The 144,179-nt window shown below is 44.8% G+C and overlaps 7 protein-coding genes and 1 long non-coding RNA gene across 10 annotated transcripts; 3 read left to right on the forward strand and 5 right to left on the reverse strand.

Moving 5' to 3' along the window:
* Positions 1-15,268: 15,268 nt before the first annotated feature.
* On the forward strand, positions 15,269-24,536 carry TRMT1 (tRNA methyltransferase 1). The gene is made up of 16 exons (XM_075272522.1): positions 15,269-15,328; positions 17,341-17,564; positions 17,968-18,023; positions 18,933-19,072; positions 20,031-20,218; positions 20,730-20,845; positions 20,933-21,045; positions 21,197-21,345; positions 21,427-21,510; positions 21,637-21,841; positions 21,960-22,042; positions 22,327-22,435; positions 22,779-22,855; positions 22,940-23,059; positions 23,500-23,611; positions 24,260-24,536. The coding sequence occupies exons 2-16, from the start codon at positions 17,350-17,352 to the stop codon at positions 24,365-24,367; spliced, it is 1,875 nt and encodes a 624-aa protein (XP_075128623.1). The 5' UTR covers positions 15,269-15,328; positions 17,341-17,349; the 3' UTR covers positions 24,368-24,536.
* A 50-nt stretch (positions 24,537-24,586) lies between these two features.
* Positions 24,587-65,924, reverse strand: MAN2B1 (mannosidase alpha class 2B member 1). Its single transcript, XM_075272521.1, has 24 exons — positions 65,826-65,924; positions 49,279-49,381; positions 48,459-48,632; positions 48,195-48,388; positions 41,855-41,987; positions 41,360-41,505; positions 37,099-37,215; positions 36,925-37,007; positions 36,698-36,818; positions 36,526-36,604; positions 33,426-33,535; positions 33,029-33,136; positions 31,561-31,677; positions 31,192-31,380; positions 31,021-31,118; positions 29,278-29,395; positions 29,078-29,196; positions 28,899-29,000; positions 27,885-27,972; positions 27,621-27,701; positions 27,053-27,289; positions 26,320-26,469; positions 26,138-26,240; positions 24,587-24,725 (listed from the first exon to the last, which is right to left on the reverse strand). Exons 1-24 carry the CDS (start codon positions 65,904-65,906, stop codon positions 24,598-24,600), a joined length of 2,979 nt encoding a protein of 992 aa, XP_075128622.1. The 5' UTR covers positions 65,907-65,924; the 3' UTR covers positions 24,587-24,597.
* Positions 65,925-70,028: 4,104 nt separating this feature from the next.
* Positions 70,029-74,178, reverse strand: WDR83OS (WD repeat domain 83 opposite strand). Its single transcript, XM_075276051.1, has 4 exons — positions 74,052-74,178; positions 71,383-71,488; positions 70,410-70,507; positions 70,029-70,190 (listed from the first exon to the last, which is right to left on the reverse strand). The coding sequence occupies exons 1-4, from the start codon at positions 74,099-74,101 to the stop codon at positions 70,124-70,126; spliced, it is 321 nt and encodes a 106-aa protein (XP_075132152.1). The 5' UTR covers positions 74,102-74,178; the 3' UTR covers positions 70,029-70,123.
* Positions 74,179-75,956: 1,778 nt separating this feature from the next.
* Positions 75,957-78,609, reverse strand: SWSAP1 (SWIM-type zinc finger 7 associated protein 1). The gene is made up of 2 exons (XM_075276052.1): positions 78,346-78,609; positions 75,957-76,405 (listed from the first exon to the last, which is right to left on the reverse strand). The coding sequence occupies exons 1-2, from the start codon at positions 78,601-78,603 to the stop codon at positions 75,968-75,970; spliced, it is 696 nt and encodes a 231-aa protein (XP_075132153.1). The 5' UTR covers positions 78,604-78,609; the 3' UTR covers positions 75,957-75,967.
* A 248-nt stretch (positions 78,610-78,857) lies between these two features.
* On the forward strand, positions 78,858-86,272 carry WDR83 (WD repeat domain 83). Its single transcript, XM_075276053.1, has 10 exons — positions 78,858-78,940; positions 79,202-79,324; positions 80,128-80,248; positions 81,675-81,780; positions 82,000-82,048; positions 82,282-82,408; positions 82,708-82,775; positions 82,955-83,063; positions 83,944-84,058; positions 86,095-86,272. Exons 2-10 carry the CDS (start codon positions 79,222-79,224, stop codon positions 86,248-86,250), a joined length of 954 nt encoding a protein of 317 aa, XP_075132154.1. The 5' UTR covers positions 78,858-78,940; positions 79,202-79,221; the 3' UTR covers positions 86,251-86,272.
* Positions 86,273-95,086: 8,814 nt separating this feature from the next.
* On the reverse strand, positions 95,087-118,941 carry DHPS (deoxyhypusine synthase). Of its 2 annotated transcripts, none has more exons than XM_075272524.1 (10): positions 118,924-118,941; positions 116,711-116,920; positions 115,986-116,099; positions 115,633-115,754; positions 115,453-115,549; positions 115,278-115,364; positions 114,967-115,072; positions 113,058-113,161; positions 112,711-112,836; positions 95,087-95,931 (listed from the first exon to the last, which is right to left on the reverse strand). In XM_075272524.1, exons 2-10 carry the CDS (start codon positions 116,903-116,905, stop codon positions 95,824-95,826), a joined length of 1,059 nt encoding a protein of 352 aa, XP_075128625.1. In that variant the 5' UTR covers positions 116,906-116,920; positions 118,924-118,941; the 3' UTR covers positions 95,087-95,823. The 2 variants fall into 2 exon arrangements, with proteins under 2 accessions (XP_075128625.1, XP_075128624.1); XM_075272523.1 differs by lacking the exon at positions 118,924-118,941 and adding an exon at positions 118,313-118,372.
* Positions 118,942-125,030: 6,089 nt separating this feature from the next.
* Positions 125,031-140,805, reverse strand: FBXW9 (F-box and WD repeat domain containing 9). 2 transcript variants are annotated; one of them, XM_075276054.1, is made up of 11 exons: positions 140,763-140,805; positions 138,032-138,491; positions 134,792-134,928; positions 132,247-132,375; positions 131,851-131,963; positions 129,504-129,595; positions 128,907-129,055; positions 128,463-128,576; positions 127,666-127,755; positions 126,174-126,239; positions 125,031-125,327 (listed from the first exon to the last, which is right to left on the reverse strand). In XM_075276054.1, exons 2-11 carry the CDS (start codon positions 138,441-138,443, stop codon positions 125,253-125,255), a joined length of 1,377 nt encoding a protein of 458 aa, XP_075132155.1. In that variant the 5' UTR covers positions 138,444-138,491; positions 140,763-140,805; the 3' UTR covers positions 125,031-125,252. The 2 variants fall into 2 exon arrangements, 1 of the variants encoding a protein (XP_075132155.1); XR_012716148.1 differs by lacking the exon at positions 125,031-125,327 and having other exon boundaries at positions 126,192-126,239; positions 128,437-128,576.
* On the forward strand, positions 135,214-137,045 carry LOC142204736 (uncharacterized). The gene is made up of 3 exons (XR_012716147.1): positions 135,214-135,357; positions 135,955-136,073; positions 136,702-137,045. It is a non-coding gene; the product is annotated as an uncharacterized LOC142204736 (long non-coding RNA).
* Positions 140,806-144,179: the final 3,374 nt, after the last annotated feature.

Here is a 144,179-nt window from a genome sequence, read left to right on the forward strand (position 1 = left end):
AGCTGCAGAGAGGTCCAGAAGAATAAGAAGAGAGAAGTCACCATTGGATTTAGCCTTTAGTAGATCATTAGAGACTTTTGTGAGAGCTGTTTCAGTAGAGTGCAGAGCGCGGAAACCAGATTGTAAGGGGTCAAGCAGAGAGTTAGCAGAGAGATAACGAATTAACCGAGAATAAACCAGGCGTTCCAAAAGTTTAGAGATGAAGGGGAGGTTAGAGACGGGTCGATAGTTAGCAGCACAGGATGGGTCCAGGGAGGGTTTTTTCAGTAGCGGGGTTATAACAGCATGCTTGAAGGAGGATGGGAAGATTCCAGAAGAGAGAGAAAGGTTAAATATTTTAGTAAGGTAAGTAGTGACAGCAGGGGACAGAGATTGGAGAAGGTGTGAGGGGAAAGGGTCACTACTGCAGGTTGTGGGGCGAGATGAAGAAAGTAGCTGGGAGACTTCCTCTTCTGTAACAGGTTCAAAAGATGAGAATGGACAGTCTGAAGTGCGGCTGGTGAGGGGATCAGTACTATCGTAGGTGTGGGAGTCAATGCCACCTGGGGCTTGGGCAGTAATTTCCTGACGGATCTTATCAATTTTATCATGGAAATACATGGCCAGGTCATCAGCACTAAGGTCTGTGAATGGCGTCTGTTCCTTGGGTGTGAGTAAGGAGTGAAAGGTTTCAAAAAGCCTTTTAGGGTTGCTGGAGAGAGAAGAGATGAGGGCGGTGAAATAGTCTTGTTTGGCGAGGTAAAGGGCAGAGCTATATGTTTTAAGCATAAACTTGAAGTGGAGGAAATCTGCAGGTGAGCGTGATTTTCGCCAGAGACGTTCGGCACCCCTAGAGCAGCGCTGAAGAAATCGTGTCTGTGGCGTGTGCCAGGGTTGCTGCCTCCTATGTGGGACTTTACGAGTGGAGGGGGGAGCAACCTCATCCAATGCATTTTTGAGGGTTTCATTATAGTGACTGGTGGCCAGATTGGGACAGGAGATTGAAGAGATGGGGGACAGGGAGGACTGTAGAGTATCTGAGAGGTGCTGGGTGTCAATAGCACGCAAGTTCCTATATGTGTGATGGGTAGGGGCGTCTTGTGAAGGGGAGAGAGCACTGATGGTGAGAGATAGAAGGTTGTGGTCAGAGAGCGGCAGAGAAGAGTTAGAAAATTTAGAGACTGTGAGGAGTCGATGGAAGACTAGATCAATCGTGTTACCATCTATATGTGTGGCGGAAGAAGAACATTGTGAGAGACCAAGAGAAGTGGTTAATGAGAGAAACTGTGAGGCAGCTGGGGAGTGAGGGGGGGCAATAGGGATGTTAAAGTCACCCATGATGAGGGTAGGAATGTCACTGGATAAAAAGTGGGGAAGCCAAGAAGCAAAGTGGTCCAAAAATTGGTAGGGTGAGCCAGGTGGGCGGTAGATCACAGCTACACGTAAGGAGAGTGGGCAGAAAAGTCTGATAGCATGGACTTCAAATGAGGAGAATGTGAGTGAGGGGACCCGGGGAATGGACTGAAAAATGCACTGCGGTGACAGAAGTAAGCCTACCCCACCACCCTGCCTATTATCAGGCCTAGAGGTGTGAGCAAATTGTAGGCCACCATGAGACAGAGCAGCAGGGGAGGCCGTATCTGACTGCTGGATCCAAGTCTCAGTCTCAGTCCAAATGTCACAATGCCAAGTTAATTCCGAATGTGTAAACCTGCTAAATCTGCAGGGGGTTGAATACTACTTGTAGGCACTGTATGTCAGAATAGACTTAAGAAAGGCTATTTTTCCCCTTCCTTAAGAATTCCTCTCCGTTCCTTAGATATCCTGGTTTTCGTCGTTATGCTAATGAGTCTTCAGACAGCACAGGAGGCATTCCCCTGTGCTCAAATAGCATTGGGGGCGTCCCCTGTGCTGTTTCAAAACTCTCCAGTGCTGCTTCTATCTTCGCATCCGCCTCTTCTCCTGCGTCACCATTATGTCTTCATCCAAAAGTGCCAACTGCGCGTGTCCGTCGGCCATTTTCGTGTGGCTGAACAGGAGAGGAAAATAGCCGACGGACATGCGCAGTCAGTGCTTTTGGATGAAGACATAACGGTGACGCAGGAGAAGAGGCAGAGAAGAAGATGGAGGACGGCACTGGTGATGATTCCATAGGCATGGTAAACAAAATCTACGTGTTTCAGGAGCTAACTCCCTCATGGGGCGTTCACACTTGCACCCCTGTGCGCTCTTTGTCATTCCGCCAGGTTTCTGTCCTAACCCCCGGAGAAACTGCATAGGGGACGGCTTCAGTTTTAAAACCCATTCAATTGAATGGATTTGAAAAGCAAACTGCTGGTGTCCATATGCAGCCTCTCCGTCAGGAAACCAGATATAGTCGGACATGCAGGATGCTAGAAAAAATTTCAGAATGAGGTGGCATTAGAGAAAAACTGCAGTTGTGCAATTTTCTTATGGGCTTTATTTTATTTTATACTTCATCCTTATTGCCGGGAAGTACAGCAATCCTGCAGTGCCACCGAAACCTGTTGCTGTTGCCACCCACATTCTTATTAGTACTTTCACAAGTGTTTCCTCCTCTCCCTCTCCCTGCCCTGTTTTTTTTTTCCCCACCATTTTTTTTACTATCTAATTATAATAGTGATTGGCAGCACTTCTGACACTGTGTGTATGTCTTTTTATTTTATATTATTAACAACTATTTAAAGAAAATTTGCAAAGCACTAAAAGGGAGACTTGGTCAGTGACTATTTCCCTAGAATTGCATCAGTCAGCTTTAAGTAACTTCTACCGGTCTTTCTTTTTTAGATCAGCATAGACTGTGAGACTATATGAGCAACAAAATAAAGCGCTTAAAGGGGTGGTCCGGCATAAACAGCAACTTAAACACTAAGCTAAACCCCTTCTCCCCACCGAACTTCTAATTTATTCCCTTTAAAAAAAAAATGTACATTTACCCATATTCCTGGGGTGGTCATGTGAGGTCACCAATACTCCTCTCTCCCCCCTCTTCCAATCATACTCACCAGTGTTCATGTCCTCTTCTTCTGCTGGGCATCACCTCCTTCACAAGGGAGCTGGCACCTGTGCAAAGAACGCCAGCAGAAGCGAATAGAAGCAGCGGGGCCTCCCACGCGTGCGCAATAAAACAGTTCTTTTGTAGGCGCGGGCAGAAGAGGAGACAGTGGCACCAACGAAAGTGATCTCCAGGACAAGAAGAGGTAAGTATGATGGGGTTGGGGGGCTGAGTTAGTTATTTAGGTAGGTAGGGCTAGTAGTCCACGGGCTTGATAGGGAAACTGGGAGTTGTGAGAAGGGGGTATCTGAGTGAACTGCAGTGCATCATGGTAGTTGTGGGCTAAGACAACAGAAAGATACCCAAGTAATCAAATGCAGAGGACACCAGGAGCTGCTAAAGGTATTTTGGTGCACTTATTAACCCATTGATAGCACTAAAATACTTTAAAAAAAAAAAATATATATATATATATATATATATATATATATATATATATATATATATTTTTTTTTTTTTTTGTCCGGAAAATCCCTTTAAGGCTAAAGCCCCACATAGCGGGTCACAGCAAAAAAAAAAAACGCTAGAGGAGAAGAGGGCGCACAGACAGAAACAGTACCGGAGGAGGGGCTGTCTCACGAAGAAGCATGGAGGGTAAGTATATAATATGGGTCAGGGGTTGGGCTGAGTAGGAAGGGAAGGGCGGGATAGAGAGACAGGGAAGGGGTGTATGGGAAGAGGAAGGAGGGGGCAGCAACACATCAGTTTTCCCGCAAGTCCTTTTCTCAGAAAGAGGAAACCTCTGCGCACTTTCTGCTTCCATTATACTTATATGGACCCCGCTGGTGTTTCCATTGGTATAATTGACATGATATGATTTCCAAAACCACATCTCCAAGAAGTCCAGCTCTTTACCTCTAATGGTCACTGCTCTGCTGATTCTGGCACAGTTGGATTTTTTCTATACTTGTCCCAGTGGCTACATTGTTGTCCCTCGCCTCCTGGTTTGTTTGCTCTCCCGGGTCTCTCCTGGCGTTATGCTGAAGGCGAAAACGAAGCTCTTAAAGGAGTTGTCCCATCTCAAGGATCCTATCTGAACTGGTAGCTTATGTAAATTGAAGACTTTTCCTAACTATATTGCTCTAGAAATTCTGCTTTATTTGCCTGCTATGTGACCTTACTCCTACCATTGTTTACACAGCGTTGCTATAACCATGGACCTGTAGAACACATTTAGGGAAAGAGTTTCCCAAAACCAAACCCAGTTGCACGCTCTCTCGGAAGGACAGGAATCCGTTAGGCAGAAGTAGTGGCAAAAGTGGATTTTCTTGGTATAAGAACGTGTTTCGGGGTAACGGTACCTAGCACAAAGGCACCTAGCGCAGACTCACACACTGAACGGATGAAAGGTTAAAGATCTGAAGAAGGGGTGGTGCCTCTGCACTAGGCACCGTTACCCCGAAACGCGTTATCTTATACCAATAAAATCCACTTTTGCCACTACTTCTGCCTAACAAATTCCTGTCCTTCCAAGAGAGCGCTCTATCGGGTTTGGTTTTGGGAAACTCTTTCCCTAAATACGTTCTAAGTGTTTGGTTGGCCTGGAGTCGTAAACCGGTAGACGCAGCTCATCCCACTCGGCTTCAACTCATCAACACGACATAAAGCGTGAGAGTCACTAATATTGAATCATTGTCAGACAGAACAACTGTCAGGATTGTTCTACAAGGAGGTTCCTTTGAAGTGCGGCCATTCTTGATCACTCTCACTACTACTATAAACACGGACCTATAGGACAAGTGACGTCACTCACTCACCGCTCTTGCCGGCAGGACAATTCAGCTAATTGGAGTTTACTGATAAAGCCCAGTCCGTTATCTCTCTATGTAAGCACACAGATAACACTGAGTCCATTGTGTACAAGTGTCTGCATATTATCTGATCTGTATAAATGTTCTGTCCAGCAGGAGGGAGGTGGGGAGAAGACAAATACATGAAGTGAAAAGCAGACACTCCACACTGAGTGCTGAGACACTGAGATGGGAAAACCCCTTTAAGAAAGTCACACAAATGCCCTTTTTCTCCAATTCCACCCCATTCTGAATCCTTTTCCAGCTTCCCAGTACATTGTACAGAATAATAAATATACCATTATGAAGAACAATTTGTCCCACAAACATTAAGCCCTATGGCTTTGTGAACGGAAAAATAAAAAGTTATGGGGTTTGGAAGGAGGGGAGTCCAAAACAAAAATAGAAAAAAGTCACCAGGACGCATCACGCAGGGTAATTTAAGTGTTCGGTGACTTTTTTCATATTTTCCTTCTCCGCCTTCCGAAGTTCATCTTTTATATTTATCTGTCGACATAGCTAAGTGAAGGCTCACCATGTGCGTAATGAGTTGTACTTTTATTTGCCCCATGTTGGGGGGCATATAATGTTTTGTTGTTTTTATTGGTATAAATTTTTGGCCTCTACAACTATTTAATCACTTTTTATTGCTATTTTTGGAGGAGGCCAGGCGACCAAAATACATTAATTTGCACATTGTAGCTTATTGTTTATTGTGGTTTAGGGGGCGTTCACATTTGTGCCTGCTGTCACCCGCTGTGGTTCCGCCAAAATTGTAGAAAAACAGATCGGGGACGTCTTGCATACAGTCAGTTTAAAAACCCATTTGTTTCCGCCGGTGTCCAGAGGTGTAACTTGAAGCTGTTGGGCCCCAATGAAAAATATTTATTTTTTTGTAATTATTATTTTTTTAGGGATCCTATCATTCAGAAGTCATTTTTTGTCCCTAACACATCGGAATAGCCTTAAGAAAGGCTATTCGTCTCCTACCTTTTCTTGTCTTCTCCGCACCACCTTTCGCCCAAAATCCCGGTTCCCTGTCGTCCCTACCAGCGGCACAATGTGGGGTATTTCGTGCCCCTGTGTGCTGGTAGGACAGGCGGAATTTTAATTAGCCATGTATTAATTTCACATGGCTTGTTCCCTTTAAGAGGGCACAGATACCTCCCCCCTGTGCGTTTTTTTCTGTCCTGTGTAAAGGATCGGACAGGTGGGGAGGACTCTGTGTCCTCCTAAAGAGAAAGAGTAAGAAGAAGTTTCAGGTACTTACCTGCTCAGACCTGTTCAGGTGTCTTCAATGATGCACTCTGCCCCTTTGGACTTCTGTCGGTCCTGCAAAGAGAATAGGTAAGATTAAAGTTACCTATTTTGCCCACCTCCCTCACGCAATCCTACCTCCTGTTCCCCGGCATCCAGTCCTGCTGGGCTTCGGAGCCGCGCGCAGCCAGCCGGCGTGTTCGCGCGGCTCCATGAGGGGAACTTCCGGTTTTCGCGGAACCTTTCCTCTGTGTAGGAGGGTTCCGGCCGGTCGTTTAGAAGTGTAACACCGGCAACTTCCGGTTTTCGGCATTCGCCGCTCAGGGACCACGCGAACAGCAGCGTTGGACACTGGAGGTCCTCAGGAGATTAAGGTACGTGCCAATGTAGTTGGCTCAAAGGGGGAGCGTGACTTGAAGGGCTAGGAGTGTTATGAAGGGCAAAGGAACGGAGCTTTTGACTAAGGCCACGCCCCTTCCGGATATGGGGCTGTAAAAAAGGGGGCAGGTTGCATCCCTCATTGCCTGCTAGTCTAATCCCTAGCTGGTTTCTCCGCTGTGGCTTGTGGTTACCGCTTCAATCTGCATTTATTCTACTGCAAACTCTGCTGAAGGTTGGTAAGTGGCCTGCAGAAGCTGGGTGAGTCTCCTCATATGGTTCCTTGAATGTACTCCTCTGATGTTTCATATTCCATGCTTAGGTATCGCTGAAAGCTAGCTTCTATTTGTCATGTCTTCCTCTTCTACCCCTCCCGGGGATCAAGTAAGACGGAAGAAGTCTTCTAAAAGGAGACACCTGGCTTGCATTGATTGTGACGTTCCACTACCTGATGGTAGGTGCGGTTTTTTCGTCTGCTAATTCTCCCAATGGTGGGAGTATCCTGAATGTCATTGTTTTGCCTTTAGGCTATGACTGGTCACGCTGCCAGCAATGCAGGGGACCTCTGCGGGAGGAACCCGTTACCAGTGATATGGTAGCATGGGTCAAGGAGTACATGGTGAGTACGGTTGCCGCAAAGAGGGGAAGGGTCCCCTCCGGCTTCTAAGTATCCTTGTGTTTTTTGCAGGATGATTCTTTAAAGGATATCCGTACTTCACTGGCTCAGCTCACCAAGAAGCAGCGCGTGGAAAGGCGTTCTGCTTCACTGCCCTCCCTGGAGCGCCTCCAGGTGGAGGAGGTGTCCATATCATCGGACGATCAGTCCTCCTGTACCAGCAGACCAATTTTCCATCGGGAAAAGACTAATAAACTGCTGAAGGCCATCCGGTCGTGGGACCAGGTTGGCGAGGGGGAAGCCTCTGCGTCCACCTCTGGGAAGCGGAGGGTTTTCCAAGTGGACGCCTCCATGGCCAGCCTAATGGAACAAGAATGGAAGCAGCCGGAGAAGGCTTACGTCACCACCAGAGCTTTCAAAGCAGTGTATCCGATTGATCCCTCCCAGCTGGATCGCTGGGGTCCGCCACCCAAGGTGGATTTAGCCATCTCTAAGCTTTCCCGTCGCACTGTCGTGCCCATCGATGACGGGTCAAATCTTCAGGATTTGCTTGATAGAAGAGTGGATTCAACGCTCAAGAAGGCGTATTCGTCTGCTTCAGCCCAGGTGACGGTGGGCATCGCCTCAACGGAAGTAGCTGATAAGCTTCAAGCCCGGCTGGACCGCCTGGAACGGGATATCGACTCCGGGGTTAACAGGGACGACATCCTGGCATCCATGGGGGAGATCCGTCTCGCTACGGATTTCCTGAGAGAATCGGCAAGACAGCAGGTGAAGCTGGCTTCCAAGGCCATGGCCCTCAATACCGCCGCCAGGAGGCCCTTGTGGCTCAAACCTTGGCGGGCTGATGTCGCCTCCAAGTTTTCTTTGTGTTCCCTCCCCTTTCAACCTGGGAAGGTTTTCGGCCAAGGGCTGGACGATCTGATGGAGGGATTGGCTGATGGTAGAGGGAGATCACTACCACAAGCAACCAGAGAAAGAAGGCCTCCCCCTTCTAGGGGTCGAGGCTCCACGTCTCAATACAGGCCTCAACAAGGAAGCCAGAGACGCCCCAGATACCGTCCGAAAGGGGCGGGTCGCGGGATCCCCAAGGAGGACCCTAAGAAGAAGGGGTTTTGAGGAGACGCCGCTCTCTGTGACCAGCTCTCCCGTAGGAGGGCGCCTTTCGAATTTCCTTGTGGCATGGCATCTTCACATTCTGGACCCATGGGTCTTTCAAGTTGTTCAGCGAGGATACGCAATAGAGTTCTCCCATCCTCCGGTGGATCGTTTCATCACTACGCGGGTCTTACCAGCCCTACAACAAGACTGCCTGGAGGCTTCCGTCGCAGAATATCTCTTAAAGGGGGCCCTGGAAAGGGTCCCTCCTCCCGAAGTGGGTCAAGGAGTTTATTCACCCGTGTTCTTGGTTCCAAAGTCCACAGGAGGGTGGCGGATGATTATAGATCTTCGGTTCCTCAACCTCTTCATAAAGAAAAAACCTTTCAGGATGGAGTCCATAGACTCAGTAACCAATTTCCTATTGCGCAACGAGGTCATGGTCACCCTGGACCTGAAGGATGCCTACTTACATATCCCCATCTTCCCGCCACACAGGAAATATCTACGTATAGCCGTTCTTATGGCTGGTCACAGAGAGCACCTACAGTTCACTGCTCTGCCATTCGGCATATCGTCAGCTCCGTATGTATTCACCAAGATGGTCGCACCAGTTGCCGCCGCTCTCAGACTTCAAGGCCTCTTCGTGGTTCCCTACCTCGACGACTGGCTTATAAAAGCTCAGTCTACTTCAATTCTCCATCACCACCTCCAGATAGCCATCGCCTTCCTCCAGGAGTTAGGTTGGCTGATCAATTGGGAGACGTCAGAAATAGTGCCATCCACCCGGAAGAAATTCCTAGGGTTTGTTCTGGATTCCCAGAGCATGCAGATTTTCCTATCTCGTCCAAGGCGAGCAAAAATAGAAGCTTCGGTTCGGGGCCTCCTCAGGTCCCGATGGATCACCATTCGCACCGCCATGCGGGTCCTAGGCCTGATGTCTTCTTCAGCCAAGGCGGTCCCTTGGGCTTTATGGCACTTGCGTCCCCTTCAGATGGAAGTGTTGAGAGCCTGGAACGGATCTCCACGGGGACTGCACAGGAAGATCTGCCTTTCTCCCGGTACCCGTCTTTCCCTCAGATGGTGGAGACACCTGAAAGACGGAAGGTCCTCGGTTCAACCTCGTTGGACCCTGTTGACAACAGATGCGTCCCATTCGGGATGGGGAGCCCACCTGGACGGCAGGACTGTCCAGGGTCTGTGGAGGAATCCAGAGGTAGGAACCTCCAACCTGAAGGAGCTAAAAGCAGTGTATCTGGCGCTGAAGTACTTCGCCCCCTTTCTCGAAGGGAAGGCAGTCAAGGTCCGGTCAGACAATATGACGACGGTAATATACTTGAGCAAACAGGGCGGCACCAGGGTTCCAGCCCTACTGAGAGAGGCGAACTTGATCTTCACGTGGGCAGAGAAGAATCTGACCCACCTATCCGCTGTTCACATCAAGGGCTCCCTGAACATAGTAGCGGATCAGTTGAGTCGGGGTATCCCTGTATCAGGAGAATGGTCTCTCAATCAAGACATATTCCATCAGATTGTCCAAACATGGGGCCTTCCGGATGTCGACCTCATGGCAACCCGACTCAACGCCAAGGTGGAAACCTTCTGCTCTCTGTACCAGGAGGACAATGCCTTGGCAGTGGATGCCCTGTCCATCCCATGGAGGTTCAGGCTGATATACATTTTCCCTCCAGTTTCCATCATACCCAAGGTATTGATGAAAATCAGACAGGACCAAGTCTCGGGAATTGCCATAATCCCGTTCTGGCCGAAAAGGACTTGGTTTGCCCAGCTCATGTGGATGAGTCAAGGCAGGTATTGGAGGCTTCCCCCCCTCCCAGATCTGGTGACACAAGGAGAGCTGAGACACCACGATCTGAGGAGATTCAATCTGACAGCCTGGAGGTTGACCAGTCCCTATTAAGGAATAGAGGACTGTCTCAAGGCGTCCTAAGGACTTTAGCCAGCGCCAGAGCCACCTCGACCAATAAGAATTACCGTAGGATCGGTAATATTTTCCAGGCCTGGTGCACGGAACACGAAGTGGACTCCTCCGATCCCCCTGTGAGGGCGATCCTGGATTTCCTGCAGGACGGCCTAGACAGAGGGCTTGCAGCTTCTACCCTGAAGGTACATGTAGCCGCTTTGTCCGCCTATCTGGGGAGGCGGTTGTCTCAGGATCCTTTAGTGAGCACCTTTATCAAAGGGGCAACTAGGCTGAGACCAGCAGTTTCTGCTCCTGTCCACCAATGGGACCTCAGCAAGGTCCTAACGGCACTTTGTGTTGCTCCATTCGAACCTCTGGAGGAGGTGGATCTAAAGTGGCTGACCTATAAGGTATCTTTTCTCCTCGCTATCACCTCGGCAAAAAGAGTAGGGGAGCTTCAAGCACTCTCATCGGAAGCTCCTTACATTGCCTTCTTTGAAGACCGTGTTCAGTTGAGATTTCTGCCAGGATTCAGGCCGAAAGTTTCTTCTAGGGCGAATGTGAGTCAGCTCATTTGCTTGCCAACCTTTTTTCCCGTGCCCACTTCCCCTGAGGAGGAGAAGTGGCATACCCTAGATTTAGTCCGGAACCTGCAGATTTACCTTCAGCGCACACGCGCTTTCAGGAGATCTGAGAACTTGTTAATAAATTATGTAGGGGGCCATAAAGGCCGCAAGGCTTCTAAGGTCACCATCTCTCGCTGGGTGAAGGAAGCAATCAAGTTGGCGTTTGTGAGTCAGAACTTACCTCCGCCGACCGTCCTAAGGGCCCATTCGACGCGGGCAGTATCGACCTCTTGGGCAGAGGTCAAGGCTCTCACCTTGGACCAGATTTGTGCAGCAGCATCCTGGTCTTCAGAATTGACCTTTGTGAAGCACTACCGACTTGATCGGTATGGCTCAGAAGCTACTGCCTTCGGGCGTACTGTATTACATTCTGCTTGTGTTTAATCTCCCACCCTTATGGGGATTACTTGCTATTTCCCCACATTGTGCCGCTGGTAGGGACGACAGGGAACAAAGGATTATGTAGATAATCTTGTTTCCCTTAGTCCTAACAGCGGCACAAGGATTCCCCCCCTATTGTTGTTTATTTTGGAATGTATGTATTATTACTTGTTATTTACGCACAGGGGGGAGGTATCTGTGCCCTCTTAAAGGGAACAAGCCATGTGAAATTAATACATGGCTAATTAAAATTCCGCCTGTCCTACCAGCACACAGGGGCACGAAATACCCCACATTGTGCCGCTGTTAGGACTAAGGGAAACAAGATTATCTACATAATCCTTTGTTCTTGCCGGTAGGCAAATGAGTTCTCTCGCAGCACTGGGGGCGTCCCAAATGCTGCCAGAGAACTCTCCAGCACCGCCTCCATCTTCTTCAGGAATATTGTCTTCCTGTGTCTTCTTCCAGCGCAGGCTTTGAAACTTGTATGCCTCGGGGAGAGCCTGCTGCGCATGCCTGCGGCCACAAGAAAAATGGACACTTACACAGTAAGTAACCGGCCATTTTCTTGTGGCCTGTGGGTATGCGCAGTAGGCTCTGCCCGAGGCCTACAAGTTTCAAAGCCTGCGCTGGAAGACACAGGAAGAGGATGTTCCTGATGAAGATGGAGGCGGCGCTGGAGAGTTCTCTGGCAGCATTGGGGATGCCCCCAGTGCTGTTTGAGTGTTGGGACCCGCCCCCAGTGCTGCAAGAGAACTCATTTGCATACTGGCGAAAACTGGGATTTCGGGCGAACGGCGGTGCGGAGAACACAACAAAAGGTAGGAGACGAATAGCCTTTCTTAAGACTATGAGGAAATCCAAAATAGAAGTTGATTCCAGCCAGGTTTCGTGGAAAATTGAAAAATTCTTCTTTATTATTTAAAATAACATAACATGTATGACAGCACACATCTCAACAGGAGCATGGGCGTCAGACTGACGCGTTTCGGATTAGTTCCTTTGTCGAAGGAAAGGAACTAATCCGAAACGCGTCAGTCTGACGCCCATGCTCCTGTTGAGATGTGTGCTGTCATACATGTTATGTTATTTTAAATAATAAAGAAGAATTTTTCAATTTTCCACGAAACCTGGCTGGAATCAACTTCTATTTTGGATTTCCTCATTGTCAAGCTCCGAGCCGAGGGAGTGTATTCCGAGCTGAGCTTCTGAATTGGGTGGAAAAAAACTACATGTTGGAGATTGATTTGATGCTGCAAGTTGGCTGAGTATAAATTCCGTTTCCCCCATTTCCTCTATGCATGTTTCTTAAGACTATTCCGATGTGATAGGGACAAAAAATTACTTCTGAATGATAGGATCCCTTTAAATAAATGAATTAATAATGCCTATCTTGCATCAACGGACATTAATAATGGTAGTGTGAACTTAACCTTATTCATTACAGTCCAAAAGATGTTTCATTAAAGTTGTGCAGACAATGGTGCTGTGTTTATTTAAAGGTGACGTCTTTTTATCAGAATGAGCCGATCACATGGGTTTCCGCTGCTGGGTCCTGTAGTCTAGGAGGAGCCTGGAAGCAAATGATTAATTTTCCTGCAGCGCCACCACAGGGGATATTGAGCATTACACAATGCCTAGTGAAATTACAGGGTTGGTCATTACAAGCATCAACAAGCTGGGCCTTCCAAAGCAACGGCTGTAAAGGAGCCAGGTCTATGAATCAGAGGGCTGCCTCAGAAGTAAAGCGAATACATGGGAGGGGGTCTGGGCAGGACCTTGACCTGGAATCGTTTTGGAAGAGACAGTAAGAAGTCGGTCTGGTTAGCAGGTAGTTTCGCTGTGCCAGTCACAGCTGACTTTGGCACTAAAAGTGGAATTACAGGTGAATACGGTGGTGTAACTAGAACTTCCAGCAAACTCTATACCAAGCCTCCTCCACCTACCATGTGCCATGTGTCATACTGGTGTCTTCTAAGGATATGTCCGCACTTGAAGTACTGTACACACAGCAGATAATCTATGGCGTTATACAGTAAGACATATAACATATCTCATCCACTCGTATACAGACCTGTAGTGCGGGTTTTCTATCTGCTACATGTTAATTTATGCTGTAGGTTTCTTTCTTTGAATGGGTAAATCAGTGGCATCACATCCAAGACCATAGCGAGCGGCGTGAATGGTGATGTAGGGAGCTGACGGCTAGCTGCTCCACCATTGTACTCCACTCTGTTACTGACATACAGCTCAACTCTCAGGACTAACCAGCTAAATCTGGGTCAGTTGGGGAGTTTTTGGGAACTACATTTCAGGCAATTTTTTGCAATGGCCGGATTTGAGAAAATCTACTACTACACAGCTGACCTGCCCCATATGGAGTCTCTTGGGGATTTGCCCCTCATCCAGTCACCCACATCGCTCACCTAATCTGTGAACCTGGGACTTGCAAAATGTTGTCTAGCACTATGGAGCCGGACATTGGCACAGCAGAGGAATAACTAAACTGATGGCACTAAATACATTCTCTATGAAATTATACTGGTCTATCTATGTAATAAACGTGTAGCTGATATGGCACCGGTCTAACCACTTCTGGCCCAACAATGGAGGGAACAGGGACACCCTGCTGAACTGGAGAGCTGGGGGCAGATAAGTAGAGTAGGTGAAGTGAGGCCTGGTTTACATCTGCGTCGGTAATCTGTTCGGGGGAGTCTGCATGGGGCCCCTCCTGAATGGACTACCGAATGCATTGGCAAGCGGTGTGCAGTGAAAGCACACGAACCCCATAGACTATAATGGGGTCCGTGTGTTTACCAAACGAGTCATGCGGACAGGTAAGTAGATCGTGAACTACTTTTCTGTCTGCATGTTCCATGCGGAGACTGTGCGGAAAGCACATGGACCCCTTACAGTCTATGAGGTCAGTGTGCTTTCAGTGCACACCGCTTGCCAATGCGTTCGGTAGTCTGTTCGGGGGGAGGAGGGGGGGGGAGTCCCCATGCGGACTCCCCCGAACGGATTGCCAATGCAGATGTAAACCAGGCCTGAGTGGAACTTCTATTGTATTTATTTTACACATCTCCAGGCCACCAGTGGGATTTCTGGCTAGCCTGGCCCCACGGGCCGGAACCACCATGCTAAAGCGCAACGGGAACAACTGCAGCATGAACGCATTGGGGTTCTTCCTGCAGCACTCTGAACAGAAAGTTCACAGAGTTTTCCTCCGCGGACTTTATGTTACAATTATATCTATGGGAAAGCCGTCAGTGTTTCCGTAGATATAATTGACATGCTGCGATTTTCAAAACCACTATGGTTTTGGAAATCACAGCATGTCCGCACTGCGATTTTTTTACGCAAAGTGGGCATGGGATTTGCATGAATCCCATCCACTTAGCAAGTACTGTAAAACACCGCGATTTCTCCGCCACGGCCAAGTCGCGGCGTTTCCGGCCCATGGGGCCCAGCCTTAGGCCCCACGTTGCAGAAACGCTTTTTTTTTTGCAGGTTTTGTTGCGGCCAGAAGTGGGTTGAGCAGAAGTATAAGAACTCTTTATAGAGTTCCTATTCCTTTTGTAGCCATTCTTGGCTTTGGCTAAAAAAAAACGCAACAAAAAAAGTTGCGTTTCCTGTCGTGCACCCAAAATATTGCTCTGTTGCTCCCGACTCCTTTACTTATGTTCATGAATGGAGTATCATTATGACAATAAATGTCCCAGAAAAGAAAAATAGCTGTCCCCGTCCCCCCCGGCCGCACTGTGACTGCAATCACGAGGATATATGTGAAGGCGCCATGTAACCCAAAGCACAAGAGCCCTGGTTTGTGTATTGCACCCAATGGTTCCACTGTTGCAACTATACTATGTTATTATTATAGACAAGGAGCCTGTGTTCTATTGCATGGATATACTGCACCATACTGGGCACATAAGAAGACATGCAATATAAATAAACCGTCCAAGCCTGATCTGTATAACTATAAGGTGTCCTGACTTTCTCCTATTCACTGCTGGTATCTGTAGTTCCACACTAGTAACTGCGCAGAAATCAGCAGATTTTAGGATACAATGAAACGCGTTGGAAGAACATATGATCCTCTTCGCGCTCCGTCGGGCTTGACGCTGATTGGATAGGAGGCGTCACGTGTTGCCTAGGCAGCCGCGTACTGCAAGATGGCGGCGCCCATGTGAACATGCTGCGGTGAGACAGAGACGTAATTATAGGAGGGGGAGGCGGTAGAGCGGGGTGCTTCGGTGTGAGGGTGATGGGGGGACGTGACTTATTATCGGGGAGTTTGGGGCAGGGTCGTGGAGGGGATTGGAGTCTCTGTGCTGGTGGCTTTTCAGCTAGTACAAGACTACAACTCCCAGCATGCCCTGACAGCCGCAGGTGGTGGGCTACACTGTAATGTATGTATGTTCGTGTATGTGCTATACAACAATTATCTGTATATAGATACAAGTGTATTCATGGTAACAAGTGTCCTGTATACAACAAGCTGCTCCATCCATCAGGCTGCGCTCTGTAATTCTCAGGCTTCATAGGTTACAATCTGCCGCTGTTCACACTGTAGTAGTGGGTGTGTGCATGTGGTAAGGTCCTGGTACATACACTGAGCTGGCCCATACATACATAGACCAGCACGGGCCTCCTACAGGCAGCGTCACCTCTGTCTGAAAATTCTCAACTCCATCGAATAAGCAGAATGTTCTCCATTTACACCCAAAGCAAAAAAAAAAAAGTCAGTTTCCTAATTATTGTCAGGGAAGTGCTTGTACAGGCAGCAGCGATTCCCCTGAACTCTCCGTACACAATCATGCAACGTTTTGAAGATTTTCGTAGAGGTCCTTTGTTGTGTTTATTGCCAACCTATCGAGACAAAAGACTGTCGCCACTAAGGCCTCGTGCACACTAATGTGCTTTTTTCCACAGATAAAAGTATGTGCCCTTACACACAGCTGGATTTTGGTGCAGATTTCGCAGCAAAATCCGGCCCATTTTTGTGTGAACGGGGCCTAAGAATCCACATAATGAACCGCAGCCAAAAAGAGCTGAGGGAAAAGCCATGATGGAAACGCATCACAGTTTTTCTCTGTAGACGTGCTGCTTTATTTATGCCTATACAGAAACCGCCGGCGTTATCCGTGGGTATAATCCACATGTTGTGATTTACAAAAATGCCACAGATTTTGAAATCGCAACGTGTTCACTGCAGACATGTAGATCCAGTACAGATCATCTCTTCTAGCAGCCCCTGGATGGCACCTGCAGCACCACTTCTATTTAAGTAATAGGATTGGCACTGTGCCCCGCTATGTGCTGCTTATGTTATTTGTATAGGAGCGGTGTTGCAGGCACCGTCCTATAGCAGCTTCCGACACCCGGAGGCTGCTAGAACAGATGATCTGTGCGGGTTCCTGGTGTCAGACCCCACAGATCACATGCTGATAACCTATCAGGTCACCAGTGTGAAAATTCAATTTTGGGCCGGACAACCCTTTTAATTACATATATTGGAAAAATCTTTAACTTCTAACTCTTTACAATATTAAATATGGTTATGTTCGTGAAGAGATCTCCCCATGTTACTTGAGGTCCCACAATGCACTGCAGTCTGGTAATCAGAAAAATTCTAAATTCAGCTTTCGGTGTGAATGGAGGATCATATATGGCATGGTATAATTTCCCAGTATTTACAGAGGTATTGAACTTGTACAGATAGGATAAGATAAGATAAGATAATCCTTTAATAGTCCCACATTGGGGAAATTTCAGCGTGTTACAGCAGCATAGTAATACAGATACAGGATAATACAGAGTAATATATTACAGACGTAGACACAGATAAGCTGAGAAGAGAAGATATACTAGGAGTCCATGGCAGCTAAGGAAAAAAAAACCAAAAAAACAGAAGAACAGTGTGTATGATGTGGCCAGGATTAGTTAAGAGCCCAATTTACAGATTGTAGGATTCTTGTCTATAGACTATGTCTAGTATTCTTGTAATGGAACTCCGCTGCAATACCAGACATAACCATGAGCTAAAGTGGCACAGTGACCCTATTTTCATATTCTATGCAGTCACTGGTACAGAGCAGTCAATGCAAGATTATGACCTTGTCTGGCTTACCATCAGTTCATAGAAAGCTATATAGAATACAGATAGCCTCTAGCGCTATAACCCAAACTACTTCTATGTTTGTCCCCTCCAGGTACGCCTGATGTTTGCCATCGTTCGGAGGCTGAATTGTCTTTCACAGAAAGGTTCACTCTTCAAGTTTACAAATCTAGTGAGGGTTTCCTGTGCGTTCATGATGGAGGGGGTTGCGCCTACACAAGAAGAGACCGTCATCACAGAGGGCAAAGCCCAGGTCATCTATCCCAACGCCAACCAAGTGTTTTATAATCCAGTGCAGGAGTTCAACAGAGACTTGACGTGAGTGGAAACATTGGGAGGAAAGATCTTGAACCTCAGAGCTTACAGGTTATGGCTCTATGCCATGTTTTTTACAGCCAGCACAGTGACCCATTAGTCTCTATGGACGACCCGTACACATGCCTGTGTATTATCATGGGTCCATGTGTGCAGCAGTGAGCTTATAACACGTCCTGCACCTGTCTATTTTGCAGCCCGGGCTCACTATACAAAGTGATCGTGTTCTCGGAGGCACAATCAGCACACAGGTTTCATCCATGTACCAGTTTACCATGGATTGGGCACATGAACACAGTCATGTGCCTGCAGCCAAACAGGCCAAGAAACATTGGGAGATGGAAAGATGTGGCAGGGAGATTATGTCTTAGAATACCTACATTATATTCTTCTGTTTCCCCCTCAGTTGTGCTGTCATCACAGAGTTTGCCCGTATGCAGCTGGCAGAGAAAGGCATTGACGGTGAGTATGTGGTGTAATGCTCTAACACACAGGGTTTGCTCTAGTCCATGTCTGTTACAAAACTACAACTCCCAGCATGCCCGACAGCTTTTTCCTCTGAGTTCTAATTTTGCAACCGCTGTTGAACCTTTCAGGGCTTGATGGGATTTGTGGTTTTGCAATATCTGATGAGCCAAAGGTTGGAGATTGCAACCATACAGGAAAAACTAACCATGCTCCTTTGTGGGGCAGACATGTTTAGTGGACTGTGAGACCTAGGTACATACAGCCACTGTAAAGTGACATTCTTACTGCCGTCACATGTTTGCATGGTTCAGTGACGGAACGGGGGTGAGATCCGCTGTGAATCCATCACAAAGGCACATGTAACTGATCTTTCTGTGAAACAAACCTCCTGTGTGGACAAATGTACTTAGAGAGGAAAGTCATTAACAATAATTGGCTAATAAGTAATATCTATGTCATAGGATTGTGCTTTGGATAGTGTCATGTCACAAAGTAACAGAAATCTTTGAGCGGTATCAAAGGGTTTCCATAGATCCAATTACTACTGGAAGACAGTGGTGGTCCTAGACGACATTTGGGTCATATCAGGATTCTGGGGCGGGGGGTTCCTTTGTTCAGGAAGATTATTTTTTACCTAGAGTGGGGTACATTTGAACATTTACTTCCAGCCTTCTCCATAGTTTACAGCTGATCCCTGGGGGACACTTTGTGATCGCTGCATTGCCAGAAGCCCTCCTAACAAGTAGGGATGGTCCAGAGCAGAGAACATATTCAGCTTTTATCTGCTGTAACCACAGTCCTGAGGATTTGTATCTGGCACATCCATAGCGGCAGAGTGCTGGGTTAGAGGGTTGTCCCTATGCTTGTATACTGATCATTGTCTGTTCTTCTTGTCCTCTTCAGTCGTGGTGCCAGGAGAGAGGGAGAAGCAGAAAGTTGTGGTGGATCTGTCAGACAATATGGAAGACTGTGCAGAGCTTGCCTCCGAGGTTACACCCGCTCCTCCAGAGAGACGCACTGTGACTGTAGGAGAAGCCTGTCTGGTAAGTGTTCTGCAGAGTCCCGCACCATTCAGCTGGTGCAGTTATGGGCTTTGGGTAATGGCTGTGAGCCCCCTCAGAGGCTAACATTGCTAACATGGAGTGGTGCATTGCAGCTGGTACCCTTCAGACCTCAGTTTAGGTAGGTTGTAGAGATGAGCGAGTACTGTTCGGATCAGCCGATCCAAACAGCACGCTCCATAGAAATGAATGGATGCACCTGGTACTTCCGCTTTGACGTCGGCCGGCCGCTTAACCCCCCGTGTGCCAGCTACGTCCATTCATTTCTATGCGAGCGTGCTGTTTGGATCGGCTGATCCGAACAGTACTCGCTCATCTCTAGTAGGTTGTCTACAGTCAGTACTCTGTTAGATACAATTAGTTTCCAGGATTATGACATTAATGACCTCAGTATAGATCACCAATATCAGATCAGTGGGTGATCCATCACTTGGTTCTGCTGCCTTTTACTTGCTTGGTATTGCAGCTCAGCTTCTTTCTCTTGAATGGGACTGCACATCATACAGGCTATGTGACTACTGAATGTGATGCCACATGGCCTGTGAAGCAGAATTGACACGCCCAAGCCCTGCAGCCACTTCGAACATCTAATGGTGGTCACGCTGAGGGTCAAACCACCAGCAGTTTATCGTAAGGTTAGGTCATCAGTATTCACATTTAACCCTTTACTGTTTAAACACTTGTATCCCAGACCTGAAGGATAGACCAGCCGATTGTATTAAGCAACGTCTCTTCAAAAAACCCATGTTACAGCACTCCCAGGGATTGTCACTCAGCTTTCCAAGACTCCTGAATAGCAGATCACTATAACAGGGGTGTCCCTATTGCCTAGTGCAGCCATACTGTCAGGTTATCATTGCTAGGGGTTACATTGCTTTTATTTCCTCTATGTGATACATTTCCTCTCATTGCCCCTCCGCATATTTCTCTTATGTGTCAGGAGGGTCTCCGTGTTTTGGAGGGTTTGGCAGCTTCAGGGCTTCGTTCCATCCGTTTTGCCCACGAGGTCCCAGGACTGCAGAGTATCATGGCCAACGACTTCTCAGTCAGTGCAGTGGAGCTGATCAAAAGAAACATTCAGTTCAACGGCGTGGAGCACCTTGTGACCGCCAGCTACAGTGATGCCAGGTAAGGACTTGGCAAACAAAGGTCAGCCATTGCTATAAACTGTTTTCAGGCATTACATGTAGCAGGAGGCTGCTTTCTGGTATATGCAGGTGTGCATACTTACATATCCTCTTACGGGTGGAGCTGAGCACATCAAAGCATTGCTACATACATACCATGACATGATTAATATTCATAGGAACGCGGCCTACCACGTAGTGGCTACCTCACTGAGTCACCATGGCTGGAAATACATGTAATGGCTGTTTATACCTTGTGCACCTGGAAACAATGCAGATATATTCATGTTGACCTTGTAAACTGTTGCAAGGTGTGGCTATTATTACGAAAGCTACTTAAATTAGTCTACCTACATCTACCACTAGGGGGAGCTCACTGGATAGATACAGGTCTCATTAATGTCAATGCTGAAGGCTCCACTGCTCCCTCTAGTGGTGGCTGGAAGCTGTCAGGATTGTATCTCCTCTTATATACATTTCTGATGTAACCTCCTCCCTGCTTGTTCCTATAGAATGCTGATGTATAACAGAATGGGAAGACATGATCGCTTTGATGTTATAGACCTGGATCCATATGGAAGCCCTGCCATGTTCCTGGATGCTGCGGTCCAGAGTGTCAGTGAAGGAGGTCAGTGGTGCTGTTTGTATAAGGACCCAGCCTAATGTAATCTCGACTTGTGAATGAGATTATCATCCCTTTGTGTCTCTTCTATAGGGCTGCTCTGTGTTACCTGCACCGACATGGCCGTGCTCGCAGGTAACAGTGGGGAGACGTGCTATAGCAAATATGGCTCCATGTCCCTAAAGTCCAAATTCTGCCATGAAATGGTGAGTGGTCTATTGTTCTGGACCCGCATTTGTTTAAGGTCCAAAATATTTATGGAGCGTGGACTTTTTCCCCAGGCCACTAGGTGGCACTATCTTAGTAGCTGAATTCTGCAGGTCTTATAGTCATGGCTACATTTGCTGCCCTCCATAGGCTCTGCGTATCCTCTTACACAGCATAGATCTCCGCGCCAATTGTTACCAGCGTTATATCGTTCCTCTGCTTAGCATCTCCGCTGACTTTTACATCCGTGTGTTTGTGCGAGTCTTCACCGGACAAGCCAAAGTAAAAATGTCTGCCAGGTAAGCACAACCCCAGCGATTGTAGGACAGCGTCTGGTACCAATAATGATAACCACAAATACCCCCCATTTGTCTCTGTAGTAAACAAGCCATGGTGTACAACTGTGTGGGCTGTGGGACATACCATCTGCAGCGTATGGGGAGAGCTGTCGCTCATGGAAACAAGTGAGTTGCCTCCAGGATAATGACTATGGGTATAGACTGAAGTGGCTGAAAACAGAGAGCAATAGAAAATATTACTCGTCTGTAGACATTGTTGCTGTAGGTAACGTAGATGTTGTCTCTGAACAGTATGAAGTACTCTGCCGGGACGGGACCGCCCATAGGAACCAGCTGCGAGTTCTGCCAACAGAGGCATCAGGTCGGAGGACCCATCTGGGCCGAGCCCCTCCATGATATATCATTTGTACAGAAGATCCTGGAAACTTCAGAAAGAAATCCAAAACGCTTTAAGACCTCAGACAGAATAGAGGGAATGCTGAGCATGGTGACTGAGGTGAGGGAGCGCCCCTAGTAGCGTTTGCATTCTTTTAATCCATCTTTCCCAGACTCCTGAAAGACTCATCTGATTTATTATTAATTGATATTCTTACTGTATTCTTCTTTCTTTGCAGGAGTTGCCTATCCCGTTATATTACACCCTGGACACCCTAGGCAGCACCGTCCGATGTAACACTCCCTCACTGCTCCAGTTTCGGCAAGTTCATGCAATTCTTTTATCCCTTCATGTTAAGAGTAAAAATGTGAATGTATTGTCCAGGATGAGTCTCAGCTCCACTTCATCTTGTCAGGCCAGTGACATCACATCCATTGGTCAAATGGCTATGCTGCGGCTCAGTCCCATTTGAATGAATGGGGCTGAGTTACAATACCAAGCTCAGTCACTATACAACGTATGGCACTGCGCTGGGTAAATAGTGAAGAGGTCACAGTAATCCATGTCGTAGTCCCGAATAACCCCTTTAACCCTCTGTCTTCCAGGTCTGCCCTGCTACATGCTGGCTACAAGGTCTCACTGTCACATGCCTGTCAGAGTGCAGTAAAAACCAACGCCCCACCCTCTGTTATCTGGGACTTAATGAGATGCTGGGTGAGTGAATTTACATGAGATATACAGATCTTAAAAGAGGTTTCTATAAGTCCTTGCCTTCCATCAAGTGGTTAAAAGGCAATAATCATGGCCGCCATAGATTCCCAAATATGTAGGACAACCCCTGCTCATGATGTAATGGTGTCATTATTGGTTGTCAGTAAGGATTTGCAGAAGCCGATGTAACATAAATATTCTGCAGCAGCTTGAAGTTCACCTTGTAGCTGCTGCAGAACCTCTTCAGAAAGGAGAGCCTATTCATCAATTGTGGTGCATGCCCAGTGTTCAGGAGGGAAGGATTTGTAGGTATTGTATGAGATGTTCATAGATTCCCACCCAACAGGAGAAGCTGTATCCGGCAAAAAGGGAGAAGCTTTCGGAGACCTGCCCTGCATATCACATCCTCAGGACGGAGCCCAGGTCAGTGCGCGGTATAACGTGTGTATTATTATAGCCGACATATTATAACCTCCCTCTGTCATAACGTTGCTGAATTCTTTGCAGCATTGAGGCTAATTTTGAAATCCGAGAAGATGCAAATCCAAAGTCACGGAAGATGGGCTTAAAGAGATTTCAGGAAAACCCGGAGGCCAACTGGGGACCCAAAGCCCGAGCCAAAGCCGGGTAATTATATAGTTGCCGAAGTAACAATAAGTGAATTATATCTGCTGTATCGTACAGGGCCCTGTCCCATTTCACTGTCTGAATAGAGCAGTAGGTTGAGCATGTGTACTCGCGCTCCATTCCTTCCCTAATGTACTGCCGGAGGTAGCCGAAAGCTGTACTTACCTCCGTCAGTCCCATAGAGGACAAATGGAGCCCTACGAAGCATTCTCAACCTGCCACTGCATCTGATCAATAGGTTACCCCCATACTGTGGACAAGGGGGGTAACTTGAAATAACCTTATAAATGTAAAATTTGCAGATTTCATGTAGTTACGTGAATGTGACGACGCTGTGGATGAATTTTATACAGCTCTTAGGCCAGAGATAATGAGAGTTGTAGTTCCTTACAGTATCGTTTGCACCCTCCATCTCTTATATACTGAGTGGTCTCTTTCAGGGGAGGAATATCAACATCTCTGGAGGACAGAAGGAAACAACATCAGAACAAGAGAAAGGGCTCCCCGGACGATACAAGCTTCAAACAGTTTCCCTGCAAGAAATACAAACAGGTGAGTGGCCGCCAGGGCTGTGAGGCCTAGTAGTAGGGGTTTCCCTGAAAGTAAGACATCCCCTGAATATAAGAGCTGGTGTCAGTCATTGCTACAGCGCCCCCCGACTAAACAATAACGTGATCCGATCTAATAGAAAAGTTCTTATGTTGTATTTGCTGCACATGTAAAAGGCGGACATTGCAGCCGCTGCTGCCTCCAGGGACCGCTGTGCCCATCCTCTCCGCATACGATGTACCCTGTACAGGAGAGCCTGCTGCAGCCGCTGGGCTTTCTCTATGGTCCCTGCGGATCTGGGAGAGGACCGCTGTCCCTACTGTATCAGTACCGACAATGGTGACAGCCTCATCCCAGAGCAGCAGGGATAATGGTGGCGGTAGCAGGTTCCGTTTTTTTGTTGTTGTTCAACAATAAATGTGAATTCTTATAAATATAAGATAAGGCCTAGTGTGTCTTTAGGAGCAACAATTAATATAAGACACCGTCTTATATTCGGGGAAACACGGTAATAAGTTGTGTCTGCTTCCGCTACAATCACTGTATACCTGTAATGCTTATCCCCTGCCAACAGGGGCAGTATAGAGAAAACCAGCTTGCTTCTGATTGGCTCAGCCTTTGCCTTACTCCTCCCACTTTTGTCTTGTTCAGGGCTCCTGCGATTTGGGCGACAGCTGCCGTTATTCTCATTCACTTGCAGACTCAGAAGTAGGATCACAGGACACTCCCGCCGCAGACAATAATGCCACCGTCTCTTGAGGGCGCTGTGCGCTTTTATCCGGCTGCTACACCAGGATACCGGCACATAACTGCTCATGTTTAATTTTTACACCTGCAAAGGGACCCTTTTTTTTTTTTTTTTTTAAACACACGAGGGCATATTATACCTTAGGATTTTTTTGGAAAATAAGAGTTTTATTTGAGACCTGGCGCACAGAATACAATACACTGTCGGTAAGGCGTAAGCGGAGTGCCCCCATTTTGTGTGATCAGCTACCCCAAGTGGAATGTTTTCTGTACTGAACGGTAGCGAGGAAGGTGCGGATCTCCATGGAGTTCAGTGTGATGTTTGTAGGGTCCAGGACGAGAGAGCGCTCTCCTCTGGGCAAATCAGAAGCTGCAAGAAGAAACATATTGTAATATATACCAGTAAACTATTAAAGGGTATGACTACTTTTACAGCCAAGGCATCTCATTTATCCTACAGAAAATAAGTTCCGGCTCTTCCGGGTCTGTCATCATGGACACACAAAGCCTGGAGCTCCCAGACTGATACGACAACTCCCAGCATGTGCTATCAGTGGATGCTGAGAGTTGTAGAGTCACAACAGGGAGAGAACAACAATTCACACTGCCATGGAGCAAGTGCAGCATAGGAGAAGAGGGGGGGGCTTAAAAGAATAAAAAGCTATTGGGTCCTTTGGGAATTATCCCGGCAGATCCTGAAATCAAACTTCAGCTTTTATCATTAAATCTCCATAGATTGTTCATTAACCGGAAAATCATCTCTTTCTACATGGAAAAACAAGTCACACCCAGAGTCCACAATACTGAATGCCTGATGCAGTGGCGTAACTAGGAATGGCGGAGTCCCATGGCGAACTTTTGACATGGAGTCCCCCGCAACCAACGCTGAAGACCTCAACCGACTGTCTCCCCTCCCTGCATTCCAGTGTGCTATATAACGCCCCATAGTGGCCCCTGCACACAGTATTATCCCCCATAGTGGCCCCTGCACACAGTATTATGTCCCCATAGTGGCCCCTGCACACAGTATTATGTCCCCATAGTGGCCCCTGCACACAGTATTATGTCCCCATAGTGGCCCCTGCACACAGTATTATGTCCCCATAGTGGCCCCTGCACACAGTATTATCCCCCATAGTGGCCCCTGCACACAGTATTATCCCCCATAGTGGCCCCTGCACACAGTATTATGCCTCACTATGAACAATTAGTATACTCTGGGGTCTTTTCAGAGACCCAGGGGGGATACCAACATAAAAAACACACTGTTACTTAACTATTCCTGGTTCTGCTGCACTCCTCGGTGGCATCGCCCATCTTCAATAATATCTGGGACGTCAGAGGTAGGCCTGAAGCCTGCCTGGAGCGCAGAGAGCTAAGTAATAATGTTTTTTTATGTTCTTTTACTTCTTCCGAGCCTCTGATCATTATACTTGAGAGGCTCTGAAAAGACCTAGTATAATAAGTGTTTGTGGGGCCCACGGCGTCACTTACCGATCCCAGCCCCTGCCAGGATTGGTAAGTAAGCAGGGCCCGTTACCGGCTGGAGTAACTGCAGCTGGGAATGGCCTATTAAGAAAATAAAACGCAGCGGTAGCGGCTGTCGCCGGGCCCCCTAATGTCCCGGGCCCTGTGGCAGCAGCTACCCAGTAGTTGCGCCTCTGGCCTGATGTATTATGCAGAAACTGAACAAGCAGGAGTCAGGCTGCAGTCCTGTGGGGGAAGGGAGTACTGGGATAACACAATATTACGTAATCTCTGTAAGGCGCTGCAGTCACTCACCGCCCTCCGCTCTCCACTGCATACGATTCATCTTACTCTTTGGCAGATTTGCTGACAGAGTCATCTCCTCCACCTCAGACAAGGAGAGGCCAGCGAACAGCTCCTGTATGAGAAGATAAGAGAGAGGATCAGGAGCCGGGCAACCTCGTAACGTATGGATGAGCTATGGCCGGAGGCCTCACCTGGAGGTTCACTGTGACGGGCTGGGAATAATTGCAGCTCTCATGGCTCTGAAAGGGATGCTCCAACCTGAGGAGAAGCTTCTTTGGTTCATGCAGAGCAAATGTGAGGAGGTGGACATTGTTGGGAAGTGGGGTCCGAAGGGCTGAGAACTTAAAGAAGGAAGATGGTAGATCACAAGGCAATGGAGGTAAAGGGAACATCTCTGGTGTCTGCTGAGGAACTCCAGCACTTGTGTATGCAGTGAAGTCAGTCAGTCAGGACATCATTGCACATGCACAGTGTGGTGGTGTGTACTGACCTCGGGGTCACTGTTAAAGTCCCTCAACATACACTGAGGTCCTCCAGGTTTGGATTCCTGAGGATACTGGTAGCGAGTCGAAGTACAGTATGATCTATAGATTCAGGACCCTAAACTTCAGCTGCTTGCAGACGTGCTGGTTAGTTTTGGTACCAATATCACTGCACTGTCAGAGGGGATAGCCTCAGCCCCCCCACCCCTCCCCCATTCCTCACTGCCCTGCGATGACACTGAGCTGTATGGCTGACCCCTCTGACAGTGCGGTGATGTTGGTACCACAACTAATGGCATTGATATCTCTGCGCAGCTTTCCAGCAGTATATACCGCCACCAATGTCAGGGACATGACACATCCTATTTCGATACAGGATTAGACCGTCCCTATAAGAACGAAGACAGCTATTAGCGGCAAAAGCAACACAGCTTACACTTACTTGGTTGGTCGGGCCCTGCTTCGAGCTATAGGGCACCCCATCCCCAGAGGACAAAATAATTTGGGGGGACATATATTCTTGCAGGCCCAGAATCCGATGAAGATCTGCAGAGTCTTGAGGGGTGTCCAAAAGCAGCATGTGTCTCCCCCGAACGACAAGCCCCTCTCCATACTGGCCAGGCTCAAGCAGTGGCTCTCCCACCCCACGAAAATCGTCATCCAGGAGACGTCTGTGAACCTGGCACGAGAAACATTACACATATTATAGGAGAAATTTATCAACTGCCTTGCTTCAGGGTTTCTTTGCCAAATTTGCATTTTTCCATAGTATAGATGAATACAGTCGCTTTAAACATCCTGAAGGGTTGTCTTAGGAAATGGCCAACAGCTAAATCACGTTAGACAACAGGGTGGAGCCAAACAACTGAGCTGTAACTATGAAATGGTCATCTGACCAACCCCAGTGCACCAATCTGAAGTAATAGCAGGCCAAATGGAGAATCGTGGGTATAGCAGGTAACCACAATCCCCAACCAAATGTGATTCCCCCCCCCTCCAGCGTCCCTCACCATGAGCTCCAGCAAGCCGTCAGTGATACTGGATCCTCCTTGTGACCGGTCTGTTAATACTGTGAACTGAATGTCCTTGTCCTGCAAGACAAACAGAACCCCTGAAATACAAGATGCGCCCAATACATAGATGCTTAGCTTGGTGTAATATTGGGCATGTGCGCAGAACCCCTACAGTAGTTGGGTCTCCCCCCAGTCTGAGCTGCCTATATCCTCCCAGTACGCTGCTAGGGGGTTACCCCTCCGGGAGACCCAAACACTTACCTTTATATATATCCGGCTGTTTACTGGGTAATAGTTGCCCGCAACCGGTTCAGTTTGCACCAAGGACCAGGTTTCTCGAAAGTCTCTCCTATGTAAAAAGAACAAACGTGAGGAGGAACTGCGTGATGGCGTCTACTCCTCCCAGTACAGGGTGGTGCGGACTGGAGAGGAGCTACATGATGCCATCCACTCCTCCCAGTACAGGGTGGTGCGGACTGGAGGAGGAGCTACATGATGCCATCCACTCCTCCCAGTACAGGGTGGTGCGGACTGGAGGAGGAGCTACATGATGCCATACACTCCTCCCAGTACAGAGTAGTGCGGACTGGAGGAGGAGCTACATGATGCCATCTACTCCTCCCACTACAGGGTGGTACAGACTGGAGGAGGAGCTACATGATGCCATCTACCCCTCCCAGTACAGGGTGGTGCGGACTGGAGGAGAAGCTACATGATGCCATCTACTCCTCCCAGTACAGGGTGGTGCGGACTGGAGGAGGAGCTACATGATGCCATACACTTCTCCCAGTACAGAGTGGTGCGGACTGGAGGAGGAGCTACATGATGCCATCTACCCCTCCCAGTACAGGGTGGTGCGGACTGGAGGAGAAGCTACATGATGCCATCTACCCCTCCCAGTACAGGGTGGTACGGACTGGAGGAGGAGCTACATGATGTCATCTACTCCTCCCAGTACAGGGTGATGCAGTCTGAGGGGGAGAGATGTGATGGTGTCTACATCTCCCCCTACAGGGTGGTGCAGACCAAGGAGAAGCTACATGATGCAATCCACTCCTTCCATTACAGGGTGATACAGACCGGAGGAGAAGCGTTGTGGCATGTAGTCTGCTCCTCCTACTACAGGGTGATGGTGGAAGAGGGGCTATATGACAAGGAATCTATATCGCCCTATGTTGACAGGGTGATACAGCAAGTGGGGTGAGTGACATGGAGCCATATATGAGGGAGGAGATCCATAGCAGGGTATAACAGATGTACACGGGCAGTACTCACCTCCTCCGCAGAACTTGTCTTCCATTTGCATCTGTATAAAAGTCGCCATCCGTCTGCAGCTTGGAGTCAAAGCGGCTGATCACTTCTTTTCCCAAGTTATCCCTGGAATTAGAGGAATACAACCATAAACTGATAGCCTTCACCCAGGAAATCCCCCCTCCCCATAACTCTGCACCTACCGCACAGGAATAGGCCCCACGGTCCACTCCAGCTCCACGTACGGCCGGTCGGAGTACAGTCTGACCACCTGGGAGCACCAGGACGAGAAGTTCTGATAGACCTCCTGCACCAGGGAGTTCTGCACACACAACCACAACTCACTGACACTGTATACAAGGCTTAAAGGGGTTCTCTAATGTTAAATAAATTCATCTCCTACCTCGACCAAGTAACTGCGGACATTCTGTGTTATAGGCAGCGGTGTGGACTGGTTCGGTCTGAAGATATACGCTCCGGAAGTCTGTATACTGTCATCATTACCAACACTGGCATTGTACCTATAGGAGAATAGGAATGGTAGTCCGAGGTGCCAAAAGGAAACAGGCAGAGGTCACTCCAGCAAGGGTTAACTCCACTGAGAATGGCCGGACAAGGAACAAGTGGACTCTTGAGTTATCTGAAGCAAAGTCCTCCTGCTAGTACTGCGTCAGGTCAGGAAAGGAGCAAACCAATGAGTAAATCCTTGTTCCCTGACCTGATGAGGGCGTTCTCTATACATAACTCATCGGTCCGCTCTGTGGTTCCCTGTCCTGCCATTCTCAGTGGTGTTAGCCCTTGCTAGAGTCACCTCTGATTGTTTCCTCCCGGCACAATCTGCTGTGCCAGGCAAATATGGTTTACTTGTCACTCGTGCCAGGGGATATTAGTGATGCAGCAGTCAGTGTAAGATATGGAGGTGCTTGGAGGACTCACACTACGTCATCATTTAAAGAATCATTTCATGGAGTGACCCTAGACCTTAAGCCAAACCAGACTGCACTGCTGAGAGACTGTGCCATCAGTGCGGTGTGAATCCAATGCACCATCCTCATCAATGTTGACATATTCTAACCATGGAGCGTGTAGATAATAATGTGGATGGTAATTCTAGTCTACTCAGGTCCTGATGATAAAACTACCAATCATAACTAGAATTAGGATGGTTGGATGTACATGTGACATCATTTCACACAATATAAACTCAATGCAAAATCTACATGTATTAAGGAGAGTGTATCACCAGACCTAGCATATTTTGGTGACAGTAACCTACCTATCTTCAGGGCTGGGATGATATGCTGGGTCTGGTGACAGTAACCTATCTATCTGCAGGGCTGGGGTGATATGCTGGTTCTGGTGACACTAACCTATCTATCTGCAGGGCTGGGGTGATATGCTGGTTCTGGTGGACACTAACCTATCTATCTGCAGTACTGGGATGATATGCTGGGTCTGGTGACAGTAACCTATCTATCTGCAGGGCTGGGGCGATATGCTGGTTCTGGTGACAGTAACCTATCTATCTGCAGGGTTGGGGTGATATGCTGGTTCTGGTGACAGTAACCTATCTATCTGCAGGGCTGGGGTGATATGCTGGGTCTGGTGACACTAACCTATCTATCTGCAGGGCTGGGGTGATATGCTGGGTCTGGTGACACTAACCTATCTATCTGCCGGGCTGGGGTGATATGCTAGTTCTGGTGACACTAACCTATCTATCTGCAGGGTTGGGGTGATATGCTGGTTCTGGTGACAGTAACCTATCTATCTGCCGGGCTGGGGTGATATACTGGTTCTGGTGACAGTAACCTATCTATCTGCAGGGCTGGGGTGATATGCTGGTTCTGGTGACACTAACCTATCTATCTGCCGGGCTGGGGTGATATACTGGTACTGGTGACAGTAACCTATCTATCTGCAGGGCTGGGGTGATATGCTGGTTCTGGTAGCAGTAACCTATCTATCTGCAGGGCTGGGTGATATGCTGGGTCTGCTGAAACACTTAAGCTCAGATTTTGTAGCAAATCTATCACAGACTTGGTACAGATTCCGCCTTTTGCATTGATTCTGTTCCTTGGAGATTCTCTCCCATCACGGAGCTGCAGGAAGGTTTTACAGCACAGGAAGTCTTCTCGATTCTCACCAGTAAAAGCTTTGTGTCATCGGTAAAGAGATCCCCTTTTGTAGATTGTGGATGCCTGAGATGAGTCCGGTTTCTGGATGAAATTCCACCCTGTAATACTGGAAAGAGAGGGAAGAGTCAGCGGATCACTGAGGCCGCAGGTAGGTGGTGCCGAGCTATACTATAATGCACCTTATTCTCGATCTTTGCTGGATTCGTCGTCGTCTTTGATTTTGGGAAGAATCTCTCCTGGGTGGAGACTTTCTGTACGGTGAACTTACTAAAACCTAATGGAGGAATCTGGGCCTGGAATATGAGCTCTCGCTCCGCCGTCCCTTTATCTCTGCGGACATCTTTGGTGAATTTAGATACTGGAATCACCTAAAAATGGAAGAAGATCACACATTATACAAATGGGGAAATGGGCGCACGACTCAAAGGTATTGGGGAGCTGCAAACATCCAACACAACCCCCCACCCCTCTCTATACAGGAAAACAAACACATAAACCGCACAAAGGAACTGTAATCTTCTGATCTGTAGGAAAGCCTGACACCTCACCTCACTGGTCACATCCTCCCCGGAGGGGCCTTTCACTGTGTAGACAAAACCATTGACAGGAAGCCGAACGTTCCAGGTAACTGCACATCCCAATGGGTTATACAGGAACACGCTGAACTGTAAGACAATGAAAATAACCAAGTAGGAGAGTCAAATAAGCAGAATTCATCTTACGTCACGTGTACGGCAATATACTGATATGGTCTACTTTATAAATACATACATTACTCCAGAGCTGCGCTCACTATTCTGCTGGTACAGTCACTGTGTACATACATTATATTACTTATCCTGTATTATACTCCAGAGCTGCGCTCACTATTCTGCTGGTGCAGTCACTGTGTACATACATTACATTACTTATCCTGTATTATACTCCAGAGCTGCGCTCACTATTCTGCTGTTACAGTCACTGTGTACATACATTACATTACTTATCCTGTACTATCCTCCAGAGCTGCGCTCACTATTCTGCTGGTGCAGACACTGTGTACATACATTACATTACTTATCCTGTATTATACTCCAGAGCTGCGCTCACTATTCTGCTGTTACAGTCACTGTGTACATACATTACATTACTTATCCTGTACTATCCTCCAGAGCTGCGCTCACTATTCTGCTGGTGCAGTCACTGTGTACATACATTACATTACTTATCCTGTATTATACTCCAGAGCTGCGCTCACTATTCTGCTGTTACAGTCACTGTGTACATACATTACATTACTTATCCTGTACTATCCTCCAGAGCTGCGCTCACTATTCTGCTGGTGCAGACACTGTGTACATACATTACATATACTGTATTATACTCCAGAGCTGTGCTCACTATTCTGCTGGTGCAGTCACTGTGTACATACATTACATATCCTGTATTATACTCCAGAGCTGCGCTCACTATTCTGCTGGTGCAGTCACTGTGTACCTACATTACATTACTTATCCAGTATTATACCCCAGAGCTGCGCTCACTATTCTGCTGGTACAGTCACTGTGTACATACATTACATTACTTATCCTGTACTATCCTCCAGAGCTGCGCTCACTATTCTGCTGGTGCAGTCACTGTGTACATACATTACATTACTTATCCTGTATTATACTCCAGAGCTGCGCTCACTATTCTGCTGGTGCAGTCACTGTGTACATACATTACATTACTTATCCTGTATTATACTCCAGAGCTGCGCTCACTATTCTGCTGGTACAGTCACTGTGTACATACATTACATTACTTATCCTGTATTATACTCCAGAGCTGCGCGCATTATTCTGAATTTTACATACATGATATTAGAGGATGCCACGAGCATTTTTATCTCCTTGTGCCATGCTCTACCCCCAGGCCCTGCACTAGGAATAACACATAACACAATGTATCATGTCATCTGTTTTCCTTTCTTAGGATTTACACTGGATGCCACAGTAGAAGGACACAGAGCAGAGATGGAGGTGATGGACTTACACTTTTCGCCACCTCTGTGGTCGGGCAAACACTGATGTTCAGTAGATTGCAGAATGTGAAGCTTTCCTTGGTCCCTGTGAGACTGGAGAGGGCGTTACTGATCACCACCTGCAAGATAAGGAGAAGAGGAGAGAGGACACAAGGCAGGAGACTATTATAGCCTTAATGGGTGTCCCTACTATGTGCCAGATAACTGAGCAGCCGCACTACTGACATCAAATTCTATCACATTATTGCTGGGTCATTAATAAGCACTTCTATCATACAATCACCACTAACCTGAGAATCTCAGTACAAACACTCCCTTCCCCCATCATAAGAACATGAGAATAATTATAAGCTCTTTATATGACATATGAAGCAATTCTTCCTGAGACGGAGTACTGGGTGAGGTTACCTGGCAGGTCTCCCAGCCTTTATACAACCGCAAGGTGTAGTCATCATTCACATGCTGCTTCGCTGTTCCAGTAACAGCATCATGGTGCTGAGCTACCCCCATAGCACGTCCTAAAATACAGTTATATAGGAAAAACACATGAGCCGGGTCACTGTAATAAGATGTTACAGGGTAATAAGAGAATCAGGAGCCGGGTTACTGTAATAAGAGGTTACAGGGCTAATAGGAGGATCAGGAGCCGGGTTACTGTAATAAGATGTTACAGGGGTAATAAGAGGATCAGGCGTTGGGTTAGTGTAATAAGATGTTACTTGGGTAATAAGAGGATCAGGAGCCGGGTTACTGTAATAAGATGTTACAGGGGATAATAAGAGGATCAGGAGCCGGGTTACTGTAATAAGATGTTACAGGGTAATAAGAGGATCAGGAGCCGGGTTACTGTAATAAGATGTTACAGGGTAATAAGAGGATCAGGAGCCGGGTTACTGTAATAAGATGTTACAGGGTAATAAGAGGATCAGGAGCCGGGTTACTGTAATAAGATGTTACAGGGGTAATAAGAGGATGAGGAGCCGGGTTACTGTAATAAGATGTTACAGGGGTAATAAGAGAATCAGGAGCCGGGTTACTGTAATAAGATGTTACAGGGGTAATAAGAGGATCAGGAGCCGGGTTACTGTAATAAGATGTTACAGGGTAATAAGAGGATCAGGAGCCGGGTTACTGTAATAAGATGTTACAGGGTAATAAGAGGATCAGGAGCCGGGTTACTGTAATAAGATGTTACAGGGTAATAAGAGGATCAGGAGCCGGGTTACTGTAATAAGATGTTACAGGGGTAATAAGAGGATGAGGAGCCGGGTTACTGTAATAAGATGTTACAGGGGTAATAAGAGGATCAGGAGCCGGGTTACTGTAATAAGATGTTACAGGGGTAATAAGAGGATCAGGAGCCGGGTTACTGTAATAAGATGTTACAGGGTAATAAGAGGATCAGGAGCCGGGTTACTGTAATAAGATGTTACAGGGTAATAAGAGGATCAGGAGCCGGGTTACTGTAATAAGATGTTACAGGGTAATAAGAGAATCAGGAGCCGGGTTACTGTAATAAGATGTTACAGGGGTAATAAGAGAATCAGGAGCCGGGTTACTGTAATAAGATGTTACAGGGGTAATAAGAGGATCAGGAGCCGGGTTACTGTAATAAGATGTTACAGGGGTAATAAGAGGATCAGGAGCCGGGTTACTGTAATAAGATGTTACAGGGTAATAAGAGGATCAGGAGCCGGGTTACTGTAATAAGATGTTACAGGGTAATAAGAGGATCAGGAGCCGGGTTACTGTAATAAGATGTTACAGGGTAATAAGAGAATCAGGAGCCGGGTTACTGTAGTAAGATGTTACAGGGGTAATAAGAGGATCAGGAGCCGGGTTACTGTAATAAGATGTTACAGGGGTAATAAGAGGATCAGGAGCCGGGTTACTATAATAAGATGTTACAGGGTAATAAGAGGATCAGGAGCCGGGTTACTGTAATAAGATGTTACAGGGTAATAAGAGGATCAGGAGCCGGGTTACTGTAATAAGATGTTACAGGGTAATAAGAGGATCAGGAGCCGGGTTACTGTAATAAGATGTTACAGGGTAATAAGAGAATCAGGAGCCGGGTTACTGTAATAAGATGTTACAGGGGTAATAAGAGGATCAGGAGCCGGGTTACTGTAATAAGATGTTACAGGGGTAATAAGAGGATCAGGAGCCGGGTTACTGTAATAAGATGTTACAGGGGTAATAAGAGGATCAGGAGCCGGGTTACTGTAATAAGATGTTACAGGGTAATAAGAGGATCAGGAGCCGGGTTACTGTAATAAGATGTTACACTGGGGTAATAAGAGAATCAGGAGCCGGGTTACTGTAATAAGATGTTACAGGGGTAATAAGAGGATCACGCGTTGGGTTAGTGTAATAAGATGTTACTTGGGTAATAAGAGGATCAGGAGCCGGGTTACTGTAATAAGATGTTACAGGGGATAATAAGAGGATCAGGAGCCGGGTTACTGTAATAAGATGTTACAGGGTAATAAGAGGATCAGGAGCCGGGTTACTGTAATAAGATGTTACAGGGTAATAAGAGAATCAGGAGCCGGGTTACTGTAGTAAGATGTTACAGGGTAATAAGAGGATCAGGAGCCGGGTTACTGTAATAAGATGTTACAGGGTAATAAGAGGATCAGGAGCCGGGTTACTGTAATAAGATGTTACAGGGTAATAAGAGAATCAGGAGCCGGGTTACTGTAATAAGATGTTACAGGGGTAATAAGAGGATCAGGAGCCGGGTTACTGTAATAAGATGTTACAGGGTAATAAGAGAATCAGGAGCCGGGTTACTGTAATAAGATGTTACAGGGGTAATAAGAGGATCAGGAGCCGGGTTACTGTAATAAGATGTTACAGGGGTAATAAGAGGATCAGGAGCCGGGTTACTGTAATAAGATGTTACAGGGGTAATAAGAGGGTCAGGAGCCAGGTTACTGTAATAAGATGTTACAGGGGTAATAAGAGGATCAGGAGCCGGGTTACTGTAATAAAATGTTACAGGGTAATAAGAGGATCAGGCGCGGGGTTACTGTAATAAGATGTTACAGGGTAATAAGAGGATCAGGAGCCGGGTTACTGTAATAAGATGTTACAGGGAAATAAGAGGATCAGGAGCCGGGTTACTGTAATAAGATGTTACAGGGTAATAAGAGAATCAGGAGCCGGGTTACTGTAATAAGATGTTACAGGGGTAATAAGAGGATCAAGAGCCGGGTTACTGTAATAAGATGTTACAGGGGTAATAAGAGGATCAGGAGCCGGGTTACTGTAATAAGATGTTACAGGGTAATAAGAGGATCAGGAGCCGGGTTACTGTAATAAGATGTTACAGGGTAATAAGAGGGTCAGGAGCCGGGTTACTGTAATAAGATGTTACAGGGTAATAAGAGGATCAGGAGCCGGTTACTGTAATAAGATGTTACAGGGTAATAAGAGGATCAGGAGCCGGGTTACTGCAATAAGATGTTACAGGGTAATAAGATCAGGGTATCAGGACACTCACTTAATGTTAAGCTGCTGCCGGTCCCATATGGTCCATGTGTTGCTGCCGCTCCGGTTAAGGCCTCGAGCTGGTTACAAACCTGGTTGTTATAGAAATGACACCATTGTAGTTCAGGTCTCCGGCTGAGGTGACAATCGCCTCTCTGTCATGTAACATATAATCCCCTTTTTACCTGTAAGAAGTTGTTGCTGAGCCTCTCGTAGCGCTTGAAGCCGGCGCGGCTGGTGAAATATCCCGTCCAGAACATGTGAGGACCATCAGCATATGGGAAGAAATCATCTGTTTTCACTGGCCTGAAAATACATATTCTGATGATACAGCCAGGAGCTACTGATATCGGAAACCTCTAAAGCTGCTGTATCACTGTATAGCGCCTCCCCAGGCGGGTCCTGTACTCACCAGCTCAGGTTGGCTCTGTTCAGTGCAGTCAGGTAGCAGCTTGGTGTAGAGTAAATCACATTCACTTTACTTCCATTCACTTGCTAGAAAAGACCATAAAAGACGATTCAATGAAGATGCCGGAAACACCCTCTATATGGTACAAGATACCGAGGGGCAAACCAAGACCCTCACCTGAGCATTGACCACCTGAATCAGCTTGTCCATGTTCTTAAACCACGGGATGGCGTTCTCATACTGGAAGTCAGACCCCATGGTCATAACTATGTGAGTGGAGCGATACTTGCTGGACTATGGGGAGAGGGGAGGAAAAGCCATTACAGGGCCATGACAGGTATAAACACTACAGTACGCACATCTCCTCCTCACACTAATACTACAGTTACTACTACAACAGTTACTACTACTACAGTTACTACTACTACAGTTACTACTGCTACAGTTACTACTGCTACCACTACAGTTACTACTACTACTACTACAGTTACTGCTACAGTTACTACTACTACAGTTACTGCTACAGTTACTACTACTACAGTTACTGCTACAGTTACTACTACTACAGTTACTACTGCTACAGTTACTACTACTACTAGTTACTACTACAGTTGCTACTACTACAGTTACTACTGCTAGTTACTACTACAGTTCTTACTACTACCACTACAATTACTACTACAGTTACTACTACAGTTACTACTACTACAGTTGCTACTACTACAGTTACTACTACTACCACTACAGTTACTACTACAGTTACTACTACTAGTAGTTACTACTACAGTTGCTACTACTACTACAGTTACTGCTACTACTACAGTTACTACTACAACAGTTACTACTACCACTACAGTTACTACTACTACTACAGTTACTACTGCTTCTACTAGAGTTACTACTACTACTACTACTACAGTTACTACTACTACTACTACAGTTACTACTACTACTACTACTACAGTTACTACTAGTTACTACTACTACAGTTACTACTAGTTACTACTACTACAGTTACTACTACTACAGTTACTACTACTACTACTACAGTTGCTACTGCTACTACTACAGTTACTACTACTACTACAGTTGCTACTACTACAGTTACTACTACTACTACAGTTGCTACTACTACTACTACTCCATGACAGGTATACACAGTACAGGTACAGTACACACATCTCCTCCTCACACCACTACTACACCATGACAGGTATACACAGTGCAGGTACAGTACACACATCTCCTCCTCACACTACTACTACACCATGACAGGTATACACAGTACAGGTACAGTATACACATCTCCTCCTCACACTACTACTACACCATGACAGGTATACACAGTACAGGTACAGTATACACATCTCCTCCTCACACCACTACTACACCATGACAGGTATACACAGTGCAGGTACAGTGCTGCTACCACTACAGTTACTACTACTACTACTACAGTTACTACTGCTACAGTTACTACTGCTACCACTACAGTTAATACTACAGTTACTACTACTACAGTTACTGCTACAGTTACTACTACTACAGTTGCTACTACTACAGTTACTACTACTACAGCTACTACTACTACCACTACAATTACTACTACTACAGTTGCTACTACTAGTTACTACTGCTACAGTTACTACTACAGTTCCTACTACTACCACTACAGTTACTACTACAGTTACTACTACTACAGTTGCTACTACTACAGTTGCTACTACTACCACTACAGTTACTACTACAGTTACTACTACTACTAGTTACTACTACTACTACAGTTACTGCTACTACTACAGTTACTACTACAACAGTTACTACTACTACCACTACAGTTACTACTACTACTACTACAGTTACTACTGCTTCTACTAGAGTTACTACTACTACTACTACTACTACAGTTACTACTACTACTACTACTACTACAGTTGCTACTGCTACTACTACAGTTACTACTACTACAGTTACTACTACTACTACAGTTGTTACTACTACAGTTACTACTACTACTACAGTTACTACTACTACTACTAATACTCCATGACAGGTATACACAGTGCAGGTACAGTACACACATCTCCTCCTCACACCACTACTACACCATGACAGGTATACACAGTGCAGGTACAGTACACACATCTCCTCCTCACACTACTACTACACCATGACAGGTATACACAGTACAGGTACAGTATACACATCTCCTCCTCACTACTACTACACCATGACAGGTATACACAGTACAGGTACAGTATACACATCTCCTCCTCACACCACTACTACACCATGACAGGCATACACAGTACAGGTACAGTATACACATCTCCTCCTCACACTACTACTACTACACCATGACAGGTATACACAGTGCAGGTACAGTACACACATCTCCTCCTCACACTACTACTACACCATGACAGGTATACATAGTACAGGTACAGTACACACATCTCCTCCTCACACTACTACTACTACTACAGTTACTACTACAGTTGCTACTACTACTACAGTTACTGCTACAGTTACTACTACTACAGTTACTACTGCTACAGTTACTACTGCTATTACTACAGTTACTACTACAGTTACTACTACTACTACTACAGTTACTGCTACAGTTACTACTACTACAGTTACTACTACTACAGTTACTACTGCTACAGTTACTACTACTAGTTACTACTACAGTTGCCACTACTACAGTTACTACTGCTACAGTTACTACTACAGTTCCTACTACTACAGTTGCTACTACTACAGTTGCTACTACTACTACTACTACTAATACTCCATGACAGGTATACACAGTACAGGTACAGTATACACATCTCCTCCTCACACCACTACTACACCATGACAGGTATACACAGTGCAGGTACAGTACACACATCTCCTCCTCACACTACTACTACACCATGACAGTTATACACAGTACAGGTACAGTATACACATCTCCTCCTCACACTACTACTACAGTTACTACTACAGTTGCTACTACTACTACAGTTACTGCTACAGTTACTACTACTACAGTTGCTACTACTACAGTTACTACTACTACAGTTACTACTACTACAGTTACTACTGCTACAGTTACTACTACTACCACTACAGTTACTACTACTACAGTTACTACTACAGTTACTACTACTACTAGTTACTACTACAGTTGCTACTGCTACAGTTACTACTGCTACAGTTACTACTACAGTTGCTACTACTAGTTACTACTACTACTAGTTACTACTACAGTTGCTACTGCTACAGTTACTACTGCTACAGTTACTACTACAGTTGCTACTACTACTACAGTTACTGCTACTACTACAGTTACTACTACAACAGTTACTACTACTACTACAGTTACTACTGCTTCTACTAGAGTTACTACTACAGTTACTACTACTACAGTTACTACTAGTTACTACTACTACAGTTACTACTACTACTACAGTTGCTACTGCTACTACTACAGTTGCTACTACTACAGTTACTACTACTACTACTACTACTCCATGACAGGTATACACAGTACAGGTACAGTATACACATCTCCTCCTCACACCACTACTACACCATGACAGGTATACACAGTGCAGGTACAGTACACACATCTCCTCCTCACACTACTACTACACTATGACAGGCATACACAGTACAGGTACAGTACACACATCTCCTCCTCACACTACTACTACTACACCATGACAGGTATACACAGTACAGGTACAGTATACACATCTCCTCCTCACACTACTACTACACCATGACAGGTATACACAGTGCAGGTACAGTATACACATCTCCTCCTCACACTACTACTACACCATGACAGGTATACACAGTACAGGTACAGTATACACATCTCCTCCTCACACTACTACTACACCATGACAGGCATACACAGTACAGGTACAGTATACACATCTCCTCCTCACACCACTACTACACCATGACAGGTATACACAGTGCAGGTACAGTACACACATCTCCTCCTCACACTACTACTACACCATGACAGGTATACACATTGCAGGTACAGTACACACATCTCCTCCTCACACTACTACTACACCATGACAGGTATACACAGTACAGGTACAGTATACACATCTCCTCCTCACACTACTACTACACCATGACAGGTATACACAGTACAGGTACAGTACACACATCTCCTCCTCACACTACTACTACACCATGACAGGTATACACAGTGCAGGTACAGTACACACATCTCCTCCTCACACTACTACTACACCATGACAGGTATACACAGTGCAGGTACAGTACACACATCTCCTCCTCACACTACTACTACTACACCATGACAGGTATACACAGTACAGGTACAGTACACACATCTCCTCCTCACACTACTATTACACCATGACAGGTATACACAGACCAGAGTTTGGTGTATTTTTCATACCTGTTTCCTCACAACATCCAGAAAGCTGTCTATGATGGCGTCTACATTATAGTCCTCCAGCTGTGGATTATCCATAATCGGGGCATCTGAGCAGAGCTGATCCCAGCAGAAGTGATCGGGGGGGTTGTATCCATTTGGCAGGACACCTGGAAAAATCCAGACACCAAGTAACTGGCAGGCAATGTTACTATACAGGGCACAGATATAATCCCACCACAGATGTAGCAGAGTTAGAATTGTCACTAATCTCTTTGGGTCAGTATATGCGATTTGCCATGCTGAATACGCCTGTAGATGTGTATTTATGTCCAGTATATGCGACTATGAGACAGGTTGTAACTGCACAGATTTTGCCTTCTCTAAATAAAATGGTGCTGCTATATGTGAGACGCAGATAACATAATACTGAACGGTGAATCTGTAGTCACAATTTACGAGTCAGGAAAAGTTGTGTAGTCCTGGAAAAGAAGGGCTAAGTGTTATCATGTGACTAACCTGTGAAGAGGTCAGCAGTGGGCGCTGCAAGGTCATCACTGCCCCTCCAGATCATCTCCATATTTTTAGTGTTCATTCGATTTATTTTGTCCTGATAATCCAACCGACCGAGGAATAATCCGTCAAACCCCATCTGTCAGACAAAGGGAGGCATCAGGAAGCTCATGTGGGGGCAGTATGATAGTAGTTATATTCTTGTACATAGGAGGCAGTATTATAGTAGTTATATTCTTGTACATAGGAGTAGTATTATAGTAGTTATATTCTTGTACATAGGAGTAGTATTATAGTAGTTATATTCTTGTACATAGGAGTAGTATTATAGTAGTTATATTCTTGTACATAGGAGTAGTATTATAGTAGTTATATTCTTGTACATAGGAGTAGTATTATAGTAGTTATATTCTTGTACATAGGAGGTAGTATTATAGTAATTATATTCTTGTACATAGGAGTAGTATTATAGTAGTTATATTCTTGTACATAGGAGTAGTATTATAGTAGTTATATTCTTGTACATAGGAGTAGTATTATAGTAGTTATATTCTTATACATAGGAGCAGTATTATAGTAGTTATATTCTTGTACATAGGAGTAGTATTATAGTAGTTATATTCTTGTACATAGGAGTAGTATTATAGTAGTTATATTCTTGTACATAGGAGTAGTATTATAGTAGTTATATTCTTATACATAGGAGCAGTATGATAGTAGTTATATTCTTGTACATAGGAGTAGTATTATAGTAGTTATATTCTTGTACATAGGAGTAGTATTATAGTAGTTATATTCTTGTACATAGGAGCAGTATTATAGTAGTTATAGTCTTGTACATAGGAGCAGTATTATATTAGTTATATTCTTGTACATAGGAGCAGTATTATAGTAGTTATATTATTGTACATAGGAGTAGTATTATAGTAGTTATATTCTTGTACATAGGAGTAGTATTATAGTAGTTATATTCTTGTACATAGGAGTAGTATTATAGTAGTTATATTCTTGTACATAGGAGCAGTATTATAGTAGTTATATACTTGTACATAGGAGGTAGTATTATAGTAGTTATATTCTTGTACATGGAGGTAGTATTATAGTAGTTATATTATTGTACATAGGAGGCAGTATTATAGTAATTATATTCCTGTACATAGGAGTAATATTATAGTAGTTATATTCTTGTACATAGGGAGCATTATTATAGTATTTATATTCTCGTACATAGGAGCAGTATTATAGTATATTCTTGTACATAGGAGTAGTATTATAGTAGTTATATTCTTGTACATAGGAGCAGTATTATAGTAGTTATATTCTTGTACATAGGAGCAGTATTATAGTATTTTATTGTACATAGTAGGTAGTATTATAGTAGTTATATTCTTGTACATAGGAGGTAGTATTATAGTAGTTATATTCTTGTACATAGGAGTAGTATTATAGTAGTTATATTCTTGTACATAGGAGCAGTATTATAGTAGTTATATTCTTGTACATAGGGGGCAGTATTATAGTAGTTATATTCTTGTACATAGGGGGCAGTATTATAGTAGTTATATTCTTGTACATAGGAGGTAGTATTATAGTAGTTATATTATTGTACATAGGAGTAGTATTATAGTAGTTATATTCTTGTACATAGGAGTAGTATTATAGTAGTTATATTCTTGTACATAGGAGCAGTATTATAGTAGTTATATTCTTGTACATAGGAGTAGTATTATAGTAGTTATATTCTTGTACATAGGAGGCAGTATTATAGTAATTATATTCCTGTACATAGGAGTAATATTATAGTAGTTATATTCTTGTACATAGGGAGCATTATTATAGTAGTTATATTCTCGTACATAGGAGCAGTATTATAGTAGTTATATTCTTGTACATAGGAGTAATATTATAGTAGTTATATTCTTGTACATAGGGAGCATTATTATAGTAGTTATATTCTCGTACATAGGAGCAGTATTATAGTAGTTATATTCTTGTACATAGGAGCAGTATTATAGTAGTTATATTCTTGTACATAGGAGCAGTATTATAGTAGTTATATTCTTGTACATAGGAGTAGTATTATAGTAGTTATATTCTGGTACATAGGAGGCAGTATTATAGTAATTATATTCCTGTACATAGGAGCAGTATTATAGTAGTTATATTCTTGTACATAGGGAGCATTATTATAGTATTTATATTCTCGTACATAGGAGCAGTATTATAGTAGTTATATTCTTGTACATAGGAGGTAGTATTATAGTAGTTATATTCTTGTACATAGGAGTAGTATTATAGTAGTTATATTCTTGTACATAGGAGCAGTATTATAGTAGTTATATTCTTGTACATAGGGGGCAGTATTATAGTAGTTATATTCTTGTACATAGGGGGCAGTATTATAGTAGTTATATTCTTGTACATAGGAGGTAGTATTATAGTAGTTATATTATTGTACATAGGAGTAGTATTATAGTAGTTATATTCTTGTACATAGGAGTAGTATTATAGTAGTTATATTCTTGTACATAGGAGCAGTATTATAGTAGTTATATTCTTGTACATAGGAGTAGTATTATAGTAGTTATATTCTTGTACATAGGAGGCAGTATTATAGTAATTATATTCCTGTACATAGGAGTAATATTATAGTAGTTATATTCTTGTACATAGGGAGCATTATTATAGTAGTTATATTCTCGTACATAGGAGCAGTATTATAGTAGTTATATTCTTGTACATAGGAGTAGTATTATAGTAGTTATATTCTTGTACATAGGAGCAGTATTATAGTAGTTATATTCTTGTACATAGGGGGCAGTATTATAGTAGTTATATTCTTGTACATAGGGGGCAGTATTATAGTAGTTATATTCTTGTATATATAAGGCAGTATTATAGTAGTTATATTCTTGTACATAGGAGGTAGTATTATAGTAGTTATATTCTTGTACATAGGGGGTAGTATTATAGTAGTTATATTCTTGTACATAGGAGTAGTATTATAGTAGTTATATTCTTGTACATAGGAGGCAGTATTATAGTAATTATATTCCTGTACATAGGAGTAATATTATAGTAGTTATATTCTTGTACATAGGGAGCATTATTATAGTATTTATATTCTCGTACATAGGAGCAGTATTATAGTAGTTATATTCTTGTACATAGGAGCAGTATTATAGTAGTTATATTCTTGTACATAGGAGCAGTATTATAGTATTTTATTGTACATAGTAGGTAGTATTATAGTAGTTATATTCTTGTACATAGGAGTAGTATTATAGTAGTTATATTCTTGTACATAGGAGGCAGTATTATAGTAATTATATTCCTGTACATAGGAGTAATATTATAGTAGTTACATTCTTGTACATAGGGAGCATTATTATAGTATTTATATTCTCGTACATAGGAGCAGTATTATAGTAGTTATATTCTTGTACATAGGAGGTAGTATTATAGTAGTTATATTCTTGTACATAGGAGTAGTATTATAGTAGTTATATTCTTGTACATAGGAGCAGTATTATAGTAGTTATATTCTTGTACATAGGGGGCAGTATTATAGTAGTTATATTCTTGTACATAGGGGGCAGTATTATAGTAGTTATATTCTTGTACATAGGAGGTAGTATTATAGTAGTTATATTATTGTACATAGGAGTAGTATTATAGTAGTTATATTCTTGTACATAGGAGTAGTATTATAGTAGTTATATTCTTGTACATAGGAGCAGTATTATAGTAGTTATATTCTTGTACATAGGAGTAGTATTATAGTAGTTATATTCTTGTACATAGGAGGCAGTATTATAGTAATTATATTCCTGTACATAGGAGTAATATTATAGTAGTTATATTCTTGTACATAGGGAGCATTATTATAGTAGTTATATTCTCGTACATAGGAGCAGTATTATAGTAGTTATATTCTTGTACATAGGAGTAGTATTATAGTAGTTATGTTCTTGTACATAGGAGCAGTATTATAGTAGTTATATTCTTGTACATAGGGGGCAGTATTATAGTAGTTATATTCTTGTACATAGGGGGCAGTATTATAGTAGTTATATTCTTGTATATATAAGGCAGTATTATAGTAGTTATATTCTTGTACATAGGAGGTAGTATTATAGTAGTTATATTCTTGTACATAGGGGGTAGTATTATAGTAGTTATATTCTTGTACACAGGAGTAGTATTATAGTAGTTATATTCTTGTACATAGGAGGCAGTATTATAGTAATTATATTCCTGTACATAGGAGTAATATTATAGTAGTTATATTCTTGTACATAGGGAGCATTATTATAGTATTTATATTCTCGTACATAGGAGCAGTATTATAGTAGTTATATTCTTGTACATAGGAGTAGTATTATAGTAGTTATATTCTTGTACATAGGAGCAGTATTATAGTAGTTATATTCTTGTACATAGGAGCAGTATTATAGTATTTTATTGTACATAGTAGGTAGTATTATAGTAGTTATATTCTTGTACATAGGAGTAGTATTATAGTAGTTATATTCTTGTACATAGGAGGCAGTATTATAGTAATTATATTCCTGTACATAGGAGTAATATTATAGTAGTTATATTCTTGTACATAGGGAGCATTATTATAGTATTTATATTCTCGTACATAGGAGCAGTATTATAGTAGTTATATTCTTGTACATAGGAGGTAGTATTATAGTAGTTATATTCTTGTACATAGGAGTAGTATTATAGTAGTTATATTCTTGTACATAGGAGCAGTATTATAGTAGTTATATTCTTGTACATAGGGGGCAGTATTATAGTAGTTATATTCTTGTACATAGGGGGCAGTATTATAGTAGTTATATTCTTGTACATAGGAGGTAGTATTATAGTAGTTATATTATTGTACATAGGAGTAGTATTATAGTAGTTATATTCTTGTACATAGGAGCAGTATTATAGTAGTTATATTCTTGTACATAGGAGTAGTATTATAGTAGTTATATTCTTGTACATAGGAGGCAGTATTATAGTAATTATATTCCTGTACATAGGAGTAATATTATAGTAGTTATATTCTTGTACATAGGGAGCATTATTATAGTAGTTATATTCTTGTACATAGGGGGCAGTATTATAGTAGTTATATTCTTGTACATAGGAGCAGTATTATAGTAGTTATATTCTTGTACATAGGGGGCAGTATTATAGTAGTTATATTCTTGTACATAGGGGGCAGTATTATAGTAGTTATATTCTTGTATATATAAGGCAGTATTATAGTAGTTATATTCTTGTACATAGGAGGTAGTATTATAGTAGTTATATTCTTGTACATAGGGGGTAGTATTATAGTAGTTATATTCTTGTACATAGGAGTAGTATTATAGTAGTTATATTCTTGTACATAGGAGGCAGTATTATAGTAATTATATTCCTGTACATAGGAGTAATATTATAGTAGTTATATTCTTGTACATAGGGAGCATTATTATAGTATTTATATTCTCGTACATAGGAGCAGTATTATAGTAGTTATATTCTTGTACATAGGAGTAGTATTATAGTAGTTATATTCTTGTACATAGGAGCAGTATTATAGCAGTTATATTCTTGTACATAGGAGCAGTATTATAGTATTTTATTGTACATAGTAGGTAGTATTATAGTAGTTATATTCTTGTACATAGGAGGTAGTATTATAGTAGTTATATTCTTGTACATAGGAGTAGTATTATAGTAGTTATATTCTTGTACATAGGAGCAGTATTATAGTAGTTATATTCTTGTACATAGGGGGCAGTATTATAGTAGTTATATTCTTGTACATAGGGGGCAGTATTATAGTAGTTATATTCTTGTACATAGGAGGCAGTATTATAGTAATTATATTCCTGTACATAGGAGTAATATTATAGTAGTTATATTCTTGTACATAGGGAGCATTATTATAGTAGTTATATTCTCGTACATAGGAGCAGTATTATAGTAGTTATATTCTTGTACATAGGAGTAGTATTATAGTAGTTATATTCTTGTACATAGGAGCAGTATTATAGTAGTTATATTCTTGTACATAGGGGGCAGTATTATAGTAGTTATATTCTTGTACATAGGGGGCAGTATTATAGTAGTTATATTCTTGTATATATAAGGCAGTATTATAGTAGTTATATTCTTGTACATAGGAGGTAGTATTATAGTAGTTATATTCTTGTACATAGGGGGTAGTATTATAGTAGTTATATTCTTGTACATAGCAGTATTATAGTAGTTATATTCTAGTACATTGGGGGCAGTTTTATTGTAGTTTTATTGCTGTATGTAAGGGCATTTTTAGAAAGTCTTGTTCACATACTTGAGCAAAGAGCAGAGCTTGCTCTCTAGAGTGCCCAAAGGGATCAATATGCCACGCCACACTGGGTCTACCACATTCACCAAATACGGTCTGTAAGAACTGCAAGCCGAGGGTCATCTGGTCGATAATCGCACTGTAGTGTGTGGCCGCTTCATCATTCATGGTCCAACCTCCATTGATAAATTCCAGGCGACCTACGGCGTAAAAGGGAATGGTCAATACCAAGACTGCACAGGGTGACTAATAGCGCCCTCTAGAGCTCACCTTCCTGTACAAGCTGAATTACATCTTTCTGCATGCACTCTTTCTGCTCCTGCCACCAGCGCCAGAAAAACGCGCTCTCCACATAGATAAACCGTCTCCTGGGGTCTGCAAGTAGCTGCTGCACCACCGAGTCCAGGATATACTGCACACCAGCATGCTGAATGTTGTTAAGTGCTACAAGATATAACATGAGGCAGAGGAGACAACTGTAACACCCCGATCTACAGAGAGCAACCTGGAAACATCACCAGTAAATACAGGTCTTTGTGTCATCCCCTTATCTGATTCTAGGAAAGATGGGTGCTGACCAATATAGCTCCCACATAGGCGATATCCCAGCGTTTTCAGACTCCTGAATGCCTTGTTATGCTTCCATATAAGCTGTTCATGTATACAGCTGCCAGTATGTGCTCTATGGGCAGCCATATTGGTTGTACCATAACATCAGACTCCATGGCCTAGGTTATAGTTTGGAAACCCCCTTTAAAGAGGACCTTTCACCGATTTGGGTACAGGCAGTTCTATATACTGCTGGAAAGCTGACAGTGCACTGAATTCAGCAGTATATAGAACTGCCTGTGTCCAAATCGGTGAAAGGTCCTCTTTAAAGGAGACATGCTCTTTAAGGGTTATTATATGGTTTTAGGGAAGCGCTGATAAGACGTGGCGATACTTCCCTCTTCTCAGAATTCTCGGTTTCGCACATTTCCTGTCTCTTGTAATTAATATACATGTAAATAATATATCTAGATGTCATGTGCAATATCCACCAAAGGTCACGAACTGCCAGTGACACCACCAGGCGGGGGACCCTTCTCACCTCCATAGTAATACTGATCCACGTTCTTCAGCCAGCCCACATCATTGTGTGTGTGAGGGATGAGGTGCACATTGAGGAAGCCCTCAGGGGCCGGGTGACAAGTCTGCAGGAATAGGCAATAAGAAGAGTCAATACAGAAGTTGGCAGTGACTGGAGAACGTGACGTCTCTGCACCATCTGTGATCAACAGGTCTAACACCATCGCCAAGTACAACATATCCAGGACTCTAGGTCAGCCATTGCATCACTCCATGTACCGCACGGCTATCACTACAACCCTCATCATCACCATTACCCACAAATCCCTGCTGCTTACTCTTAACACACCGATCCGAACAAATACTTTGCACACTCAACACCATGTACTACCCAATAAATACACTGCACCCCTAACAACAGCCCTTTAGTATACTGTACCCCTATCAAATTCCCTCTAGTACACTGTACCCCTCCCACTTCTTCAGTAAACTTCACCCCTATAGCCACTTCCAGTACATTGCACCCATCTCCAGTTCTATTCTGTGCACTACAACCCTCCATCCTCCACTAGTGCACTCTAAATCCTTCTCAATTCTTTACCTTCATCTCCAGTACACTGCACCCCTTTCCTACCTCTCTAGAACACTGCACCCCCCCCTTCTCCAATACAAAGTGCACTAATGCACATTTGCTCCTCTATATTAACAAAACATCACCCAACAAACACATTGCACCCCAACTCTCCCCCACTATGCACTGCCCCAAGAAAGACACTGCACACAACACTCTGCCACGTCTAGAGCAACATTGTAGGGTTATAGGTTGGATTTGATGGACCTGGGTCTTCATCCAACCGCATATATGTAACACCCCCCTCCTGTACACTGCACCCCCCTAACCACAGCCCTTCAGTACATTGCACCCCTTTTTTTTACTGAACACAGCAACAGTAGGCTTGCCCCTTAAATTCACTGCATCCCACTCCTATCCTCCCCTCCAGTGCACTGCACCCCTCCTCTCCTCCAGTACACTGCACCCCACTCCTTTCCCCAACTCCAGTACACTGCACCCCCTCCTCCCCCTCCAGTACACTGCACCCCCTCCTCCACCTCCAGTATACTGCACCCCCTCCTCCACCTCCAGTATACTGCACCCTCTCCTCTCCTCCAGTACACTGCACCCTCTCCTCTCCTCCAGTACACTGCACCCTCTCCTCTCCTCCAGTACACTGCACCCCTCTCCTCTCCTCCAGTACACTGCACCCCCTCCTCTCCTCCAGTACACTGCACCCCCTCCTCCAGTACACTGCACCCCCTCCTCCAGTACACTGCACCCCTCTCCTCTCCTCCAGTACACTGCACCCCCTCCTCTCCTCCAGTACACCGCATCCCCTCCTCTCCCTCCAGTACACCGCACCCCTTCCTCTCCCTCCAGTACACCGCACCCCTTCCTCTCCCTCCAGTACACCGCACCCCCTCCTCTCCTCCAGTACACCGCACCCCCTCCTCCCCCTCCAGTACACTGCACCCCCTCCTCCCCCTCCAGTACACTGCACCCCCTCCTCTCCTCCAGTACACTGCACCCCTCTCCTCTCCTCCAATACACTGCACCCCTCCTCCAGTACACTGCACCCTCTCCTCTCCTCCAGTACACTGCACCCCCTCCTCCCCCTCCAGTACACTGCACCCCCTCCTCCCCCTCCAGTACACTGCACCCCCTCCTCTCCTCCAGTACACTGCACCCCCTCCAGTACACTGCACCCCCTTCTCTCCCTCCAGTACACTGCACCCCATCCTCTCCCTCCAGTACACTGCACCCCATCCTCTCCCTCCAGTACACTGCACCCCATCCTCTCCCTCCAGTACACTGCACCCCCTCCTCTCCTCCAGTACACAGCACCCCCTCCTCTCCTCCAGTACACTGCACCCCTCTCCTCTCCTCCAGTACACTGCACCCCCTCCTCTCGTCCAGTACACTGCACCCTCTCCTCTCCTCCAGTACACTGCACCCTCTCCTCTCCTCCAGTACACTGCACCCTCTCCTCTCCTCCAGTACACTGCACCCTCTCCTCTCCTCCAGTACACTGCACCCCTCTCCTCTCCTCCAGTACACTGCACCCTCTCCTCTCCTCCAGTACACTGCACCCCCTCCTCCCCCTCCAGTACACTGCACCCCCTCCTCCCCCTCCAGTACACTGCACCCCCTCCTCTCCTCCAGTACACTGCACCCCCTCCAGTACACTGCACCCCCTTCTCTCCCTCCAGTACACTGCACCCCATCCTCTCCCTCCAGTACACTGCACCCCATCCTCTCCCTCCAGTACACTGCACCCCATCCTCTCCCTCCAGTACACTGCACCCCCTCCTCTCCTCCAGTACACAGCACCCCCTCCTCTCCTCCAGTACACTGCACCCCCTCCTCTCCTCCAGTACACTGCACCCCCTCCTCTCGTCCAGTACACTGCACCCTCTCCTCTCCTCCAGTACACTGCACCCTCTCCTCTCCTCCAGTACACTGCACCCCTCTCCTCTCCTCCAGTACACTGCACCCCCTCCTCCAGTACACTGCACCCTCTCCTCTCCTCCAGTACACTGCACCCCCTCCTCCAGTACACTGCACCCTCTCCTCTCCTCCAGTACACTGCACCCCCTCCTCCAGTACACTGCACCCCCTCCTCCAGTACACTGCACCCCTCTCCTCCCCCTCCAGTACACTGCACCTTCTCCTCTCCTCCAGTACACTGCACCCCTCTCCTCCAGTACACTGCACCCCCTCCTCCCCCTCCAGTACACTGAACCCCCTCCTCTCCTCCAGTACACTGCACCCCCTCCTCTCCTCCAGTACACTGCACCCTCTCCTCTCCTCCAGTACACTGCACCCCCTCCTCCAGTACACTGCACCCCTCTCCTCTCCTCCAGTACACTGCACCCTCTCCTCCAGTACACTGCACCCTCTCCTCTCCTCCAGTACACTGCACCCTCTCCTCTCCTCCAGTACACTGCACCCTCTCCTCTCCTCCAGTACACTGCACCCTCTCCTCTCCTCCAGTACACTGCACCCTCTCCTCTCCTCCAGTACACTGCACCCTCTCCTCTCCTCCAGTACACTGCACCATCTCCTCTCCTCCAGTACACTGCACCCCTCTCCTCTCCTCCAGTACACTGCACTCTCTCCTCTCCTCCAGTACACTGCACCCTCGCCTCTCCTCCAGTACACTGCACCCCTCTCCTCTCCTCCAGTACACTGCACCCTCTCCTCTCCTCCAATACACTGCACCCCTCCTCCAGTACACTGCACCCTCTCCTCTCCTCCAGTACACTGCACCCCCTCCTCCAGTACACTGCACCCCTCACCTCCCCCTCCAGTACACTGCACCTTCTCCTCTCCTCCAGTACACTGCACCTTCTCCTCTCCTCCAGTACACTGCACCCCCTCCTCCCCCTCCAGTACACTGCACCCCCTCCTCCCCCTCCAGTACACTGCACCCCCTCCTCTCCTCCAGTACACTGCACCCCCTCCTCTCCTCCAGTACACTGCACCCCCTCCTCCAGTACACTGCACCCCTCTCCTCTCCTCCAGTACACTGCACCCCTCCTCCAGTACACTGCACCCTCTCCTCTCCTCCAGTACACTGCACCCCCTCCTCCAGTACACTGCACCCTCTCCTCTCCTCCAGTACACTGCACCCCCTCCTCCAGTACACTGCACCCCCTCCTCCAGTACACTGCACCCTCTCCTCTCCTCCAGTACACTGCACCCCCTCCTCCAGTACACTGCACCCTCTCCTCTCCTCCAGTACACTGCACCCCCTCCTCCAGTACACTGCACCCTCTCCTCTCCTCCAGTACACTGCACCCCTCTCCTCCAGTACACTGCACCCTCTCCTCTCCTCCAGTACACTGCACCCTCTCCTCTCCTCCAGTACACTGCACCCTCTCCTCTCCTCCAGTACACCGCACCCTCTCCTCTCCTCCAGTACACTGCACCCTCTCCTCTCCTCCAGTACACTGCAACTTCTCCTCTCCTCCAGTACACTGCACCCCTCCTCCCCCTCCAGTACACTGCACCCCCTCCTCCAGTACACTGCACCCCCTCCTCCAGTACACTGCACCCCCTCCTCCCCCTCCAGTACACTGCACCCCTCTCCTCTCCTTCAGTACACTGCACCCCTCTCCTCTCCTCCAGTACACTGCACCCCTCTCCTCTCCTCCAGTACACTGCACCCCCTTCTCTCCCTCCAGTACACTGCACCCCATCCTCTCCCTCCAGTACACTGCACCCCATCCTCTCCCTCCAGTATACTGCACCCCCTCCTCTCCTCCAGTACACAGCACCGCCTCCTCTCCTCCAGTACACAGCACCCCCTCCTCTCCTCCAGTACACTGCACCCCCTCCTCTCGTCCAGCACACTGCACCCTCTCCTCTCCTCCAGTACACTGCACCCTCTCCTCTCCTCCAGTACACTGCACCCTCTCCTCTCCTCCAGTACACTGCACCCTCTCCTCTCCTCCAGTACACTGCACCCTCTCCTCTCCTCCAGTACACTGCACCCCTCTCCTCTCCTCCAGTACACTGCACCCCTCTCCTCTCCTCCAGTACACTGCACCCCCTCCTCCAGTACACTGCACCCCCTCCTCCAGCACACTGCACCCTCTCCTCTCCTCCAGTACACTGCACCCCCTCCTCCAGTACACTGTACCCCCTCCTCCAGTACACTGCACCCTCTCCTCTCCTCCAGTACACTGCACCCCTCTCCTCCCCCTCCAGTACACTGCACCTTCTCCTCTCCTCCAGTACACTGCACCCCTCTCCTCCAGTACACTGCACCCCCTCCTCCCCCTCCAGTACACTGAACCCCCTCCTCTCCTCCAGTACACTGCACCCCCTCCTCTCCTCCAGTACACTGCACCCTCTCCTCTCCTCCAGTACACTGCACCCCCTCCTCCAGTACACTGCACCCTCTCCTCTCCTCCAGTACACTGCACCCTCTCCTCTCCTCCAGTACACTGCACCCTCTCCTCTCCTCCAGTACACTGCACCCTCTCCTCTCCTCCAGTACACTGCACCCTCTCCTCTCCTCCAGTACACTGCACCATCTCCTCTCCTCCAGTACACTGCACCCCTCTCCTCTCCTCCAGTACACTGCACTCTCTCCTCTCCTCCAGTACACTGCACCCTCGCCTCTCCTCCAGTACACTGCACCCCTCTCCTCTCCTCCAGTACACTGCACCCTCTCCTCTCCTCCAATACACTGCACCCCTCCTCCAGTACACTGCACCCTCTCCTCTCCTCCAGTACACTGCACCCCCTCCTCCAGTACACTGCACCCCTCACCTCCCCCTCCAGTACACTGCACCTTCTCCTCTCCTCCAGTACACTGCACCTTCTCCTCCCCTCCAGTACACTGCACCCCCTCCAGTACACTGCACCCCCTCCTCCCCCTCCAGTACACTGCACCCCCTCCTCCCCCTCCAGTACACTGCACCCCCTCCTCCCCCTCCAGTACACTGCACCCCCTCCTCTCCTCCAGTACACTGCACCCTCTCCTCTCCTCCAGTACACTGCACTCCCTCCTCCAGTACACTGCACCCCTCTCCTCTCCTCCAGTACACTGCACCCCTCCTCCAGTACACTGCACCCTCTCCTCTCCTCCAGTACACTGCACCCCCTCCTCCAGTACACTGCACCCCCTCCTCCAGTACACTGCACCCTCTCCTCTCCTCCAGTACACTGCACCCCCTCCTCCAGTACACTGCACCCTCTCCTCTCCTCCAGTACACTGCACCCCCTCCTCCAGTACACTGCACCCTCTCCTCTCCTCCAGTACACTGCACCCTCTCCTCTCCTCCAGTACACTGCACCCTCTCCTCTCCTCCAGTACACTGCACCCTCTCCTCCAGTACACTGCACCCTCTCCTCCAGTACACTGCACCCTCTCCTCTCCTCCAGTACACCGCACCCTCTCCTCTCCTCCAGTACACCGCACCCTCTCCTCTCCTCCAGTACACCGCACCCTCTCCTCTCCTCCAGTACACCGCACCCTCTCCTCTCCTCCAGTACACCGCACCCTCTCCTCTCCTCCAGTACACCGCACCCTCTCCTCTCCTCCAGTACACCGCACCCTCTCCTCTCCTCCAGTACACCGCACCCTCTCCTCTCCTCCAGTACACCGCACCCTCTCCTCTCCTCTCCTCCAGTACACCGCACCCTCTCCTCTCCTCCAGTACACCGCACCCTCTCCTCTCCTCCAGTACACTGCACCCTCTCCTCTCCTCCAGTACACTGCACCCTCTCCTCTCCTCCAGTACACTGCACCCTCTCCTCTCCTCCAGTACACTGCACCCCTCTCCTCCCCCTCCAGTACACTGCAACTTCTCCTCTCCTCCAGTACACTGCACCCCTCTCCTCTCCTCCAGTACACTGCACCCCTCCTCCCCCTCCAGTACACTGCACCCCCTCCTCCAGTACACTGCACCCCCTCCTCCCCCTCCAGTACACTGCACCCCTCTCCTCTCCTCCAGTACACTGCACCCCTCTCCTCTCCTCCAGTACACTGCACCCCTCTCCTCTCCTCCAGTACACTGCACCTTCTCCTCTCCTCCAGTACACTGCACCTTCTCCTCCCCTCCAGTACACTGCACCCCCTCCAGTACACTGCACCCCCTCCTCCCCCTCCAGTACACTGCACCCCCTCCTCCCCCTCCAGTACACTGCACCCCCTCCTCCCCCTCCAGTACACTGCACCCCCTCCTCTCCTCCAGTACACTGCACCCTCTCCTCTCCTCCAGTACACTGCACTCCCTCCTCCAGTACACTGCACCCCTCTCCTCTCCTCCAGTACACTGCACCCCTCCTCCAGTACACTGCACCCTCTCCTCTCCTCCGGTACACTGCACCCCCTCCTCCAGTACACTGCACCCCCTCCTCCAGTACACTGCACCCTCTCCTCTCCTCCAGTACACTGCACCCCCTCCTCCAGTACACTGCACCCTCTCCTCTCCTCCAGTACACTGCACCCTCTCCTCTCCTCCAGTACACTGCACCCTCTCCTCTCCTCCAGTACACTGCACCCTCTCCTCTCCTCCAGTACACTGCACCCTCTCCTCTCCTCCAGTACACTGCACCCTCTCCTCCAGTACACTGCACCCTCTCCTCCAGTACACTGCACCCTCTCCTCTCCTCCAGTACACCGCACCCTCTCCTCTCCTCTCCTCCAGTACACCGCACCCTCTCCTCTCCTCCAGTACACCGCACCCTCTCCTCTCCTCCAGTACACTGCACCCTCTCCTCTCCTCCAGTACAACGCACCCTCTCCTCTCCTCCAGTACACCGCACCCTCTCCTCTCCTCTCCTCCAGTACACCGCACCCTCTCCTCTCCTCCAGTACACCGCACCCTCTACTCTCCTCCAGTACACTGCACCCTCTCCTCTCCTCCAGTACACTGCACCCTCTCCTCTCCTCCAGTACACTGCACCCCTCTCCTCCCCCTCCAGTACACTGCAACTTCTCCTCTCCTCCAGTACACTGCACCCCTCTCCTCTCCTCCAGTACACTGCACCCCTCCTCCCCCTCCAGTACACTGCACCCCCTCCTCCAGTACACTGCACCCCCTCCTCCCCCTCCAGTACACTGCACCCCTCTCCTCTAGTACACTGCACCCCTCTCCTCTCCTCCAGTACACTGCACCCCTCTCCTCTCCTCCAGTACACTGCACCCCTCTCCTCTCCTCCAGTACACTGCACCCCTCTCCTTTCCTCCAGTACACTGCACCCTCTCCTCTCCTCCAGTACACTGCACCCTCTCCTCCAGTACACTGCACCCTCTCCTCTCCTCCAGTACACTGCACCCCTCTCCTCTCCTCCAGTACACTGCACCCCCTCCTCTCCTCCAGTACACTGCACCCCCTCCTCTCCTCCAGTACACTGCACCCTCTCCTCTCCTCCAGTACACTGCACCCTCTCCTCCAGTACACTGCACCCTCTCCTCTCCTCCAGTACACTGCACCCCTCTCCTCTCCTCCAGTACACTGCACCCCCTCCTCCCCCTCCAGTACACTGCACCCCCTCCTCTCCTCCAGTACACTGCACCCCCTCCTCTCCTCCAGTACACTGCACCCCCTCCTCTCCTCCAGTACACTGCACCCTCTCCTCTCCTCCAGTACACTGCACCCCCTCCTCCAGTACACTGCACCCCCTCCTCCAGTACACTGCACCCCTCTCCTCTCCTCCAGTACACTGCACCCTCTCCTCCAGTACACTGCACTCCCTCCTCCAGTACACTGCACCCTCTCCTCTCCTCCAGTACACTGCACCCCCTCCTCCAGTACACCGCACCCTCTCCTCTCCTCCAGTACACTGCACCCTCTCCTCTCCTCCAGTACACTGCACCCTCTCCTCTCCTCCAGTACACTGCACCCTCTCCTCTCCTCCAGTACACTGCACCCCTCTCCTCCCCCTCCAGTACACTGCAACTTCTCCTCTCCTCCAGTACACTGCACCCCTCTCCTCTCCTCCAGTACACTGCACCCCTCCTCCCCCTCCAGTACACTGCACCCCCTCCTCCAGTACACTGCACCCCCTCCTCCAGTACACTGCACCCCCTCCTCCCCCTCCAGTACACTGCACCCCTCTCCTCTCCTTCAGTACACTGCACCCCTCTCCTCTCGTACACTGCACCCCTCTCCTCTCCTCCAGTACACTGCACCCCTCTCCTCTCCTCCAGTACACTGCACCCCTCTCCTTTCCTCCAGTACACTGCACCCTCTCCTCTCCTCCAGTACACTGCACCCTCTCCTCCAGTACACTGCACCCTCTCCTCTCCTCCAGTACACTGCACCCCTCTCCTCTCCTCCAGTACACTGCACCCCCTCCTCCCCCTCCAGTACACTGCACCCCCTCCTCTCCTCCAGTACACTGCACCCCCTCCTCTCCTCCAGTACACTGCACCCTCTCCTCTCCTCCAGTACACTGCACCCCCTCCTCCAGTACACTGCACCCCTCTCCTCTCCTCCAGTACACTGCACCCTCTCCTCCAGTACACTGCACCCCCTCCTCCAGTACACTGCACCCTCTCCTCTCCTCCAGTACACTGCACCCCCTCCTCCAGTACACTGCACCCTCTCCTCTCCTCCAGTACACTGCACCCCCTCCTCCAGTACACTGCACCCTCTCCTCTCCTCCAGTACACTGCACCCCCTCCTAGAGTACACTGCACCCTCTCCTCTCCTCCAGTACACTGCACCCTCTCCTCTCCTCCAGTACACTGCACCCCCTCCTCTCCTCCAGTACACTGCACCCCCTCCTCCAGTACACTGCACCCCCTCCTCCAGTACACTGCACCCCTCTCCTCCCCCTCCAGTACACTGCACCTTCTCCTCTCCTCCAGTACACTGCACCCCTCTCCTCTCCTCCAGTACACTGCACCCCCTCCTCCCCCTCCAGTACACTGCACCCCCTCCTCCCCCTCCAGTACACTGCACCCCCTCCTCCAGTACACTGCACCCCCTCCTCCAGTACACTGCACCCCCTCCTCCCCCTCCAGTACACTGCACCCCCTCCTCCCCCTCCAGTACACTGCACCCCCTTCTCCCCCTCCAGTACACTGCACGCCCTCCTCTCCCCTCCTCCAGTACACTGCACCCCCTCCTCTCCTCCAGTACACTGCACCCCTCTCCTCCCTCTCGAGTACACTGCACCCCCTCCTCTCCTCCAGTACACTGCACCCTCTCCTCCCCCTCCAGTACACTGCACCCCCTCCTCTCCTCCAGTACACTGCACCCCCTCCTCCCCCTCCAGTACACTGCACCCCCTCCTCTCCTCCAGTACACTGCACCCCCTCCTCTCCTCCAGTACACTGCACCCCCTCCTCTCCTCCAGTACACTGCACCCCCTCCTCCCCCTCCAGTACACTGCACCCTCTCCTCTCCTCCAGTACACTGCACCCTCTCCTCCAGTACACTGCACCCCCTCCTCTCCTCCAGTACACTGCACCCCCTCTCCTCCCCCTCCAGTACACTGCACCCCCCTCCTCCAGTACACTGCACCCCCTCCTCTCCTCCAGTACACTGCACCCCCTCTCCTCCCCCTCCAGTACACTGCACCCCCTCCTCCAGTACACTGCACCCCTCTCCTCCCCCTCCAGTACACTGCACCCCCTCCAGTACACTGCACCCCCTCCTCTCCCCTCCTCCAGTACACTGCACCCCCTCCTCTCTTCCAGTACACTGCACCCCTCTCCTCCCCCTCCAGTACACTGCACCCTCCCCTCTCCTCCAGTACACTGCACCCCCTCCTCCAGTACACTGCACCCCCTCCTCCCCCTCCAGTACACTGCACCCCTCTCCTCCCCCTCCAGTACACTGCACCCCTCTCCTCTCCTCCAGTACACTGCACCCCCTCCTCTCCTCCAGTACACTGCACCCTCTCCTCTCCTCCAGTACACTGCACCCTCTCCTCTCCTCCAGTACACTGCACCCTCTCCTCCAGTACACTGCACCCCCTCCTCTCCTCCAGTACACTGCACCCCTCTCCTCCCCCTCCAGTACACTGCACCCCCTCCTCTCCTCCAGTACACTGCACCCCCTCCTCTCCTCCAGTACACTGCACCCCTCTCCTCCCCCTCCAGTACACTGCACCCCCTCCTCCAGTACACTGCACCCCCTCCTCTCCTCCAGTACACTGCACCCCTCTCCTCCCCCTCCAGTACACTGCACCCTCCCCTCTCCTCCAGTACACTGCACCCCCTCCTCTCCTCCAGTACACTGCACCCCCTCCTCCAGTACACTGCACCCCCTCCTCCAGTACACTGCACCCCTCTCCTCCCCCTCCAGTACACTGCACCCCCTCCAGTACACTGCACCCCCTCCTCTCCCCTCCTCCAGTACACTGCACCCCCTCCTCTTTTCCAGTACACTGCACCCCTCTCCTCCCCCTCCAGTACACTGCACCCCCTCCTCTCCTCCAGTACACTGCACCCCTCTCCTCCCCCTCCAGTACACTGCACCCCTCTCCTCCCCCTCCAGTACACTGCACCCTCCCCTCTCCTCCAGTACACTGCACCCCCTCCTCTCCTCCAGTACACTGCACCCCCTCCTCCAGTACACTGCACCCCTCTCCTCCTCCTCCAGTACACTGCACCCCCTCCTCCCCCTCCAGTACACTGCACCCCCTCCTCCAGTACACTGCACCCCTCTCCTCCCCCTCCAGTACACTGCACCCCTCTCCTCCCCCTCCAGTACACTGCACCCCCTCCTCTCCTCCAGTACACTGCACCCCCTCCTCTCCTCCAGTACACTGCACCCCTCTCCTCTCCTCCAGTACACTGCACCCCTCTCCTCCCCCTCCAGTACACTGCACCCCTCTCCTCCCCCTCCAGTACACTGCACCCTCTCCTCTCCTCCAGTACACTGCACCCTCTCCTCCAGTACACTGCACCCCTCTCCTCCCCCTCCAGTACACTGCACCCCCTCCTCTCCTCCAGTACACTGCACCCCCTCCTCTCCTCCAGTACACTGCACCCCTCTCCTCCCCCTCCAGTACACTGCACCCCTCTCCTCCCCCTCCAGTACACTGCACCCCTCTCCTCTCCTCCAGTACACTGCACCCCCTCCTCTCCTCCAGTACACTGCACCCATCTCCTCTCCTCCAGTACACTGCACCCCTCTCCTCCCCCTCCAGTACACTGCACCCCTCTCCTCCCCCTCCAGTACACTGCACCCCCTCCTCCCCCTCCAGTACACTGCACCCCTCTCCTCTCCTCCAGTACACTGCACCCCTCTCCTCCCCCTCCAGTACACTGCACCCCCTCCTCTCCTCCAGTACACTGCACCCCCTCCTCTCCTCCCCCTCCAGTACACTGCACCCCCTCCTCTCCTCCAGTACACTGCACCCCTCTCCTCCCCCTCCAGTACACTGCACCCCCTCCTCTCCTCCAGTAAACTGCACCCCCTCCTCTCCTCCAGTACAATGCACCCCTCTCCTCCCCCTCCAGTACACTGCACCCCCTCCTCTCCCTCCAGTACACTGCACCCCCTCCTCTCCTCCAGTACACTGCACCCCCTCCTCTCCTCCAGTACACTGCACCCCCTCCTCTCCTCCAGTACACTGCACCCCTCTCCTCCCCCTCCAGTACACTGCACCCCTCTCCTCCCCCTCCAGTACACTGCACCCCCTCCTCTCCTCCAGTACACTGCACCCCCTCCTCTCCTCCAGTACACTGCACCCCTCTCCTCCCCCTCCAGTACACTGCACCCCTCTCCTCCCCCTCCAGTACACTGCACCCCCTCCTCTCCTCCAGTACACTGCACCCCCTCCTTTCCTCCAGTACACTGCACCCCCTCCTTTCCTCCAGTACACTGCACCCCCTCCTCTCCTCCAGTACACTGCACCCCTCTCCTCCCCCTCCAGTACACTGCACCCCTCTCCTCTCCTCCAGTACACTGCACCCCATCCTCTCCTCCAGTACACTGCACCCCCTCCTCTCCTTCAGTACACTGCACCCCCTCCTCTCCTCCAGTACACTGCACCCCTCTCCTCCCCCTCCAGTACACTGCACCCCCTCCTCTCCTCCAGTACACTGCACCCCCTCCTCTCCTCCAGTACACTGCACCCCCTCCTCTCCTCCAGTACACTGCACCCCTCTCCTCCCCCTCCAGTACACTGCACCCCTCTCCTCCCCCTCCAGTACACTGCACCCCTCTCCTCTCCTCCAGTACACTGCACCCATCTCCTCTCCTCCAGTACACTGCACCCCTCTCCTCCCCCTCCAGTACACTGCACCCCCTCCTCCAGTACACTGCACCCCCCTCCTCCCCCTCCAGTACACTGCACCCCTCTCCTCCCCCTCCAGTACACTGCACCCCCTCCTCTCCTCCAGTACACTGCACCCCTCTCCTCCCCCTCCAGTACACTGCACCCCTCTCCTCCCCCTCCAGTACACTGCACCCCCTCCTCTCCTCCAGTACACTGCACCCCCTCCTCTCCTCCAGTACACTGCACCCCCTCCTCTCCTCCAGTACACTGCACCCCTCTCCTCCCCCTCCAGTACACTGCACCCCTCTCCTCCCCCTCCAGTACACTGCACCCCCTCCTCTCCTCCAGTACACTGCACCCCCTCCTCTCCTCCAGTACACTGCACCCCCTCCTCTCCTCCAGTACACTGCACCCCTCTCCTCCCCCTCCAGTACACTGCACCCTCTCCTCTCCTCCAGTACACTGCACCCTCTCCTCTCCTCCAGTACACTGCACCCTCTCCTCTCCTCCAGTACACTGCACCCTCTCCTCTCCTCCAGTACACTGCACCCTCTCCTCTCCTCCAGTACACTGCACCATCTCCTCTCCTCCAGTACACTGCACCCCTCTCCTCTCCTCCAGTACACTGCACTCTCTCCTCTCCTCCAGTACACTGCACCCTCGCCTCTCCTCCAGTACACTGCACCCCTCTCCTCTCCTCCAGTACACTGCACCCTCTCCTCTCCTCCAATACACTGCACCCCTCCTCCAGTACACTGCACCCTCTCCTCTCCTCCAGTACACTGCACCCCCCTCCTCCAGTACACTGCACCCCTCACCTCCCCCTCCAGTACACTGCACCTTCTCCTCTCCTCCAGTACACTGCACCCCCTCCAGTACACTGCACCCCCTCCTCCCCCTCCAGTACACTGCACCCCCTCCTCCCCCTCCAGTACACTGCACCCCCTCCTCCCCCTCCAGTACACTGCACCCCTCTCCTCCCCCTCCAGTACACTGCACCCCTCTCCTCTCCTCCAGTACACTGCACCCCCTCCTCTCCTCCAGTACACTACACCCCATCCTCTCCTCCAGTACACTGCACCCCCTCCTCTCCTTCAGTACACTGCACCCCCTCCTCTCCTCCAGTACACTGCACCCCTCTCCTCCCCCTCCAGTACACTGCACCCCCTCCTCTCCTCCAGTACACTGCACCCCCTCCTCTCCTCCAGTACACTGCACCCCCTCCTCTCCTCCAGTACACTGCACCCCTCTCCTCCCCCTCCAGTACACTGCACCCCTCTCCTCCCCCTCCAGTACACTGCACCCCTCTCCTCTCCTCCAGTACACTGCACCCATCTCCTCTCCTCCAGTACACTGCACCCCTCTCCTCCCCCTCCAGTACACTGCACCCCCTCCTCCAGTACACTGCACCCCCCTCCTCCCCCTCCAGTACACTGCACCCCCTCCTCTCCTCCAGTACACTGCACCCCTCTCCTCCCCCTCCAGTACACTGCACCCCTCTCCTCCCCCTCCAGTACACTGCACCCCCTCCTCTCCTCCAGTACACTGCACCCCCTCCTCTCCTCCAGTACACTGCACCCCCTCCTCTCCTCCAGTACACTGCACCCCTCTCCTCCCCCTCCAGTACACTGCACCCCTCTCCTCCCCCTCCAGTACACTGCACCCCCTCCTCTCCTCCAGTACACTGCACCCCCTCCTCTCCTCCAGTACACTGCACCCCTCTCCTCCCCCTCCAGTACACTGCACCCTCTCCTCTCCTCCAGTACACTGCACCCTCTCCTCTCCTCCAGTACACTGCACCCCTCTCCTCCCCTCCAGTACACTGCACCCTCTCCTCTCCTCCAGTACACTGCACCCTCTCCTCCAGTACACTGCACCCCCTCCTCTCCTCCAGTACACTGCACCCCCTCCTCCAGTACACTGCACCCCTCTCCTCCCCCTCCAGTACACTGCACCCCCTCCTCTCCTCCAGTACACTGCACCCCCTCCTCTCCTCCAGTACACTGCACCCATCTCCTCTCCTCCAGTACACTGCACCCCTCTCCTCCCCCTCCAGTACACTGCACCCTCCCCTCTCCTCCAGTACACTGCACCCCTCTCCTCCAGTACACTGCACCCTCTCCTCTCCTCCAGTACACTGCACCCCTCTCCTCCCCCTCCAGTACACTGCACCCCTCTCCTCCCCCTCCAGTACACTGCGCCCCCTCCTCTCCTCCAGTACACTGCACCCCTCTCCTCCCCCTCCAGTACACTGCACCCCCTCCTCTCCTCCAGTACACTGCACCCCCTCCTCTCCTCCAGTATACTGCACCCCCTCCTCTCCTCCAGTACACTGCACCCTCTCCTCTCCTCCAGTACACTGCACCCTCTCCTCCAGTACACTGCACCCCCTCCTCTCCTCCAGTACACTGCACCCCCTCCTCCAGTACACTGCACCCCTCTCCTCCCCCTCCAGTACACTGCACCCCTCTCCTCCAGTACACTGCACCCCCTCCTCTCCTCCAGTACACTGCACCCCCTCCTCCAGTACACTGCACCCCTCTCCTCCCCCTCCAGTACACTGCACCCCCTCCTCCAGTACACTGCACCCCCTCTCCCCTCCTCCAGTACACTGCACCCTCTCCTCTCCTCCAGTACACTGCACCCCCTCCTCCAGTACACTGCACCCCCTCTCCCCTCCTCCAGTACACTGCACCCTCTCCCCTCCTCTCCTCCAGTACACTGCACCCCCTCCTCCAGTACACTGCACTCCTCTCCTCCTCCTCCAGTACACTGCACCCCTCTCCTCCCCCTCCAGTACACTGCACCCTCTCCTCTCCTCCAGTACACTGCACCCCTCTCCTCCCCCTCCAGTACACTGCACCCCTCTCCTCCCCCTCCAGTACACTGCACCCCCTCCTCCAGTACACTGCACCCCCTCTCCCCTCCTCCAGTACACTGCACCCTCTCCTCTCCTCCAGTACACTGCACCCCCTCCTCTCCTCCAGTACACTGCACCCCTCTCCTCCCCCTCCAGTACACTGCACCCCCTCCTCTCCTCCAGTACACTGCACCCCCTCCTCTCCTCCAGTACACTGCACCCTCTCCTCTCCTCCAGTACACTGCACCCCTCTCCTCCAGTACACTGCACCCCTCTCCTCCCCCTCCAGTACACTGCACCCTCTCCTCTCCTCCAGTACACTGCACCCTCTCCTCCAGTACACTGCACCCCCTCCTCTCCCTCCAGTACACTGCACCCCCTCCTCCAGTACACTGCACCCCTCTCCTCCCCCTCCAGTACACTGCACCCATCTCCTCTCCTCCAGTACACTGCACCCCTCTCCTCCCCCTCCAGTACACTGCACCCCTCTCCTCCAGTACACTGCACCCTCTCCTCTCGTACACTGCACCCCTCTCCTCCCCCTCCAGTACACTGCACCCCTCTCCTCCCCCTCCAGTACACTGCACCCCCTCCTCTCCTCCAGTACACTGCACCCCTCTCCTCCCCCTCCAGTACACTGCACCCTCTCCTCTCCTCCAGTACACTGCACCCCTCTCCTCCCCCTCCAGTACACTGCACCCCTCTCCTCCAGTACACTGCACCCCCTCCTCTCCTCCAGTACACTGCACCCCCTCTCCCCCAGTACACTGCACCCCCTCTCCCCTCCTCCAGTACACTGCACCCTCTCCTCTCCTCCAGTACACTGCACCCCTCTCCTCCCCCTCCAGTACACTGCACCCTCTCCTCTCCTCCAGTACACTGTAATGTACACCGGCAGACACTTCTCTTCCCGTTTCAGTGAATAGCCGGTAACTTATCACTAGATGTTGTCACTCACGTCCGGGCCGCAGCCGTTGCCCCGGTGCACTCCCGCCAGCAGTAATACTACGAGCAGCCCCCGGTACCCGCCGCTCTCCATCCCGCTGCTCTCTGTACTCTGCACCGCTGCGGGAGCAACACACTGTCATGTGATCTGTCACCGGACACGCCCCATACAACCCGCCACCCAATAGAATAACTGTCTGCGGTCATGTGATCTACCGACCACCGGGGCTGACACTGTAGGGTTAATGCCGACTTCTCTACAGAAGCAGCAAATAGCAATCACCGGAAATATCTGCCCCGCCTGGTAGGAACGGGCTACAGTATATAGTACATAATATACAGTATATAGTACAGAGTAGAGTATATACACATACAGTAGTATATAGTACATAGTGTACAGACAGTATATAGTACATAGTGTACAGTATATAGTACATAGTGTACAGTATATAGTACATAGTGTACAGTATATACTACATAGTATACAGTATATACAGTAGTATATAGTACATAATATACAGTATATAGTACATAGTGTACAGTATATAGTACATAGTATACAGACAGTATATAGTACATAGTGTACAGTATATAGTACATAGTGTACAGTATATAGTACATAGTATACAGTATATACTACATAGTATACAGTATATACTACATAGTATACAGTATATACAGTAGTATATAGTACATAATATACAGTATATAGTACATAGTATACAGTATATAGTACATAGTATACAGTATATAGTACATAGTGTACAGTATATAGTACATAGTATACAGTATATAGTACATAGTATACAGTATATAGTACATAGTGTACAGTATATAGTACATAGTGTACAGTATATAGTACATAGTGTACAGTATATAGTACATAATATACAGTATATAGTACATAGTATACAGTATATAGTACATAGTGTACAGTATATAGTACATAGTATACAGTATATAGTACATAGTATACAGTATATAGTACATAGTGTACAGTATATAGTACATAGTGTACAGTATATAGTACATAGTGTACAGTATATAGTACATAATATACAGTATATAGTACATAGTATACAGTATATAGTACATAGTGTACAGTATATAGTACATAGTATACAGTATATAGTACATAGTGTACAGTATATACAGTAGTACAGAGTACATAGTATACAGTTGTGCTCAATATAAAGTACATAGTATACAGTAGTGCTTTGTATAAAGTATATAGTATACAGTAGTGCTTTGTATACAATACAGTGGGACTATTAAAGGATTATTTTATATAGTATAGTATATAGCATAGATTAACTTGTACATACTGTACAATATAGTAGTACATAGTATACAATATACAATACAGTACTGCTTATTATGCAGTATATAGTACATAGTGTACAGTATATGTAGTAGTGCATAGTATATATTATATACTATGTATATAATACATAGTATACAGTATATTACAGTATTCAGTATACAGAATATAGTACATAACATACAGTACATAGTATACAGAATACAGTACATAGTATATAGCACAGTGATGGCCAACCTTTTCGGCAGACGCTAGGTTCACACCTGTGTTCAGCCTTCCGTTCTGTGCTTTCCGTTTTCTGCATGCCAGAAGACGGAAACCACAGACCGGGTCCGGCCCTGAGCGGCGGTGAGCGTTTTATGCTCTCCGCTGCGAAACCGTTTTTTTAAATCCGGACACAGAGTACTGCATGTCCGACTCTGTGTCCAGATTATAAAACCCGGTTTCGTGGCGGAGAGCGCAAAACACTCACCGCCGCTCACGGCCGGACATCTCTCTCACCCATTCAAATAAATGGGTGAGAGAGAATCCTGCAGGTTTCCGTATCCTGCTCAGTTTTATGCAGGAAACGGAAACCTCAAGTACGGAGAGCAGAACGCAGATGTGAATGAGCCCTTAGTGTGTCAAAATTTGTAAAAAAAAAAAAAAACAACCCAGGGTGACTCGTGTGTTGTGTCACCTCTAGAAAATTCATCATTTTGTGACGTTTGTAACTCTAATAACATATTATTTGCCGTACATGTATTGTATTTATTAAAGCAAACACATATCATTCCAGATTTGTATCCGGTGTCTGTATCATGACCTTGTTCTGACCTGTTGCTGTGATCTCTGCAGGGCGCTGTTGTCCGCACGTTCTGTGAGCATTGTTCTGGTGGCTGACACTGAGCCAGAGAGGTGAGCGGTGGGTAGAGCACTGTCCCGCTACACAGCCCATCAGGGCGCTGAATGGGAGACTCTTCCACTCGCCTCTCTGGCTCCAGTCATTACAGGACAGCTGTGTGCGCCGACCAGTCACTGCGCATGTACACGATCTCAGCAGGGCCGCTGCAGACATCACAGCAGCGGCCCTACCATGCAAAGAGCTGTTAATGGAGCCCGAGCCTAAGATGTGAGCGTAAGCACCCCCCGTTCACCTCTAAACATCCCCCTGTCAGCGCTACAGACGGCACTGTGTTGCTTGTCAGCGCTGAAAACTGACATAGCACGGCACTGCGTTGCATGTCAGCTACCATGGCATTGCGTGTCACCTGTGAAACGTGTCATAAGTTAGCCATTGCTGATTATAGTACATAGCATACAGTACATAGTATAGTCTTTGTCATGATCCTCATTACTGGGTATTTTTTCAGTGTGGCTGTCGTATTATCCTGCTGAAAGATACCATGGCCATTAGGGGGCAGCGCTGCCATAAAGGTAGTTACTTGGTCTGTACATAACCTGGGATAGCCCCTGTCTGAGGTGAGATATATCAGACAGAAAGAAACATGAGTAAGCGTAAAGATCTGGGTACCTGTGACAATGGTGACGTCCAGATGACTGGGTCAGCGCACCGCCATAGTGGCAGGTCTTCTGCGGTGTTCTGCTATATACCTACCACTCTTAGTAGGTACCAGAAGACATGCCACTATGGCGGTGCTCTGACCCAGTCATCTGCACATCTTCCTTGTCACAGTTACCTGGATCTTTACACTTATTCATGTTTCCTTCTTCCACTAAGAACGGACCGTTCACTTTCTGTCTGAGATATCCCACCTGAGACTGGAGGTATCACAGGAAATGGCGGCGTGTATAAACCACAGCGGTAGCATTCTCAGCTCTGCTACATCTGCACACAGATATATTCTGCAATTCCACCAGTGTGCAGTGTATAGATACAGTAGATTACGCGGTGTACATCTGTCTAGTTCTTCTCGTCTTCGTGCAGGTTTCCTGTCTCTTGCACTTATCTTCTGACATTTCTTAAGTCTAACTGTAAAACACCCAAAACTGTCAGGAGACTCGGCCGACAATGGCCAACCCCGGCCCCTGAAGCCTTCCATACTCAAGAGTTACTAGAAGATCCATTGCTAGAATTTAGAGATGGGCGAACACTGTTCGGATCAGCCGTTCTGAACAGCACGCTCCCATAGAAATGAATGGAAGCACCTGGCACGTACACTTTGCTGGCGGCCGGCCGGCGTCACAGGTGCTTCCATTCATTTCTATGGGAGCGTGCTGTTCGGAACGGCTGATCTGAACAGTGTTTGCTCATCTCTACTAGAATTCAATCCCCTCCATAAGAGGCCTAAGCACAGCACGGCCCGCAGGGGTTACCTAGTTATACCATCTCATAGGAAATGCAGAATTGTACAAAGGTGCCATGCAGGACTTCAGGAAAGCTGGACTACAACCCCATTTTTGGAACTGCATCTGAGATCTTACAGCTCATTTCTTAGACCCCTGACTTTGTGACATGGGATGGGGTATATGTGACATATGTATCTGACAGCGATGTGCCCATCTACCGTCTCCCATTTTTTCAGAGGTCTCCACACCGTAGCCCACCCTGTTATTGGCAGCTGCACAGAGTATGGATAGATCTCACACTAGGGGGTACTTAGAAGTGCTGGCACAGCTTTAAGGGGTAGATCAGTCTTAAGAAGTTATCCTCTACTGGTGGGGGACGGAGTGGTCAGGGGCTGTGTAACTTCGACACTTCCCCTGTTCCCTTGATCAGTGGTGGTCTAACTGTTCAGACCCCTTACCAAACTTTAAGTGATCATCATGTTGTATTCTATCCTGCCTGTGAGAACGGCCATCGCTCTAGCAGTTATCCCCTATCCAGCAGATGCAGGTGACATTTGCTTTTGGCCAGAACACCCCTTTAATAGACATGAAATAAGAGTCAGGACGTATTACAACCCTCAGTGTTTATTCCTTCTAATAACAGACAGTGGTGAGACGCAGGAAACCCTTCACAATGACAACCATCAGGGTGAGAGCCGGGGTCACCACGGAGGAGACATGGGCTGTGGGTTCTGTAGATAGGACATGACGACTGCAGAAATAGATAACCTGCAAGAAGAGGAAGAGGCTTATTAAAGTGAAGCTCCAGACATCGGGGCCTACAAAACTACAACCCCCAGCATGCTCCAGTCACTGGAAAACCACAGCAAGTGTGCATGCTGGGAGTTATAGTGTCGCAACAGCTAGAACATTGAAGGTTGTCAATGCCCGCTCCAGAACATCAGTCTTCAATGGACGTTCCGCCTGTGCCCCCTCCATCAGACTCACATGAAGCTGCTCATCATTTGCTTGGTGTCTTCAGAACTTCGAGAATTTGCAAAGCTGATAAATGAGCAGTAGACGGCGATCCAGGCGCACCACTTCAGCTGCAAAACACAGAACAGGCGGTTACAGACATCACTATAGGATACCAGCCATGTATAGTGGACGTGTCCAGCCCACACATCAATGGTCTGCCCACATTGCTTATGAGAGTACTGTCAGCATGCCCTGGCGGCCCCATCATCAATGAGCTGATAAAGGATGACATCCAGAACTAAAAACATCAAGAAGCAGATCATGTGATCCCCTTTAGCCAATCAGCTGTACAGCTTGCTCTAATTTGTACAAACCCTCTATATGGCAGTTGCGCCCCCTGACTATGCAAAGGCAACCAGCAGGCATGGAGTCTGTGTGTGACGCCGACCACTCAGACCAGTATAGAATAGATTATACAGTCCTAGCCAATGATTCAGACCAGTGACACCCAGAGGATGATGGGAGAGATCATTTTTCCATGTGAATGTCTTCTGTGTCACACGTTGAGAGTTGGAGTTCCACCACATCTGGAAACCAATGAAGTTCTAAACAAATTAGGGTGTATACCTTAAAGGGGTTTTCCAGCCACAAACTAATTTGTCATACTGATGACTGATCCATTGGATAGGTTATCAATATGGGATGTGTCGGGGTCTGACACCCGGACCCCACACAGATCAGCAGTTCTAGCAGCCTTGGGTTGCCAACGCTACAAGTGGCTGTAGAGTGTGTGTAGTCTCGTCCACTGTACGGCACTGGGTCCAAAGAATTGCAGCACTGCCGGTCCTATAACAGCTTCCAGCACCCAGAGACTGCTATAACAGCTGATCTGTACCGAGTCTGGGTGTCAGAACCCCACACATCACACATTGATTCAATCAATTCTATAGATCTGATAGAGATATTGGAGTACAACGATAAACTGGTAACGTGCAGGCCTCACCTTAAGCATCAGACCACACATACTGAAGATCATTCCCAAGAGGTTCATGTAATCTGGGGTTGGGTCATCCAGGGTGGGCGAGTTTTCCGAGGTGGGAGGCTTATACCTGGATAAAAGAGACAGACATGGAGGACATTAGTCATGTAAGACTCAGAAGATAAGAGTCAATGATGAGGCTGGAGGAACCGCTCATGATCTCTATACAACACTGCCACCTATCTGTGAAGGAATGGAACTACAAGAGGCTTGAGAAACAGGTATCGCTACAAGGTGCTGGCTGCGGGGCCCTGTGGTAATGTAGTCGGGGTCTTTAAACTTATCCAACATGGGACTTAGAAAGAGATAAAAGACGCTATAGATCACATAATATAAAGGACCAGTCACCCTAAAGGGCCTGCTAATAAGAGGAGCTATGAGAGACATATGGATGTAAACTTCTCTATAGGTCCTTAGGACTGCAGATGTGTGGCGGAGCAGTGATCATGGGGGACGAGATGCTAAAACCAGGGTAGCAGGGAAGAAACAGGCACTAGTCTTTCGCTTTACTGTCCCTTTAAGGAAGATGATATCAGGTTATATCAGAGCCTTGAATTTCAGTCTTGACCTAAGATGTCCTCGCAAACAGTGGAGGTCTGACAAGGAAGATAATCCTGGGACTGGTGACTCACGGCGGACATAACAGCAGGAGATCAGCGGCGAGGGGCTTTAATACCAGAGGCCTTGCACGCTGTATAGAGTTCTGCACTATTCCTGGAATAGCCAGGTCACCGCTGGATTATGTATCTCCTATATACAGAGATCGGAGGGATTACACATCATCTAAAGGAAGCCTGGATTCTTATCCTGACACATAACAGCTGCTTCAGCGGGGGCCGCATCATAGAGCGCATCTGCCCATAGGCCGACCTGCGCTGATACAAAGGATACCAGCTATTCAGTGGTGAATATGGCACCAGACCATTGCGCTCTGTGAAGAGTACGGCCACTCGTTTACAGTATACAGCCCCGGTGAAGCAGCTGTTATAGATAAGGGTCTGGCTTAAAGGGGGTTTCCAGGACTTACATACTGACAACTCATCCTTAGGACAGGTCGTCATGATTTACAATGTCTGATCGATAGTTATCCAGCATTAGGGACACCAACAGATCAGCTCAATGTAGTCAGTGAAGACTGGTTCGTTGTTCACATAGTTCAGCACCAGCACAGTCCCATTCATGTGAGCTGCAATAAGTCATCAATATGGAAGTCCTGGGAAAGCTGTTTAAGGGTAAGTTCACATTGCCAGTATTAATGTCTATTGCTCTGATCAGTCATACGATGAGAGCAAAGGACATTAATGGAAGAATGAAGGCGAGCCCCCTCCGTCTGGTGTCCATCTGCATTTAACAACATGAGGAGCACTGACTTCCATCAGGTTTTTTTTACAATAGAAGAAAAAGTCCTACATGCAAAACTCTCCCTCCCTGTACAAAAGTAAACTACTGAAGAAAGTGCCCGGCATATGATTTACATGGGGGGATTGCAGACAGACCCCAGCCTCTATGTCTTACCTTCACCCCATCACTGTAAAATTCTGTTGCTTTCAACCTATGACAGATGAGAGCAGCAGATGTTCACAATGGTAGTGTGACTGTTCCCTAAGACAAGACATTAGTATCGTGTCAGTCTCACTATAAGACCCCATCAGTGACATACGCTGTCCTTCTAATGCAGGGGTAGGGAACCTCGGCTCTCCAGCTTTTGCACAACTACAACTCCCAGCATGCATACTTGCTCTGCTGTTCTTGGAACTCCCATGGAAGTGAATGGAGCATGCTGGGAGTTGTAGTTCCACAGCAGCTGGAGAGTCGGAGGTTCATCCAACTCCTGTTCTAATGTGTACAGGATAGGTCTATATCTATATGGTGTAAGACATAGCTGACCCAAGCCATCTGCTCTCAGAGGAGGTAATCCACCAGAAGCATCTGTCACCTCTATCTAATGGAAGCCTAAGCTTGGCTGACTGAGTGTGCATGTATTGGGGGAATCAGGAGAGAGAGCGCCATCAGCTGGACAAGTATAGTGTGTATGACTACTATGACTGGCCATACATCTTAGACAGCTGTCAGACACTGGCTCTACTGACAGCTACCCTCCCCCCCAACCCTAACTTACATAACTGACTCGCTATTAAGCATACCGAAAAACAACAGCCCGCACCTTCTCCCCCCTGACATCAGGAGAGCCCCATAGACTTGTGATGGCCGCCCGCACACTCTGGACCTAGCGGGGTGTCAGGATCCCGGCACAGTCCTGTGGATTAGGCAATATTAGGGGGTCTCTGTAGCAGGACGTCCCCTGGACAAAACCTAAAATACCGTGCGGTGAGGACCTCACACATAGAGCGCTCTGAGCCTGTCGCCTATGGCTGCCTCACCATAACTGATGGACATGAGGATGGTTGTGTTGTGGCAATGACCCCCCTCCCCCATCCTCGTACTGGGGGCCACACAGCAGCTGTCTCAGTATCTGGGTGTCTGGTCTCTGTGCTGAGCGCCCTCACTGTACATGTAATACCCTGCTTGACCTCATGGTTGTCCATGACCCCTCTATTCATCTCTATAGGTCTCATCCTGACTCAGCAGCGCCCCCTTCCTCAGTACTGCCCTGTCATCTGTCAGCACCTCACCTCTGCACCTTGCCCGGCCTCCTGGGGTCGTTCGCGCTGTTGCCTGTCATGTCTGCCCTGTCCTCGGTGGACTAAAGACTAATCTCCGGCTGATCAGAGAACTTCCGGCGCCGGGACCGGAAGTCTAGGGTCCACGTAAGCCGGAAGTGCTGCCTACCACGTGGTATTGTTTACAGCGGAGCGTGTGTAGGATCACGTGATCGTTCGCCAGCCTCAGTTATGCGGGTCACTGGGCTGTGTGCAGGCTGCAGCGGCCAGTGACTCCATTACAGACCAGTGAGGGGCCTGGACTGGGGGGAGAAGAACCGACATGGAGCCGCCTCAGTCACTGCTGACAGGACTAGAAGAAACTGCCTGTACAAACCCCATTGTAGTCTGTAGGGGGCGCCCTGGAGTCATTTAGAAATTGAAGTGCAAACAATTATGAATAGAAGTGACGTAAAATAACACCACACATATATGTTAGGCTGGGGGAGCGGCAGCAATGAGTCCAGCCCTGAATCCCATAGAACACCTGTGGGGGAGGAGGAGAGATCTCTTGGTGGCAGTTTGGAGAAGGCCCCCTTCACATCTCAGGGGGGACCGCGAGCAGGAGCCAAAGAAGAAGGGTCTAAGATTCCAGCAGAGCCTTGTAAGAAACTCATTGCTGGTTACCGGAAGCGGTGGTGCGCAGTTATTGTCTCTAAAGGTTGTGCTACCAAGTATTAGGCTGAGGGGGCCAATACTTCTGTCCGGACCAGTTTTGGAGTTTTGTGTAAAATGATCAATGATTTGACTTTTTTTTCATTCTCTTTTGTGTTTTTTTCATTGCAAGCAAAATAAATAAAGATATTACCAAAGAGTTTGTGCTTGTAATCATTTTCTGGAAGACACCGAGTATTATCTGACAGAATTGCAGGGGTGCCAGTACTTCGGGCCAACACTGTAGCTTGCTCAATCCCCCTGAACTCTGCTTGAGGAGAATTCTGTTGACTTCTGGCTACCTTCATAGCTCTCATGTTTTTATAATTTTGCCACAAATTAGATTTTTGTTTTCCCTGCCTGCAGTGAATTCGGCGCACTGTCGGCTTTCTAGCAGAGTATAAAACCGCATGTGCCCCAGGAGGTGAAAGGTCATCTGTAAAGGGATTCTGTAAATCACATTTTTTGCCGATCACACGTAGGAATAGCCTTTAGAAAGTCTATTCCTCTCTTACCTTTAGATGTCTTCTCCGCGTCACCGTTCGCAAGAAATCTCGGTTTTCTTGTGGCCGCTTACACAGCCGGCGTAAGCGGCCGTTTTCTTGTGGCTACAGGCATGCACAGTCGGCTTTGCCCTAGAAGCCACCGCCAGAAGACACGGTGAAGACCTCGTTCCAGAAGAAGATGGAGGAGCGCTGGAGAGTTCTCTGGCAGCATTGGGGACACCCCCTGTTCTGCAAAAGAACTCATTTACATACCGTCAAAAACCAGGATTTCAAGCGAACGGCGGCGCGGAGAAGACATCTAAAGGTAGGAGAAGAATAGACTTTCTTAAGGCTATTCCTACGTGTTAGTTAGAAAAAACATTTGAAAGATAGGATCCCTTTAATTAATATAATACCTATTCTACAGTGAAGACTGACTCACAGATAACTAAAAAAAATGAGAAGTGAGGAGGACTGCGCTGTTAGATACCATTCAGGGTAGGGGGAGTCTGTGTGACAGCCCTTATGGGCACTGTAATGGCCTCTATTAGTAGTTGTCCTTGTACTTGACCTTTTCAATTCTACGCAGTTCTTTGACCAAGGTAGAAAATTACCACCACACAAGAGAGGACCCCTAGTCATCCAGTATGTCAAGGTTTTTATTATTTACCAATTTCTTATTAAAAAAATAAATGTATATATATCACAAAATAAAAATTCTCTGAAAACAAAATGGTCACATGGCTCATCTTAGTCCTGTTTATCGGGACACTGGTCCCCTTTGGTAATACAAGGACTGATCCTTACGCTCCCATCTTCCTCGATGTGCAGGTTCCACTGTGGTCTTGGAGACTTGAAGCTCATCTTAAACACTTGCGTCTTCCCCTCAGGTGACAGTTCGCGATACACCAAGAACTGGTTTGGAAAATACCTTTCGACAGCCGGAAACAACCCATCAGCCCCCTCAGAGTTTGGTGTTGCAGACACTAATAGGCCACAGCGAAAGTGGGACACAGAGTCCAACATCAGTGCTGAGATATGAGCTCCATCTTGAAGGCTACACATGGTTGTCAGGTATCGCTCCAGACCATCAACCAGGATGAGGGAAGGAGTTGGAGATATTAGATGAAGTGAGGAGAAGAACTTAAGAAGCTCCTTTATAGAAGGGGGATACACAAAGCGGATTTGCTGCAAGGAGATAAAAAGACAATGTCAGTTTGTTGATCCATTCAGTATATAGATCATGCTGGGACTTCTACTAGGAGAGGGGAAGAGAGAGCTGGATAAAGGGGATTTTCCCTTAAAACTGCCTTCAACACTAATCTCGGCACTTTAGCCACAAGAAGACCAGCGACAGTGACATTTATGATCTGGAACATTACATGGATCAAATGTTAGCAGAAATGAAGCTTTAATGCACATAACTGGGGGGGGGGGGGGCAGGGAGGTCCAAATCTTTTAACGGAATGCACTTAGATGACATCTGAGAGCCCTCTGTTCCCCAGTGATTTCAATGGGGTGGATTTCAATCTATTAACGTAAAGCAGGATGGAACCTGCTGTATTATCAGAACGATATGGAGCATAGACCCCCGATCGCACTGCTTACTCCGTCATGTGCATGAGGCCTAAGGGTCAATGGTCCTCCAGAGTCAGGATACTGATGGTTATTGATGAGATTGGCAACCCCTATAATGAACTTTTGGAAAGGGACATGACTGCCGTGGCCTCATCAATGTTTACATTGCTCTGTCTACACATAGTCCACCCTACATACTACTGAATGGGAGCGAAGTCGCAATAACGCACTACATGGTGTACTGAGCAGTCTGAAAACGTTACAAAAGGCACCACCTTCTAAGTTATAGTAACAGCTCAGGTGGAGAGATGGCTGCACTACTATCATGGCACTTTCCCATTCACTTGTATAGAGTCCTGGGGGGGGGGGGGGGGGGTCACCTTTTGCTCATGTCTTATAACCGTATGTGGATGTCATAGTGGTTGGGGGGTGTCAACCACGTCTGTAGAGGGCACAGAATGATCATGTAAAGTAGTCTACGTCAGGGAAAGTCATAAGGGTTTAGTTTTAGTCACATGGACACCACAGCACAGGCTGGACCATCCAGATATCACAGAGTTTATGCCAGAAATCCGCCGATGCTGGAGCAATAAAGACTGGCATGAGTAACACCAGTCTTCAGAAATCTGCCCTATAGTGTTGTACTTAAAGGGTTTTTTGATTTAATGATTATGACCTATCCTGATCGTATGTCATCACATCAGCAGATCGACATGTCCACAGCATTTGGGTAAAGGCCGTGTCCTCTTCCCTGATGGTCAAGCACAGTATATTGCACATACATTGGTGTATGTGCTCGGTACTGCAGCTCATCCCCATTCACTCGAATGGGACTGAACTGCAAATAGACCATGTGACTGGTAAAGGTCAGCGCTCACTGACACGTGATCAGTATCAGACTCTCACCAATCTGATAGTGATGATCTACCCTAAAGATAGTTCATCGATACTCATGTCTAGGGCTGGGCGAGTATGGATCAAAAATGGCGATTAATCCGGCCTTGTATCTCCATTACGATTCATGTGATGATATAGGTCACGTCCCTTTTAAACTATATTTTGGCGAATCTCGTAAGAATCATCCGGCAGTTTCGTTCCGACCAATTCCCACATCATTTATACAAAATTGATGGCATAAATTATATATCTGCCTGGGCCGATGGCGTCGCCACTTTTCACAGAAGCGAAACTGCGATTTCTCAAACAAACCGACAATTTGGGCAAAAAAATGTGACTTTTTATACCTTTTACAGCAGAAATCTGGTGTAGAAGGAATAATAAATTGTGCCCAATGCGGCCATAGTCTGAAGTGTAATTCAAAGTGGACAACCCCTTTAAGTCTGTTAAGGACGATGGACCAGTGATGGACAGAACATTATGACCATGGCTAAGTCCACCAATCAGAGCTCAGCTTATGTACCCACACCCGCACCGGGAGAATGGAAGCCGCGCTCTGATTGGTTGTTACCATATACGCGGCTTACTATACAATCCATCATTTTATTATGTCCCCTCTCCTCACAGCCCCGTTCCCGCCTTTTCGCAGGCACCTTGAGTATGAGGGGGTCCCGGGCCGCCCTGCCCGCTTTGGGCACAGTCTGTAGCGGCTCCGGGCACAGGTACAGCACCGCTCCCTCCTCCTCTGCCGCCAGAGCCGCCGCCATGAACATAAGCCCGCTCATTCTGCAGCCCGGGGGCCCGAGTATCAGCGCTGGAGGTCCGTGTGGGCCACACTCTGCAGCTCCCACATCACCGGGCTCCTGGGAGCCGCTCAGGTCCCTCAAAACCCGAAGCAACGTACGAGACATGGGTCTCAATACTCTAGTGTGTGAGGAGCTTCTGACGTCATAAGGTCACATGACCGGATAGGCGTGAGGGCCGTGACTAGAGTGGAGTTGCTCCAGGTAGGTGTGATGTCACTGGAAGGGGCGTGGCCTCTCCAGGAGGGCGGAGTTTCGGCCTGTGCTGTATAGAGGAGGCGGAGCCGAGCAAATGCAGATGGAGAACAGAAAGCAGAGGGGAGTCTTGTGGTGAAGTCGGGATGCCCCGCCCCTTCCCGTGACGTCATACCTTGCACACGCTGCGCTCCGTTCTGGACTGTGTGACCCATAATCCTCTGCGGCCCCTGGAGCTCAGTGAGTGAGGGTGAGCTTGTGTGACGGACTACAAGTCCCAGCATGGCGGTTGCGCTGTGAGCTATGGTGCACCAGGCTGTCCTAGACTCCTCCTGATATACAAGAAAGCTGGGTGACTACCAGTGTGATCAGTATTACCTCACTCTCCCATAGTCCTGAATGACAAGTCATGTGATCATGTTACCTGCAGCATTGCCTCTCCTTACTGTAGGACAGCTGGGTGGTCTATGGAGTCTATGGTCTGTGTGTGATATGTGATGGTATTTTGCAGGGTGAGGGGCTTCTGCCGCCATGTCCTTCCCAGCACCCAAACCCAAAGCCCCAGAGCTCCCCCGATACCTGCAGCGCAGACTGGTGTGTAACCAGGGGGCAGTGCGGGCCGTGCGCTTCAATGGTGAGTACACCCTCATACCCGCTGGGATACCCTGAGGTGGGGCATTAGTGTTACTCCATTTGTCTGGGTCGCCCTGTGGTGGGAGTGCCTTACACAGTATCACAGCTCCTCCCTCTTGTCTGTCTCCCTGTGGTGGGAGTGCCTTACACCGTATCACATAGCTCCTCCCCCTTGTATGTTACCCTGTGGTGGGAGTGCCTTACACAGTATCACATAGCTCCTCCCCCTTGTATGTTACCCTGTGGTGGGAGTGCCTTACACCGTATCACATAGCTCCTCCCCCTTGTCTGTCACCATGTGGTGGGAGTGCCTTACCCCCCATATCACATAGCTCCTCCCTCTTGTCTGCCGTCCTGTGGTGGGAGTGCCTTGTGTTTCACATAGCTCCTCCATCTTGTCTGTCATCCTGTGGTGGGAGTTCCTTACACCGTATCACATAGCTCCTCCCCCTTGTCTGTCGCCCTGTGGTGTGAGTGCCTTATACTCTATCATATAACTCCTCCCTCTTGTCTGTCACCCTGTGGTGGGATTGCTTTACACCATATCACATAGCTCCTCCCTCTTGTCTGTCACCCTGTGGTGGGAGTGCCTTACATCGTATCACATAACTCCTCCCCCTTGTCTGTTACCCTGTGGTGGGAGTGCCTTACGCTGTATCCAATAGCTCCTCCCTCTTGTCTGTCACCCTGTGGTGGGAGTGTCTTACACCGTATCACATAGCTCCTCCCCCTTGTCTGTCACCCTATGGTGGGAGGGGCTGACACCTTGTGACGTAATCATTTCCTCCCTCCTTGTGTTGTCAGTGGATGGTAACTACTGTATGACGTGTGGCAGCGACAAGTCTCTGAAGCTCTGGAATCCGCACAAGGGCACCATGCTGAAGACATACAGCGGCCATGGATACGAGGTGCTGGACGCAGCGGGGTAACTACCGTACGGGAAATACTGGACCCATTAGTGAGATCACAGAGCCTTGTTCACACTACTATGTACTGATCCTTGTACTGAACCAGTGAGGGCCGGTCATTATAGAACAGAAGATGAGATTTACATCCAATATCGGCCTGTCCAGACTTCACTGATAAGGGGCTGTCAGGTACTAGAAAAACATGGCTGCCTTTCTCCAGAAACAGCGCCTCCCCTTTCCATGAGTTGTGTCTGGTATTGTAGTTCAATTGTTCCATTGAAGTGAATGGGGCCGAGCTGCAATACCACACACAACCAGTGGACAGGTGTGGCGCTATTATATTATGTTTAGCTGCGTTCGGTGGATCAAACATTACAGACTTGCCAAAAGGTAAAAACATTTACTGAATGGGGGAACTTATCAAGGCTGGTGAGTCTACGCCAGGCCCACAACTGACAGTAGGTGCCCCGGGACGCAGATCTGGGTCAGGGGCTGGTGTAGATTTGTGTTATAACTTTTACCAGTTTTCTGGTGTGGGTTTTAGTAAACCTGGCAGACCGGGGCATCTCCACTCTGCCCACTATCCAACAAAGTGGTGAGCAGTGATGTGCCAAAAATATGCCAAGTTGATGACTTACCCTAAGGATAGGTGATCAATATTACAATCAGAGAAAACCCCTTTAAGAAACCACAGACAAACATGGAGGGGGGATAGTACATTCAGCAGGTGGGAAGAGATGGGAGTTTACAATTGCAGATAGTAAGCTGCCCCGAAACCTTGGGATTGTGCAGTAATACAGGAGGTAGGGGCAATTATAATGGGGTAAGGGGCTCCAGAGGGCAGGGGCAGCTGTAGAGAAGTCCTGTGACATTACAGAGAGCAGGAGGAGGGAGATGCTTAGGATCTGGTCTTACTGTGGTGGTTGCAGTTTTATTCTTACATGGTTTGGAAGCCAGTGAAGCGGGGGACAGATAGGGGGCAGCAGAGAGGAAGGGGTCAGAAGCACAGAGTAAAGGTCCAGTAACAGACATGATGGATTTTAGAGGTGTGAAGTTGGTTATACTGAGGATGTTGGGGGTTCTACTACCGAGTAGAGATGAGCGAGTACTGTTGGGATCAGCCGATCTGAACAGCACGCTCCATAGAAATGAATGGATGCACCTGGTACTTCCGCTTTGACGCCGGCCGCTTAACCCCCCGCGTGCCGGCTACGTCCATTCATTTTCATGCGAGCGTGCTGTTCGGATCGGCTGATCTGAACAGTACTCGCTCATCTCTGCTACCGAGCCCTGATGCAGCGCCCTCTCCACGTGTACATATTAGTCTGGTACATAGTGGCCTGCTGATCCAGCATTGGTTAAACACAGTCTCCTCTCTCTCTCACTGTGGGCCCCGGGCCCCTGGTGCGCAGCCTGAGCTTCATAGGTTCCCTCTCTTGACAGGTCATGTGACAACAGCCAGATCTGCTCCTGCAGCTCAGACAAAACCGTCATCCTGTGGGACGTGGCGCAGGGTCAGGTGGTCAGGAAGTTCCGTGGACACGCAGGGGTGAGTTCTGCCTCCAAACCTTGTTTTGTACCATTTAGTTGCAGGTTGGTGTTACTGACTCTCCGGCACAACTTACCAGTCTTAGAACCTTGTAAGGAATGTGTCGTCTCTTCGGCCTGCCGGTCTGACAGTGATGGGACATCTCCGCTTCTCTTTTGTGACATCGCGGCGGTAACCTTTCCACTGTCGCCATCTGACAACTCTCCTCTCTCTCTGCAGAAAGTGAATTGTGTGGAGTTTAATGAGGAGGCCACAGTGATCATGTCAGGTACCCTCTGCTCTTCTATCACGTTACATCCCCCACCTCCCCATTCTGACGCCTCCCGTGTCCTCTGTGACCCCTGGAGCTGATCACTCACTGCACACTATTATATGTCGTCTCTTCAGTTCTGCGGCCGTTTATTATTCACATCTGTCTCTGGGAAAGCTGGGTGACCTATAATATGGCCGCCACTACAGCTCTCCTATAGAGTCCTGATTCTCTCTGTTCTGTCCTGTCAGGTTCTATAGATTCCTCTATCAGGTGTTGGGACTGTCGATCCCGTAGACCGGAGGCGATACAGATACTGGACGAAGCAAAGGATGGGATTTCCAGCATCAAAGTGTCGGACCACGAAATCCTGGCCGGGTGTGTTTTTAGGACTCTGTGGTTTATGATCTGTTTAACCCTATGATGGGAGGAGCCTCCTCATTGTCATATAGCGCCTCCCTCCTATACATGTCACCTTTACTTATTAGGGGCAGAATCATGTCCCATAGCTCCTCCCTGCTGACACTTATTGCCCTGTGGTGGGAGGAGCAAGTTTGCTTGTTACATAGCTCCTCCCTCCAGTAGGTGGAGCCGACTATCAGGCTCCTCCCTCTAGCCGTATGTCCTGGCTGCGCCCTCACTTGTCACTCACAGTCACTTTTCTTTGTCCCCTCTAGGTCTGTGGATGGGAACCTGCGGCGCTATGACCTGCGGGCGGGAGAGATGTGCGCAGACTATGTTGGCAGTGAGTGGGCTTTCATTTCCCATCAGCCGCTGTGTGATTGTGCCGCCCGCCCTCGTACAGAGATCTCACTGCCACTACACCGTATAGCGCGGATGTCACCAGGTCTGCTGGTCAGGGGATCGCTAGTCACGCTCTGGTTTTTAGTGACCGTTCTTGTGCCCTGTCGTTCTCTCCTGTAGGTCCCATCACATGTGTGAGCTTCAGTCGGGACTCGCAGTGTCTTTTGGCCTCATCACTGGATTCCTGTCTGCGCCTGCTGGATAAGGACACAGGAGAACTGCTCGGAGAGTGAGTACAGGCTGCCATTACAGGACCTGTCACATATACTTTAACACTTAAAGGGGTTGTCAACAAGATAGGCGATTAGTGTCTGACTGCCCATCCCCCAGTGATCAGGAGAACGGTGGACCGAAAGTCCCTTTAAAGGGATCCTATCTTCATTCCAGAAGAAGATGAAGACGGCGCTGGAGAGTTCTCTCACAGCATTGGGGACACCCCCAGTGCTGCGAGAGAACTCATTTGCATACTGAAGAAAACCAGGATGTCTACCGAATGGCGTCGCGGAGAAGACATCTAAAGGTAGGAGATGAATAGTCTTTCTTAAGGCTATTCCTACGTGTTATTTAGAAAAAAAAGGGTATCCAATTATAGTATCCCTTTAAAGCTCTGTTATGAATGGAGAGATTGAATGACCGGAGCTTCATTCACACCCATGGGGCTGCGGGCAAAGATGGAGATCACAGTCCTGGCACACCCAAAGCATCGGTCACTGTCACTCCATTCACAAGGGGTCTTTTAGTTCCCCCGTCCTCCTGATCACTGAGAAACCTGATTCCCTGTCCTATGGATGGGAGATAAGTGACCATAATGGCACAGCCCCTTAAAGAACACAGAATTACCTGCAGGACCTGTAACCCGAGGTGGGTGGACCCTGTACATCCACCAAAATGCTGCTTCAGTTCTACCGTTTTATGGAGCCGGGTCACCAAGTTGTCTATATACATGAAAGCTCCAAGCCGAATCCTCTGTGTGTTGTGCGGCTTCCATGTCTGATGGATTACCAGTATATAGTGTTCATACATCACGTATTTATGTGACACCTAGTGGTGTACAGGAGGTATTACAAATCGTGCCCAGTTGCAGATCATTGCCCTTTATTCTCTACCAGGTACTCCGGACACCAGAACACAAGCTATAAACTGGACAGCTGCCTCAGCGAGAAGGACACCCATGTGGTGAGCTGCTCCGAGGACGGCACAGTCTGCTTCTGGGACCTGGTGGAGGTGAGGACTCGCTTACCACTACTCAGAGGATTACCTGCGACTATGTGGTTTCTATGTATGATTAAAAGTCAAAGCAGCATGTGAGCTGAGGTCTATAAGTGATGTGTAAGTCTCATGGACGATAAGATCTGTGACATCTATCTGTCTCATCAGTCACTCAGACTACCAGATCTGTCCTTACACAATGCTTTACACTGCAGCTCTGCTTGTTGTGGCTGCTCTATAAGCATAATCTCAGCTAGAAGTGACCATGGAGAAAGGATGATAGATATATTCTTGTACATAGGGGGTAGTATTATAGTAGTTATATTCTTGTACATAGGACAGTATTATAGTAGTTATATTCTTGTACATAGGAGTAGTATTATAGTAGTTATATTCTTGTATATAGGAGCAGTATTATAGTAGTTATATTCTTGTATATAGGAGCAGTATTATAGCAGTTATATTCTTGTACATAGGAGGTAGTATTATAGTAGTTATATTCTTGTATATAGGAGGTAGTATTATAGTAGTTATATTCTTGTACATAGGAGCAGTATTATAGTAGTTATATTCTTGTACATAGGAGCAGTATTATAGTAGTTATATTCTTGTACATAGGGGCAGTATTATAATAGTTATATTCTTGTACATAGGAGTAGTATTATAGTAGTTATATTCTTGTACATAGGAGGTAGTATTATAGTAGTTATATTCTTGTACATAGGAGCAGTATTATAGTAGTTATATTCTTGTACATAGTAGTATTATAGTAGTTATATTCTTGTACATAGGAGCAGTATTATAGTAGTTATATTCTTGTACATAGTAGTATTATAGTAGTTATATTCTTGTACATAGGAGCAGTATTATAGTAGTTATATTCTTGTACATAGGAGCAGTATTATAGCAGTTATATTCTTGTACATAGGAGGTAGTATTATAGTAGTTATATTCTTGTACATAGTAGTATTATAGTAGTTATATTCTTGTACATAGTAGTATTATAGTAGTTATATTCTTGTACATAGGAGCAGTATTATAGTAGTTATATTCCTGTACATAGGAGTAGTATTATAGTAGTTATATTCTTGTATATAGGAGCAGTATTATAGTAGTTATATTCTTGTACATAGGAGCAGTATTATAGTAGTTATATTCTTGTACATAGGAGCAGTATTATAGTAGTTATATTCTTGTACACAGGAGCAGTATTATAGTAATTATATTCTTGTACACAGGAGCAGTATTATAGTAGTTATATTCTTGTACACAGGAGCAGTATTATAGTAGTTATATTCTTGTACACAGGAGCAGTATTATAGTAGTTATATTCTTGTACACAGGAACAGTATTATAGTAGTTATATTCTTGTACACAGGAGTAGTATTATAGTAGTTATATTCTTGTACACAGGAGCAGTATTATAGTAGTTATATTCTTGTACATAGGAGGTAGTATTATAGTAGTTATATTCTTGTACATAGGAGCAGTATTATAGTAGTTATATTCTTGTACATAGGAACAGTATTATAGTAGTTATATTCTTGTACATAGGAGTAGTATTATAGTAGTTATATTCTTGTACAGAGGAGCAGTATTATAGTAGTTATATTCTTGTATATAGGAGCAGTATTATAGTAGTTATATTCTTGTACATAGGAGCAGTATTATAGTAGTTATATTCTTGTACATAGGAGGGAGTATTATAGTAGGTATATTCTTGTACATAGGAGTAGTATTATAGTAGTTATATTCTTGTACATAGGAGGCAGTATTATAGTAGTTATATTCTTGTACATAGGAGCAGTATTATAGTAGTTATATTCTTGTACATAGGAGCAGTATTATAGTAAGTTATATTCTTGTACATAGCAGTATTATAGTAGTTATATTCTTGTCCATAGGGGGCAGTATTATAGTAGTTATATTCTTGTACATAGCAGTAATATAGTAGTTATATTCTTGTACATAGGAGCAGTGTTATATACTCCTTCAGTCAGTCTTACATTGGTACATAGTGGCTGCACTTAATCCCTCTTCTCTCCCCGCAGGGTTCACTCGCACTCAAGCTCCCGGTCAGTAAAGGAGTTGTACAGTCGCTCTCATATCATCCCACTGAACCTTGCCTACTGACTGCCAATGAGGGAGAAGTCCAGGTTTGGAGGGGGGAACCCCCGGAGGAGGAAGGAGTCAGCAAATCACAATGACACTGTATATAGTTGTATCACATTTTTTTCATTTATTAAAACAAATAAAAGTTATATTTTGGATACAATCTCTCGTCCCTTCATGCCCCTCCCCCATGTACATATAGACAATTTAAATAAAAATAAATTTATTGCATTTACAGATGAAGGGTTACTCTATAACAGAGGTGACCTAGTTATCACCTCCTAAAGGCAGCCATACACATTAGATTGACCTTAACCAAACCCACAGATTTTGGTGGGCTCCTCCACTGGCAATCTAATGTGTATGGGGTGTCCTGACTCCCCTCCAATGGCAGATGTCAAAGGAAAGGAGATGTGGAGGGTTCAGCATGGCCGAGCCTTTGTTCTCACAGGAGATACTCTTCCTCTAGAGGTTTTTGGTAGCAGCGGAATCACTCTCTGAGGTCCTGCACACACTTAGCCAAACTGAGCATGCAAGTGTAAGGGGGTTCAGGAGGATTAGCTGTAGGAAACAGCATCATTCTAAGGTGCACGGCTACCATAATGGTACAGTGGAAGGACAACACCCAAATACTCCAGTCACCCTCAGAGGGGGGGCGCTGGTGTACTGAACACTTTCCCATACAGGAATACATATGTTGCGCTGTGCACATATATGGCTGTAGAGCTGCACACGGTAACATGTTCTAACCACACACGCCTGGGTCATCTCTATTACACTCCTAATAGTGTAAGGGGAGCAGAGGAAGGAAGCTCAAAACAGCCAGGGGCGCAGCATGCAAGCCACAATGGAGACTGGCTCGTGTCCACCACACCTCAGGAGTCCTGCTCCTTCTCCTTCTCCCTGCTGGAGAAGTCTCCTTGTCTCCGGGCAAACGTCTGAGCAACAAGCAACGGGAAAATCAGGCTGGCCTCTGCGTATACCTGGGGACGAAACACAAGCTATACATTATACTGATCAATGGTAACTTCCTGCAAATAGATAATCATTCTAGTTACCGTATTTTTCGGACTATAAGACGCACTTTTTTTCCTCCCAATATGGGAGGAAAATGTGTGTGCGTCTTATAGTCCGAATGCAGCGTGTGCAGTGTCTGTGTCCTGTCTATGAGAATCAAAAGGAGAGCGGTGCTGTGCCTGCCTGCTCTGCCCCTCCTTCCCTGTCTGTGTCGCGTGTTTGCAGGAGCGAGATATGAGAGGCAGGGAAGTAAGGGCGGGCCAGACAGGTGAAGGAAGCGTGGTTTCAAGCTTGCCGAGAAAACCACGCCTCCTTCTCCCGTGTGGCCTGCCCCTCCTTCACTGCCTCTCAGATCTGGCTCCTGCAATGAAGCCACACAGACAGGGAAGGAGGGGCGGGCCAAACGGGAGGAGGCGTGGTTTTCTCGCCAAGCTTGAAACCACGCCTCCTTCACCTGTCTGGCCCGCCCCTACTTCCCTGCCTGTGTGGCATCATTGCAGGAGCCAGATCTGAGAGGCAGTGAAGGAGGGACGAGCCAGACGGGTGAAAGAGGCGTGGTTTCAAGTTTGCTTAGAAAACCACACCTCCTTCACACCACTGCAGGGTGTCTCTTTCCATCCATGGATGAGATTAGATAGATAGGATAGATAGATAGACAGACAGAGATAGATAGATAGATTAGATAGATAGATAGATTAGATAGATATGTTCAAATCACCCCCATATCCCTAGAATACATGTAAAACAAAAACATTACTGTGAAACACATACACATTTGGTATCCCTGTGTCCGAAAGCCCCCGGTTCTATTTACATTGGTGAAATATTATATTATTAGGTTATTAAATATTTCACCAATGTTTTTTTCCCTATTTTCCTCCTCTAAAACCTTAGTGCGTCTTATGGTCCGAAAAATACGGTATATTCTTGTACACAGGAGGCAGTATTATAGTAGTTATATTCTTGTACATAGGGCAGTATTATAGTAGTTATATTCTTGTACATAGGAGGTAGTATTATAGTAGTTATATTCTTGTACATAGGGCAGTATTATAGTAGTTATATTCTTGTACATAGGAGGCAGTATTATAGTAGTTATATTCTTGTACATAGTAGTATTATAGTAGTTATATTCTTGTACATAGGAGGCAGTATTATAGTAGTTATATTCTTGTACATAGGGCAGTATTATAGTAGTTATATTCTTGTACATAGGAGGTAGTATTATAGTAGTTATATTCTTGTACATAGGAGGCAGTATTATAGTAGTTATATTCTTGTACATAGGGCAGTATTATAGTAGTTATATTCTTGTACATAGGAGGTAGTATTATAGTAGTTATATTCTTGTACATAGGAGGCAGTATTATAGTAGTTATATTCTTGTACATAGGAGGCAGTATTATAGTAGTTATATTCTTGTACATAGTAGTATTATAGTAGTTATATTCTTGTACATAGGAGGCAGTATTATAGTAGTTATATTCTTGTACATAGGAGCAGTATTATAGTAGTTATATTCTTGTATATAGGGGGCAGTATTATAGTAGTTATATTCTTGTACATAGGAGTAGTATTATAGTAGTTATATTCTTGTACATAGGAGCAGTATTATAGTAGTTATATTCTTGTATATAGGAGGCAGTATTATAGTAGTTATATTTTTGTACATAGGGCAGTATTATAGTAGTTATATTCTTGTACATAGGGCAGTATTATAGTAGTTATATTCTTGTACATAGGGCAGTATTATAGTAGTTATATTCTTGTACATAGTAGTATTATAGTAGTTATATTCTTGTACATAGGAGCAGTATTATAGTAGTTATATTCTTGTATATAGGAGGCAGTATTATAGTAGTTATATTCTTGTACATAGGAGGCAGTATTATAGTAGTTATATTCTTGTACATAGTAGTATTATAGTAGTTATATTCTTGTACATAGGAGGCAGTATTATAGTAGTTATATTCTTGTACATAGGAGCAGTATTATAGTAGTTATATTCTTGTATATAGGGGGCAGTATTATAGTAGTTATATTCTTGTATATAGGGGGCAGTATTATAGTAGTTATATTTTTGTACATAGGGCAGTATTATAGTAGTTATATTCTTGTACATAGGGCAGTATTATAGTAGTTATATTCTTGTACATAGGAGCAGTATTATAGTAGTTATATTCTTGTATATAGGGGGCAGTATTATAGTAGTTATATTCTTGTAAATAGGAGGTAGTATTATAGTAGTTATATTCTTGTACATAGGAGTAGTATTATAGTAGTTATATTCTTGTACATAGGGGCAGTATTATAGTAGTTATATTCTTGTACATAGGAGCAGTATTATAGTAGTTATATTCTTGTACATAGGGGGCAGTATTATAGTAGTTATATTCTTGTACATAGGGGGCAGTATTATAGTAGTTATATTCTTGTACATAGGAGGCAGTATTATAGTAGTTATATTCTTGTACATAGTAGTATTATAGTAGTTATATTCTTGTACATAGGAGTAGTATTATAGTAGTTATATTCTTGTATATAGGAGCAGTATTATAGTAGTTATATTCTTGTACATAGGAGCAATATTATAGTAGTTATATTCTTGTACATAGGAGGCAGTATTATAGTAGTTATATTCTTGTACATAGTAGTATTATAGTAGTTATATTCTTGTACATAGGAGCAGTATTATAGTAGTTATATTCTTGTACATAGGAGGTAGTATTATAGTAGTTGTATTCTTGTACATAGGAGCAGTATTATAGTAATATTCTTGTACATAGGAGCAGTATTATAGTAGTTATATTCTTGTATATAGGAGCAGTATTATAGTAGTTATATTCTTGTACATAGGAGTAGTATTATAGTAGTTATATTCTTGTACATAGGAGCAGTATTATAGTAGTTATATTCTTGTACATAGGAGGTAGTATTATAGTAGTTGTATTCTTGTACATAGGAGCAGTATTATAGTAATATTCTTGTACATAGGAGCAGTATTATAGTAGTTATATTCTTGTATATAGGAGCAGTATTATAGTAGTTATATTCTTGTACATAGGAGTAGTATTATAGTAGTTATATTCTTGTACATAGGAGCAGTAGTATAGTAGTTATATTCCTGTACATAGGAGTAGTATTATAGTAGTTATATTCTTGTACATAGGAGTAGTATTATAGTAGTTATATTCCTGTACATAGGAGTAGTATTATAGTAGTTATATTCTTGTACATAGGAGCAGTATTATAGTAGTTATATTCTTGTATATAGGGGGCAGTATTATAGTAGTTATATTCTTGTACATAGGAGTAGTATTATAGTAGTTATATTCTTGTACATAGGAGCAGTATTATAGTAGTTATATTCTTGTATATAGGAGGCAGTATTATAGTAGTTATATTTTTGTACATAGGGCAGTATTATAGTAGTTATATTCTTGTACATAGGGCAGTATTATAGTAGTTATATTCTTGTACATAGGGCAGTATTATAGTAGTTATATTCTTGTACATAGTAGTATTATAGTAGTTATATTCTTGTACATAGGAGCAGTATTATAGTAGTTATATTCTTGTATATAGGAGGCAGTATTATAGTAGTTATATTCTTGTACATAGGAGGCAGTATTATAGTAGTTATATTCTTGTACATAGTAGTATTATAGTAGTTATATTCTTGTACATAGGAGCAGTATTATAGTAGTTATATTCTTGTATATAGGGGGCAGTATTATAGTAGTTATATTCTTGTATATAGGGGGCAGTATTATAGTAGTTATATTTTTGTACATAGGGCAGTATTATAGTAGTTATATTCTTGTACATAGGGCAGTATTATAGTAGTTATATTCTTGTACATAGGAGCAGTATTATAGTAGTTATATTCTTGTATATAGGGGGCAGTATTATAGTAGTTATATTCTTGTAAATAGGAGGTAGTATTATAGTAGTTATATTCTTGTACATAGGAGTAGTATTATAGTAGTTATATTCTTGTACATAGGGGCAGTATTATAGTAGTTATATTCTTGTACATAGGAGCAGTATTATAGTAGTTATATTCTTGTACATAGGGGGCAGTATTATAGTAGTTATATTCTTGTACATAGGGGGCAGTATTATAGTAGTTATATTCTTGTACATAGGAGGCAGTATTATAGTAGTTATATTCTTGTACATAGTAGTATTATAGTAGTTATATTCTTGTACATAGGAGTAGTATTATAGTAGTTATATTCTTGTATATAGGAGCAGTATTATAGTAGTTATATTCTTGTACATAGGAGCAATATTATAGTAGTTATATTCTTGTATATAGGAGCAGTATTATAGTAGTTATATTCTTGTACATAGGAGGTAGTATTATAGTAGTTGTATTCTTGTACATAGGAGCAGTATTATAGTAATATTCTTGTACATAGGAGCAGTATTATAGTAGTTATATTCTTGTATATAGGAGCAGTATTATAGTAGTTATATTCTTGTACATAGGAGTAGTATTATAGTAGTTATATTCTTGTACATAGGAGCAGTAGTATAGTAGTTATATTCCTGTACATAGGAGTAGTATTATAGTAGTTATATTCTTGTACATAGGAGTAGTATTATAGTAGTTATATTCTTGTACATAGGAGCAGTATTATAGTAGTTATATTCTTGTATATAGGAGGCAGTATTATAGTAGTTATATTCTTGTACATAGGAGGCAGTATTATAGTAGTTATATTCTTGTACATAGTAGTATTATAGTAGTTATATTCTTGTACATAGGAGCAGTATTATAGTAGTTATATTCTTGTATATAGGGGGCAGTATTATAGTAGTTATATTCTTGTATATAGGGGGCAGTATTATAGTAGTTATATTTTTGTACATAGGGCAGTATTATAGTAGTTATATTCTTGTACATAGGGCAGTATTATAGTAGTTATATTCTTGTACATAGGAGCAGTATTATAGTAGTTATATTCTTGTATATAGGGGGCAGTATTATAGTAGTTATATTCTTGTAAATAGGAGGTAGTATTATAGTAGTTATATTCTTGTACATAGGAGTAGTATTATAGTAGTTATATTCTTGTACATAGGGGCAGTATTATAGTAGTTATATTCTTGTACATAGGAGCAGTATTATAGTAGTTATATTCTTGTACATAGGGGGCAGTATTATAGTAGTTATATTCTTGTACATAGGGGGCAGTATTATAGTAGTTATATTCTTGTACATAGGAGGCAGTATTATAGTAGTTATATTCTTGTACATAGTAGTATTATAGTAGTTATATTCTTGTACATAGGAGTAGTATTATAGTAGTTATATTCTTGTATATAGGAGCAGTATTATAGTAGTTATATTCTTGTACATAGGAGCAATATTATAGTAGTTATATTCTTGTATATAGGAGCAGTATTATAGTAGTTATATTCTTGTACATAGGAGGTAGTATTATAGTAGTTGTATTCTTGTACATAGGAGCAGTATTATAGTAATATTCTTGTACATAGGAGCAGTATTATAGTAGTTATATTCTTGTATATAGGAGCAGTATTATAGTAGTTATATTCTTGTACATAGGAGTAGTATTATAGTAGTTATATTCTTGTACATAGGAGCAGTAGTATAGTAGTTATATTCCTGTACATAGGAGTAGTATTATAGTAGTTATATTCTTGTACATAGGAGTAGTATTATAGTAGTTATATTCCTGTACATAGGAGTAGTATTATAGTAGTTATATTCTTGTACATAGGAGGCAGTATTATAGTAGTTATATTCTTGTACATAGGAGCAGTATTATAGTAGTTATATTCTTGTATATAGGGGGCAGTATTATAGTAGTTATATTTTTGTACATAGGGCAGTATTATAGTAGTTATATTCTTGTACATAGGGCAGTATTATAGTAGTTATATTCTTGTACATAGGAGCAGTATTATAGTAGTTATATTCTTGTATATAGGGGGCAGTATTATAGTAGTTATATTCTTGTAAATAGGAGGTAGTATTATAGTAGTTATATTCTTGTACATAGGAGTAGTATTATAGTAGTTATATTCTTGTATATAGGAGCAGTATTATAGTAGTTATATTCTTGTATATAGGAGCAGTATTATAGCAGTTATATTCTTGTACATAGGAGGTAGTATTATAGTAGTTATATTCTTGTATATAGGAGGTAGTATTATAGTAGTTATATTCTTGTACATAGGAGCAGTATTATAGTAGTTATATTCTTGTACATAGGAGCAGTATTATAGTAGTTATATTCTTGTACATAGGGGCAGTATTATAATAGTTATATTCTTGTACATAGGAGTAGTATTATAGTAGTTATATTCTTGTACATAGGAGGTAGTATTATAGTAGTTATATTCTTGTACATAGGAGCAGTATTATAGTAGTTATATTCTTGTACATAGTAGTATTATAGTAGTTATATTCTTGTACATAGGAGCAGTATTATAGTAGTTATATTCTTGTACATAGTAGTATTATAGTAGTTATATTCTTGTACATAGGAGCAGTATTATAGTAGTTATATTCTTGTACATAGGAGCAGTATTATAGCAGTTATATTCTTGTACATAGGAGGTAGTATTATAGTAGTTATATTCTTGTACATAGTAGTATTATAGTAGTTATATTCTTGTACATAGTAGTATTATAGTAGTTATATTCTTGTACATAGGAGCAGTATTATAGTAGTTATATTCCTGTACATAGGAGTAGTATTATAGTAGTTATATTCTTGTATATAGGAGCAGTATTATAGTAGTTATATTCTTGTACATAGGAGCAGTATTATAGTAGTTATATTCTTGTACATAGGAGCAGTATTATAGTAGTTATATTCTTGTACACAGGAGCAGTATTATAGTAATTATATTCTTGTACACAGGAGCAGTATTATAGTAGTTATATTCTTGTACACAGGAGCAGTATTATAGTAGTTATATTCTTGTACACAGGAGCAGTATTATAGTAGTTATATTCTTGTACACAGGAACAGTATTATAGTAGTTATATTCTTGTACACAGGAGTAGTATTATAGTAGTTATATTCTTGTACACAGGAGCAGTATTATAGTAGTTATATTCTTGTACATAGGAGGTAGTATTATAGTAGTTATATTCTTGTACATAGGAGCAGTATTATAGTAGTTATATTCTTGTACATAGGAACAGTATTATAGTAGTTATATTCTTGTACATAGGAGTAGTATTATAGTAGTTATATTCTTGTACAGAGGAGCAGTATTATAGTAGTTATATTCTTGTATATAGGAGCAGTATTATAGTAGTTATATTCTTGTACATAGGAGCAGTATTATAGTAGTTATATTCTTGTACATAGGAGGGAGTATTATAGTAGGTATATTCTTGTACATAGGAGTAGTATTATAGTAGTTATATTCTTGTACATAGGAGGCAGTATTATAGTAGTTATATTCTTGTACATAGGAGCAGTATTATAGTAGTTATATTCTTGTACATAGGAGCAGTATTATAGTAAGTTATATTCTTGTACATAGCAGTATTATAGTAGTTATATTCTTGTCCATAGGGGGCAGTATTATAGTAGTTATATTCTTGTACATAGCAGTAATATAGTAGTTATATTCTTGTACATAGGAGCAGTGTTATATACTCCTTCAGTCAGTCTTACATTGGTACATAGTGGCTGCACTTAATCCCTCTTCTCTCCCCGCAGGGTTCACTCGCACTCAAGCTCCCGGTCAGTAAAGGAGTTGTACAGTCGCTCTCATATCATCCCACTGAACCTTGCCTACTGACTGCCAATGAGGGAGAAGTCCAGGTTTGGAGGGGGGAACCCCCGGAGGAGGAAGGAGTCAGCAAATCACAATGACACTGTATATAGTTGTATCACATTTTTTTCATTTATTAAAACAAATAAAAGTTATATTTTGGATACAATCTCTCGTCCCTTCATGCCCCTCCCCCATGTACATATAGACAATTTAAATAAAAATAAATTTATTGCATTTACAGATGAAGGGTTACTCTATAACAGAGGTGACCTAGTTATCACCTCCTAAAGGCAGCCATACACATTAGATTGACCTTAACCAAACCCACAGATTTTGGTGGGCTCCTCCACTGGCAATCTAATGTGTATGGGGTGTCCTGACTCCCCTCCAATGGCAGATGTCAAAGGAAAGGAGATGTGGAGGGTTCAGCATGGCCGAGCCTTTGTTCTCACAGGAGATACTCTTCCTCTAGAGGTTTTTGGTAGCAGCGGAATCACTCTCTGAGGTCCTGCACACACTTAGCCAAACTGAGCATGCAAGTGTAAGGGGGTTCAGGAGGATTAGCTGTAGGAAACAGCATCATTCTAAGGTGCACGGCTACCATAATGGTACAGTGGAAGGACAACACCCAAATACTCCAGTCACCCTCAGAGGGGGGGCGCTGGTGTACTGAACACTTTCCCATACAGGAATACATATGTTGCGCTGTGCACATATATGGCTGTAGAGCTGCACACGGTAACATGTTCTAACCACACACGCCTGGGTCATCTCTATTACACTCCTAATAGTGTAAGGGGAGCAGAGGAAGGAAGCTCAAAACAGCCAGGGGCGCAGCATGCAAGCCACAATGGAGACTGGCTCGTGTCCACCACACCTCAGGAGTCCTGCTCCTTCTCCTTCTCCCTGCTGGAGAAGTCTCCTTGTCTCCGGGCAAACGTCTGAGCAACAAGCAACGGGAAAATCAGGCTGGCCTCTGCGTATACCTGGGGACGAAACACAAGCTATACATTATACTGATCAATGGTAACTTCCTGCAAATAGATAATCATTCTAGTTACCGTATTTTTCGGACTATAAGACGCACTTTTTTTCCTCCCAATATGGGAGGAAAATGTGTGTGCGTCTTATAGTCCGAATGCAGCGTGTGCAGTGTCTGTGTCCTGTCTATGAGAATCAAAAGGAGAGCGGTGCTGTGCCTGCCTGCTCTGCCCCTCCTTCCCTGTCTGTGTCGCGTGTTTGCAGGAGCGAGATATGAGAGGCAGGGAAGTAAGGGCGGGCCAGACAGGTGAAGGAAGCGTGGTTTCAAGCTTGCCGAGAAAACCACGCCTCCTTCTCCCGTGTGGCCTGCCCCTCCTTCACTGCCTCTCAGATCTGGCTCCTGCAATGAAGCCACACAGACAGGGAAGGAGGGGCGGGCCAAACGGGAGGAGGCGTGGTTTTCTCGCCAAGCTTGAAACCACGCCTCCTTCACCTGTCTGGCCCGCCCCTACTTCCCTGCCTGTGTGGCATCATTGCAGGAGCCAGATCTGAGAGGCAGTGAAGGAGGGACGAGCCAGACGGGTGAAAGAGGCGTGGTTTCAAGTTTGCTTAGAAAACCACACCTCCTTCACACCACTGCAGGGTGTCTCTTTCCATCCATGGATGAGATTAGATAGATAGGATAGATAGATAGATAGACAGACAGAGATAGATAGATAGATTAGATAGATAGATAGATTAGATAGATATGTTCAAATCACCCCCATATCCCTAGAATACATGTAAAACAAAAACATTACTGTGAAACACATACACATTTGGTATCCCTGTGTCCGAAAGCCCCCGGTTCTATTTACATTGGTGAAATATTATATTATTAGGTTATTAAATATTTCACCAATGTTTTTTTCCCTATTTTCCTCCTCTAAAACCTTAGTGCGTCTTATGGTCCGAAAAATACGGTATATTCTTGTACACAGGAGGCAGTATTATAGTAGTTATATTCTTGTACATAGGGCAGTATTATAGTAGTTATATTCTTGTACATAGGAGGTAGTATTATAGTAGTTATATTCTTGTACATAGGGCAGTATTATAGTAGTTATATTCTTGTACATAGGGCAGTATTATAGTAGTTATATTCTTGTACATAGGAGGTAGTATTATAGTAGTTATATTCTTGTACATAGGAGGCAGTATTATAGTAGTTATATTCTTGTACATAGGGCAGTATTATAGTAGTTATATTCTTGTACATAGGAGGTAGTATTATAGTAGTTATATTCTTGTACATAGGAGGCAGTATTATAGTAGTTATATTCTTGTACATAGGAGGCAGTATTATAGTAGTTATATTCTTGTACATAGTAGTATTATAGTAGTTATATTCTTGTACATAGGAGGCAGTATTATAGTAGTTATATTCTTGTACATAGGAGCAGTATTATAGTAGTTATATTCTTGTATATAGGGGGCAGTATTATAGTAGTTATATTCTTGTACATAGGAGTAGTATTATAGTAGTTATATTCTTGTACATAGGAGCAGTATTATAGTAGTTATATTCTTGTATATAGGAGGCAGTATTATAGTAGTTATATTTTTGTACATAGGGCAGTATTATAGTAGTTATATTCTTGTACATAGGGCAGTATTATAGTAGTTATATTCTTGTACATAGGGCAGTATTATAGTAGTTATATTCTTGTACATAGTAGTATTATAGTAGTTATATTCTTGTACATAGGAGCAGTATTATAGTAGTTATATTCTTGTATATAGGAGGCAGTATTATAGTAGTTATATTCTTGTACATAGGAGGCAGTATTATAGTAGTTATATTCTTGTACATAGTAGTATTATAGTAGTTATATTCTTGTACATAGGAGGCAGTATTATAGTAGTTATATTCTTGTACATAGGAGCAGTATTATAGTAGTTATATTCTTGTATATAGGGGGCAGTATTATAGTAGTTATATTCTTGTATATAGGGGGCAGTATTATAGTAGTTATATTTTTGTACATAGGGCAGTATTATAGTAGTTATATTCTTGTACATAGGGCAGTATTATAGTAGTTATATTCTTGTACATAGGAGCAGTATTATAGTAGTTATATTCTTGTATATAGGGGGCAGTATTATAGTAGTTATATTCTTGTAAATAGGAGGTAGTATTATAGTAGTTATATTCTTGTACATAGGAGTAGTATTATAGTAGTTATATTCTTGTACATAGGGGCAGTATTATAGTAGTTATATTCTTGTACATAGGAGCAGTATTATAGTAGTTATATTCTTGTACATAGGGGGCAGTATTATAGTAGTTATATTCTTGTACATAGGGGGCAGTATTATAGTAGTTATATTCTTGTACATAGGAGGCAGTATTATAGTAGTTATATTCTTGTACATAGTAGTATTATAGTAGTTATATTCTTGTACATAGGAGTAGTATTATAGTAGTTATATTCTTGTATATAGGAGCAGTATTATAGTAGTTATATTCTTGTACATAGGAGCAATATTATAGTAGTTATATTCTTGTACATAGGAGGCAGTATTATAGTAGTTATATTCTTGTACATAGTAGTATTATAGTAGTTATATTCTTGTACATAGGAGCAGTATTATAGTAGTTATATTCTTGTACATAGGAGGTAGTATTATAGTAGTTGTATTCTTGTACATAGGAGCAGTATTATAGTAATATTCTTGTACATAGGAGCAGTATTATAGTAGTTATATTCTTGTATATAGGAGCAGTATTATAGTAGTTATATTCTTGTACATAGGAGTAGTATTATAGTAGTTATATTCTTGTACATAGGAGCAGTATTATAGTAGTTATATTCTTGTACATAGGAGGTAGTATTATAGTAGTTGTATTCTTGTACATAGGAGCAGTATTATAGTAATATTCTTGTACATAGGAGCAGTATTATAGTAGTTATATTCTTGTATATAGGAGCAGTATTATAGTAGTTATATTCTTGTACATAGGAGTAGTATTATAGTAGTTATATTCTTGTACATAGGAGCAGTAGTATAGTAGTTATATTCCTGTACATAGGAGTAGTATTATAGTAGTTATATTCTTGTACATAGGAGTAGTATTATAGTAGTTATATTCCTGTACATAGGAGTAGTATTATAGTAGTTATATTCTTGTACATAGGAGCAGTATTATAGTAGTTATATTCTTGTATATAGGGGGCAGTATTATAGTAGTTATATTCTTGTACATAGGAGTAGTATTATAGTAGTTATATTCTTGTACATAGGAGCAGTATTATAGTAGTTATATTCTTGTATATAGGAGGCAGTATTATAGTAGTTATATTTTTGTACATAGGGCAGTATTATAGTAGTTATATTCTTGTACATAGGGCAGTATTATAGTAGTTATATTCTTGTACATAGGGCAGTATTATAGTAGTTATATTCTTGTACATAGTAGTATTATAGTAGTTATATTCTTGTACATAGGAGCAGTATTATAGTAGTTATATTCTTGTATATAGGAGGCAGTATTATAGTAGTTATATTCTTGTACATAGGAGGCAGTATTATAGTAGTTATATTCTTGTACATAGTAGTATTATAGTAGTTATATTCTTGTACATAGGAGCAGTATTATAGTAGTTATATTCTTGTATATAGGGGGCAGTATTATAGTAGTTATATTCTTGTATATAGGGGGCAGTATTATAGTAGTTATATTTTTGTACATAGGGCAGTATTATAGTAGTTATATTCTTGTACATAGGGCAGTATTATAGTAGTTATATTCTTGTACATAGGAGCAGTATTATAGTAGTTATATTCTTGTATATAGGGGGCAGTATTATAGTAGTTATATTCTTGTAAATAGGAGGTAGTATTATAGTAGTTATATTCTTGTACATAGGAGTAGTATTATAGTAGTTATATTCTTGTACATAGGGGCAGTATTATAGTAGTTATATTCTTGTACATAGGAGCAGTATTATAGTAGTTATATTCTTGTACATAGGGGGCAGTATTATAGTAGTTATATTCTTGTACATAGGGGGCAGTATTATAGTAGTTATATTCTTGTACATAGGAGGCAGTATTATAGTAGTTATATTCTTGTACATAGTAGTATTATAGTAGTTATATTCTTGTACATAGGAGTAGTATTATAGTAGTTATATTCTTGTATATAGGAGCAGTATTATAGTAGTTATATTCTTGTACATAGGAGCAATATTATAGTAGTTATATTCTTGTATATAGGAGCAGTATTATAGTAGTTATATTCTTGTACATAGGAGGTAGTATTATAGTAGTTGTATTCTTGTACATAGGAGCAGTATTATAGTAATATTCTTGTACATAGGAGCAGTATTATAGTAGTTATATTCTTGTATATAGGAGCAGTATTATAGTAGTTATATTCTTGTACATAGGAGTAGTAATATAGTAGTTATATTCTTGTACATAGGAGCAGTAGTATAGTAGTTATATTCCTGTACATAGGAGTAGTATTATAGTAGTTATATTCTTGTACATAGGAGTAGTATTATAGTAGTTATATTCTTGTACATAGGAGCAGTATTATAGTAGTTATATTCTTGTATATAGGAGGCAGTATTATAGTAGTTATATTCTTGTACATAGGAGGCAGTATTATAGTAGTTATATTCTTGTACATAGTAGTATTATAGTAGTTATATTCTTGTACATAGGAGCAGTATTATAGTAGTTATATTCTTGTATATAGGGGGCAGTATTATAGTAGTTATATTCTTGTATATAGGGGGCAGTATTATAGTAGTTATATTTTTGTACATAGGGCAGTATTATAGTAGTTATATTCTTGTACATAGGGCAGTATTATAGTAGTTATATTCTTGTACATAGGAGCAGTATTATAGTAGTTATATTCTTGTATATAGGGGGCAGTATTATAGTAGTTATATTCTTGTAAATAGGAGGTAGTATTATAGTAGTTATATTCTTGTACATAGGAGTAGTATTATAGTAGTTATATTCTTGTACATAGGGGCAGTATTATAGTAGTTATATTCTTGTACATAGGAGCAGTATTATAGTAGTTATATTCTTGTACATAGGGGGCAGTATTATAGTAGTTATATTCTTGTACATAGGGGGCAGTATTATAGTAGTTATATTCTTGTACATAGGAGGCAGTATTATAGTAGTTATATTCTTGTACATAGTAGTATTATAGTAGTTATATTCTTGTACATAGGAGTAGTATTATAGTAGTTATATTCTTGTATATAGGAGCAGTATTATAGTAGTTATATTCTTGTACATAGGAGCAATATTATAGTAGTTATATTCTTGTATATAGGAGCAGTATTATAGTAGTTATATTCTTGTACATAGGAGGTAGTATTATAGTAGTTGTATTCTTGTACATAGGAGCAGTATTATAGTAATATTCTTGTACATAGGAGCAGTATTATAGTAGTTATATTCTTGTATATAGGAGCAGTATTATAGTAGTTATATTCTTGTACATAGGAGTAGTATTATAGTAGTTATATTCTTGTACATAGGAGCAGTAGTATAGTAGTTATATTCCTGTACATAGGAGTAGTATTATAGTAGTTATATTCTTGTACATAGGAGTAGTATTATAGTAGTTATATTCCTGTACATAGGAGTAGTATTATAGTAGTTATATTCTTGTACATAGGAGGCAGTATTATAGTAGTTATATTCTTGTACATAGGAGCAGTATTATAGTAGTTATATTCTTGTATATAGGGGGCAGTATTATAGTAGTTATATTTTTGTACATAGGGCAGTATTATAGTAGTTATATTCTTGTACATAGGGCAGTATTATAGTAGTTATATTCTTGTACATAGGAGCAGTATTATAGTAGTTATATTCTTGTATATAGGGGGCAGTATTATAGTAGTTATATTCTTGTAAATAGGAGGTAGTATTATAGTAGTTATATTCTTGTACATAGGAGTAGTATTATAGTAGTTATATTCTTGTACATAGGGGCAGTATTATAGTAGTTATATTCTTGTACATAGGAGCAGTATTATAGTAGTTATATTCTTGTACATAGGGGGCAGTATTATAGTAGTTATATTCTTGTACATAGGGGGCAGTATTATAGTAGTTATATTCTTGTACATAGGAGGCAGTATTATAGTAGTTATATTCTTGTACATAGTAGTATTATAGTAGTTATATTCTTGTACATAGGAGTAGTATTATAGTAGTTATATTCTTGTATATAGGAGCAGTATTATAGTAGTTATATTCTTGTACATAGGAGCAGTATTATAGTAGTTATATTCTTGTACATAGGGGGCAGTATTATAGTAGTTATATTCTTGTACATAGGGGGCAGTATTATAGTAGTTATATTCTTGTACATAGGAGGCAGTATTATAGTAGTTATATTCTTGTACATAGTAGTATTATAGTAGTTATATTCTTGTACATAGGAGTAGTATTATAGTAGTTATATTCTTGTACATAGAAGCAGTACTATAGTAGTTATATTCTTGTATATAGGAGCAGTATTATAGTAGTTATATTCTTGTACATAGGAGGTAGTATTATAGTAGTTGTATTCTTGTACATAGGAGCAGTATTATAGTAATATTCTTGTACATAGGAGCAGTATTATAGTAGTTATATTCTTGTATATAGGAGCAGTATTATAGTAGTTATATTCTTGTACATAGGAGTAGTATTATAGTAGTTATATTCTTGTACATAGGAGCAGTAGTATAGTAGTTATATTCCTGTACATAGGAGTAGTATTATAGTAGTTATATTCCTGTACATAGGAGCAGTATTATAGTAGTTATATTCTTGTACATAGGAGTAGTATTATAGTAGTTATATTCCTGTACATAGGAGTAGTATTATAGTAGTTATATTCCTGTACATAGGAGTAGTATTATAGTAGTTATATTCCTGTACATAGGAGTAGTATTATAGTAGTTATATTCTTGTACATAGGAGCAGTATTATAGTAGTTATATTCTTGTACATAGGGCAGTATTATAGTAGTTATATTCTTGTACATAGGAGCAGTATTATAGTAGTTATATTCTTGTACATAGGGCAGTATTATAGTAGTTATATTCTTGTACATAGGAGCAGTATTATAGTAGTTATATTCTTGTATATAGGAGGCAGTATTATAGTAGTTATATTCTTGTACATAGGAGGTAGTATTATATTAGTTATATTCTTGTACATAGGAGGCAGTATTATAGTAGTTATATTCTTGTACATAGGAGCAGTATTATAGTAGTTATATTCTTGTATATAGGGGGCAGTATTATAGTAGTTATATTTTTGTACATAGGGCAGTATTATAGTAGTTATATTCTTGTACATAGGGCAGTATTATAGTAGTTATATTCTTGTACATAGGAGCAGTATTATAGTAGTTATATTCTTGTATATAGGGGGCAGTATTATAGTAGTTATATTCTTGTAAATAGGAGGTAGTATTATAGTAGTTATATTCTTGTACATAGGAGTAGTATTATAGTAGTTATATTCTTGTACATAGGGGCAGTATTATAGTAGTTATATTCTTGTACATAGGAGCAGTATTATAGTAGTTATATTCTTGTACATAGGGGGCAGTATTATAGTAGTTATATTCTTGTACATAGGGGGCAGTATTATAGTAGTTATATTCTTGTACATAGGAGGCAGTATTATAGTAGTTATATTCTTGTACATAGTAGTATTATAGTAGTTATATTCTTGTACATAGGAGTAGTATTATAGTAGTTATATTCTTGTATATAGGAGCAGTATTATAGTAGTTATATTCTTGTACATAGGAGCAATATTATAGTAGTTATATTCTTGTATATAGGAGCAGTATTATAGTAGTTATATTCTTGTACATAGGAGGTAGTATTATAGTAGTTGTATTCTTGTACATAGGAGCAGTATTATAGTAATATTCTTGTACATAGGAGCAGTATTATAGTAGTTATATTCTTGTATATAGGAGCAGTATTATAGTAGTTATATTCTTGTACATAGGAGTAGTAATATAGTAGTTATATTCTTGTACATAGGAGCAGTAGTATAGTAGTTATATTCCTGTACATAGGAGTAGTATTATAGTAGTTATATTCTTGTACATAGGAGTAGTATTATAGTAGTTATATTCTTGTACATAGGAGCAGTATTATAGTAGTTATATTCTTGTATATAGGAGGCAGTATTATAGTAGTTATATTCTTGTACATAGGAGGCAGTATTATAGTAGTTATATTCTTGTACATAGTAGTATTATAGTAGTTATATTCTTGTACATAGGAGCAGTATTATAGTAGTTATATTCTTGTATATAGGGGGCAGTATTATAGTAGTTATATTCTTGTATATAGGGGGCAGTATTATAGTAGTTATATTTTTGTACATAGGGCAGTATTATAGTAGTTATATTCTTGTACATAGGGCAGTATTATAGTAGTTATATTCTTGTACATAGGAGCAGTATTATAGTAGTTATATTCTTGTATATAGGGGGCAGTATTATAGTAGTTATATTCTTGTAAATAGGAGGTAGTATTATAGTAGTTATATTCTTGTACATAGGAGTAGTATTATAGTAGTTATATTCTTGTACATAGGGGCAGTATTATAGTAGTTATATTCTTGTACATAGGAGCAGTATTATAGTAGTTATATTCTTGTACATAGGGGGCAGTATTATAGTAGTTATATTCTTGTACATAGGGGGCAGTATTATAGTAGTTATATTCTTGTACATAGGAGGCAGTATTATAGTAGTTATATTCTTGTACATAGTAGTATTATAGTAGTTATATTCTTGTACATAGGAGTAGTATTATAGTAGTTATATTCTTGTATATAGGAGCAGTATTATAGTAGTTATATTCTTGTACATAGGAGCAATATTATAGTAGTTATATTCTTGTATATAGGAGCAGTATTATAGTAGTTATATTCTTGTACATAGGAGGTAGTATTATAGTAGTTGTATTCTTGTACATAGGAGCAGTATTATAGTAATATTCTTGTACATAGGAGCAGTATTATAGTAGTTATATTCTTGTATATAGGAGCAGTATTATAGTAGTTATATTCTTGTACATAGGAGTAGTATTATAGTAGTTATATTCTTGTACATAGGAGCAGTAGTATAGTAGTTATATTCCTGTACATAGGAGTAGTATTATAGTAGTTATATTCTTGTACATAGGAGTAGTATTATAGTAGTTATATTCCTGTACATAGGAGTAGTATTATAGTAGTTATATTCTTGTACATAGGAGGCAGTATTATAGTAGTTATATTCTTGTACATAGGAGCAGTATTATAGTAGTTATATTCTTGTATATAGGGGGCAGTATTATAGTAGTTATATTTTTGTACATAGGGCAGTATTATAGTAGTTATATTCTTGTACATAGGGCAGTATTATAGTAGTTATATTCTTGTACATAGGAGCAGTATTATAGTAGTTATATTCTTGTATATAGGGGGCAGTATTATAGTAGTTATATTCTTGTAAATAGGAGGTAGTATTATAGTAGTTATATTCTTGTACATAGGAGTAGTATTATAGTAGTTATATTCTTGTACATAGGGGCAGTATTATAGTAGTTATATTCTTGTACATAGGAGCAGTATTATAGTAGTTATATTCTTGTACATAGGGGGCAGTATTATAGTAGTTATATTCTTGTACATAGGGGGCAGTATTATAGTAGTTATATTCTTGTACATAGGAGGCAGTATTATAGTAGTTATATTCTTGTACATAGTAGTATTATAGTAGTTATATTCTTGTACATAGGAGTAGTATTATAGTAGTTATATTCTTGTATATAGGAGCAGTATTATAGTAGTTATATTCTTGTACATAGGAGCAGTATTATAGTAGTTATATTCTTGTACATAGGGGGCAGTATTATAGTAGTTATATTCTTGTACATAGGGGGCAGTATTATAGTAGTTATATTCTTGTACATAGGAGGCAGTATTATAGTAGTTATATTCTTGTACATAGTAGTATTATAGTAGTTATATTCTTGTACATAGGAGTAGTATTATAGTAGTTATATTCTTGTACATAGAAGCAGTACTATAGTAGTTATATTCTTGTATATAGGAGCAGTATTATAGTAGTTATATTCTTGTACATAGGAGGTAGTATTATAGTAGTTGTATTCTTGTACATAGGAGCAGTATTATAGTAATATTCTTGTACATAGGAGCAGTATTATAGTAGTTATATTCTTGTATATAGGAGCAGTATTATAGTAGTTATATTCTTGTACATAGGAGTAGTATTATAGTAGTTATATTCTTGTACATAGGAGCAGTAGTATAGTAGTTATATTCCTGTACATAGGAGTAGTATTATAGTAGTTATATTCCTGTACATAGGAGCAGTATTATAGTAGTTATATTCTTGTACATAGGAGTAGTATTATAGTAGTTATATTCCTGTACATAGGAGTAGTATTATAGTAGTTATATTCCTGTACATAGGAGTAGTATTATAGTAGTTATATTCCTGTACATAGGAGTAGTATTATAGTAGTTATATTCTTGTACATAGGAGCAGTATTATAGTAGTTATATTCTTGTACATAGGGCAGTATTATAGTAGTTATATTCTTGTACATAGGAGCAGTATTATAGTAGTTATATTCTTGTACATAGGGCAGTATTATAGTAGTTATATTCTTGTACATAGGAGCAGTATTATAGTAGTTATATTCTTGTATATAGGAGGCAGTATTATAGTAGTTATATTCTTGTACATAGGAGGTAGTATTATATTAGTTATATTCTTGTACATAGGAGGCAGTATTATAGTAGTTATATTCTTGTACATAGGAGCAGTATTATAGTAGTTATATTCTTGTATATAGGGGGCAGTATTATAGTAGTTATATTTTTGTACATAGGGCAGTATTATAGTAGTTATATTCTTGTACATAGGGCAGTATTATAGTAGTTATATTCTTGTATATAGGAGCAGTATTATAGTAGTTATATTCTTGTACATAGGAGGTAGTATTATAGTAGTTATATTCTTGTATATGGGGGCAGTATTATAGTAGTTATATTCTTGTACATAGGAGGCAGTATTATAGTAGTTATATTCTTGTACATAGGAGCAGTATTATAGTAGTTATATTCTTGTATATAGGGGGCAGTATTATAGTAGTTATATTTTTGTACATAGGGCAGTATTATAGTAGTTATATTCTTGTACATAGGGCAGTATTATAGTAGTTATATTCTTGTACATAGGAGCAGTATTATAGTAGTTATATTCTTGTATATAGGGGGCAGTATTATAGTAGTTATATTCTTGTAAATAGGAGGTAGTATTATAGTAGTTATATTCTTGTACATAGGAGTAGTATTATAGTAGTTATATTCTTGTACATAGGGGCAGTATTATAGTAGTTATATTCTTGTACATAGGAGCAGTATTATAGTAGTTATATTCTTGTACATAGGGGGCAGTATTATAGTAGTTATATTCTTGTACATAGGGGGCAGTATTATAGTAGTTATATTCTTGTACATAGGAGGCAGTATTATAGTAGTTATATTCTTGTACATAGTAGTATTATAGTAGTTATATTCTTGTACATAGGAGTAGTATTATACTAGTTATATTCTTGTATATAGGAGCAGTATTATAGTAGTTATATTCTTGTACATAGGAGCAGTATTATAGTAGTTATATTCTTGTATATAGGAGCAGTATTATAGTAGTTATATTCTTGTACATAGGAGGTAGTATTATAGTAGTTGTATTCTTGTACATAGGAGCAGTATTATAGTAATATTCTTGTACATAGGAGCAGTATTATAGTAGTTATATTCTTGTATATAGGAGTAGTATTATAGTAGTTATATTCCTGTACATAGGAGTAGTATTATAGTAGTTATATTCTTGTACATAGGAGCAGTATTATAGTAGTTATATTCTTGTACATAGGAGTAGTATTATAGTAGTTATATTCTTGTACATAGGAGTAGTATTATAGTAGTTATATTCTTGTACATAGGAGTAGTATTATAGTAGTTATATTCTTGTACATAGGAGTAGTATTATAGTAGTTATATTCTTGTACATAGGAGCAGTATTATAGTAGTTATATTCTTGTACATAGGAGCAGTATTATAGTAGTTATATTCTTGTACATAGGAGCAGTATTATAGTAGTTATATTCTTGTACATAGGAGCAGTATTATAGTAGTTGTATTCTTGTACATAGGAGCACCAAGCCTGGCTAAGCCACCTGAGCAAACCAGACATTCACCAACCTAACAGCAGCCAACCACCAAACCAAAAACACCAACAGATGATAACCAAGGCCGAAATAAAGGCGACCACAGAGGCAAACAGAGAGCGGTACATTGAAGAATGGAGAAATGAAATAAATAATATATAGTATTATAGTAGTTATATTCTTGTACATAGGGGCAGTATTATAGTAGTTATATTCTTGTACATAGGAGCAGTATTATAGTAGTTATATTCTTGTACATAGGGGGCAGTATTATAGTAGTTATATTCTTGTACATAGGGGGCAGTATTATAGTAGTTATATTCTTGTACATAGGAGGCAGTATTATAGTAGTTATATTCTTGTACATAGTAGTATTATAGTAGTTATATTCTTGTACATAGGAGTAGTATTATAGTAGTTATATTCTTGTATATAGGAGCAGTATTATAGTAGTTATATTCTTGTACATAGGAGCAGTATTATAGTAGTTATATTCTTGTACATAGGGGGCAGTATTATAGTAGTTATATTCTTGTACATAGGGGGCAGTATTATAGTAGTTATATTCTTGTACATAGGAGGCAGTATTATAGTAGTTATATTCTTGTACATAGTAGTATTATAGTAGTTATATTCTTGTACATAGGAGTAGTATTATAGTAGTTATATTCTTGTACATAGAAGCAGTACTATAGTAGTTATATTCTTGTATATAGGAGCAGTATTATAGTAGTTATATTCTTGTACATAGGAGGTAGTATTATAGTAGTTGTATTCTTGTACATAGGAGCAGTATTATAGTAATATTCTTGTACATAGGAGCAGTATTATAGTAGTTATATTCTTGTATATAGGAGCAGTATTATAGTAGTTATATTCTTGTACATAGGAGTAGTATTATAGTAGTTATATTCTTGTACATAGGAGCAGTAGTATAGTAGTTATATTCCTGTACATAGGAGTAGTATTATAGTAGTTATATTCCTGTACATAGGAGCAGTATTATAGTAGTTATATTCTTGTACATAGGAGTAGTATTATAGTAGTTATATTCCTGTACATAGGAGTAGTATTATAGTAGTTATATTCCTGTACATAGGAGTAGTATTATAGTAGTTATATTCCTGTACATAGGAGTAGTATTATAGTAGTTATATTCTTGTACATAGGAGCAGTATTATAGTAGTTATATTCTTGTACATAGGGCAGTATTATAGTAGTTATATTCTTGTACATAGGAGCAGTATTATAGTAGTTATATTCTTGTACATAGGGCAGTATTATAGTAGTTATATTCTTGTACATAGGAGCAGTATTATAGTAGTTATATTCTTGTATATAGGAGGCAGTATTATAGTAGTTATATTCTTGTACATAGGAGGTAGTATTATATTAGTTATATTCTTGTACATAGGAGGCAGTATTATAGTAGTTATATTCTTGTACATAGGAGCAGTATTATAGTAGTTATATTCTTGTATATAGGGGGCAGTATTATAGTAGTTATATTTTTGTACATAGGGCAGTATTATAGTAGTTATATTCTTGTACATAGGGCAGTATTATAGTAGTTATATTCTTGTATATAGGAGCAGTATTATAGTAGTTATATTCTTGTACATAGGAGGTAGTATTATAGTAGTTATATTCTTGTATATGGGGGCAGTATTATAGTAGTTATATTCTTGTACATAGGAGGCAGTATTATAGTAGTTATATTCTTGTACATAGGAGCAGTATTATAGTAGTTATATTCTTGTATATAGGGGGCAGTATTATAGTAGTTATATTTTTGTACATAGGGCAGTATTATAGTAGTTATATTCTTGTACATAGGGCAGTATTATAGTAGTTATATTCTTGTACATAGGAGCAGTATTATAGTAGTTATATTCTTGTATATAGGGGGCAGTATTATAGTAGTTATATTCTTGTAAATAGGAGGTAGTATTATAGTAGTTATATTCTTGTACATAGGAGTAGTATTATAGTAGTTATATTCTTGTACATAGGGGCAGTATTATAGTAGTTATATTCTTGTACATAGGAGCAGTATTATAGTAGTTATATTCTTGTACATAGGGGGCAGTATTATAGTAGTTATATTCTTGTACATAGGGGGCAGTATTATAGTAGTTATATTCTTGTACATAGGAGGCAGTATTATAGTAGTTATATTCTTGTACATAGTAGTATTATAGTAGTTATATTCTTGTACATAGGAGTAGTATTATACTAGTTATATTCTTGTATATAGGAGCAGTATTATAGTAGTTATATTCTTGTACATAGGAGCAGTATTATAGTAGTTATATTCTTGTATATAGGAGCAGTATTATAGTAGTTATATTCTTGTACATAGGAGGTAGTATTATAGTAGTTGTATTCTTGTACATAGGAGCAGTATTATAGTAATATTCTTGTACATAGGAGCAGTATTATAGTAGTTATATTCTTGTATATAGGAGTAGTATTATAGTAGTTATATTCCTGTACATAGGAGTAGTATTATAGTAGTTATATTCTTGTACATAGGAGCAGTATTATAGTAGTTATATTCTTGTACATAGGAGTAGTATTATAGTAGTTATATTCTTGTACATAGGAGTAGTATTATAGTAGTTATATTCTTGTACATAGGAGTAGTATTATAGTAGTTATATTCTTGTACATAGGAGTAGTATTATAGTAGTTATATTCTTGTACATAGGAGCAGTATTATAGTAGTTATATTCTTGTACATAGGAGCAGTATTATAGTAGTTATATTCTTGTACATAGGAGCAGTATTATAGTAGTTATATTCTTGTACATAGGAGCAGTATTATAGTAGTTGTATTCTTGTACATAGGAGCACCAAGCCTGGCTAAGCCACCTGAGCAAACCAGACATTCACCAACCTAACAGCAGCCAACCACCAAACCAAAAACACCAACAGATGATAACCAAGGCCGAAATAAAGGCGACCACAGAGGCAAACAGAGAGCGGTACATTGAAGAATGGAGAAATGAAATAAATAACTCCAAGAAACTCACCGTGTACCAATCCCTACAAAGGGACTACACCATGGCCACCTACCTGGAGAGAATACGCCACCCCAAGCACAGACAGACCCTGAGCCGGTACAGACTGAGCGCCCACAACCTAGAGATAGAGACGGGGCGATACAGGCAGACGTACAAGCCACGGGAGAAGAGACTGTGCCAGCACTGTGACCAGGGGGTCCTAGAAGACGAGACCCACTTCCTGCTACACTGCACCAAATACTCAGCTGTGAGGGCCGTCTACTACCAAAGACTCTCTGCCCACATCCCAGACTTCAGATCTGCAGACGAGAAGAGGAAACTCTACATCCTACTGGGAGAAGAAGAAGCCACTGTGGAGATCGCTGCCCAATACGTGTCCAGCTGTCACCAAACAAGAGGAAGATGAGACTCCATGGACTGTTATATTTATCCCAAAACACCCGCCCCCGCCCCCACCTCCCCATATAGCAGTCACCAACGAAGAGGAAGACGAGACTCCACGGACTGTTATACCCCAAACCAACCGCCCTGCCCCACCCCACCTCCAACCCCCCCCCATATAGCAGTCACCAACGAAGAGGAAGATGAGACTCCATGGACTGTTATAACCCAAACCCCCCCCATACCCACCACCCACCCAACCCAACTCCCCCCCACACACACACACTTTACTAGCTTTGGCAATGCCAAATACCTATTCGGACGTGCCAATAAAGCATTTTTTTGATTTGATTATTCTTGTACATAGGGGGCAGTATTATAGTAGTTGTATTCTTGTACATAGGAGCAGTATTATAGTAGTTGTATTCTTGTACATAGGAGCAGTATTATAGTAATATTCTTGTACATAGGGGGCAGTATTATAGGAATTATATTCTTGTATATAGGAGTAGTATTATAGTAGTTATATTCTTGTACATAGGAGCAGTATTATAGTAGTTATATTCTTGTACATAGGAGCAGTATTATAGTAGTTATATTCTTGTACATAGGAGCAGTATTATAGTAGTTATATTCTTGTACATAGGAGTAGTATTATAGTAGTTATATTCTTGTACATAGGAGCAGTATTATAGTAGTTGTATTCTTGTACATAGGAGCAGTATTATAGTAGTTATATTCTTGTACATAGGAGGTAGTATTATAGGAATTATATTCTTGTACATAGGAGCAGTATTATAGTAGTTATATTCTTGTACATAGGAGGTAGTATTATAGTAGTTATATTCTTGTACATAGGAGCAGTATTATAGTAGTTATATTCTTGTACATAGGAGGTAGTATTATAGGAATTATATTCTTGTATATAGGAGTAGTGTTATAGTAGTTATATTCTTGTACATAGGAGTAGTATTATAGTAGTTATATTCTTGTACATAGGAGTAGTATTATAGTAGTTATAGCGGGGGATCTATCAGCAGAGAACCAGTGTATTAGCTACCGAGGATACATCTTGGCATTAATCCATCACCTTCACTGGATTAGCATCCATGCGGATCTTTCCCCAGGACACTGCCTCATCTGGTCTGGCTCCAGCATCTGACCCATCAAATTCCTGAGCAGTGTTCACATAAACAGCATAATCTGCACCGTTCCTCTGTAAAAAGAGAATACTTATCAGGGATGGCGGTGAGTTGTTCTTGAAGCAGCAGTAACAGTATGTGTGACAGGTCTGCTGACAGTTGTGGTAAATCAGTGAATGGGCTTTATGAACCCTTCTTCCACACTATAGGGGAGATCTATAAAGGACTTAAAGCAGGAGGCAGCTCACTACAAGCTCATGGCGCCTCCCTCTGGCTCCTGCCCGTCTTCCCTTACCATGAGGTTGGCGTTACAGATATGATGCTTCACCAGTCCTCCTCCCAGAATAATCATTCCTGTCTTCTTAGCGAACACCACAGAAGAATTCAGCCGCCGAATATCTGGTGGGGAACCAACACAACAATGATCTTTAATAGTGATAATACTATTATATACTTATGATAGATAGATAGATAGATAGATAGATAGATAGATAGATAGATAGATAAGATACAGTTAGGGCCAGAAATATTTGGACAGTGACACAATTTTCGCGAGTTGGGCTCTGCATGCCACTACATTGGTTTTGAAATGAAACCTCTACAACAGAATTCAATTGCAGATTGTAACGTTTAATTTGAAGGGTTGAACAAAAATATCTGATAGAAAATGTAGGAATTGTACACATTTCTTTACAAACACTCCACATTTTAGGAGCTCAAAAGTAATTGGACAAATAAACATAACCCAAACAAAATATTTTTATTTTCAATATTTTGTTGCGAATCCTTTGGAGGCAATCACTGCCTTAAGTCTGGAACCCATGGACATCACCAAACGCTGGGTTTCCTCCTTCTTAATGCTTTGCCAGGCCTTTACAGCCACAGCCTTCAGGTCTTGCTTGTTTGTGGATCTTTCCGCCTTAAGTCTGGATTTGAGCAAGTGAAATGCATGCTCAATTGGGTTAAGATCTGGTGATTGACTTGGCCATTGCAGAATGTTCCACTTTTTTGCACTCATGAACTCCTGGGTAGCTTTGGCTGTATGCTTGGGGTCATTGTCCATCTGTACTATGAAGCGCCGTCCGATCAACTTGGCAGCATTTGGCTGAATCTAGGCTGAAAGTATATCCCGGTACACTTCAGAATTCATCCGGCTACTCTTGTCTGCTGTTATGTCATCAATAAACACAAGTGACCCAGTGCCATTGAAAGCCATGCATGCCCATGCCATCACGTTGCCTCCACCATGTTTTACAGAGGATGTGGTGTGCCTTGGATCATGTGCCGTTCCCTTTCTTCTCCAAACTTTTTTCTTCCCATCATTCTGGTACAGGTTGATCTTTGTCTCATCTGTCCATAGAATACTTTTCCAGAACTGAGCTGGCTTCTTGAGGTGTTTTTCAGCAAATGTAACTCTGGCCTGTCTATTTTTGGAATTGATGAATGGTTTGCATCTAGATGTGAACCCTTTGTATTTACTTTCATGGAGTCTTCTCTTTACTGTTGACTTAGAGACAGATACACCTACTTCACTGAGAGTGTTCTGGACTTCAGTTGATGTTGTGAACGGGTTCTTCTTGACCAAAGAAAGTATGCGGCGATCATCCACCACTGTTGTCATCCATGGACGCCCAGGCCTTTTTGAGTTCCCAAGCTCACCAGTCAATTCCTTTTTTCTTAGAATGTACCCGACTGTTGATTTTGCTACTCCAAGCATGTCTGCTATCTCTCTGATGGATTTTTTTTTTTTTTCAGCCTCAGGATGTTCTGCTTCACCTCAATTGAGAGTTTCTTTGACCGCATGTTGTCTGGTCACAGCAACAGCTTCCAAATCCAAAACCACACACCTGGAATCAACCCCAGACCTTTTAACTACTTCATTGATTACAGGTTTACGAGGGAGACGCCTTCAGAGTTAATTGCAGCCCTTAGATTCCATTGTCCAATTACTTTTGGTCCCTTGAAAAAGAGGAGGCTATGCATTACAGAGCTATGATTCCTAAACCCTTTCTCCGATTTGGATGTGGAAACTCTCATATTGCAGCTGGGAGTGTGCACTTTCAGCCCATATTATATATATAATTGTATTTCTGAACATGTTTTAGTAAACAGCTAAAATAACAAAACTTGTGTCACTGTCCAAATATTTCTGGCCCTAACTGTAGATACTATTATAATTACTAATAGTGAATCAGTGACGTCACCTTCAACAATGTCCAGCTTCAAGCCTGGGTTCTTGTAGGAGTGGAAATACAGCATGTCCCCCAGGGATCCATCTGTGAGCGCCGGGCTGTACACAGGAATATCATTCTGTCAGAGAGAGAAAGTCATTAGACTGTGCTCCAAACTTCCATGTCACCTTGTGGTGGGAGGGGCAGAACCCGTGTCACATAGCTCCTCCCTCCTGACTATTATTGTGTAGTGAGAGGAGCAGGCTCCATATGACGTAGCTCCTCCCACTTGTATGTCACCCTGTCGTCTGTCTAAGTCACAGAGGACTTTCTCTGACGCTTACCTTCTGGGCCCAATAATACACAGAATCGGGGTGATTAATTTCCTTTCCTAGGCGGGCGATCATCTTAGACGGAGTCCACTTAGTCCCCTGCAGTGGAGAAGAAGAGTTGTTGTTGGGTAAAGTCACTCATTATTAAGTATATCACACACAGGCCCAGCGTCCATCTTGCCCTCACCTCAGTGTCCTGCTCCAGCACCATCTGATCCAATATCGGTGTTATCCAGTCCTCAAACAAGCAGTAATTGTTATTGGGAACCAGCAGATTACCGATCCTGTAAGAAAGCGGACCCCAAATACATGAGCAGTTACAGGAGGGGGGGCCCCAAACTCTGCCCCGGATGTAATATTTGCTCACCTATTGATGCCCCTAGGCCTCAGCTCTGCCCCCTTCATGCTGAAGTCTCCTAGGTAGGTGGGGGCGAGACATTTGATCAGGTCCTCCTCTACACCTCCGGCTGTGGTGACGATGATATCGACCTGGACAGATAAAACACTCTTAATTTTCCATACACATAGCCATATAGCCATGTGTGGGTTTGTGGGCTTGTTTTTTGATGGCGCCAAATCCATTTGAAATGTTCGGAGGTGTCTGGCCTAGATTATATCAATATGTATTGTGGTAATGGGCTCAGCCAGGACCAAAGGCCTTCAATTCAGCATCTCACAGACAAATGGTAGACAGGATGAGTTCCTCCTCTGTGCGCTCACCATCTTGTGTTCTGCCAGGTATCGGATTGTCTCCCGTACTCCTGAGCTGATCAGGTTGGACGTGTACCCCAGTAAGATGACACAGCCGCCGGGGGAGGACAGCTTGGTGTCAATCTGTGGAGAAATAAAATAACTCTAGAAGTCTTGAATTTTCAGATATTACCTCTTAAAGAGGTTTTTCCCACAAAAGCAATGAACGTGCAGATCCCTGTTGTGAATGGAGCGACTGTCCGGCAGCACCAGCACCGCTCCGTTACTTACAATGGGAGTGTTAGAGCAAGCGCTATAAATGAATGGAGTGTAAGCAGCACTTTTCTCTCCGCAGGTTTCGGGTGTAAACAGAACGGACCCACACGGTCTCCATTATAGTCTATGGGGTCCGTGTGTTTTCCCAGGTAACCACTTTCCTATGCGTATAGGTTTCCACCCCAAGCAGACTCCCCAAACACAGATGTGAACCGGGCCTGAGCTAAAGAAATCCTCTTATAATAGTTTGTTACAATGTATCAGTCATCTCACCGCATTTTGGGTCATGACAAAATAATGTAATAGACATGATGTCACGTGTGGTGCCAAGTGATGTCACAACAGTCATGTGACATGATATCTATTATCTTATGTCACAGGAGACCAGAGACCATAGTAAAGCCGTGTGTATCTAGACATCTAGCGAGTGTCATGCTACAAATCCACAGGTGACCCCTGGGCAGTTTCCAGCCTCTCACCATGTTGTTGACCTCCCGCACCGCCTGCCCATAGTGCGTGGCCTGGAATCCTGTGGTGAGGTAACTCTGCAGCAAGGCCTCATAGTCCACTCCGCGATTGAAATCGTATCCTCGGATCTGAGGTGTTCCTTCTGGTATGGCATCGCTGGGCATTAACACTGCACCCTTGGCTTCATTGGGCACCTCTTCTGCCATGGTGGTAATGTGAGCCTGAGAAAACAAAACACACTATATCTGATATATATATATAACATGTATAGTACATAGATGCACACATATCAGGAGTACAGAGCATTGGTATATACATATCACACAAACCGTACACAGATACATATATATCTCATATACGATACATGGGTATATCCCTATTACACAGACACATATATATCAAAAGGTGTGTAGCAATTTGATGTAAAGACTAAATTCTGCTGAATACTTTCTGTAAAATCCTATTGAATGAAAACAAAGGTTACAAGCTTGAAAAACACAAGTTCGGGGGACACACACAAGCTCAGGGAATATACAGTACATATGAATACGCACAAGCTCGGGGGGGGGGGGGACACTGACACCCTCGGGGGATATAGATCAGTGTCTCACTTCATTATAACACAGTGCAGCCTTTTGTAACATTTTATGGACAAGAAATACAAAGTGTTCTAAATTCCAGGATTGTACAAAGTCTAGTAATGGACAAACCAGGGTCTCGCCTGAGTCATCAAGTGAGAAAGACAAAATGTTCTTTCACAGGACACCGTAATGTTAACCCTTCAATAAGGGGTTGTCAGGTTTCTAGTAGTGATGGCCTGTCACATAGACTTCTATGGGGCAGCACTGCAATCTCTCCACTCACCTCTACAGTCTGTATAGCAAGAGAACAGCGCGGCTCGTATGTAAACATTACCAAGAGCTGCGCTGTCTGTGTACAGCTGATCTGCAGGGGTCACGGGTGTCAGCCCTCCACATATCTATTACTGATGGCTTCTCCTAAGGCTAGGCCATCAATACTGGCAACCAGATAATCCCTTTAACACAGGTATAGTACATGGGTACAGTATACGGTATACATACAGGTCACTCGTACAGTATGTGTGTATATACAGGTCACTTATACAGTGCACAGGTATATAAGCAGTGTCTGTAAAGTATTCGGTTATATATGCGTTGCCTGTACAGTATATAGGTATGCACATTGCTAGTACAGTATACATGTATATATGCTTCACTCATACAGTAAAGGGGTAAATACAAATCGCTCATACAGTATGTGTGTATACGCTTCGCTCATGCAGTACACAGGTGTATACACATCACTTGTACAGTACACAGGTGTATACACATTGCTTGTACACTACACAGATATATACACATCTCTTGTACAGTACACAGGTGTATACACATTGCTTGTACACTACACAGATATATACACATCTCTTGTACAGTACACAGGTGTATACACATTGCTTGTACACTACACAGATATATACATATCTCTTGTACAGTACACGGTGTATATACACATCACGTACACTATACAGGTACACGTATCACACATACATACAGTACACGGTGTATATAGAGACATATATATATTCCACTCACTTCCATCGTACAAAGCCGGCTCACATGTCGCACATTTTACTCAACGGAAGCCGCTCAGGAAAAACTTGTTAAAAGGCGGAGCTACAATACAGTCCTGACTAGGAAGCGAGGAAACCGACTGACCACGCCCACTATGCGGCGGCTCTCTCTAGGGGGCGTGGTTTAGACAGGTTTCCGGCCCTTCAGAGTTACCCGTCGCCTTCGACCAGGCCCTGAGCGCGTGACTGCCCCCCTGTACTGCTGGTGGAGACCCTTGTCACTAATTCTGGGGGTCTATATGGCATGAAATGGCACCACCCCATCCTGACCGTACACACATGTATATACCCCTCTCATGGTGCCATGTCATCAGCTGGTTCTGACAGGACTAGTCCCGTGGTTGCCCTGCTGTGTGCGGTGACACCTACATGGCCCCATAATGGTCTGACTACTGGGACCCTCAGTGGTGACAAGGACAGGGGGCCCGTGTCTGTAACGGAGTCAGTCAGTCCTATAGCCATTGCCTGTAACGACAGCTGCTTCCAGGGCCGTCACTTCATTCCAATATGGGGCCCAGACCCTTCCTCTCATGATCAGGGGGGTACAATGAGACTAATCACCCCTTACCCTACCGATACGGTGCGACTCCTGGAATTGTGTTCATCTAGGGCAGCATTGCAGTACCAAAACCCGCCACAACAGTTTGTGGGGCAGGTGTCAGTTGTAGAAGTCAGTTAACCCCTTTAAACTATTGGGGGGGAGGGGGAATAAAGTCACTCAGGGATTAGGAGATGTTCTCTGGTCCAGCCAAAAGTGATAAACTCAGAACACTATTCCTGGAAAGACTTTGCCTGTGCTAGTGTTGGCCGGATGCCATCCAGGAGTAGTGGTCATAGAGATTCATGTGGACTAGAGCGCTGGTAGAGGCGTCAGACAAGTGGGAAAGTCCAGGCAGTGGCGAGTGGCAAGCTGGGCCCCAAGGAGAACATGTTACCCCTTTACCCTCCACATCAATCCCGCACAAACTGCATTCCTGCACACAGTATTAAGATAAGATAAGATAATCCTTTAATAGTCCCACCTTGGGGAAATTTCAGACAGGACAGGATCTGTCCTATTATCCCCCATAGTGGCCCCTGCACACAGTATTATACTCCATAGTGGCACCTGCACACAGTATTATACCCCATAGTGGCCCCTGCACACAGTATTATACCCCATAGTGGCCCCTGCACACAGTATTATGTCCCATAGTGGCCCCTGCACACAGTATTATGTCCCCATAGTGGCCCCTGCACACAGTATTATCCCCCATAGTGGCCCCTGCACACAGTATTATGTCCCCATAGTGGCCCCTGCACACAGTATTATGTCCCCATAGTGGCCCCTGCACACAGTATTATGTCCCCATAGTGGCCCCTGCACACAGTATTATGTCCCCATAGTGGCCCCTGCACACAGTATTATGTCCCCATAGTGGCCCCTGCACACAGTATTATGTCCCATAGTGGCCCCTGCACACAGTATTATCCCCCATAGTGGTCCCTGCACACAGTATTATCCCCCATAGTGGCCCCTGCACACAGTATTATGTCCCCATAGTGGCCCCTGCACACAGTATTATGTCCCCATAGTGGCCCCTGCACACAGTATTATGTCCCCATAGTGGCCCCTGCACACAGTATTATGTCCACATAGTGGCCCCTGCACACAGTATTATCCCCCATAGTGGTCCCTGCACACAGTATTATCCCCCATAGTGGTCCCTGCACACAGTATTATGTCCCATAGTGGCCCCTGCACACAGTATTATGTCCCATAGTGGCCCCTGCACACGGTATTCTGTCCCATAGTGGCCCCTGCACACAGTATTATGTCCCTTAGTGGCCCCTGCGCACGGTATTATGTCCCTTAGTGGCCCCTGCGCACGGTATTATGCCCCATAGTGGCCCTGCACACAGTATTATGTCCCATAGTGGCCCCTGCACACAGTATTATGTCCCATAGTGGCCTCTGCACACAGTATTATGCCCCATAGTGGCCCCTGCACACAGTATTATCCCCCATAGTGGCTCCTGCACTCAGTATTATGCCCCATAGTGGCCCCTGCACACAGTATTCTGTCCCATAGTGGCCCCTGCACACGGTATTCTGTCCCATAGTGGCCCCTGCACACAGTATTATGTCCCTTAGTGGCCCCTGCGCACGGTATTATGTCCCTTAGTGGCCCCTGCGCACGGTATTATGCCCCATAGTGGCCCTGCACACAGTATTATGTCCCATAGTGGCCCCTGCACACAGTATTATGTCCCATAGTGGCCTCTGCACACAGTATTATGCCCCATAGTGGCCCCTGCACACAGTATTATCCCCCATAGTGGCTCCTGCACTCAGTATTATGTCCCATAGTGGCCCCTGCACACAGTATTATCCCCCATAGTGGCCCCTGCACACAGTATTATGTCCCTTAGTGGCCCCTGCGCACGGTATTATGCCCCATAGTGGCCCCTGCACACAGTATTATGCCCCATAGTGGACCACCCATGAATAATAATTATTATACTTTGGGTCTTTTCAGACGCCAGAGTATAATGATCAGAGACCCAGGGGAGGATACAAACATAAATAAACAATGTTACTTACCTCTCCTGAGCTCCAGCGCACTCCCCGCTACTTTTGGCCATCTTCAATGTTGAACCAGACGTCAAGTGAGCCAGGCCTGTGTCACAACACATAATGATGCTGGCCTGGCCCATGTGACGTCACCAAACCAGCCCACAGCCTGCCAGAGCGCAGGAAAGGTAAAGTAACAATGTTTTTTATGTTCCCTGAACTCGGGAGGTCTGAAGAGACCCCAGAGTATAATGATAGCAACATTTATGGGGTTCATGAGTCCGCGGCCTCGCCCATCCCCGCATCCCTGCTCAGAGCCGTCTCCACTTCCCAGGCTTCAGTGAGCAAGAGTGGGGATATGTAAGTAAATAGGGCCGGTTACCTGCTGAGGTTACTCCATGGCCTATTTAGTGATGAGAAAGCGGTGCTAGTATACACAGTCAGGAACTTGATGGATGCCTCATTCTGTACTCAGGAATGGTAAATCAGAAAATTAATAAATCGCAGATTAAAATATAACCTTTATCTAAAGAAAAAAAACAAAAAACGTAAAAATATCACCCAAATATCCCACTATATGGTGCACTACTGCACCACACCGATCCAATAGCCCATAGGTGTAAGCGCAACCACAATGTCAAATTCTCCAGTTAGACAAGTGCAAAAAACAGGACAGACGACAAAGCCATTAGAAACCACAATAGGTAACGAAGTTTGACAACGCGGCTCATGTTAGCGAATATACAAACAGGATCCTTCCAGCAGGGCCAGGGCTCCTATGTGGCTCATGTAACTTCAAAGGTTCCAGTGTGAGAGATCCAAACACCGCACATCTCGGAATAAAGACACCAACGGGAATTTATTTGCATCGCTGCCGATTTTGTCTGTTCCACCATTAGATTTAGTCATCAGGAGATCATTGGAGAATTTTGCGAGCTGTTTCAGTGGAGAGCAGCGTATAAGAGGTTAAGAAGAGAGTCAGCAGAGATGGCGGATTAATCGAGAATAGACCAAGCGCTCCAAGATTTTGGAGATGAAGGGGAGGTTAGAGATGGGTTGATAGTTATGCCCTGCATACAGCTTACACAATAGACCCATTAAACAGACCCTATAACCAGAGAAGCGAGACCCTAGATTGGACCCCCAGGCAGAGCTGTCCTTGGAGTCTTCTTCCTTCTCATGTAGCAGCCCCACATTGCGGATGTCAGGACAAGTATCTGCAGAGCAGTGTCTGACCCTGCCATGAAGACCCGCACCAGTCAGACCATGCTAGGGGTTGTAGTTTGCCTCAGAAATCAGTGGAGGGCCACATATACCTCAGAAAGATGGAAACTATAGTTGTCACTGATCTCCTTAAGTGAAAATAGCGCCACTTACCGTACATCTTGGCACGGTGCCACAATTAGATTCAGGACGTTTGGTAGTATGTATTGGCCCTCTCCTTCTGCCTAAAGATTGCCAGTGGTGCACGCAAACGATGGGGTAATAGGCGTCTTAGTGTCACTTATTGACCAAGAGGACTACCTGACTGCTATTAACCTGCTCAGACTCGCTCATGAATTTCAGCAAGTGGTAGGAGCCCTCACTTGAGCCATATACCCCAATATTTGCCCTTTTGACGCCCTATTTTAACCCCCCCTCCATCCCCACCCGGGTACAGACCTTCTCCAGTGTAGCAGGTGCCCGCTATACATCATCATCACCCAGGTACAGACCTTCGCCAGTGTAGCAGGTGCCCACTATACATTATCATCCTCACCCGGGTACAGACCTTCTCCAGTGTAGCAGGCGCCCGCTATACATTATCTATTATCCCCACCAGTGTAGCAGGCGCCCGCTATACCTCATCTATTATCCCCACCAGTGTAGCAGGCGCCTGCTATACATTATCTATCATCCCCACCAGTGTAGCAGGTGCCCGCTATACATCATCTATCATCCTCACCCGGGTACAGACCTTCTCCAGTGTAGCAGGCGCCCGCTATACCTCATCTATTATCCCCACCAGTGTAGCAGGCGCCCGCTATACCTCATCTATTATCCCCACCAGTGTAGCAGGCGCCCGCTATACATCATCATCACCCAGGTACAGACCTTCGCCAGTGTAGCAGGTGCCTGCTATACATTATCTATCATCCTCACCCGGGTACAGACCTTCTCCAGTGTAGCAGGCGCCCGCTATACCTCATCTATTATCCCCACCAGTGTAGCAGTCGTCCACTGTCTTACTCCAAGCTGTAAAGTCTGATCAGTGACAAGTGATGTGGGACAAATAGTTCTGAAATTAACCCTATTCCACCCACTTGTCACCCTCCACCCTCAGGCTGGGATTGCTCAGTATAACCTGAGGCGTGCACACACTAAGCACCCTCCCTACTGCTTGACCAACCCCTCAGATAATAACTGAAGACATACCACATATAAGACATGTAGAAGATGCCACATTGTACCCACCCAACCTCCCATATGCCAGCCACTGCACTGTAGTTACTAAAACCCGTACTGTCCCTAATCTCTAAGCCTGAAACCTACAAGATCCCATCATACGTGTCATCACTTACACTGACAGTCCTGAACATGAACCACTGACAAGTGAAGTGACAAACAGCGGCAGGGTCATGGCAGCCAGGACTTGCTTCTGATCCAACCCCATAGAAGAGACTGAAGCACAAATTGCAGGAAACATCCCCACTGGAAACGATAGAAAGGTGTCAGTACACACAGGACATCACAACTTACCTCCAGACCAGTCATTGGGCCTATGCGGACCCCAGCCCACCATCAAAAGTGCCTGCAGTGGGCACACGAGTGGAATAAAGGCTCATGGTCTTATGAATCATGTGTTATATCATGTAGATGACCGGGTGTGCACGTCACCTACCTGCTGAGGAGATGGCACTATGAGAAGATGGTGGAGGCAGTGTGATGGGCAAGGATAAGAGTGGGGGACCGAAATCCCCCTAAAGCCTCCTTGTAATGCAGCACCAGTGTGCTCCATTCACTTGGCGGCTTTACGGGAAGTTCTGGTGCAGAGTTTCTTCTGATCCAGTTGGACCCCTATAGATTGGACACTTCTTCCCTGTTCTGTGGATAGAGTATAAGTGTCCTTAACAGCACAACCCCATTAATATTACACAGAACAATTACCCCCCACCCCCACGGCAATGGTGCTCATCTCCAAATTCTCCTGATCTCAATACAACTGGTCGTGTGTGGGGGTGTACCCAAAAAAAAAAAAAAAAAAAAAAAAAAGGGGGGGGGGGGGGGGGGAGTACGATCCATGGCTGCCACACCCCTAAGATGTCCTTCTAATGTCATAACATCCGTCCTAAGCCATCAGTCGTAGAAAGTGGATCACCCCTTTAACCTTTGGCTAGGTTATTGAGGATCCATGGGGGTTCTGCTTTTCAGGCCAAGTAATGTCACAATGATCGGTCACATGGCCTGAGTGTAGTTCATGTTTCGCCACGGGGACCTATTACCTAATGGGACTGGTTTGGCTTGAAGAACGCGGCTCCTCTAGTCTAGTGGCTGGAGCACCTAAGATCATACTAGCCTCCATAGTAGTAGAGCCGCATTCCTGCCTGACCTAACTGGTGAACATGCTCCTCTAAGCGGATACTGAAATCCTGCCCCATTCCATCAATGGCCGCTCATCTGTTGGCCCTGCAGGTTGGCGCAGGGGGTAGTGTGTTCTGCCCCTCCATGTGCTCCAGTGTCGGCGTGTGCTATGGCGCTCCACATGTCCGCTAATGATGTCATCAGTAGCGCTATCACGCCTATTTAATACCAATAAAGATTAGATCTTTGTATGGGATTATCTTGTTCTCCATTTACACCCAAAGCTGCATTTAATATCCTGCTGGTTGTCAGTGGAAACAGATCACAATTCATCCATATTTTCTGCCACACACATCACCCAATACCTGAAGTGTCGCCGTGTAACTCCCACAATGCATTGCTCTCAGGTAAGTAGAAGAATTAGATAGCTTTACATGTGAATGGAGAAGAAATTCAGATACATAGGAAGTGTAGAGCAAATGTAGAGATGTAGAAAGGCGAGAGTACCGGGGCTATGGAGGACATCCCAAAAACTGCCGACAATGATATGGAATTCCATGGATGGTTTTTTATTTTCAGGTGTGTAAAACAGTGATTAAAAACCTGAGGATAGCACCCAATACACAGACGATGCTGCTGGAAGATCACGCATCGTACCTGAACACTCACGACCACCCAAGTGGGTGAAAAAAACATGGAAGGAGCAGCTGAGGCGACCCCGGCACACTGTAATGGCGTCACCTTGTAGGCTTCAGTGTATCTGATGTGCTTGCTGATGCTGAGGAGGTTATTCCGGAAATCTCCAGATCTCCAGCGTCTGTCCACCAGAGGCTGCAGCCACCGTGCGCCCCGCCACACTCACCTGGTAGGAAAGAGAAACAGATGTGAAGAGCGGCTGGTGGGAAAGGAAAGGATGTCACTGGGAAGATGGCGACATCAAACCAAGGAAAGGCAGACTGACTACTGGGAAGGAGCAGAAGCATTAGTTATGTCTCTGATCACATCTGAACTACAACCCACATGACTTATAAGGTTTCACTGATTTGACAGGAAGAATATGGTGCAGGTTATCAAACATGACAGTATCTGCAGATGTGAACATAGCCCTACTGCTGCGGCTCATTCACAGTGTGCACAGGGGTAGGTGGGAGCGCCATTGTGCTGAGAATTGCAGCGCTGCTCGCTTCACCTCGAAGTTCAGAAAAAATTGCAGCACTGCCATAAGGCAAACCGGAGCTCAATATTTCACTATGTAGGAAACTTATAAGACCTGCAAACAAGTCTTGAACGCAATAAAGGGTTACTCCCCTCTCATCCCTTGTGACTGCCCAATCTCCGGGATTCCCTCCGGATCATGACAGTTTTGCAGAACTGCATTCAATTCACCATTTTGTCTATGCACATCGGCGCCCCTGTCCACTGGTTGTGCAGGAAACTGAAGCACAGACCCAAATTAAGGAAACTGAGCCATCTTCATTTCTCTGCACAGCCAGGACAGAACACCGCAGCCCCTTCCTTCCCAGAATTAGTGAGGACCCCACAGATCATAAAGTGATGACCTCTCCTACTGACATGAGATGGAAACACGCCTTTAAGGTCCTGCACCAGTTCTAGTAATGCTGCAATTTTACCATGATTCAGGGATGACCAAACATGACCACAAATTCCTAGTCTCCCCCCAACCACCCTCACATTACAATATTCTTACCCCATTGACTACACAGTTGTGGCTCTGTGAGGTGATCGTCGTAGGTGGATCAGTAGGAATGTGAACCTGGAAAGACAAAGCTGCATCAGGATCCATCAGCCTGTGAGGACGCACCGCGTGATACAGGACGCACCGCGTGATACAGGACGCACCGCGTGATACAGGACGCACCGCGTGATACAGGACGCACCGCGTGATACAGGACGCACCGCGTGATACAGGACGCACCGCGTGATACAGGACGCACCGCGTGATACAGGACGCACCGCGTGATACAGGACGCACCGCGTGATACAGGACGCACCGCGTGATACAGGACGCACCGCGTGATACAGGACGCACCGCGTGATACAGGACGCACCGCGTGATACAGGACGCACCGCGTGATACAGGACGCACCGCGTGATACAGGACGCACCGCGTGATACAGGACGCACCGCGTGATACAGGACGCACCGCGTGATACAGGACGCACCGCGTGATACAGGACGCACCGCGTGATACAGGACGCACCGCGTGATACAGGACGCACCGCGTGATACAGGACGCACCGCGTGATACAGGACGCACCGCGTGATACAGGACGCACCGCGTGATACAGGACGCACCGCGTGATACAGGACGCACCGCGTGATACAGGACGCACCGCGTGATACAGGACGCACCGCGTGATACAGGACGCACCGCGTGATACAGGACGCACCGCGTGATACAGGACGCACCGCGTGATACAGGACGCACCGCGTGATACAGGACGCACCGCGTGATACAGGACGCACCGCGTGATACAGGACGCACCGCGTGATACAGGACGCACCGCGTGATACAGGACGCACCGCGTGATACAGGACGCACCGCGTGATACAGGACGCACCGCGTGATACAGGACGCACCGCGTGATACAGGACGCACCGCGTGATACAGGACGCACCGCGTGATACAGGACGCACCGCGTGATACAGGACGCACCGCGTGATACAGGACGCACCGCGTGATACAGGACGCACCGCGTGATACAGGACGCACCGCGTGATACAGGACGCACCGCGTGATACAGGACGCACCGCGTGATACAGGACGCACCGCGTGATACAGGACGCACCGCGTGATACAGGACGCACCGCGTGATACAGGACGCACCGCGTGATACAGGACGCACCGCGTGATACAGGACGCACCGCGTGATACAGGACGCACCGCGTGATACAGGACGCACCGCGTGATACAGGACGCACCGCGTGATACAGGACGCACCGCGTGATACAGGACGCACCGCGTGATACAGGACGCACCGCGTGATACAGGACGCACCGCGTGATACAGGACGCACCGCGTGATACAGGACGCACCGCGTGATACAGGACGCACCGCGTGATACAGGACGCACCGCGTGATACAGGACGCACCGCGTGATACAGGACGCACCGCGTGATACAGGACGCACCGCGTGATACAGGACGCACCGCGTGATACAGGACGCACCGCAACCCACCTTCATAGTTTTATCTGTGGACGTTGTGTAGAGAATTCCTGCTGAATGCCAGATACCAGTGATTTGGGACTCGTGTCCTACATCAAACGTCTGAGCGGATGGCGGGATCATACAAGAGGGGATGTAAGAGGGCAAGATGTGAAAAGAACACAGCATAAGATCTCATCATCCCACTAAATACTATACATATACGGACACAGTGAGCCAGCGCTACACCACATAACACCCCACCCCCAGCATACAGGTATTAGGACATTAGTCGCGGTGGTCAGTAGATCACATGTACCTGACTGGCCATAGACACACATGGGCAAAACCGAACAGTAACTTTGCCATTAATTCACCCCTTGGCGAGGGGGGCAAACTGAACTCAGTAAAAGTCTTATTGTAGCTTTAGACGCGAATGGAGAAGACAACACAAATTCCAGTTCAGCCATGTAAAGTAATCCTATTAGTATTTCCAGCTGGAAAGGTTTGTGCAGTACGATATATCCACATCCTCTTTATTCTCATATGTCAGACCCCCTCCCCAATACATAGAGAAGCTGACACTTCTACCCATCTATTCCAGCAGCCACTGAGTTAACTGGTTTTGACTCGTGCCCACAGCCCCAGAGGCCTGAAAGTGATTGATCCTTCACACAGCCAGATATCCCTGTGAACCATACGGTAATAAACTGACCCTCGTGTACACCCCGGTATTGTTAGCACATTATTATAGGGCTGGATCTACACATACAGATGGTGCTATCAACTGCATCCAAAATGTACCGATAGCAAACGGCAATTTCCAGTACCCGCAGGTGCTGGAATGTTCCTCCGTGGCTCCCATACATGTGGACCAGGCCATGGTTGTCCCCTGCCCACAGCTGTGGAGACTGATAGGACATGCAGAAGAGGTAGTTGTCCAGCTGAAAGAGCGAAAACAGAAATAATTAACCCCTGTCTAGCTAGTGTAAATCCAGCAAGATCACCGACACTGGTGACTGGGCCCCTGCCCACACTCATTTAGGCAGAAGGGCATGGAAATCATTATAGAGGCACAACAGGCGGCCATATACAGGATATCAAGGAGAGAGAATTGTAATGGTAGTAATCCAGGATGATCATCATCTGGCGCCATCCACGGTTCTAGACCATCAGGTGCCGCACAACTGGACTTATATCCTATTGAGCAGGGAGGGCACATGGGAATGGGGGAGGGGTATACATGTACTTTATACATATAACATCGATCCTACCTGTATCCTCTGTAAGACGGCATTAACCCTGCGGTCAAACACAACCAAGGTTCTGTCCTCGCTTCCAGATACGATGTGACGGTCGTCAGCCACGATAGACAACACTGGACTGGAATGTATTTTGCGGGATTTTATCAATGGTGAAGCAGCTGAGAATAGAATTAGTAAGAGTCATCTCTGTGTTAGGCTAGGACGTGCAATGGCAGGGGTCTTCACTGGGAGGCGCTATTGTATAAGTAATACTACCTCCGGTGCTGCCCCTGCTACCTCTTGTGTCACCCCCGCTACCTCATAGATTGTAAGCTCTTGTGAGCAGGGCCCTCAGTCCCATTGTGTGAAGTGACTATATCTATGTAATGTATTGTTTTTGTCTGTACTTGAACCCTACAAATTGTACAGCGCTACAGAATATGTTAGCGCTATAGAAATAAAACGTGTTACTATTACTATTGTACTGCTGCCTACGTAAAAGAACTTTTAAATGATAGTGGTGGGAAGTAGTACTGCAAGTGATAGACTACGGGTATATACTATATACATGCTGTGTGTAGTTACATATAGCAAGTCATACAGACAAGTCACCAGCGCTGGTCTCACCTCTCGGGTCATACGCACTCACTCTCTTGTCATAGGATCCTGCTAGCAAGATGTCCGGCAGATAGGCCAGGCAGAGGATTGCAGCTCGCCCCCTGCAGGTAGAGAAGGGTGACATCAATCCGATTCTGTACTTGTGAATGTCCAATAGATTATTCCTGGGGCAGTAACCTTAAAGGGATTCATTTTACACCTAATCCCAGCACTGGGCCAGCTGACTGATTCCTTCTTACAGGGGGTGCCCCTGAGCTCTTGGACTTGCCCCCTAGACACTGGTGTATTTATTTATGCACTGCTGCCGAGACACTCACTGCTAAGCACTGGAAGATGGCGGTTCCTCCAATGGGCAGTGATTTGATTTCCTGCATGAAGGATGTCCATGGCATGGAGTTCCTGACTGCCACTAAATAACACAGTGGAGAGCTTTCAAGGTCTCTAAGATTCCCCCGCCCCCCCCCCCCCCCCCCCCACACACACACACACCTACCTTCTTAAAGAGGCTCTATCATTGGGAAAACTCATTTTTAACTAATCATATACTTGCATAGCCTTTAGAAAACTTAATTGACTCCTACCTTTTGTACGTTAACCCCCTCAGTTGTTTTTGCATCAGCCTGCTTTTATTTATATGCTAGTTAGCCTCCAGCGAGCACCGGAAGCCTCACTGAGCACGCTCAGTGTGTGAGAGCAGAGAGATGTCTGAGCACGCTCAGTGTGTGAGAGCAGAGAGATGTCTGAGCACGCTCAGTGTGTGAGAGCAGAGAGATGTCTGAGCACGCTCAGTGTGTGAGAGCAGAGAGATGTCTGAGCACGCTCAGTGTGTGAGAGCAGAGAGATGTCTGAGCACGCTCAGTGTGTGAGAGCAGAGCGATGTCTGAGCACGCTCAGTGTGTGAGAGCAGAGCGATGTCTGAGCACGCTCAGTGTGTGAGAGCAGAGCGATGTCTGAGCACGCTCAGTGTGTGAGAGCAGAGAGATGTCTGAGCACGCTCAGTGTGTGAGAGCAGAGAGATGTCTGAGCACGCTCAGTGTGTGAGAGCAGAGAGATGTCTGAGCACGCTCTGTGTGAGAGCAGAGCGATGTCTGAGCACGTTCAGTGTGTGAGAGCAGAGAGGAACCAGCAGCAGCCTCGCTGCTCTCACAGACAGCACAAGTGCTCACTGAGGCTATAGGTAGCAATCCACTAATAGATTACCTACAAGGATAAATAGAAAAAATAGCAGTGCAAAGTCCCAAAACCACCAAAGAGGATAGATGTTAAAAACCTAAACTTTATTAAGTTGAAAAGATAGCTCAATCACCCTTCTTAAAATTGTGCACAAGTAGGCGACATAAAAATCACTGACCCCCAAAACACAATCTGCAACAGTATCCCCTGTAGTCCTACTAGGATTCCAGGGTTTATAGCTGGGTAAATTCACTACAGCATTAGTGTCAGTGAATTTTAGAAAACAAACAGGATTAGAGCTAGATAAGGCATACAGGTAGATGGTTATTATACCTCAGTATTCATAAACCCCATCAAAATGTATCCAAATCAACCCGGTGGGGTATTATTAATATAAGATCAGGTCTAGATGGCCGTTTAGTTACACGTGCACACACATTCTAGCATTGGATTTCTCTGGGACCATTGGGGATATATATAGGGATATATAGGGATTGAGCCATTGATCGGGTGCTACAATACAGATTACTGTGCAAAAACACAAATACAATCATTAAATGAAGCAAATAAGCAAAAGGTCAAAGTGCATCGCATGAATGTGCAAAAACATCCCAGTGCAATAATATATTGGTAGAAAATAGATAAAGGATCATAAAGTGCACTGCACCAAGCTAGCTGACATAACTCCAGGAGCAGCAATACACACTAGTACCCTGCTAAGGGCGGGTTTATACCTGCGCCCAATCTCCGCTCTCCAGGTTTCCGTTTTCTAATGGCAGAAAACGGAAACCTGGCAGGCTGTGAGCGCCCTGCTTCATCTTCGTCCTTGGTCACTACAGGCTCTCCTATGGACCCCCCTATTGACCCATCACCCAATCCTACCAACCACTAAAGTAACCAAATAGATGCTGCAATTGTGGCAGAGGACAGGCTTTAGTTTTAGGTTCCAAGAGCTGATCTCACTGCTACTCCCGCTACTTAATAATCCAGTCTTTCCCCTTGGCCTATCCCCTCAGGTGTTCTCTTGGTGCGGGAATGCAAGGTTCAGGCTTCTCAACAAATTCTCCAAGAACCATTTCATTGACGCAGGCTCACCTCACCTAGACCCTCCCTGCCAGTGGCTCGTAAGTATTGTTCTCACAAGCCTAATACACAAGACAAATGATACCGCAAAACCCCTTACCTGATGTCCTGAACCATCTGACCTTCAGCCCCAATATCCCAGATCTTGATGGTGCTGTCCCAAGACCCCGAGCACACACGATTCTCACAGGCAGCAAGTGTCCAGGCCCAGCCCTATGAGAAACACATCAGAAGCTGAAAATACAGTCAGTTATAAAGTCATAACCACAGGGGCACATGGGTCCTACCCCACTATCACCACCTTTAGCTGCCACACTTGCTTAAACGTTGCGTATGGTATTGCAGCTTAGCCCCATTCACTGCAATGGACAGTTGGGCGCTGTCTCTGTAGGAAAGCGGCCATGTCTAATTCTGCACAACCATTCCCTGTATTAACACCTACTACTAATCTCTGAGCACCATATACAGTAACAGAGCTATAATACAGCAGCAATACCTTGTGGGTTCCGGTTTTGTCCGTTCCCAAAGGCTTCACTGTGGCCTTCTCTTGGTCCCTGCCCAGGTTTCTTAGATCCCACAGGCAGACATTTCTGTCCCGTGAACCAGTCACACACAAAGATCCACCCTGTGTAAGGAAAAACACCACAGAATGCAGCCAATGTACACCAAGAAATGTTACTTATGTGAACAGGCGTCTTAAAGAAGCGGCCGTATTAGGATAGGGGAGACATTAGTAAGGGCAGGACCAGGTCAGTCATTAAGTGTCTGTTCTGCTAAAGATACTGAGAGCAGGTCACTAGTGAAGGTCTAGATGTACATACCATACCTGTAGTGGAAAAGGAAACAGAGGACCCAGCACCCAGAACTCTTGTAGAAAGTAGTAGATTAAAACTTCGCTTTTATTATTCACATTAAAAATTCGGACATCTTAGAGTGATACAGTCCATGTGCAGAGGTGGTACTGTCTAACGCCAATGCGTTTCAGTGCCGTAGCACCTTAATCATGGCATATTGGTAACCTCTCGATGTGAACTTATATACTAAAAGAACAAACATATGCATATGTACAAAGGGTTAAAAACAAGGAAGTACCTCCCTACTGCATCACAGCGGAAGTGGTCACCATTCCAAGTGAGGTAAATGGTAAATAAACAGAGGTAAAGTATATAATAACAATTTCTTTCCTCTTTGTTTATCCTTTTCTTTCTTTTTCTAAATTACAAATGTCACAAGAGACAATCATCGGTCAGTGTGAACACGTACCATGTATACAAGTGGAGAGACAGCGCTATCCCGGAACAGAAGTCCAATCGTTTTACATCATCAAGTTTACCATCAAAAGGAAAACAATTGTAGAGAATATGGAATAATGATAAATGATCAAAAATTATTCTTTTGAGAAGATAATGAAGAAAATAAAGAAACATTGTGTTAAGCCATGGCTAGCTGTGTTCACACCAAGAATATCTAAGATTGTGTTGATATAATAAATACATGTTGAATAAATTGTTTTTTGTAAGTGTATAATGATTAATTTGTGAAATGAACTTATATCCAATAGAGAATTAGTACGTGGAGATGATGGTATGCTTTTAAAATTTTGGACCAATCAGAAGAGACGGGCCATTATAGGCTCCGCCTCTATTACATATCTACAGCGGACCTGATGGAAGACAAGTGGTCTTTACAAGGTATATCTGTGTGACCGATCATACTGTATATGAGCCTGTACATCCCACTGTGATGTATAAAGGTCCTGACAGCCAATGAAAAGACTGCCTACTATTTGAGTGACGTGGGAAAGATACTCCTACTGTGACTAAGAATACTAAACATATCTATCGGACCTGAAGGAGAACTTATTCAATCCAATACTGAGATAGGTCACGTGTTTGTTGTGTAGCCAATCACGGAGTAGCCTACTTTTCTCCATAATATGTATAGGGATGTCTGTAGCCAATCACAAAGTTGCCTATTTCCTATGGGTTTTATAATAGAAGGCTGCTAAGTTGTTTTGCAGGAAATCACATGATGTTATGCGGCCAATCATAAAGTAGCCTACCTTTATCCATAGTGTATGTGGGATTGAAATAACCAATCAAAAGATTGCCTACTACATATGGGTGCTTCTATAGAGAATACCCGCTATTTTGCTGTCAGAAGGTCACGTGTTACAATATGTCCAATCACATAGTGGCCTACTTTTATCCATAGTAGAGATTGGGTGAAATACACTTATTCATGGTTTGAGTGACATAAAATAGATACTCCTTCTGAAACAAAGGATACTAAACGTATCTGTCGGACCTGAATGGGAACTTATTTCATTCAGTACTAAGATGGGTCAGGTGTTTATTGTGTAACCAATCACTGAGTAGCCTACTTTTCTTCATAATATGTATAGAGATAACTATAGCGAATTACGGGGCTGTCTATTTCCTATAGGTTTTATTGAAGAAGGCTGCTGAGATATTTTACAGGAGGTCACATGGTGTTATGCAGCCAATCATAAAGTAGCCTGCCCTTGTCCATGGTGTCTGTAGGGTTGAAATAGCCAATCACTGGATTGCCTACTACATATAGGTGTTCCTATGGAGAATTACCCGCTATTTTGCTATCAAAAAGTCACGTGTTACAATGTGTCCAATCGCAAAGGGGCCTACTTTTATCTATTGTAAATATTGGGTGGAATGCAACCAATCACAGGAATGCCTATACCTTATGGGGGTTTTTTTTACAATGGTGTCTACTGACCACATGACTTGGATAGACCAATGAGACACAGGCCTACTGTTAGTTAATGTTTAGGAAGAAAAAAAAAATATATATATTTTTTTTTTGTTATTAGACGGCTGTCTATCATGTATACGGGACATTGCTCTCTGAACAGAAGAAAAATAGGTGTGTATTTCTATACGAACAAGGACTCAAAAAAACATATATAGCTTGCGATATGACGGATCCAAGTTGAAAAAATGTATTCTGTGCACCATTAGTAAAAATAAGATAAATCTGTCCTCTTGTTCATTCCTGATGGGTACCTGTAACAGGAGAACGGCGTCTACAGAGGCGTAATGTCCATCAGCCAGCGAGTAATGTTCTCTATTCCCATTATCCGACCAATGAGAGGTATGCTCCTCCAACTGTATACAGGCAGACGGCCAATCAAAGTCTTTTTCTACGAAAAAGATAAAAAAATACAAAAGAGTGAGACCAAACATATGTCCTGATGTCTGTGTATTAGGATGAGGAGAGGTCTGTGTGTCCTGATGTCTGTGTATTAGGATGAGGAGAGGTCTGTGTGTCCTGATGTCTGTGTATTAGGAGAGGTCTGTGTGTCCTGATGTCTGTGTATTAGGATGAGGAGAGGTCTGTGTGTCCTGATGTCTGTGTATTAGGAGAGGTCTGTGTGTCCTGAGGTCTGTGTATTAGGAGAGGTCTGTGTGTCCTGAGGTCTGTGTATTAGGAGAGGTCTGTGTGTCCTGAGGTCTGTGTATTAGGAGAGGTCTGTGTGTCCTGATGTCTGTGTATTAGGAGAGGTCTGTGTGTCCTGATGTCTGTGTATTAGGAGAGGTCTGTGTGTCCTGATGTCTGTGTATTAGGAGAGGTCTGTGTGTCCTGAGGTCTGTGTATTAGGAGAGGTCTGTGTGTCCTGAGGTCTGTGTATTAGGAGAGGTCTGTGTGTCCTGAGGTCTGTGTATTAGGAGAGGTCTGTGTGTCCTGATGTCTGTGTATTAGGAGGAGGAGAGGTCTGTGTCCTGATGTCTGTGTATTAGGAGGAGGAGAGGTCTGTGTGTCCTGATGTCTGTGTATTAGGAGGAGGAGAGGTCTGTGTGTCCTGATGTCTGTGTATTAGGAGGAGGAGAGGTCTGTGTGTCCTGATGTCTGTGTATTAGGAGGAGGAGAGGTCTGTGTGTCCTGATGTCTGTGTATTAGGAGGAGGAAAGGTCTGTGTGTCCTGATGTCTGTGTATTAGGAGGAGAAGAGGTGTGTGTGTCCTGATGTCTGTGTATTAGGAGGAGAAGAGGTGTGTGTGTCCTGATGTCTGTGTATTAGGATGAGGAGAGGTCTGTGTGTCCTGAAGTCTGTGTATTAGGATGAGGAGAGGTCTGTGTGTCCTGATGTCTGTGTATTAGGAGAAGTCTGTGTGTCCTGAGGTCTGTGTATTAGGAGAGGTCTGTGTGTCCTGATGGCTGTATATTAGGAGAGGTCTGTGTGTCCTGATGTCTGTGTATTAGGATGAGGAGAGGTCTGTGTGTCCTGATGTCTGTGTATTAGGATGAGGAGAGGTCTGTGTGTCCTGATGTCTGTGTATTAGGAGAGGTCTGCGTGTCCTGATGTCTGTGTATTAGGAGAGGTCTGCGTGTCCTGATGTCTGTGTATTAGGAGAGGTCTGCGTGTCCTGATGTCTGTGTATTAGGAGAGGTCTGCGTGTCCTGATGTCTGTGTATTAGGAGAGGTCTGTGTGTCCTGATGGCTGTATATTAGGAGAGATCTGCATGTCCTGATGGCTGTATATTAGGAGAGATCTGCGTGTCCTGATGTCTGTGTATTAGGAGGAGAGGTCTGTGTGTCCTTATGTCTGTGTATTAGGAGAGGTCTGTGTGTCCTGATGGCTGTATATTAGGAGAGGTCTGTGTGTCCTGATGGCTGTATATTAGGAGAGGTCTGTGTGTCCTGAGGTCTGTGTATTAGGAGAGGTCTGTGTGTCCTGAGGTCTGTGTATTAGGAGAGGTCTGTGTGTCCTGAGGTCTGTGTATTAGGAGAGGTCTGCGTGTCCTGATGTCTTCGTATTAGGAGAGGTCTGCGTGTCCTGATGTCTGTGTATTAGGAGGAGGAGAGGTCTGCATGTCCTGATGTCTGTGTATTAGGAGGAGGAGAGGTCTGTGTGTCCTGATGGCTGTGTATTAGGATGAGGAGAGGTCTGTGTGTCCTGATGTCTGTGTATTAGGAGAGGTCTGTGTGTCCTGATGTCTGTGTATTAGGATGAGGAGAGGTCTGTGTGTCCTGATGTCTGTGTATTAGGAGAGGTCTGTGTGTCCTGATGTCTGTGTATTAGGAGAGGTCTGTGTGTCCTGATGTCTGTGTATTAGGATGAGGAGAGGTCTGTGTGTCCTGATGTCTGTGTATTAGGATGAGGAGAGGTCTGTGTGTCCTGATGTCTGTGTATTAGGAGAGGTCTGTGTGTCCTGATGTCTGTGTATTAGGAGAGGTCTGCGTGTCCTGATGTCTGTGTATTAGGAGAGGTCTGCGTGTCCTGATGTCTGTGTATTAGGAGAGGTCTGCGTGTCCTGATGTCTGTGTATTAGGAGAGGTCTGTGTGTCCTGATGGCTGTATATTAGGAGAGATCTGCGTGTCCTGATGGCTGTATATTAGGAGAGATCTGCGTGTCCTGATGTCTGTGTATTAGGAGGAGAGGTCTGTGTGTCCTTATGTCTGTGTATTAGGAGAGGTCTGTGTGTCCTGATGGCTGTATATTAGGAGAGGTCTGTGTGTCCTGATGGCTGTATATTAGGAGAGGTCTGTGTGTCCTGAGGTCTGTGTATTAGGAGAGGTCTGTGTGTCCTGAGGTCTGTGTATTAGGAGAGGTCTGTGTGTCCTGAGGTCTGTGTATTAGGAGAGGTCTGCGTGTCCTGATGTCTTCGTATTAGGAGAGGTCTGCGTGTCCTGATGTCTGTGTATTAGGAGGAGGAGAGGTCTGCATGTCCTGATGTCTGTGTATTAGGAGGAGGAGAGGTCTGTGTGTCCTGATGGCTGTGTATTAGGATGAGGAGAGGTCTGTGTGTCCTGATGTCTGTGTATTAGGAGAGGTCTGTGTGTCCTGATGTCTGTGTATTAGGATGAGGAGAGGTCTGTGTGTCCTGATGTCTGTGTATTAGGAGAGGTCTGTGTGTCCTGATGTCTGTGTATTAGGATGAGGAGAGGTCTGTGTGTCCTGATGTCTGTGTATTAGGAGATGTCTGTGTGTCCTGATGTCTGTGTATTAGGAGAGGTCTGTGTGTCCTGATGGCTGTGTATTAGGATGAGGAGAGGTCTGTGTGTCCTGATGTCTGTGTATTAGGAGAGGTCTGTGTGTCCTGATGTCTGTGTATTAGGAGAGGTCTGTGTGTCCTGATGTCTGTGTATTAGGAGAGGTCTGTGTGTCCTGAGGTCTGTGTATTAGGAGGAGAGGTCTGTGTATCCTAATGTCTGTGTATTAGGAGGAGGAGAGATGTGAGTGTGCTGACATCTGTACATTAGGAACAGTGGTGAGTTTGTTGCATTTTTTTGTATAACTCACGTTCTTGAATTGGAAACTTGGCGTGGATCTTCTTCTGTACCCGCACCCTCCAGGTCATCTTCTCTGACACAATGTATCTGAGTGTGTGGCACACTAATGGCAGCACACAGAGTATAAAACGGGCATCCAGATAGGACAGTATGTGCAAGAGGAGCTCAAGGGGAAGAAGCAGCAGCAGTGATTTCACCTCTCCATCCTCCCCAGATACTGGAGATTTCTTCAGATCTAAGCCGCCATGCAACATCTCATCCTGAACTTCCATCGGCAGAGTGTGCGGGGTTCGACTAGCTTTGTCTTGTAGGGTGACCGTGCTGAGGACTCGGGACACATAATCCATTGCTTGTCTTTCCGGGTCCTCTGAGATTTCCCCATCAGAATCATAATCAAACTCCATTTCCGGTGTACTTGCCATGTTAAATATGGGAGTGGATAAAGGAACGGTCAGTGACTAGCTCTGCATCTACACCAGGGAAACAAACACAGTGAAGACATAGAAAGGCGCTGAAACACTCCCTTAACCCTTAAGTTACAAAGTAACAGTAAGCTAAACCATAAGGCAGTTGTATTTCAGTGCTGCTATCAGGGAAACAAGGGCTCTGCTGCCCCCCAGATTACAGCAAGTGTTCACCCACCATGCAGAATAAAACCGGGCCTATTATAATCACTGGGGTGTTTGCTTAGTGCATGTATGGGTCCGCTCCTCCAGAGATGCTCATTGTAACCGCTCTCTGGCTGATGGGTCCATGACCGCCACCAAAGGCCCCTGATAGTCCACAGTGACTATGATGGCCGCCATGATGATAGGAGAAACAACATGGCTTACTGTGCTACTTTATGTATTGGTGCCATCCACATCTGAGACTTTTAGTGTTTCTTTCCCTTGACACAGGTGAAAGATAAGATAATCCTTTAATAGTCCCACATTGGGGAAATTTCAGCATGTTATAGTAGCATAGTAATACAGATACAGGATAATACACAGTAATATATTACAGACATAGGCACACATATGCTGAGAAGAGAAGATATACTAGGAGTCCATAGCAGCTAAGGAACAGAAGAAGAAAGGAGGAAGACTAACCGTGATCTACTGGAGTTATGAAGTTTCCCTTTAAGACAAAGCTATATAGTGATCTGATGGTCTTAAAGGGTCATCCCACAATTATAAAACCTTTGTCATATTCCACATTCATCCTGAGTGTAGCCAGGCTGGATATGGGCAGGGCGGTGGACAGTCGGCGCTCCCATTTACTATAACGGGCCATGTGCTGTGCTTTGACCATCACCAGTCTAGTTAGAATGTGGAGTGTAAGAAAGGTTGTGCTGACTGTACTTGGGAAGAATATGCAAATCTGACTTCCATGATGTAATTAGGATGTCAGTGCCTCAAGCATGCACACCAATAGAGGGCGCTCACTGAGAATGTGCAAGTCTATCTTCCATGATGTAATTAGGAAGACAGAGTCTCAGTCAAGCACAACCTATAGAGGGCGCTCTCTTTAACATCATGCCGACCTTCTCAGAGGCCTTTGTTTGCAATGATGTTAGGATTATACCAAGTACAGTCTCTCAGCCAAGGACAGCTGTTTCGATCTGGTTGGATCTCATCAGCTTGGCACAGAGAGGACTGACCTGGCAGAGGTGAGAGGCTTAGGCAGGGTTGAGGGGATATCGTCACTCCATAGGGAGAGACCATCATTTAGATGTGTGGAGTCTTAAGCCATGAGCGCTCCACTGCAAAGGAACATGGGAAGAATATGCAAATCTGACTTCCATGATGTAATTAGGATGTCAGAGCCTCAAGTATGCACACCAATAGAGGGCGCTCACTGAGGATTTGCAAGTCTGTCTTCCATGATGTAATTAGGAAGTCAGAGTCTCAGACAAACCCTTTAAGGATTCGGCAGCTGTGACTTACATTGTCCAATTAAAGATAACAGTGTAACCCGACTACTCCTCTAATGTAAGTGAACAGAATTACATTGTGACCCCTACGGAGCTGCAACAGCGAATTCTAGTTACAACAAGAAAAAACAAAACAAAAAAAAACAACCAATCCATCAGTGCTCGATCTATTTTATAACGAAGTCACAGTCACAATGCAACTCCAGTTACTTACATCAGTGACACTGCAGGATGACATGGCCAAAATCACTGTGTAGCCCTGGCCTTACAAAAACACGGCTGCTTTCTATCACCAACAGCGACGCACCCATCCAGGAGTTCGGCATTGCTGGCCAGTCAATCAGACTTCAGCTGCAATTACAGGCACAACCTGTAGACAGGGGTGGCACTGTTTCCGGAAGAAAGCAACCATGTATCCTATTCTATCCTTCTTCCTCTGTCCTCAGATCCTGATCCCTCCATCTAGAGCAGGGGTCTCACTCAATTGTACCCAATAAGCCCTGTGACCTCTAGTGCCCCCTACCGCCTCATAGATTGTAAGCTCTTGTGAGCAGCGCCCTCACTCCTAGCGTCTGATACATTAACCCTTTGTCACACTGTCATGTCTGATATTGTCCATATCCCCTCTGACTTGTGCAGCGCTGCGGTATATGTCGGCGCTATAGACATTAGGTTTCTTGTATTCCAGCACAGTCTGGTGAGTTACTGTACAGCCCAGAGCTATGGCAGCCAGCTCACACACGTCTCCTATGGCCGGCTCGTACACAGTACGGACATTACAGCGCCCCCCCCCCGGCCATATACACAGCCCCCTCAGCCCACACACCTGTCTCCTAGGACACCGCCCATACTTCCGGTGCACTTCAATGACGACAACGCGACGCAGCAGAAGGAGCCGCGGCCAGAAATAACCATGGCAACAGCAAAGGAACCAATAAGCGAGCGGGGGCGTGGCTCAACAAAAGGCCAGAGCTAAGTCAGTGTGATGTGTGGGGCGAGTGCGCACCCTGCTGGAGGGAAAGCGGCACTGCACTGCAGGAAATCGTCTTAGTTATAGGCCGCACCAGTAGTCTCACTGCTGACATATCTATCTAGTCAGGGGGGTGCAGTCACAGCAGGGCCCATAAACACTGGCATCAGTATGCGATCATACAACAGCCAGGACCTCTGCAGATCAGCTACAGGTAATAGTAACATTTGTAGGAGCCGCGCTGTTCACTTGCCATACAAGGTGTAGCAGTAGGTTTAGGTAGTGCACATGGTATGGTGGGTGAGCAGCATGGCTCCTGACATGTTATTACCTTTAGCCCTTGTGTCTCAGACCGCTGATCTGCAGGGTCCTGGCGGACAATTCCACTGGTGGGCCCTGGACACCCCAATCCGACCCTGACTGTAAAGTGCTGCAGGAAAAACAGAGCTGCATTGGCGCCGCAATTTTCCTGGCAGTGCTGTATTGCTGTGGGGCCTTAGCCTTACAGTTCCAGCAAAGTGAATGAGATTGTCTATAGTCTCGCCCCATTTTCAAAAACCTGTTTGTGAAAAACAAAACTTGTTCATTCAGCTGCAAAATCACAAGTGTTTTTCCTAAATATTTAATAAGGAAAGAAAAACTCAATAAAAAATGCAGTTCAAAAAAATGGAGTTTTTTCCATAACATTTTTTTGCTTTGCTTTACTTTCTGGTTCCAACCTAACCCTGGAATCTCATGACCGTAATGTATCCATGTATTTCAGACTATACCTCACCCCAAATACGTACAGGTCTGACAACCCTAACTTATAAAGTAGAGATGAGCGAATAGTATTCGAAACTCTACCTCGCTCCCATAGGAATGAATGGAAGCGGCTGAACACCAAGGGGTTAAGTGCCGGCCGCTTCCATTCATTTCTATGCAGCGAGGTAGAGTTTTGTGTACTATTCGCTCATCTCTATTATAAAGTCACAGACCTCTATAGTGCTGCTAGTTTTGGTCATTGTGTAATGTTTTTTTAATGTAGATTGTGAGCCCCACATAGAGATCACAATGTACATTTTTCCCCATCAGTATGTCTTTGGAATATGGGATGGAAATCCATGCAAACACGGGGAGAACATACAAACTCCTTGCAGATGGTTTTTTTGCCCTTGGCGGGATTTGAACACCAGAACTCCAGGGCTGCAGTCCTAACCACTGAGCCACCGTGTGGTCCCCAGTTATTGTGTAATGTTTAGCTTTTACTGCACACCGCTTGCCAATGCATTCAGTAGTCTGTTCAGGGGGGGTCCCATGCGGACTCCCGGAACGGATTACCGATGCAGTGTAGCAATACAGTAACATCATGTCCATGACATCATCAGAGTTCCATTACAGTATTCCAGATCTTGAGGCGTAGACCACAGCCAGGCTCAGCGTAATATCCATTTGACATTATAATCCTTCAGGTAGTTATTATATATATTTTATCTTTAGTCACATGACATTCACAACCTTTGTATCATTGTATTGTATATGTAATGTACGGTATGTAATGTACCTCAGCCTTTAGAAGCGCAGTATTACATTGTGGCCTATACAGGTAGACCAGATCGGAGGAGCCAAGGTGTGCCGAGAAAACATTCCACCAGGTGGAAGACCTAACAGGAAGGGGTCAAGGTGTCATGCTGCTTGTGCCAAATTCTGAGCTTTCCGTCAGAAATCATCTTGCCAATTCCACGTGGATTTTCCGCCTCCCATTGACTGCATTGGTTTTTGCAGGCGCAATCCACCCGAAGGAAGCTTTTCTACCTCTAGCAGAACCCATAGAACTCTATGGGGAGGCGTTTTTTCCATGCGGATTCTGACACGGATCCAGCGCCAAAAGACTCTGTATGAATGGACCCTTACACTTTTGGGAAAGCCCTTTAAGATACCAGCAAGATCTACCATATTTGCAAAGTCTCCCCTTACACTCATAATGTACTGACAGATATTGCAGTGTCCCCGCTGTCTAACCACAGGTACCAATCTCTGTTTCAGCCTCAACTCTTAATTACAATGGCACAAAGTAACATCTTGGACCTTCTCCTCATCATCTTAAGATATGATCTATTTGTACGTTCCATCCTTCTGCTCTATGTCTTCAGCTTCGTCTATAATCAACTGGAATGGATATACCAACGCATGGAAACCAAAAGAAAGGTAATTGTGGAGAATGGACTGTAGTGATACGCAATCCCTTAAACAGAATTTACAGTCACCAAGTCACTTGTAAACCACGTATACACTGATGTGGGATCTGTGTGTGGCATAGTAAAAATACATTTGTTGTGTCAAAGTATAAACTTGTTTCTGGCGAATTAAACTTTTCTTCCTTATGCAGCTCAGCTATTTGGTGCACTAGGGGTGGGGCGACACTTCCCGAAGCACCCATTGTCTTTTGTGCTTGCCATTCAGTGCCATAGTCAAAACAGGAAGCCTGACATGTCTAGTGGATGGAGCAAGATAGTGATGGTTACAGAAGCTAAGGAGTTTAATCAACCTTAGCATGGTTAAGATAAAATAAGATAATCCTTTAATAGTCACACCATGGGGAAATTCAGTGAGATACAGCAGCATGGATAATACAGTAATATTACAAGAAAATAACACATACAGGCTCATAGCAGATAGAGAAGGATACTAGGAGTCATAGCAACTAAACAGGAAAAAGAGGAAGACTTCAGTATCATCTAGCTCTCTCTTCGCTTGGCCTGATGTAGATTATAGAGCCTGACTGTGGTTGGGAGGAAGGACCTGCGATAGCTCCTTCTCACACTTGGGGTGAAGCATCGGTCACTTACAGTGCTGCCAAGTCCCATCAAGGTCCCATACATGGGGTGGGATTTGTTCTCCAACATGAAGCTCACCACGGACAGTGTCCTTCTGTCACCCACCACCTGTACTGGGTCCAAGGGGCTCCCCAGGACAGAGCTGGCCCTCCTGATCAGCCTGTCAAGTCTATTTCTGCCCCTGGTTGATATACTGCTCCCCCAGCAGGTCACTCCAAAGAAGATGGCTGATGCTACTACAGAGTGAAGAAGGCCCTAAGAAGTGGCCCCTGGACTCCCGGCCCTCAGCCTCCTGAGCAGGTAGAGTCTGCTGTGGCCCTTTCTGTGCAGCGCCTCCAGGTGATCAGCCCAGTCTAGTTTATTATTGAGGAGCACACCCAGATACTTATAGGTCCTGACTATCTCAATGCCCATTCCCTGGATCTCCACCAGGGTCGGAGCACTCCTCTGCTTACTA

Source organism: Leptodactylus fuscus, chromosome 5 (assembly GCF_031893055.1).
Source record: "Leptodactylus fuscus isolate aLepFus1 chromosome 5, aLepFus1.hap2, whole genome shotgun sequence".
NCBI lineage: Eukaryota > Metazoa > Chordata > Amphibia > Anura > Leptodactylidae > Leptodactylus > Leptodactylus fuscus.

Excerpts from the sequence above, each read along its gene's own strand:
- DHPS (XM_075272523.1), bottom strand. Across the intron at positions 116,100-116,710 it reads TGCGGGAGGTCAACAACATG|ATTGACACCAAGCTGTCCTC; the intron begins GTGAGAGGCTGG and ends ATTTCTCCACAG. Across the intron at positions 115,073-115,277 it reads TGTATTATTGGGCCCAGAAG|AATGATATTCCTGTGTACAG; the intron begins GTAAGCGTCAGA and ends TCTCTCTGACAG.
- MAN2B1 (XM_075272521.1), bottom strand. The coding sequence starts at position 65,906 with ATGGAGAGCGGCGGGTACCGGGGGCTGCTCGTAGTATTACTGCTGGCG. Across the intron at positions 37,008-37,098 it reads TTCAGGTGGTCAATGCTCAG|CAAGTGAATGGAAGTAAAGT; the intron begins GTGAGGGTCTTG and ends GGTCTTTTCTAG. Across the intron at positions 33,137-33,425 it reads AAGGCTGGGAGACCTGCCAG|GTGGTGATCAGTAACGCCCT; the intron begins GTAACCTCACCC and ends CTTATCTTGCAG.
- SWSAP1 (XM_075276052.1), bottom strand. The coding sequence starts at position 78,603 with ATGTCTCGTACGTTGCTTCGGGTTTTGAGGGACCTGAGCGGCTCCCAG. Across the intron at positions 76,406-78,345 it reads GGGACCCCCTCATACTCAAG|CAAATCCGCTTTGTGTATCC; the intron begins GTGCCTGCGAAA and ends ATCTCCTTGCAG.
- FBXW9 (XM_075276054.1), bottom strand. The coding sequence starts at position 138,443 with ATGGCAAGTACACCGGAAATGGAGTTTGATTATGATTCTGATGGGGAA. Across the intron at positions 127,756-128,462 it reads GAACATTCCAGCACCTGCGG|ACGTTTGATGTAGGACACGA; the intron begins GTACTGGAAATT and ends CCATCCGCTCAG. Across the intron at positions 126,240-127,665 it reads CCACAGATAAAACTATGAAG|GTTCACATTCCTACTGATCC; the intron begins GTGGGTTGCGGT and ends TTGTCTTTCCAG.
- WDR83 (XM_075276053.1), top strand. The coding sequence starts at position 79,222 with ATGTCCTTCCCAGCACCCAAACCCAAAGCCCCAGAGCTCCCCCGATAC. Across the intron at positions 81,781-81,999 it reads AGTTCCGTGGACACGCAGGG|AAAGTGAATTGTGTGGAGTT; the intron begins GTGAGTTCTGCC and ends CTCTCTCTGCAG. Across the intron at positions 82,409-82,707 it reads GACCACGAAATCCTGGCCGG|GTCTGTGGATGGGAACCTGC; the intron begins GTGTGTTTTTAG and ends TGTCCCCTCTAG.
- TRMT1 (XM_075272522.1), top strand. The coding sequence starts at position 17,350 with ATGTTTGCCATCGTTCGGAGGCTGAATTGTCTTTCACAGAAAGGTTCA. Across the intron at positions 22,043-22,326 it reads CCCTCACTGCTCCAGTTTCG|GTCTGCCCTGCTACATGCTG; the intron begins GCAAGTTCATGC and ends TCTGTCTTCCAG. Across the intron at positions 22,856-22,939 it reads ATCCTCAGGACGGAGCCCAG|CATTGAGGCTAATTTTGAAA; the intron begins GTCAGTGCGCGG and ends AATTCTTTGCAG.
- WDR83OS (XM_075276051.1), bottom strand. The coding sequence starts at position 74,101 with ATGACAGGCAACAGCGCGAACGACCCCAGGAGGCCGGGCAAGGTGCAG. Across the intron at positions 71,489-74,051 it reads AGGCCGGGCAAGGTGCAGAG|GTATAAGCCTCCCACCTCGG; the intron begins GTGAGGTGCTGA and ends TCTTTTATCCAG. Across the intron at positions 70,191-70,409 it reads CAAATGATGAGCAGCTTCAT|GTTATCTATTTCTGCAGTCG; the intron begins GTGAGTCTGATG and ends CTCTTCTTGCAG.